General features: G+C 44.1%; 1 long non-coding RNA gene across 2 annotated transcripts; it reads right to left on the bottom strand.

The window, feature by feature from the left end:
• Window positions 1-28024: 28024 nt before the first annotated feature.
• On the bottom strand, window positions 28025-131263 carry LOC126958125 (uncharacterized). Of its 2 annotated transcripts, none has more exons than XR_007727116.1 (3): window positions 131073-131263; window positions 31923-32021; window positions 28025-29000 (listed from the first exon to the last, which is right to left on the bottom strand). It is a non-coding gene; the product is annotated as an uncharacterized LOC126958125 (long non-coding RNA). The 2 variants fall into 2 exon arrangements; XR_007727115.1 differs by lacking the exon at window positions 131073-131263 and adding an exon at window positions 35846-36064.
• Window positions 131264-144179: the final 12916 nt, after the last annotated feature.

Genomic DNA, 144179 nt, shown 5'->3' with positions numbered 1-144179 from the left:
CACTAGGTTGGTGTCCACGGAGAGTAGGTATGTACACCGCTAGAGGGCGCAAGAGATCATTCGGCCCCGAGGAGTCCTTGGTCAAGACAACTGTAAAGTCACCCAGCCCTCTGGCGGCTTCCCATTTACCGAGGGCCAGCACCGAGAGCATAAAGGGCGTTCTGACCTACATAATAGAACACATCGCGTTGCTATTCTGTACTTTTGGTAATTGGGTAAACTACGCCAAGAGAGGCTCAGAAACCTGCCCAAAATGAGCTGGAGTATCAGCAGGGGTTCCAAATGGCAGGCGTCTTCTCCCCTCTGTCCCACAAAGAACAGTCCGTCCCTTGGGCTGGGAGCTGGGCCTGGAGCCCCGGGCAACCCGCCCGGCGGTGCTCGCTACGCCCCCGGGCTGCGTTCGTCAAGCGCAGCTCCAGGCGCGCGCCGCAACCGCGCAGTGCAACCAGGGACTCTCCCGCCAAACCCGCCTTCACTTACATCTTTCTCATCGCCCTTCAGGGGCTACTAGTTTGCTAATGCTGCCAGGAAGCTCTCCTCCCAGTTTTCTAGCTGCCGTTTTGGCGAGCAGAGAGAGAGCCTCGGTGGTAATAAGCCTTGCACAGAACACAGCACTAATTCTAATGCACAGGCAGCTCCAAACACTTACCATTTATGTAAAGCCACAAAGCCAGCGTGAGAACACCTAATTACCGCGTGAATTAGTAAAAAAACAGATGCGAGGTTTACAGAAATGTCTGCCAGTGTCTAGTAAACGGCCACAATTGATAGAGATACTCCAAAGGCCTGCTGGGGGCAGAGGCTGGCTCAGGCATAGCCCCAACCCAAAAAGTGCTGTCAACAGTTGCTGGCATCCCCAGAGCGCGCCCCCGGTTCTCTTAGGTGACAGAGCTGGGAAATAGTCTATGAGCAGCCGCTTAATAGTCTTGTACTCATGAACCACAATTATCAACAACAAGCGCCACCCACAGACTGTGGGAATGTGTTCATGGTTAATCAATTCGATTGATCACTGTTTATTAAGTAAAAACCTGCTTTCTAAACAGTTCCTCCCTAAATGGCGTTTTTGCAGGCTGCTAGAAAACAGGAGACTAATTGGGACTCCTAATTTAAATCCAAGCATGCACATTACTAAAAGCATTAGCAGCAGGGCTGTGGGCATGATAAACCCTCAGTCCCGCAGAGTGGCCGCGCTAAAGCTCACATACTCCCGTTATAAAGACCTTCTAATCCCTGCTTTCATTTCTCCGATCAAGAAGCCACGGTAACCAGGTCAGATGAGGACATCAGGAAGGAAGCCCACTGATAATATAGATTATGAGAATATTTGAGTCGCATCGGTGCTGTTAAATTGATCGGCTCCATTCAGCACCTTGTGAACCGAAATGGGAAATCGACGGCTGGACCGGCTAGGTGCCAAGATAAGTGACCATAGCGTATTTTTGTTATCTCCTTACAGAGAGTAATGATTTCAACCACCTTGAGTGCTCTAAATCTAAGCAAAATACAACAGAAAATCCAACACAGAGGAGGTCAGGGTGATTATGCGATTGTGCCGTAATCCAGAGAGGGAGGGGTCTGGCTGGTCTAGGGCTAAAATCTTTCTAAACGTGGCCACCCCCGCATGTGAGGAATTGGAGCCAGGAGCAGCACAGCAGCTTCACTTTATCCACACCAGCTCTCCATCTGCTGCAAGTGCTGGAGGCTAAGCAGAACGGCAAGGAGACTGCCCTCCACCCCAGCTGAGGCTGCCAGTGTCAAGGCACTTCTAGCATGCAAGCTGAGCCCGCCCTCCGAAGAAGAGAGCTTTGCATTTCCTGTGTATCATCTGCCTCTGCCGCAAAATTCCCATCCATGCCTCAGGAAGATATTGCAGAGAGTGACAAGCTTCCACTATTCCCGTTATTTTTCGTTGTTTGATATTCAGGTCTTTTATGCCTGCCCAGCTCAGGAATTCCACTCTCCCTAAATGAGGAGACCATGAAGACCCCTCATAACTCCCATTCATCACAGAAAAAAACACCAAAGATTAGGAGCCAGTAAAGAAATAAAGCACAAATTTTTGCATGCAATTATATATGAAATTACTGCATAGACAGATATCCAAACCCTCAGGAATCCAAATCAGAAATAATGTTAATTACTCCAAAAGGGTAGCTAACCAAAGGAAATTGAAGTCTTCTAGGGATGCTGCACAAGGATTTTAATTTTCGATTGATAAGCCATTTGTGAGTTCCGATCTCCAATAGATGCAAATAACCCTATTTCCCTACATTGGATGCAGAATCAGTTTTATACGTAGCTCCAAAAACAGGAAAAAGAAACTCTGAAAATATTTGTCAATTGTTTCTGCGCAACGTGCTGTGCCTGTGGTCTTTGCACGCCCACATGCAGGGTTGTGTTAAATCTGTCCCTACCTCAATCTCATAAAGAAATAAAGATCAAGTTACCACCATTTGATACCCAAGTAGCAGATGCTCTTTTCCATCTGGATAATGAACACCAAAAATCTGGAATGTAGGGAGATGTGTGTTCTTGGTTACAGTGCCTGCAATGCCCCTGCTTAGCTGAGAAATATTAGGGCTCAGTAGAAACATATAAGTCACAACATCCACAATTCTGCAGGAAAGAGAGAAACTTTTAATAGGAGTGGGGCTGCATCAAAGCAACCCATAATTAGGTACAAATTTGGCTCATGGTTCAGCAATTTATACAGATTAGCTGTGCTGACCCTCTGGAGCCCCAGGGTGCTTATTTCGCATTTGCGGTTGCAGAGTGACCTCTAGTGTTAAAAGAGAAGGGTTTGTTTTGTTTTGTTTTGTTTTTTAGAATAGCATCCAAAGTTAACATCTTTTATCTATCCTTACTAATGGAAGCGCGGGCTGTAACACACCTTTGGGGAAAAGTCCCTGGGAACTCTCCGTAAGGTAATAAGATACAGATGTGACCTTTTTGTTGTATTAAAATCACCGTTAGAGAATGTTCTAAACCTTCTGTCATAGAAATTTCCAAAGGGTTTACACAGTTCAGAGAATATCTATGTTGGGTTTTTTTTTTTTTTCTCTTTTTGTTATATATTGGGGTTATGTGAAATTTTATTTTTAAAAACGAATGTACCTTATGATGCTCTCTGGCCTATAGACAATTAAATAACTTATTATTCCCTCTTAAGGAGAATGGGCACAACATTGACCCCAAACAGAGCCTGAAGTTTTTGTCTTAATTTCTTGAAAATAAAAGTGATGGGAATCACAGCAGAAACTCTTTGGGACCAGGCCCGAGTTCACAGTGACAGTTCATTCTTGGCACTGTCGGCCCTAGTTGGGACTTGGAGTGGAGTGAGCAGGAGACAGTGTTTGCTGGGCACCAAGCCGGTTACAGAATGCACACGGACCAGTGCAAAATGAAAATGCTGCGCCCCTTTTCCAAAAAGCAGGAAAGAAGGTGCCAGGAAAGTTACTAAAATATAAGGACTTTTCCTTTCTCCTGCTGTCTCTCTATTGACTTGCAGTGTTATTATTCGCTATTTCATATGTGCTAAATTTGGAAAAATTAAACATAAATTGATAGCATAAATCTTACCATTCCTGTGCAATGCCATCTTACAATACTAATGGAAGCATTTAGCTCACATGCAGAATCACAGAAATTATAGAATTCGTATTTTGTAGCTTATACATAAATAGATTTGGGGGGTTTTTTAACCAGTACAGATGATTGCATTTAGAGGCACGCAATGACACAATCGCCCTTTCAACCAATCCCTTACTGGAAATGCTGCACAAAACTAGCTTTGCTGTTTTTATTTCATTTCTGGATACGCATACATTCTACCAGCACCCTCTGCCTTTGACCTACTGAGGATTAAGAAAGAACTGAAAGCCAGGCACCGTGGCTCACACCTGTAATCCTAGCACTTTGGGAAGCCAAGGCAGGTGGATCACTTGAGCCCAGGAGTTGGAGACCAGCATGGGCAATATGGTGAAATTCCATCTTTACAAAAAATAAAAAAAAAAAATTATCTGGGTGTGCTGACACGCACCTGTAGTCCCAGCTACTTGGGAAGCTGAGGTGGCAGGATTGCTTGAGCCTAGGAAGCAGAGGTTGCAGTGAGCCGAGATTGTGCCACCACACTCCAGCCTTGGTGACAGACCAAGACCCTCTCTCAAAAAGAAAAAAAAAAAACAAAAGAAAAGTGAAAGGCTAGTTCCCTTTCCTCCTATGTCATAACTACTGGCATAAGCGGTTGACTAACACAGAGAAACAACAGGAATGAGAAAGAATATGATAGGCTTCCTTGGCTACTGATGTCTCTTAGAACATCATTTCCTTCTTTCCATTTTTGAGTCAAGTTCTAGTTTGAATGGAAAGCATGGCCCATCATGCCCGTACTTAATCAGAGCTGTAGCACTTGTACGCACTTTGAGTAATCTCGTTCTCACTTCGAGTCTTTCTGAACTCCCACCATCATGGAAGCACCAGAATTCTGTGCTCATGAGGCAAGGAATGGCAACAAACACACATACCACGCATATCGCCTCTGCTCAGGTGCACGCTGTACTGCCCCATTGGACTTCATCACAAGTGTAAAGATAAAATCATGGCGTATTTAAAGATGGCAATGGCAGAGCATTCAACCATGCACAGGGTTCTTCTGCATATGGGTCCCTGTGTGACTGCAGAGGTCAAATGCCCGTGAAGTCAGCAGGGGCTGGGGAAGCTGGCCTCCTGGCAGCCATCCCTTCAGAGGAAACTGAAGTACCTGGGTGCAGTAGAAGCAGAGAGTGGGACATCCCTGCAGACAGAGAGGCTGGGGGAAGCTTCATGGTGGCCATCCTATCTAGGAGGAATAAGAATGTGACTGAGACTGCTTTTCCTAGGGCAGCCCCACACATAAAAATAGAAATCAGCCTTCAAAGTTTTTCACAGTGGATCCTCCAACACCTGTGAAGCAGAGGAAATGTAATCCACTGCATTTACACTTGAGGAATCAGAGACTTGGAGAGATGGGGCAATGAATGGCAAAACAGCACCCAGCCCTGGGTGAGTGAGGCTCTGGAATCTCGGACCTCAACACTGCTCCCTTGCTGCACTTGGCTGCTCTGGCTTCCTTGCTTTTCTCACAGGAGGCATGCTCCTGCCACAGCCTTGTTCCAATGCTACCCTTTCAATGAGACACACCCTCATCAAACCAATCACAATTGCAATTCCCTCACCCACCCGCGCCCCCCCCATACACACACACACATTTATATGCCTCCTTTTTTGTATGTCTGGAATAACACTTGTCACCTCCTAACCTACCAAATGATTTGCTTTTTACATGCATTGTGTATTGTTTGCCTCCTCCAGCTAGAATGTAGGCACAAGGGCAGAGCCATTTGTCTACTAAGTTCACTCCTGGATCCCAAGTGCCTAGAACAGAGAGTCCAGCACTGAGCAGGTCCTCATTAGGAGTGTGTTGAATGAATGAGTGAATTAATGAAATGCACATGGCACATTACTGTCCATGCCATCTTATAACTCTCCATCCTAGCCCCTGATACTGTCTTGGTCTGTCAGAACATTCCCAACTAGAACGGAAAAGGCAAGAGTTTGGCCCTAGGGATGGCAGCCTTTCCTTCTGGAGAATTTGCTTCACCATATTCCTATTAGCAGTGGATATGGTAGCCTTGATGGTTAATTTTATGTGTCAACTTGACTGGGCTAAGAGATGCCCAGATAGTCAATAAAACCTTATTTCAGAGTGTGCCTGTGTGGGTGTTTCTGGAAGAGACTGGCATTTGAATCAGTAGACTGAGTAAAGACGATCACCTTCCCCAGGGTGGAAAGGCATCATCCAGTCCTTTGAGGACTCAAACAGAAGAAAAAGGCAGAGAAAAAGCAAATTTCCTCTCTCTCCTTGAGCCAGACCTTCCATCTTTTCATGACTTTGGACATTGGCTCTCAGACTTTCAGACTTGGACTCGGGCTTACCCCATCGGTCCCCTAGTTCTCAGGTGTCTGAGTTTGGACTGGAACCACACCACCAGCTTTCCTGGGCCTCCAGCTTACAGACAGCAGACCGTGGGACTCTCCAGCCTCCATAATCATGTAATCAGTCAATCCCTCATAGTAAATATCTTCCTACATTTCTATATCTATAGGTATAGATACAGATAGATTCTATTGGTGTTTCCTGGAGAACCCTATTACAGTAACATTCACTCTATCTGAGCCATTCTCTGTTATACAAAAGCTATACGTAACGAGAAATCGGTCTTGCAAATCAGAAAGAGCTGGAGTAAAACCTGCTACTCCCTGACAACTATGTACTCTCTGAGCTCCCCTTTTTTCTCAATTACAAAATAGGACTGCTCTATCCCAGAAGGAAGGCATGCAGATTAACTGAGACCCTGCATTCCATCTATTTTGCTACACCCACGTGGCTACACTGGCTTCCAACCTAGTTAGGGGCTCTGTCGTAAGTTAGAAGGGACAACATGCCTCACGACATGCCAGTCTGGACCTAGCGCCATCAGGTTTGCTACTGCAGCAGGAGTCATAAGCCCATGGCGCAAAGAATGCGCTATGTTGGGCTGAGACAGTGTTGTTTTGTTTTTAAATTAATCAACGGCATTTTGTAAGTGAAAGGTTTTGCACAAACACGCCATTCTGCAGAATCTCCTGGAAAATCAGCCCCTCTGGTAACAGCAGCCTAGATTCCCACCCACAGGGCTCCAGCCAGAGCTGTGGGGAGGCACGTCCCTCAGACAGGGTGTGCCCATTTGGCTTCCCTTCTCCTCCTGTGCCCACCGAATCTGTGGGCAGCTCCTGTGGATGTTCACATCTGCCACCCCGGCTGGGTACCTCTCCAGGACAGCATTTATCGCCCCAGCCTGAATCCCCCTGTCCCTCACTCAGGTGCCCCCTGTCTGCTGGCAAGCCTTCAGAGCACCCCCAACCCCTGCACCCACCTCCACCCCATCCCACAGTCATCACTAAATCCCAGAGAGAACACTGTGGTCTACCACAGGGAGTAGAGTCACCCTATGGTCTGAATGGCATCGCAGTGGATTCCAGTTGAAGGGAAAGGACAAAGAGCACAAAAACACTGGATGCCTCTGGGGTCACTGAGGAGCTTGGGAGGGAAGGAGAAAGAAAAGGCCAGAGAGTGCTGAGGCTCCAACACCCCCAGCTTCTCTTCTCCACTTGGACCAGGCCCTGCTCATTTTCACTTGCAAGGTGTCCTATTTCCATACACTGGATACAGTCCTGATGGCCTTGCTCCCACCAAGGAGCCCTCTAGTTCTGAAGTCACAAGGCTCTGGTGGGTATGAGATCCTGTCCCCTTGTCCAGATCCCTCTCCTTCCTCTACTTTCACTTTGCTGGCTCCAAGGGGGCCCTGAGTCCTGCTTATTCCCTGGTCCCCACCCCTTTGCTGATGGCCCTTCCCTAGTACCCGGAATCTCTGCACAGTCCCGCCCTCCCTGATGGATTTCCTTGCAGCCACATTACTCCGGGCCACTCTGCACAGGGAGGAGTGTCCTGGAGGATCCAGCGGTCCAAGAAGCCTGCTCACCTCCCCGCGCCCCGCTCCGCTGTCCCTTCCCAAGGCGCACTCTCTCACCTCTCTCAGTAGAGTCTACCCCATAGAAAACTTTTTAAATGTCTCCAGAATGATGTTTTTCCCCGCTTCCAGCCAACAACTCTGGTTCTTCCAAAAAAAATAAGGAAGGTGCAGTTTATTTATACATTTTTTCAGGGAATTCTCCTGCTTCTCCCCAGAAGTCTGTCCTCTGTTTCACAGCTTCAGGTGATTCCCACCTGAGGGCTGTTGACCTCCCTCCTTCCTGGGGCAGACCTTCCATCTAGGCTGCAGATGCCGTTGCATCTAACTCAGACTCAGACTCACACACATACACCCAGCTGTCTCTGTCTGTGCGTCTGTGCGTGTGTGTGCACATGCACGCACTCATGTGTGTTTTGTGGAAAGGATTTCAGGAGGAGCCTTCTGTTCATAACCAGTTTCTCCCAGCTGTCTCTGCCGTGGAACCTCCTCACTTCAAAACATTCCCACGATGAGGAGTAAGATTTTTCAGGCACACTTTCCCATCCAGCAGGAGGTGGGGTCAGGACAAGCTTCCAGCATCCTCTTCCCTGGATGGCTGGAGAGAAATGCGGGCCCACAGATGGGTGGTAACCACACTGGTTTTCCAGAAAGTTCTGATTTTAAGAATTTTAACCTATATTCCACCTATATTCCAGTGCTCTAAGACCCAGCAACCATATGCCCAAGCTATGAGCTCAGGGAATAGGGTCCCCTTCAACTTTAATAAGTCATTTTATCTCCCCAGTTCTCAAAGACTGAAACTGTGTAGACAACAGGAAGTAACAAAGATGTGTGCACTATAAAAGTTTAAAATGCTACCAAATTAGGGAACCTCAACTAGTTCTTTGTTTTATGTTAGGAAAATGGGAAGCAACACCTCTCTATCCTGTGAGTTTAAAATGCTGGTTAAGGCACTGCCACTGGGTCTTGCTAATCACAACAGCTGAAAACCTGCCAAAGAAGATGAAGATGAAGACAAAGAAGAAAAAGGAGGGCTGGGTGCGGTGGCTCACGCCTGTAATCCCAGCACTTTGGGAGGCCAAGGCGGGTGGATCGCCTGCAGTCAGGAGTTCAAGACCAGCCCGGCCAACACGGTGAAACCCCATCTCTACTAAAAATACAAAAATTAGCTGGGCATGGCGGCACATGCCTGTAGTCCCAACTACTGGGGAGGCTGAAGCTGGAGAATCGCATGAACCTGGGAGGCGCAGGTTTCAGTGAGCTGAGATCATGCCACTGCCCTCCAGTCTGGGTGACAAAGCGAGACCCCATCAGAAAAAAAAAAAAGAAGAAGAAGAAGAAGACAAAGGAGAAGGAGAAGGAGGAGAAAAGAGGCAGGAGGAAGAGAAAAGGGGCCAGAGGAGGAAAAACTCATAAAAGAGAAGAAATACGGCCAGACACGGTGGCTCACGCCTGTAATCCCAGCACTTTGGGAGGCTGAGGCGTGCGGATCACGAGGTCAGGAGATCAAGACCATCCTGGCTAACACGGTGAAACCCCATCTCTACTAAAAATACAAAAAATTAGCTGGGTGTGGTGGCAGGCGCCTGTAGTCCCAGCTACTCAGGAGGCTGAGGCAGGAGAATGGCGTGAACCCGGGAGGTGGAGCTTGCAGTGAGCAGAGATCACGCCACTACATTCCAGCCTGGGAGACAGAGTGGGACTCCGTCTCAAAAAAAATAAAAAAGAGAGAGAGAGAGAGAAGAAATACGCCTCCAGCCAGCTCCAACTAATACCCACATATTGGCATGTGTTCATTCATTCTACACATATAGCAGAAATGTACCAAATTATACTTGTTTTGTCCCATGCATTTTCCCCTCACAGTTAGACTCTGAATATTTCCCTCAAGTACCCAAGTTACCTTTCCTGCATTGTTATTAATGACAGCTCTGGCTTCCCGTGATTTTCTTAACCAATCCCCTTTAGATGTCCTGTCAGTTGTCTCCTGTTGATTTTCTTCCTCTCCCTCTCCAAAACAGTATTATAACACTACCATGCGCACCCTTGAATATACTTATTTAGTGGTTTGTGATTAATTTCTAAATAATAGATCCCTAGAAATTGAATTGCTAGATTGAAAGGCATTAAAAGTTTTGAAATGCTTCATTTTTTTTTATTGTTGAGGAGGTCATCTTGGTAACACACAAACTTAATACGTGGGTGATAAACACAGAACACAGGCGAGCTCTACACGTGGACTGGAACGACCACAGGGAACCTCTCTCCTTACAGACCCCAAAGTAACCAGCCAAGCGCTCTGGTAATTCGACAGCTTGGAGCCAAACCACCAGTGAGATCGTTTCCTGCACAGAATTGTACCACTAACTTAGCGATTTTAAAACCCAAACTTGGCTGTGGGGGCAGTAACTCACGCCTGTAATCCCAGCACTTTGGGAGGCCAAGGCAGGCAGATCATGAGGTCAGGAGTTCGAAACCAGCCTGACAAACATGGTGAAACCCCATCTCTACTAAAAATACAAAAAAAAAAAAAATAGCTGGGCATGGTGGCAGGCGCCTGTAGTCCCAGCTACTCAGGAGGCTGAGGCAGGAGAGTCACCTGAACCGGGAGGCAGAGGTTGCAGTGAGCTGAGATCACGCCACTGCACTCCAGCCTGGCGACAGAGCGAGACTCCATCTCAAAAAAATAAATAAATAAACAAACAAACAAACAAATAAAAGCCAAACTGCAGGGCCAAGTGTCTGTCTGCCAATGCCATGTGAGGACCTGTGCCCCATGCTGAAATGGCCTCCCCATGCCAGGGTGTAGATGGTAAATTTGATTTTGGAAAGGGGTAGAAACATTTACAATGAAGTAAAGAAGAAAAAGTGGCATCCAAGTGTACAGAGAAGTCTTCCAAAAGCCTACTTTTCACCTAGGAAACCCAAAAGAAGCCATTACAGACTCGTCACCTGCAAGACTGCTAGTGATTGTTCTATCCCAAAATTCATTTGAAAGATTGGCAGTCACTTAGCTTCTACTGGAGTCATCAATGCCTGTAGCACTGAGTGGTTGAGGAGCTCACAGAGCCAAAAAAAGTTGACAGATGTGACATAATGAATGACCTCCCTTATCACTCCCAGGTGAGGGATGGCAACAGGACCTTATGGCAGCGACAGGCTTGAACTCGGGTCACAGGTGAGAAAGGGGATCCAGTTAGAAGAAGAAGCAGACAAGTTATAAGACAAGTTTCACCTGTGCATGGATGGCGTATTAGTCCATTTTCATGCTGCTGATAAAGACATACTCAAGATTGGGTAATTTACGAAGAAAAAGAGGTTTAATGGACTCACAGTTCCACACAGCTGAGGGGGCCTCACAATCATGGTGGAAGGCAAAAGGCACGTCCTACATGGCAGCAGACAAGGCAGAATGAGAGCCAAGTGAAAGGGAAGATCCCTTATAGAATCATCAGATCTCACGAGAATTACTACCACAAGAACATGCGGGAGAAACTGCCCCCATGATTCAATTACATCCCACCAGGTTCCTCTCACAACATGTGGAAATTATGGGAGCTACAATTCAAGATGAGATTTGGGTGGGGACACAGCCACACCACATCAGACGGAGACCATCAAGTACACCTTAGTTAGTGTGTGTCTGCTCCCTCCTCCTAAAAATTAACAGTAATGCTTGCCCTTCCTACCTCCTCTGATGTGTGGCCAGGAATCACTGTGAGAATGAGAAAGTGCAGTCCTTGAAGGTGAGCTCAAAGGGTTAAGCAGGTCACCTTTGGGCTGAGGCAGCCAGGAAGATGCTTCCTGGTGACCTGAGAACATCATGACATCCCCACTAGGTTGCTGCTGCCTAGAGGGGAAATCTGTTTTCAGCTCAGATGTAATCCAACCACAAAGACATTGAAAACAGCCCTCCTGCTGCAAGCAGAACAGCCACAGGGTGTTCACCCTACTATTGTTTATAATACCAAACATTCAGAAACAAACTGTGCTGTCCAACAGCCCTCAGATATATACAGAATGTCTATACAATGGGATACTAATGTGTTTTAAAAATAAGAGAATGGCCTGAAAATATGCTCAAGAAGCCATGTTATGTGGAAAAAGCAGACGGCAGGTTCCTCAGGGTCTCCTGTGATGTGGACCAAAATGTTGATGTTTCTATTTCTGCAGCGCGATCCTCTCTCCTTTCAGCTCATTTGTGTTTTCTAAATTTTCAACTGTGCTTGAATGAGTAAAGAAACTTTGGCTTGTTCTATTTGTCTTGCTTTGTGTTTAGCCTCTCTTCACCACAGCGCAGTCGAGAATTCCAGGGGCCAAAATGCTGACCGAGCAGTCGGCATGGGTCAGAGCACAGAGCTGCAGCACTGGGCAGGTTATTAATAAGTAATTAGTGGCTAGCGTTTCTCAGAGTACTTTGGAAGGAAGTAATGCCTCCTAGTCCACCCCACAAAAAAGACTTCAGATGTGGAACTTTGAGCAAGTTCAGTCACAGACTTAAAAAGAAACAGCCTGGCCCATGAGAGCCTGCTTCAGCCAGAACAGCATGAAAACGGTGGAAAAGAATCTGCAGAACCAGGGTAAGGGGAAAGACAGGGACCAGCACAAACCCTGCTTCTTTGAAGGGGCTGTCAGCAGTAATCGGGGAGCAAGAAGCCTTCATTAGGACTCAGTTGTATAGCACATGTGATCTGTGGTAGGTGAGCACCAAATGCACTGGAGCATTGCAGATGGGGAGACAGACCTGCCTCATTTGGGCAGACGTGGCTTTCTAACCCAGAGTACATGAAACAGGCAAGAAGGACCCAAGAAGTTTGTCTCTCTGGATATACTACAGTTTACAAAAACAATTCTTGTTAAATAAAGTGCAGGTTCTACATAAATGCAGTGTTCATCTTACCTATTTTCTGTTTGTGGAAAGGCTTGGATTTGGCCATTGATACTGTGTTCATTGGAATGGCAGTGTGGGAAGTGTAGGGTCAGGGACCAGTCCAGCCTGGGACTCAGACTCTGAACTGCCAGGGGCCACTCTTACAGGGTGCAGTGACATGGCAGCAACTGCTGGCTGCTTTGGAAAGGGAACAACACCTCAACTCGGCAGGCAGCCCACCCAAAGTGTTTCCTTTCAGCTCTCTCCCCACTCTCCCAGAGAAGGTCATTGGCCCTGAAAAGTGATTGCAATAAAATAAAATAAAGTTGGCACAGTGCGGTGGTTCATGCCTGTAATCCCAGCACTTTGGGAGGCTGAGGCAGGAGGATTGCTTGAGGTCAGGAGTTGGAGACCAGCCTGGGCAACATGGTGAAACTCCTTCTCTACAAAAGATTCAAAAATTAGCCAGGCGTGCTCGTGTGCACCTGTAGTCCCAGCTACTTGGGAGGCTGAGGTGGGAGGATAGCTTGAGCCTCGGAGGTGGAGATTGCAGTGAACCACTGCTCTCCAACCTGGGCAACAGAGAGAAACCCCGTCACAAATTAATTAATTAAAGTCAAATACCATAAACAGAAGAGGAAAGAAGAGGGGGCATCATTCTGATTAAAACAGTCTTCCTGATTCAGTTACTTCCCCAAAACGGGGAGGGGGTTGCTATGGCTTAAACCTCCACAGAATCCCCCAGACCACAGGGGAAACTGATGTTGTTGAAAACTCTGCTCAAAGATGCTGTAACTGCCTTGACTCTCTTTGGAAAGGAAGAGGCATTATTCTGACTGCTTTACGAACAGGACAACCAGAGGTCCTGGTTCCTTCATTCAGTTAAGAAAGCCCGCCTGAGTGAGGGTCCGTGTTGGAGCCCAGGTTTCTAAGACCCTAGCACCTCACTGCCCAAGAGCCACACCCAGATAAACCAAAGCTCCAGAAATAGCACCAGGTTTTCCACCCCATTCAATAAGCTTTTGACTGAGAACAGTATCTTGTTTTATTAAGTGATTTATTTTATGAGTTGCAAATACTAGGCACTTGACCCAAAGCCTCAGAGAGACTTACAGATCCAAATCGCTTTATCATTCTACTCCTTGGGTTTTGTGTGTTACAACCACCTATTAACTGATTCTGTGACCTTTAGCGGGCCACTTAACCTCCTTTTCTGAGTTTTTTTCATCCATAATAGAATCCCTCTCCATCCAATAACACAGAAGCCATGTGGTATAAAACCCATAGACTGAGTTCATGAACTCACATGAGGAGCCTGAAAAAGAAAATGCAGATTCCATCCCCCAGAATTCCAATTCCGTGGATCTAAGCGAGGCCCGGTGAACTGTACTTTTATAATAAACATCCCTGAAAATGAAGATGCAGGTGGTCAAACTCACACACACACATAAAAAACCTAGAACAAAAAAACCAACACTCCAGGCATTTTTCTCATCCAACACTCTGTCAATCAATCAATTTTTAACTACATAAAAGAATATGTGAAAAGAAAATGATAACAATGACCCAATTGCATCTGCATAAACTTGTGCTTTCATAGACATGTTGAAAATCTAATTTGATAGTAAGTCATGAGCCTAGCAGGCAGGAGGAGTTCAATGACCATTGTGTAAATAAACAGGTTTTTTTGGTTTTGGTTTTGGTTTTGACTTTCTCAGGACAGGGTCCTGCTCTGTTACCCAGGCTGGAGTGCAATGGCCCGATCTTGCCTCACTGCAGCCTCAATCTCCTGAGCTCAAGCAATCCTCCCACCTCAGCTTCCTGAGTACTGGGACTACAGGTGCATGCCATGACACCAGGATGCTTTGTGTTTATTTTTTGTAGAGACAGGGTCTCTCTATGTTGTCCAGACTAGTCTCAAACTCCTGGGTTCAAGCAATCCACCAGCCTCAGCCTCCCAAATTGGTGGGATTACAGGCATGAGCCACTGTGCCCAGTCTAATTTTTTTAATACATCTTTTTTTACATTTTCACATTCCCCTGCTGTCAAATATTAAATTACTTATTATCAGCAAAAGCAAGTTGAAAAAAAAATTACCTGGGTCTGAGCAAATTGGAACAGATTTCATACTCAATTGCTCTCAAACAGAATCTTGACCCAACTCCAATGACCTAACCCAATGCTGCAATTTTCTAGCTCATAGGTGACAAAACTAACTGAAAACGTACATCTAAGTACACTGCCAGCAGCAAGACCCAAGCTGAAGTTACATAGATTTTCTATTCCATGAATACTGTCTTTTTTCAGTCATTGTCAATAACATTGAGGTTAGTCACCGGGGAACCACACAAAACAAGATTTGAAGGCTGGGAATGGGTGGGTCTTGGTGTGGGAGGGAGGGGTCTTTGTGTGCCCACATGTCTCTGGCTTCTGATCTCCTTACTGGAACCCTCAAGGGCCAAGAGGAAGGTTGGGGTGGACGAAGCCCAGCATTCTAGTCTCATCCCTGCATTACTGCTGGGCGGAAAGAGGCAAAGACCAACCAAATGAGAACAGCAAAGGCTATTTACTCAGAGCTTGCTTCAACAAGGGAGTCAGCCATTGTCACTTGCACATGGCAGTGACCTAAAGGCAGGCAGAGGAGTGGGAGAGCTTTATTGTTGGGATAAAATGTAGGGGAAAGGCTTTAGATGTGCCCTGATTGGAGGCTGCTGGTGTCGGGAACAGGGCATCCCATGGGATTGTTTAGGGGTGCATGGTGGGCTCTGTCTAATTGGTACTAAGTTGGAAGTAGGGACAAAAATTAGAGAGGCTATCAGTTATTAATCAAGTCTTGGCCATTTGGGGCTGATTGCTATGGAAGCTATTGTTTGACTTCCTGGATTGTTACTAGAGATGGCAATCTGACTTCCCATAAACCTGGCTTACAGCAGGCTGGCTTCCCAGACTGGTTATTGTAGATAAGGGATTGGTTTCCTGGGCAGGTGGCTACAGGTTGTGGGTCAGTGTTTTGTTTTTATAAATGAACCATCAATTGTTCATTTGTATATCCAATCTCTGCTCTATAGAACAAACCAGTCTGTAGCAAAGACCCCTGGATAAAGTCCTGAGGCCTTAGACCATGCACTGGAAACTGTACCTATCACCCCAGGCAGGAGCTGAGACATGGGTGATGTTAGAGTGGGAGAGAACAGGGGTCTACTCTCCACTGCCTCCTGTGGCAGATGAGTCTCCTGGTCACTCAGCTGGGGGTGGTCATGGGGAACTAGAACACCAATCCCCCAACTCCCAGCTCAGTGCTCTCCCCAGATCTCAAGGTGTGCCTATGATTCTGATGAGAGATGCCTTCATTTATTAGGGATATGTGTGGGTTGTCCTTGAGTTCACAAAAGCACTTTTATTAACCCAGAACTCCAAATTGGCCATGTTCTGAAGGACAAGCTGGGGAGTACTGGGTTACAAACCATGAACCACTCCAAATCCCCATTTCCTCATCTGGGAAGGTCGGATGATTCCATTTCTAAAGAGCTTTCCAGGCTATCCTACTGTAATTCTATGATCTTAATGTGTCTACTGTGAGTGTGTCAAACGACAGTCCTCTATCAGGAACAACCAAGAAGTTGCTGATGAGTCTAAAACATTCTCCTCAGAATTCTTCAATTCATCCCAGTAGCTGTCCACTCCAAAATGAGACTATAAAAAATAAATGAAATAAAAAATAAAGGACTTCTCTAAATACCATATAAAACTTTGACTTTGTCTCCTCATATATTGGTTTCCCAAAAGGAGTAAATTTGACCTAGCATCCTGCTCCATCAGATCAGATAGTCAAGGAAAAGGAATGTGTGTATAATCCAAGTTTAAGAGGAGATCTCTGATATTTTGTCCAATTCTATTTTCCAATTCCAAGACTAGGCAGCAAGGGGTATTTTTGTTTGTTTCTTTTTTAATGTATCTTACTCACAAGTTTATAATTTGCTTTCCAAAAATGTCACTTCATATTTGAACTCCATTCATCATTTTAGGTAAATTATTTGCAGGTCCCAGACCTTTATGTCTTTTTATTCTCCCTTTTTCTTTTTTCTTTTTTTTTTTTTTTTTTTTTTTTTTTTTTTTTTTTTTTTTGATGGAATCTTGTTCTGTCACCCAGGCTGGAGTGCAGTGGAGCAATTTCGGCTCACTGCAACCTCCAACCTCCGGGTTCAAACAATTTGCTTGCTCAGCCTCCCAAGTAGCTGGGATTACAGGTGGGCACCACCAGCCCCAACTAATTTTTGTATTTTTAGTAGAGATGGGGTTTTGCCATGTTGGCCAGGCTGGTCTCGAACTCCTGACCTCAAGTGATCCTCCCGCTTTGGCCTCCCAAAGTGCTGGGATCACAGGTGTGAGCCACTGCACCAGGCCTCCTCCTCTTCTTCTTCTTCTTTTTTTTTTTTTTTTTTTTTTTTTTTTTGAGATGGAGTCTTGCTCTGTCCCCCTGGGTGGAGTGCAGTGGCGCAATCTCGGCTCACTGCAAGCTCCACCTCCCGGGTTCACGCCACTCTCCTGCCTCAGCCTCCCGAGTAGCTGGGACTACAGGCGTCCGTGACCACACCCAGCTAATTTTTTGTATATTTTTTTTTAGTAGAGATGGGGTTTCACTGTGTTAGCCAGGACGGTCTTGATCTCCTGACCTGGTGACCATCTTGGCCTCCCAAAGTGCTAGGATTACAGGCGTGAGCCACCATGCCCGACCTGCCTCCTCTTCTTATTCTTTAGGTTCTTGTTTCTTTTTCTTTCTAGTTTTTACTGCATTCCCATTTGATCCCTTCATTACCCTATCCTTTTCATTCTTTAATCTTTTCATTCTTTCATCCTTTCCAAAAAACTAATCTTTTCCCAAAGAAGATATCTAGAATACAGTATACAAACATTAAAATGTAAAATAAGCCCTGAAAAAGAATAGGCAAAATTAAAAGACAAATGATAAATCTGAAAATATTTTAACATATATAACAAATAAACATTTAATGATTTTTGTATACAAACAGTTCTTACAACTCAGTAAAAACAAACATCTCCAATAAACATGGAGTTAATTATACACAAAAATGACTACAAACTTCCAATAAATGTATGAAAAAATACCTAATCTCAATAATAATTTTAAATCCAAATTAAAACAAGTTAGAATTTAGCAACTATCAGACTGATGAAAATTTAATAAAATGTGATGCCTAATATTGGTTGTGTTATTCAATTTTCTATCTTTGTACTTATTTGTCTCCTAAATCTATCAGTTTCCAAAAAGAATGTTAAAATTATTGGTTCATTTATTTTCCTTGTACTTCTGCCACATTGTGACTTTATATGCTTGAGACTAAATTGTTCCTTTAGATATATAGGTAGGTAGATAGGTAGATAGAAAGATAGATAGATAGATAGATAGATAGATAGATAGATAGATAGATAGATGATAGATAAGACTTAATTCAAGGCAAAAATGAAAGAACAAAAAGGAGTAAGATTGCTATTCTGGCTTTCTTTGCTTCATATTTGCTTGGCCGTTTTCTCAATGCTAAGTACTGACTGGTAATGATTATGATGGTGGTGGTGGTGGTGGTAGTGGTGATGATGATGATGTCACCGCTAATATAGTGATTTAAAACAAAAAGAATTTAAAATCCTAAAAAGCATAAGATAGAAGATGGAAGAAATGTAAAAGTAATTTAAAACATTCCAAGGTCTTTGTACTCTTCTGGAGACAGAAGCAATAATTGTTATGTTTAGACTTGTTAAGTAGACATAGTATAAATTGAAGGGTAGAAAAGAAATAGGAAACATAACTTCAAAACAAGTAGATGAGGAAAAAAATTTTAAATAAACAGCCTGTGATAGAAAACAAAAATGTTTAAAACAAAGCACAATAAACAGATAACAAAAAGAATATAGTAGAAATATAGCTAAACATATTCACAAAAAATGTAAATGGAGTAAACTCTCCAGTTAAAGATCAATACTTCCAGATAAGATTTTTTTTAATTCAGCTATTTGTAAAAATGAATCTACTAGGTCTACCTATGTAAATGTAAATAAAGTTCATAAACATAACTTTCAGTGAAAAAAAACAAATTGAATAAAGAATAGAGTATCACTCAATTGTATACAATTTAAAACATATAAAGCAAAACTCATAAAAACAAAAAGAGTTGCATATCATTTTTAAGATAGTGGTACTATCTGGGGAATAATGAGGGGAAGTTGATGATGAGGGTGGGGACAGATGTGAATTTTATTTGTACCTGTAAAGTAGTATTTTCCAAAAGAAAATTTTAGAGAAAACATGTAGCAAAATTTAAAAATGAATTAAATCCAGTTGGGCATCTGTTATGTTTTGTATTTTGCTGTATGTTTAAAATATTTCATGACAAAAAACTAATTCAGTAACTAAATGAAACAAATTTATATGTATAATAAATTCCAATTTTGTTGGCGTTTTTTCAAATATTTCCATGCTAGGAAAATGTGTAAATATAGATAGTCCTTATATTTTTCTGTATTTTTAAAATTTCCTATCACTATGTTTTTATAAATTTTAAAAATGTTCATTTAAAAATAACAGAACATTTTCTAGACAAAAGAAGAAAAAACAAAAGCAGATTTTCTCGGAGAAAGACTCTTTCCACATAAAAATAACCATGAGAATCCCAATCAGTTACCCTACCCCAAGAAGACCCTTTACTCTAATGGAGCTTTAAGCTAATACCGTTTCTGGCCAGCAGGTGGCGGTGACGTAATAGTCGTTTTAGACCAAGCATTTCAAATCTAGACATCACTCCTAAAGTGAAACAGTCTTTATGGCGCATCTGATTTTTGTACCAAGGTTCTGTCTGGCTTGTGTGTGTGTTCACCCTACGTTTGTTTCTCCCCATTCACTTAGAATCTATTCCAAAGCTTTGGCTTTTCCCACTCCATTTGCAGAAACGATCCCCTAGTGATGCAAGAAAGCTACAAATCCAGAGGCAAGAAACCCTGGGGCTATTTTCCCCCTATTCCTTTATCCAGTGAAATGTTTCATTGCCACTCTATGTAAACCTGGCCCAAAATAATGCTTTAATTCAATATTTACCAGCTTGTTTGAAAAACAAAATGTGAAACAAAATCCAAAAACTAGCCCTATCTTTCCAGCGCCCTTTGAAAAAAAACTAGCTCTGCCTTCACCATCTAAAAGCTGCCTCTGCACAGCCTGAAGTGCTCCAATAGAGACTCTTATAAATAATTAAGTTTGTCTAGTGTGTGTTGAACATGGAGACATCTCTTAGCCCACACGTCTTGTGTCTCTAACTCAGAACTGACGTTAGCAAACTAACTGCAAAAAAAAAAAAAACAAAAAACAAAAAAAAAAAAAACAGTGTTATAGCAACCCAGACACCAACCACAGACCCTCGTGACTCTCTGCTCTCTCTGAGGGCTTTCTGACCCTGGCCATGTGAGTGACTTGCTTCCCAGGAGGTTCCCTGTCCCCTCTCCTAGTGTCCACACAGGGACCTCTTTGACTTCTTGTCTCCCTGGACTATTAGAAGCCACAGAGACCTTTCAGGTGCTGCCCCTCTACACATTAAAACTTGGGAGGCTGAGTCAGGAGAATCGCTTGAACCCAGGAGGCGGAGGTTGCAGTGAGTCGAGATCATGCCATTGCACTCCAGCCTGGGCAACAGAGAGAGACTCTGTCTCAAAAAAAAAAAGAAAGAAAGAAAGAAAAAAAGGCAACTTATATGTCCATTTCAGAAGACAAGAATATATGCCTAGATAGAAACCTAAACAAAGGCTAATGCTACTTTTGGAGGCATTTATGAAGAAGGCGTTAGGCTAAAACTCTCACTGATATACTACTCCAACAACTTCAGTGCCCTTTAGATCCAAGTAGAAGAGAAGGCATTGTCTGTCACCTGATATTTGAATCAAAAGCCTGTACGAACCATTATCATAATCCTGTACAAACCAGCAGCTTTCTGTCACCATCCATTAAAGATATGATGAATGAAAATTTTGCAATCAACACTCTTTTGTTGACAGAGCACACTCTTTCTAGTGCTGTTGATTATGAAGATAAAGTTCAAGTTGCTTTTACCACCAATGGACCAAGAAGTCGTTGTACCTTAGAGGTTTAGCACAGGCAACAACAGTGACAACAGTTCCATATCCCTTCTCTCACCTCCAAATCTCAATCACCTTCAATCTGTAGGTCTCCAATTTGTAAGGAATCATTTTTTAAATTTGCATTGCTTGCTTATTTTACTTCACAATGGGTTTCTTTTTTTTTTTTTTTTTTTTTTTTTTGTATTTTTGTCTTTTGTTTGGTTTGGTTTGGTTTTTTGAGGCAGGGTCTCACTCTGTCACCCAGGCTGGAGTGCAGTGGTGCTATCATAACTCACAGTAACCTCAACCTCCTGGGCTCAAGCGATCCTCCCGCCTCAGCCCCTCGAGTGGCTGGGATAACAGATACATGCCACTATGCCCAGCTAATTTTTGTATTTTTTGTAGAGATGAGGTTTCATCATGTTGCCCAGGCTGGTTTCAAACTCTTGGGCTCAAGCAATCCATCCACCTTGGCCTCCGAAAGTGCTGGGATTCTAGGCGTGAGCCACCATGCCCTGCCTGTTTTTAATGTATTACTTCATTGCTCATTTACATTAGAGTATATGTTTCATGAATTGTAGAAAATCATTTCTAGAGTTACTGTACACACAAGCATACCCATCAATGAGTTAATTATTTTAAAATGAGGTAACATTTTAAACACTTTCTGTCATGCACACATCTTTAGTGGTTTGTCATGAACCAACCTGTTTGAGTTTTAGGGATTTGGGGGGACTTCATTTGGGACTTTAGGATGAGTTAGAAACCTGTTTATTATTTTTCCACAAGTGAGATTAAGTCAGGCACAGAAAGAGAAATACTGTATGATCTCACTCACTTATAAGTGCAATCTAAAGAGGTCAAACTCACAGAAGTGTAGAGTAGAATAGAAGTTACCAGGGGCTGCGGGGTCGGAGTGATTGGAGTGATGTTGGTCAAAGAATACAAAATTTCAGCTAGATATGAGGAATAAGTTCAGGAAATCTATTGTACAACATAGGGACTAGAGTTAGTAATAATATTTTACTTTCTTGAAAATTACTAAGAAAGTGCCGGGCACGGTGGCTCACACCTATAATCCCAGCACTTTGGGAGGCCGAGGCAGGTTGATCACGAGGTCAGGAGATTGGGACCATCCTGGCTAACACAGTGAAACCCCATCTCTACTAGAAATACAAAAAAATTAGCCGGGCATGCTGGCGGGCGCCTGTAGTCCCAGCTACTCGGGAGGCTGAGGCAGGAGAATGGCGTGAACCCAGGAGGCGGAGCTTGCAGTGAGCCAAAAGCGTGCCAATGCACTCCAGCCTGGGTGATAGAGCGAGACTCTGTCTCAAAAAAAAAAAAAAATTACCAAGAAAGGTGATTTAAGTGTCCTCATCGAAAATAAATGATAAGTATGTGAGGTAATACATATGTTAATTAGCTTGATTTAACCATTTCACAATGTATATGTAGTTCAAAACACCAGGTTGTACACCATTAATAATATGTACAATTCTATATCAGTTTTAAAAATAAATAATAGAAAAATTAATAATACATACATTAAATTAAATAAAGGGACATGGGCTTCTGCTCTGTGGATATTCACCGTCTTACCTGGTATACGGAACAAATTTGCTTTGGATTATTAAGGATACTTGCATTTTTTTTCCTGTTTTTATAGTTGAGGAAACGGAAGCACAGAGCATTTCAGTAACTTGCCCTAGAGCAAATGGAAAGGCGAGGAATTGAACTACAGTCAGTGACCTCTATAGCCTAGGCTATTACCTGTGCACCACACTTGCTCTTAGGAAACACTTGTCAGGGTGGAAAAAAGTCAGAGATATAGCCCAACCCTTCAGTACTCACCAGGCTAGGAAGAATAGAGATGCATTCAGTTTAAACGTTTCAATAATTGGAAAAACAACCCAAGTGACAAGCAAATACATTAGATGACATTATTTGCTTTACAACAGGCTTTTTTGCAGAGAGCTCAGGAAGTTTTTTGCCTAAGTAGCATACTGATTGTTAAATAACACTATAACTTACCCATAATAAGTTAAATAACGCTATAACTTATCCATAATAACTTTATTTGTAGGTATGACTGTCATCTAAATTTCCAAGTTCTCTGTAGTAAGTACTTAAAGGATACAAAATTTCAGCTAAGTAGGAGGAAAAAGCTTAAGAAGTCTAAAATACTAAGTACTTACTACAAAGAATTTGGAGACCAGGCATGGCTCATGCCTATAATCCCGGCATTTTGGGAGGCTAAGGCAGGCAGATCATATGAGGTCAGGAATTCAAGACCAGCCTGGCCAGCACAGTGAAAACCCATCTTTACTAAAAATACAAAAATTAGCTGGCCATAGCAGCACACGCCTGTAATCCCAGCTACTCAGGAGGCTGAGGTACGAGAATCTCTTGAACGTAGAAGGTGGAGGTTACAGTGAGCTGAGATCGCATCACTGCACTCCAGCCTGGGTAACACAGTGAGACTCTGTCTCAAAAAAAAGAACTTGGAAATTTAGATGACAGTCATACCTACAAAAAAAGTTAATACATATCAGGGAGTTATTAAAAAGTTCAAACTTCAGAGTATGTTTTGGAGTCAACAAAGATGGATTCTAACTTTACCTTACAAATCTAAAGTACTGTTACAGTAAATTAAAATGAAAACCAGGCTTGAAGATGCCCTGAGCAGGCAAAGCCAGTTAGGCTTCATTAATGACCTTGATCTTGCTTGATTTGCAAACAGAAACAAAACTTAACATGAGCTATTTCTGTAAATGCCCATATTAGAAAACCAGAACTGAAGCTCTAACAATCAGAAGCCGCCAACAAATTTATAATTATATAACTGAGGACTTCTCAGCAGGATAGACCAAATGAGGCAAGTTTTAATTGTAACCAATCAAATATTTCATTTCTGTTGTTTCCTCGTTCACTCTACAAAAGCCTGTCTCTTCCTTTCTTCACCATAGGCACTGAACCACTTTTAGTTTGGAGCTGCCTGATTCATGAATCTGAAACTGACCCAGTAGTCCCATGCAGTTTTCAGATCAACATAGAATTTGATCCTTCTGATCTTACAGCTTCAAACTTACATTTGTTTTATCTGAGTTCCTTCCACAGGAAAGGAAACCCAGACCTCTCAAAGAGTATCAAAGAACTGAAACTCACCAGATCATCACATGCAATGAGATGTCAGGCCCCTCATTCTTCATGATTTCTGTTCCTGTTTTCTTACATATTGTTACATTTCTTCCCTGCTAACCCCTAGTTTTAATCAGTCAGGGAAGTGGACTTGAGACTGATCTCCTATCTCCTGGACAGCAGCACCTGATTAAAGCCTTCTTCTTTGGCAATATTCATTGTCTCGGTGATTGGCTTTCTGTGCAGTGAGCAGCAGGACCTCGATGAACCCCTGGTGTTTCTGTAACAAATCATTGTTTGCTCAAATAAACTCTTTAAATTTTTATGGTGCCTCAGTTTATGTTTTAACAATATTCAGCATTTATAACTAAAAGACCACAGCATACATCAAGAAAAAAAATTAAAACACATCTTATGTGTCTTACTTAGTATATCATTGGAAAACAATCATGATATTTTACATTTTCTACCTGACACTAAAATGTCACTGATGTCTCTTCTCCAGGCCTGATTTATCAGGCATAGCAGGCACCGAGCTCAGGGCCCACAGTTCTTCTAAGGGCCTTTGAAAATATTTTAATTTATTTTAAAAACAAGAAGACAATAAAATCACAAACTTTTAGGTAGTGGAAAAATTTTAATATGTACTATGAATAATTCCATCTTTATGCCAATATGTCTTAAAATGCATTTTTTATGGAAAAGAGAGGGGGGAGGTCCAAAAGTGCCCAAAGCCCATGGAAGTCACAATATATTTCTGTTTTTCTCCCCACGTTAGTTTCTCCATGTTCCAGGAATTTTATTATCAGTCTCAGCCTTGCTGTTCTGGGCAGGAAGAAATGAAAGAAGGAGGAAGGAAGTCACGTCTCCTGAACACTGCCCATGTGCCCAGCACAGTGACTGCTGTTGTGTAGTCAGCATCTCATCGGGGAGGACAGGTGAGTCTCCAAAAAGACATATCCAATCAGCCGAGCTACAATTCAATCATTGATCTTTAAAAAACTAGCCCCCAAAACATAATGTCAAGCAGTGGAAACGGCTATATTGATGGATATCTTGATTTGGATGTACATCAGGATACACCCAAATGCCAAGTGTAGTGCTCAGGGTCCCCCAACATGACTGGCCTCTGCACAGTCAAACCCTTGAATACAAGGCAGGCAGTGTGCACAGAAGAAACCCAGAGCCTTCTTGGCAATGATTTGAGTTGCATACTCTGTCTCCTCTTTTCATGCAGTTTTACTTTCTGCTTAAAGTAAAACATCCCAAGAAGCTCCCTCACTGCTTTTTCTGCCTCCTGTTACCCACCCTGATTTGAGACTCCACTTTTGCAATGTCACAGTCTGCCGACTAAACACCAAACCCCGGGTCCCCACATGCATGTCAGCTCCACAAGAAGCTTCATCCTGACATTGACCCTCCCACCCATCGGTGCATCCACCGAGTGTGTCACCAGCAAGATCAATCCCACGCTGCTCAGCACCGTTAGAAACCAAGACTAATAAATCATTTGCCCGCTCTCAGCCCACAGATGGTAAGTGTGGTTCGATGCAGGTAATTATTTAAAAAAATGACTTTGGGAGCAAAAAATCAAAACATGGGAGTATGTGTCTGATAGAAAAGGCCTGCAAAGAGATTTGGGAGTTCTAATGACTCCAAGGAGCGGGTGAAAGGTCCTAGCGCCTGACAGTAGCTGGGCAGTCTGGTTGACAAAATTGATTCCTTCTCCCCTCAACACCGCCGGGCCTTGTGTCTGCTCGCCTCCAGGTCCCCCGTGCCAGGCGTGGGGAGGTGGGGGCCAGACTATTCCCTCCTGCCTTAATGTGTTTGCAGAAAACAGCCCCCACCAACCCATCAATTACCAAGACTGTCAGTCCCGGAGAAGGTGTTGTGACAGTGATGGGGTCAGGTAAAGCCTTAGGGGCTACAACGAGACACATTAAACCAGTCTTTATGTCGCCACCTCCTGTCCCCTGTTAACACCCCCCTCAAAGTACACATTTTTCTTTTCCCTTTAACTTTCACAAGGATGTTTCTGGTTTCCGCAAAAAGTAGCATGGATGGCATGTCTTTATTATTACAGCTGTCATTCATTAGAGTGACCTGTGCTCCCCTAGGCTCTGAGCTCCCTCTCTGTCCCCAAGCATGAATGCGCTGGCTGATGCTTCTGTCCTTCCACCACTTCATAAAGAGAACATCTCTTAAGAGACTGCAAGCGTCCTCCTGCTAGAGGTGAGAGATAAAAGACCAACCCTCCTCTCAAATTTCCTCAAAACATTTTATTCATTTGCTGCAGAAGGCGAGTTTCTGGATGTCATTCAGAACTGAAAATTTCATATCAGTTATCAAAAAAAAAAAAAGTTCTCATAACTTTGCTGGTGGAAAATGGCCTATGCCCAAGCAGAATTCAACCATAGTTCCTTGGGCCCCTGCAATTGAATGTCACCTGCAAACACCGTTAACCCAGGCGATTCCACATTCTCCAGAAATGTATAAATATCGCTTGACGCCCCAAACAGCCCATGAGTAGGTTAATTCAGTCCATGAGTGAACTAAGTGTGTAAAAATAATTCAATCCATTGTCTGACAGAACTGATCCATTACTGTTCACTGATTCAACAACTGTTCACTGAGTACCCATTCCGTGTTAGGGAATGTGTGAGCCATTCAGGATACAGAAAAAAAATGTTCCAGTTCCAACTAACTTCAAGGAAATCACAACCAAAAGTTTCACACCTATGTAGACAGCTTAGGTGATTTTTTTAATACAGCAAGAAAAAGTGGAATTCATGTAAACAGATGAAAGGTATCCCAGAAAAAAAAAAAAAAATAGCACTAGAAAAAGTACGTTCTCACCCCAGGTAAAAGAAAAAAACTTCTATAAGTTCATGCTGCAGAATTTACCTTGAGCTGTGAAAGATATCAAGTGGTGTACTTTAGAAATCTGCTGAAGCCTACAAATTATATTAAAAGGCATGGAAGCAAAGTTAAGTGCTTTAGCTTCAGAAGAAATGCAGTCAGCGCCCTGGAACCAATTCCCAGGAGAATGCCGTGGTTCTCACAACCCAGCAAGCTAGTCAACAAGTCCAGGCAGGGACGTGAATTCACCTCCCATTCCGGACACTGATGAAATAGCACTTCCTGCTACTCTTAAATATGTTAATCCCCGTTTCAAATATCTACAAGGCAAGTCTAGAGAGGGAGATGGCAACTATTCTTAGAATGTACTTATTTTTCTTTAAATACAGAAAATATTCAAATCCAGTATATATAGACTTACGATCGCCACAAACTGATCAACAGTTAGTTGATTTGCCAAGCTACCTTTACGTGGCTTTTTGAGTCAACCTCATACATAGTTTGAAGAATTTGCTGTGTTTATAGGTCTAAAACAATTATTTTATAAGCTCCAGTAACAATTCCTCAAAATGCTGAAAACCAAACACACACACACACACACACACACACACACACACACACACACACACAAGCTCCAGCTCCCTAAGGTTTTTTGCTTTGCTTCCTGGGGCCCACATAGGCAAGAGGGCCAGGAGCTTCAGCTTAATTAGCACCTTTTTATACCAAAGCCTCTCAAGGTGAGGTGCAAAATATGCAGTAATCATTTAACAGCTCAGTCAGCTGTGCCAAGCTAACAGATGATAAGGAACAAAAGGAGAAAGACTCCTTCATTGCAGACGTGCTAAAGGAAAGCTGTGGCATGTGACCAAATAACCTTGAGTGTTCGTCACCTGTGTATTACACAAATGACCCCACAGAAAGAAAAAAATGTTATTAAAAAGCAGCAACAAAAACAAAACAGTATCAGGCACAAACCAATGAAAACATTCTCATGAAATGGCTCTCTGGGAATTTTCTAACATTTCTTCTTGGTCACCATCTGAACCCACCTGGGGGAGTACAGGCCATGAGAATACACTTGAGATTCAGCAAAAATAATTAAGAGGTTGTATAATTGACCATATTGCACATCTCACCTCTGGGGTTGGGGGTCCCCTGGTTCAAGACCCCAAGTGGGATACAAGGTAACACCCAGTGAGGGCCATTCTCTCACCTCCCTGACCATCCAGGTGGAAATTAAAGATCCCAGGATACTTTTCAAAATAGCACAGGGGATCACCCAGCTGTCTGGACCAGCAGTCCCCAGTCTCAATAAAATCCAACTTAATGTTCCCGGCTGGGAATGAGCCCTTCTCAAACATAGAGAAAGTCTGTACTCATGGACACAATTATGAAACTGTCCTTTGAGCACTGTAATTACTTTATAATTCACAGAGGACTTGAGATACTTGGAGAGTGAAGGATGCTATGAAAAAGTCAATTCGATTGTAATTTATAATTGAATTTATCCACAGAGAAACAAGTGGTCACTAAACGAAAGTATCTTCTAGGGAGCAAATTTACAGGTGTAGCTTTTACAACTACCAGTGGCTTAGCTCCAAGAAAATTCAAATTCCAAAGTGATAGCTTTCCACAAAAAACATAACTTCAGAGTTGAGTATTTGTATTAAAAAAAATTCTCACCAAGTAGTATTTTTGTAGCTCAATCCCCCACTAGTTTAATATATACTCAAGTTAGGGGAAATAGACCTAATGTGTAAAGAAGGTGACCCTAAACAGTTTCCATCACCTCCTCCTAGTTAATCTTTAAATAGCAATGGTTAGACATTGTGTGTTTTGTATACGAATTAAGAAAGGCTAAACCTACAAACTACATTCATCTTATATTAATTGACTACAAAGAAAATACTGAGAGGTAATTATTAAGAATGTCTTAAAGGGAAACAAATTAATATCAACATTTTATGCAGCAAAGCTCATATGAACAGTCATAAATGACATTGCTAAATTTAAACACTGCATCCATAATCCACCTTTCAGCCCATGATCTGAAAGATATTTGTAATATATGGGCAAGCAGAGTTCTAAGAGAAAAGTGTAAGCAAAGGATAGGGCAATGTGTTATTTTAAAGTATATAAAAATTATCACTATATAAAAGTTATCCCAAAACTTACCAACTTGAAACAACATTTACTATATCATAGTTTCTCTGAGTCAAGACTTCAGCAGTGGCCTAGCTGGGACCACAATCAAGTGTCAGCAGGGCATGGGGTCCCATCTCAAGGTTTGACTGAGTATGGATCCACCTCCAAGCTTACACACAGAGTTGTTTGCAGGATTCAGTTCCACACAGGCTGTTGGACTGAGGGCTTCAGTTCCTCCTGGACTGTTGGCCAGAGGCCTCCCTCACTTCCTTCCACATGGGCCTCTCCATAGAGCAGCTCACAACATAGCAGTTGCCTTCCTCAATGCAAGAAGCGAAAGAAGAAGATGGTGAATAATGGGGAAGGAAGTCAGAGCCTTTCTGTACCCTAATCCCAGAATGATATCCATCACATTTTTAGTATTCTATTTGCCAGAAATGAGTCACTTGGTTCAGTCACTTGGAGGTCAGTGGGGACCATCTCAGACAGAGGCTGCCTGCCCCAGGTAGGTGCCTGTGTAGTAAAGAATTAACTCTACCCAAAGAGCAGCAGTCTAGCCTTTGAATCTCTAAATCCTTGGAATTTCCTGAGTGATAGCAGTGCCTTTGTTATTCATGGCGGACTCCTCTTATGCTGATGAGGTGACTCATTGTGGGCCCCTGGAGAGTTTGTGCTCATAGATGACTAAGGGTGAAAGCTGGCCACCTTGAAAGCCCAGTGAGATTAGAGGGTTGGGACATTCAGTCAGGTAATCAGCTGGTCAAGGATTCCATCAATCATGCCTACATAATGAAACCCCAATAAAAACTCTGGACACTGATATTTGGTGACTGCTATGATCTGAATGTCCCCCCAAAATTTATGTGTTGAAATGTAATCACCAATGTGATAGTATTAAGAGGTGGGGCCTTTTGGAGCAGATTCAGGCATAAGGGCAGAGCCCTCATGGATGGAATTAGGATCCTTATAAAAGGGCTTGAAGGAGTGAGTTTGCTCTCTTCTGGTCTTCTGCCTTCTAAGGTCACTGAGACAGTGTCACCTATGAGGAGAGGGCCCTCACCAGACACTGGCACCTTGAGCTTGGACTTCCCAGCCTCCAGAACTGTGAAAAATAAATATGTGTTCTTTATGTATAGTACATAGTCTATGATATTTTATTGGAGCAGCACAAAGTGACTAAGACAGTGACCTTCATAGGCTGACAATGCTGCACATTTTCACACTTCAACAACAGGAGGGTAACACATCCCTGAGGACACTGAAGCTTTACATTTGTGACCCTCTGAGTCTCAAATCCTGTCCCATGTGTCTCTTCCTTTGGCTGGCTCTAATTTGTGTCCTTTTGCTATAATAAAACTGTAATTTTAAGTATGGTGCTTTCCTGCATTCGGTGAGTCATTCTGGCAATTTATCAAACCTGAGGGAGTCCATGGGAACCCCTAAATTTGTTGTTACCTTTTCTCATGTGAGGATGGCCCTGGGGACTCCGAAACTTGTAAGTGGTGTCAGAAGTCTTGGGGAGACTTGACAGTCTTGGAAGACTGTGCCCTTAACCTTGAGTTTGGCTGACACCAAGTTAATACCTGAAAGACTTTTGCTGTTCCATTTATTCCAAAAGGAATTAACTATTTGGTTTGTTCATTTGTTTAGGTTTTAGTCTTGCTTCTCTTTTTGAAGACAATTTCCTCAAGAGATATCCTAGATAAGCAAGTGGGGAAACTATTACCACTTTTTAGAGGACACCAGCCTCATCAAGTGATCATCCCCAGGCTAACAGAGCTCCTTCTAGGGCTATGGTAACCACTGGGTTGGTGCAGGAGAGCTGGAAAGTGAACATGACAATGGCGTGCCCTTTATGAATCCCACCAAACACAATAGCAGCTAAATTATTGAAATGTTTGTCAATTTATTGCCACAGCAAATATTTTGAGATTTCTAGCTCAATGTATTCTACTGAGCATATTTTAGACAATATGAATTTTAGATCATTCCTTCATTATACTCCCTCTTTTTAATAAATGTTTACTGAGAGCATTCTATCTGCCAGGCACTGACGTAAGTGCTTCCCAGTATGACCTTATTTAATCCACAAAAATTATTCCTGAGGTAGTTGTCTGTTACTGCAGTAACCTTATTTTACAGATGAAGAAAGTGAGGAGCAAAGAGATTAAGGCCACAAGAAAAATAAAATTCTAAATTCACATTGAAAAGCAAGTGAGCAGATATCTACCAGTTCTTCTTAGGGTCACTTTTACTTGGAATATAAAATTGACAGGCACTAGACTCTGTTTTTTCATTACCATGGACTAATCACTGTAAATTTAATTGATTTTAAAGGCAACTGAAATTATGTGCAAAAGAAAGGAAAACTATTAATATTTCTTAGAAAAGGGATTGCAAGCTCAACAGCTTCTGGGGCCAGGCAGATAATGTGAGTGAATAAGGGAAGCAGTTGGGGGGGGCGCCCAGTGAGCCCAGGAATGCCAGCCCCTCTACAGAATGCAAGAAACACAGGGACCCCATCACTGCCTGTGGGAATAGGGTCCAGCATTGCCTAACCACAGGCTTTTCAAGAAAAACCCAGGAATCTGAAGTTTAAAAAAAAAAATTCCTTATTTCTAAATGTTGGCAACAAGCTCTTGTTTTAATTTCTAAGCTAAACAAAACACACCAGTGGTTCAGAAGTTGACCTAGAAAAAATAACTAAGAGAACAAATGTTATTTTGGCTCATTTGATCCCTGTCAAGAATCAAACCAGATTATCCTGGCTCCTGGTTGGGGCCAAAATGGCTTGACTCTATGGTGTGGACCACTTCACAAATAAGCTCTTCACCTTCTAAACTTTGCAGACACAGAGCTGACCAACTGGAGACAGCTAAGAAAGGAACCATGACGTCATGAGCTCTTGAGGTTGGGAGAAATCATAAAAAGACCGGATCCATTGAAGAAATCCCTTCCACCCACATCTCTAGCAAATAATTATCCAGATTATCCCAGAATCTTCTAGGGGATTAATCTAAGGGATTCTTGAATCTATGGGAATTAATCTGAAGATATCTCATCTCCCTTCTAATGAGCTCCAGTCATTATGAAATTCTTCCTAATACTGGCTTGAAGTGTGCCCTGCACTCAGGCATCCTAGTTCTCTTCCCTGGATCCAGCTGACTGTACCAGCCTCTTTGCACCTGACAGCCTTTCCCATATTCATAAACACCCTCTACACCAAGATTGATCTTACCTTACAGCCCTTCCAAGTAGGAGCTCCTCAGTATCTAGTTACCCTCTTCTGACCTAGCTTCATAATATAAGTCTTCCCTTTAAAACATTGCACCTAGAACTAAACATGCAGAAGATGAGCTCAAACTGCTTCTCAAAAAAAAAAAAAAAAAAAAAAAATCCCACCAAACAAGGCCATGCTACAGTTTGCCAATGGGAGAATCCACAACACACTGTTTGACCAACTTAGATATAAATTTGAAGAATTAGAATGAAATAGTGAAAAGTCTACTTTAAAATTTGAATTTGGTAATTTAGGAATTAAATTACATATTTATTCTGAATCACACATTCTAATAGAATAGATCAATTTAGAAGCATAGCTTTTCTGGCTGGATGTGGTGGCTCATGCCTGTTAATCCCAGCACTTTGGGAGGTGAAGGCAGGAGGATCTCCTGAGATCAGGAGTTCAAGACCAGCCTGGGCACCATAGTGGGACCCCATCTCAACAACAACCACAAAATAAAAACGTGGCTTTTCTTTTCTACACAAGTCATCAAAAAAAAATTATTCACTCTTCATTTGCATCATTACATCATCCCTGCCATCACTGGAGCCACCTTCAGAGTCACATAAATAAAACAGATTTCCAGAATATATCTTTAGCTCTAAATTGCTCAAAGTGTAGTATTTTTGAAAAGTTTCAGCCAGGCGCGGTGGCTCACGCCTGTAATCCTAGCACTTTGGGAGGCTGAGGTGGGCGGATCACGAGGTCAGGAGATCGTGACCATTCTGGCTAACACGGTGAAACCCCGACTCTACTAAAAATACAAAAAACTTAGCTGGGCGTGGTGGTGGGCGACTGTAGTCCCAGCTACTCGGAAGGCTGAGTCAGGAGAAGGGCGTGAACCTGGGAGGCGGAGCTTGCAGTGAGCGGAGATAGCGCCACTGCACTCCAGCCTGGGCGACACAGCGAGACTCCGTCTCAAAAAAACAAAAAAAAATTTCATTTAAGTAAAACATGCATATACAGAAAAAGGCACAAATCATTCGTGTTTGGCTCACTGATTTTGCTCAAAGTGAGCCAACAGAACGACTCTGGCCCTCATTACAAACCAGTGCCCCAGAAGCCCCGCCCTTTTCCTCTTCAGAGGGAAACCGTTATCCTGACTCCTACCACAGCAGTTTAAAGGTACCTGCTTTTGAATTTTATGTAAGAGTTATTTGTGTCTAGTTTCTTTTAGTCAATATTATGCTCATGAGAGTCATCCATACTATTTTATATTGTAGTTACACTTGTAGTTCAAGGTTTAAGTTTACATCTGTGTGTGGTGCATTTACTATGTTGTTCCCCCAAGCCACAAGTGTCTATTTGCATAATACTAGGCAGCTGGGCTTTTGAAATTCATCTCATAGGTTTATAGATGTGTGATTTCCACAATATAACCCCCTATTTGTTGGCTTTGTCAAGTGATCTCTAAAAATCAATAAAAAACTTGTTTAAATCAACATTTTGCATTTAAAACTGTGAGGTCATACACCCAGGAATAATCACTAAATTGATGTGAAATTTCTTTGCCTCCTTTTTTTTTTAACTAATTCTGTCAAGGGGCCTCTGTAAGCCTCAATACTGGCATTGATGGAGGTAATATGTCTTCATAATACAATATATTCTTGTTTCCTGTAATATGAGAGACTTATTAGACCTTAAATATAAGGTGGCTTTTTTTCCAATGCATAATTTTTGGAGGAAAAGCTCATCACATATTCAGGCATAAATTGTGTCTCATATTAACCTCTTATCACTTGGGTTCCAATATTTTCTCTTATTGAAACTATGATTAGCTAAAATACCCAGATTTTTTGCTCATGAGTTCCTACAGAACTACTTATTGCCAGAGTATATTTCTATTTATACTTATACTTTTAACTAAGTATAAATTCCATATTAAGATCATCATATACCTCCGTGTACATAATGCTAGGGATTTTTCAAAGCACTTTCAAATGCATTATCACAATAATTCAGTGCAATAGCCCAGGCAATGAATTGTTATGCACATTTTATACATATGAATATAATTATCACCGATGGATTTCAACATGTTTGAAGGGATAATGCTGATGTTTTATAAAAGGCTCCTTCAAATGGAAAAGAACACTATCTAGCAAAATCAAAAGTCATGATATTTGAATATTCCCCGAAAAATACAAAAAGTAAGCTAGCACACAGCAAAATATTATTGTGATAAATAAAAGAAAAGCAAATTCAAACAATAATGAGGACCATTTTAGACTTAGTTAATGAATGAGGCAGAATCCAACAGTGATAAAATTGCAGAGAAATTGTTAAATTCATTATTTGCTGGTAACACCATAAATTTGCATAATTCTTCTGGAAAAGTAAGTTGGCAATATGTTTATTTTAAAAACCAAAAACCAATCCATACCCATTCGCCAAATATTCCCCTGCATATAATTTATTCTGGAGGAAATTATTTAGAAGAAAATACGTCATTTGCAGGGAGATGTTCATTGAAGCCTTATTTACAATAATAAGAAAAGCAAACAATGTAAGTTTATTTCAATATTTTAAATAAAGCTTTGTTCAAAGGAATGCCATCCAATCTCTCTCTCTTTCATACACACTCACACATACTATACTTTGCAAATATGGGAGAGAATATTACTGTTTCTGTATTCCTGTTACATCTTGTTCATTCCCAGTATTCTCAATATTGTATTTCACACAATACTTTCTCATCTGATTTTTCTTATTTAACCATACAGTTAAGTTTGCATTGGCCCAGGAACAGCCTTTGTGGTGAGGAAAAGGCTAGCAGGTATAACATGATTTTCAAAACTGCAAAACCAGATGGGAACTGTGACTCTCTGAATGGAGAGGCTGTGGCTGTGTCTATGCACTTACAAATAAATTTTGTGATGAAAATACATTTGCATGAATCTCCAGATAACCTGAACAATTGTTTATCCAACAGTGCCGACTCTAAACATTTTGGCAGATCACAGGACGCCATCCCCAGCAGGCATCTCTGTTGTAGTGTAAAATGCACAGTGGCTCCCTCAACGTCTCGCTAATAACTGCAGGAGGAGGGGGAGGGAAGACTTCATCTAGGTCCTTAGCAAGCGTAATTCAAGTCCTTGCCTTCATTAGTCTAAATATCATTTAGACTTTTTAACATGAAATTTGATTTTCTTAATTTAGAGGGGAAAATATTCGTTTAGTTCATGTATTTCCTGAGATATGCGGGAAATGTCAGGAGGTGGAAAACCAGGTATTTAAGGGGGTTTTGCACTTTTTATACAATCTAGTGCCTTAACTTCCCCTCAAGAGAGACAGGAGAAGCAGCTCAGACCATTGAAACAGTGTGCTCAATGTCAATGTTTGCCTTTCCAAATCCACATGTTTCTGGTCACTTCATGACATGTTTATTGGTCTTGACAGGCAAGGAATAGAACAGGAAACTGCAACCTTGCACCCATCTGACTGGTCCGTGGGCAGACCAGCCTTGGTTTCTGCTTTGTTGAGGTCCACATGGTGGCTAAAGGCCCTCCTGCCATTAACTCCCCTTACATCCGATTCTCTGTAAAATTTGTACCAGCAAGTCTGGGGCAGTTAAATATATGGCTTGGGTAATTAAGCAGGTTACAGATGAATATTATTTGGTCTGCAAACAATTCTGTAAAAGGTTCCAGAGGGTTGTCTCGAGGATTGTAGCTTATTTGTGGGGTTTTGGCAGGAAATGGCTAATTATGACACCTGCACACGTTTCTATACAATTGGAGCCTGGGGATTCTCAACCTTGTGTACACAAGTCAGACTCGCCTTCATGGTGGGGAGCCACACAGCAGAGGACTGAGATCAAGCAGAGCCTTGTTAGCAGCACTGTGGAGGAAACAGTTCAGCTCGGGCTAGCAGCTTACCTCTATGCATTTCCCCAGCAACCAATCCTAGGGATGCTGGCATCGAAATTGCCCCTTACGTGCTCCGTATCCACTGCAGGTCTTCTGAAGGTGCACTAGTCCATCGTGAAAACATTACTTCGAGAGCAATTTCTCTGTCCCTGTAGGTTAGGAATTCCACTGATGGCATCTGGGAACCCTCTGTAAACCTGCAAGCAGAATTGGCAATGGGTATAAGCATGGAGAGAAATCCATAGCTTTTATCTGTTTCTCAAAGATAACAGATGGTGACTGCCTGATGTCAATGCTGCAATCTCAGAGCAGTGTGGGATCAGTTGAAGGACTTTAGGAAACGGAATGTGCCAAAACCCCAGGCTGCCCAGCTGGAGCCATCTCCTCTTCTTCCTCCTGGATGTCCAGCTGACCCTAATTTCCAGCAGCTTCTGCTGGTAGGTGTGGCCATGTGGTTGAGTCCTAACCAAAGGCATATGAAAAGGAAGATGGTGCCTGTTCTGGCCAAGGCTTTTAATAGGCGACCGCCCCTCCTACAAATCTTTTCACCTTTCACCAGTTCATGTAGAGGATGACAAGGGGGTAGGAGACAGTAGAACCGTAAGTCAAAAGGAGCTTGGATTCCTGAGTTATCATATGGAAGAAACCTTCCCACCAACCAACAACAGCTGCCTCAGACCGTGGAGCACAAAAATAAACTTCTCTTCTGTTGAAAAATTCATTGTACACATTTATACAGAGTAGGCTAGTCTACTGTAAGACAGGAAGCAGCCTGGTCGTATTTGCATTTTAGAATGGGCTTCACATTTCGAATATAGTTTTTGTGATGAAGAGAAACATCAGGCTTTCACTGTACTGCAGCGCTTTTGTATTATCACTTTTCAAAGTGCCCGACACATCCTGCCATTCCCACAGTGCCCACATCTTAGACAACAAAAAAAGCATTTTATTTACAGATCAGCTGCTGGGTCATCTCCTTCAGACTCATACACAAGGGCACAAAGTCTTCCAATATTATTTCCCTAAGTATGACATCCAATTTTTCCTTGAATATCTCTAGTTCTAGAGTCATGACGGCTTCCTGAATTTTTTTCCCCCACATCAGACTTTGGTTTTCTCTCTTCTGGCTTCACCAAGTAATTGGCCAGACCCAGGTGAATAAAATCACTCCATAGTGAAAACCGGAAACACAGAGGTAAATGACTAAAATTAGCCTTTATTAAGTACTCCCTAGGTGTGATCTCCTTCAATCCTCATACTAATCCTCCATTTGACAGGCCCTGAGATTTTAAATAACCCACCCATTATCACAACACAAAGGATGGAACCATGGCAGGCCTAGATCCTCATGGGCTTACAGCCCAGCCCAGCCCAGCCCAGCCCAGTCCCCTCTAATTGACTGTCTAGGACTCAGCTAATAGAAGCATTTCATCCCTGATTCACGCTCAAGTTCCTCAGTCATTTGGGGAAATAAAACCTTGAGTTCGCTGAGTATTTTTACTTTGGTGTAGTGCACTTCCCAGAGCCAAAACAATTATTTTTTAGAAAGTATTCTAATTCCCTTGAAAGAGACCCAGCAGAAATGGTTGTAGACAGGAAGTATACAGAGACAGTGGATTTGAGAAAATCACTTTCTCATTGCTCAAAATGAGCTTCCAGAACGGATTAGAAAACATTCACTCTGAAAAGGAGCTGGGGATTTTGGGAAATGTTATATTGGTGTTGATCAGGTCCCTCTGCTCATGCATTGAAGATCTGAGACTAGGGGCCTGGGTGTCTCCTGACTCTCCTCTTCATTGCCTGCCCTTGCATAAATGGGAGGAAGGGTCCCCAGCCCCTCCATCACATCCTGGTCCTCCTGTAATCTTTGTTCAGTTGTATGCAGGGGGCCTTTGCAGGGGGAGGGGAGGGATCAGACCTTTCTGAGCCAAGGCATAGGCATCCCCAGCCACACTGATCAAGGCAGAGGCATGGGGTCTGCAAGGGCAGGGCAGCCCCGAGCCGGCCGCAGCCACAACATGTCCATGCCAAGCTCATCACCAGGACTGGGTAATGAGGTCAATGTGAAAACAACTGGAAGGCACGTTCCCCAGGAAACACAAGCAAAGTGGAAATGGCCCGACCTTATGTTGCGGAATCCAAACCCATTGAGTCAATTGCCGGGAAACATGACATGACCTTTCAGATGCAGTGAACATCGCTGGGAGAGCAGGCTGCCCTGCTCTTTTCCATTTGCTGCCCCCGAGGCAGCAAGTCACTGGAAATAATAGCCCCCATTCCAAATCTGTGCTTCTTTGATGAAACACACATGCACAGCATCGAGCTTGACACTGGGGCAGACATGTGCTCATGTACTTGTGTGTGCATACAGACACACACACATATATATATATGTACTAAGTGTATATGCTTTTATTTATCTGTAAGTCCCTTTCAACTTAATGTTTCATGTTCTATAATAGAATATGATATCATTATAGCTTTATATTTTAAATAGAAGTCTTTGGGACCCAGTGCATATTATTGAGTGAGAAAATAACCTTTACAGCCTCATTCTCAACAGCAGACAATGACTCCCTCTTTGAAATCAATTAACAAAGCTACTTGCCCCTCCAACACTGACCCAGCCTGAAATAGACCCAATAAATCCTGCTTTTCTGTTTTCTACTGTCCTCCTATCTTTTCTACAGCTTATTAGAATCTGAACACAGAGCATGTTCTTCATGATTAGCAATTGCAAGTTAAAGGAAGGGACACTGCTCTTTCTGCAGGAAAACTGTTAAGTCTTGCTCTTGGGATTCGAACTTCAAGCCAGGAATGCTTGCCTTGGAAGCCAGTTTGACGGATAAGCTGGAAAAACAGCTCTATGCTCTCTGATGGGAAAGCTCCTTTGATGAAATGTTAGACAGGGGCCCACTACATGTCACCATAAGCCCCTCTGAAGACTTCACAATCATCCACAGCGCTAAACATTTTAACAGAAAAAAAATTTCTTGCTGAGAAATGGAAACTGCTTACTACGAGTCTGAAAAATATGATCCTATTTTTTAAAAAAGAAATGGGGTGAGGGTGGGAGTCCCAATAGGTAATTCGTACAATGTTTAATCCTTGTTGCTGAGGACAAGTTGCAGCATCATGAGTAGGCTGGCTAAACCTGGGTTAATTACATGGATATGGCATATATTGAGTTCCCAAAAGGATAATGTATGCCAAGATTGTTCTCCTCATATTCTGTGCTCTACTTAAACTTAGAATGACAGATAGGGGAGCTGGGAGGGCTCCCAGGAGCTATGAAATATATTCCCTGTAGATTACAGAATACTTTGAGCAATCATTAGAAAATGTAATCACTACTTTATCATATAAAACTGTTTCTCACTGTTGGAGGCTGATTTTTGTAGGTTTAATATAGCTCTAGGTCATGCTTTATGGATCACTCTGCAGAAATGCTTTGTTGGAAGTTTCCATCAAGGTTAGCTTAGCCATGAGGAGGTCAGGGAGCCTGAGCAGGAATGTGACCCTCCTTCCCACAGAGCTGGAAGATCATAATTCTTGGGACCCCTGAGAAGACTGAACTTTGGAGATGTTCCCAGTCCTACAGGTCCTGCTTTCTGTAAGTAAGCCCCATGAAATTTATCACATCAGCAAGAAAGGGAATAGTCATATGGAGTGAAAGTTGCCCTTGAAAATCCCTTAGGTAGCTTGTTAAGCCAAGCAACAATAATCATGATAACACCTAGCACTTAGTAAGAGCTTACTATGACCCACACTGTTCTAGTGTTAAGATACAGGTATGATGACTACTTCCATTTTATAGATGTGGGAAACTGAGGCACAGAATGAGTCAGTGACACTCACCCAAGGTCACAGAGCCACTCAGTGGTGGAGCCAGGATTTGAACACTGGAAGTCTGGCTTCGCAGCCCTTGCTTGTTAGTACATGTGGCTTGGTATACAGTACCCAGTGTGTTACTGTGCTTGCATAAAAATTGAATGTCTGATGAACTATGAAGAGTGAAGACTAATCCTGTATGCCTTCCAGTGATGCATCTTTCTCTTCCCAATGATACCACTGAAATTGTCATTTTCCTCTTATAGTTGAAACTGATCCAATTGTCCCATAGAGCTGATGTTTAAGGTTTCTTTGAATAAACATAGAAATTGATGCTTCCAGTCTTGAAACTTGAGAAAGTTACATTTGTCTTATCTGAGTTCCTTTTTCAGGAAACCAACCATCAGGGCTCCCAGATAGTATCAAGGAGCTGAAATTCACCAGATCACTGTCAGACCACTGACCCATCATGACTGCCTAACTGCCCGCCTGCTTCCTGTTGACCAACTTCTCTTCCTTACCCCTCCCTAATTCCTGTTTTCCCACACATGGTTACATTGCTTCCCTGCTATGTAAATCCCTAACTTTAGTCAGCCTGGGAGATTGATTTGAGACTTCTCAGCTGGGGCACCCAGTCAAAGCCTTCTTCCTTGGCAATACTCATTGTTTCAGTGATTGCCTTTCTGTGTAGCAAGCAACGGGACCTAGACCAAACCCTTAGTGTTTCAGTAACATAGGGAGCTCATACCGTTGAACTTGAGTAAGTTAGGTGTTCATCCAATGTGATTCCACTGTGTGTGATGTGATTTTATTCAGCTGGGAATAATAGAAGTGGAGACTGCCTGGCAAGAGCTACATCCTTTTTCAAACTGAGACAGTGCATGAGTAAAACCTAAACCTGGGATCAGAGACATAAAATATTTATGCCTGCCAAGAGCAACCAAAGATACATTTAAGAACTTCTTCTGGCTGGGCACAGTGGCTCACACCTGTAATCCCAGCACTTTGGGAGGCCAACGTAGGCAGATCATCTGAGGTCCGGAGTTCGAAACCAGCCTAGCCAACATGGTGAAAACTCATCTCTACTAAAAATACAAAAATTAGCCAAGTGTGGTGGCACTCACCTGTAATCCCAGCTACTCGGGAGCCTGAGACAGGAGAACCACTTGAACCCAGGAGGCAGAGGTTGCAGTGAGCTGAGATTGCACCACTGCATTCCAGCCTGGGCGACAGAGTGAGACTCTGTCTCAAAAAAAAAAAGAAAAAGAACTTCTTCCATCATAGACTTAAATAATTAATTCTACAAAAAGGCTTGTTGGTCAATGGGGAAGATATGCTGTGATTCTGGAACATTTCTGGGATAGAATGGGGTGGCATCGCCTCTAACATATTCACCACACAGCAGTGCCATACCCTTTGGCCTTAAAGGCACACAGTCCTGATGTTGTTGGTCCCCATACTTTGTCTGCCAAAGGCCAACTCACCATAATTAAATTAATAGAGACTAACATATAAGCCAATGCCTATGAATTAATGGCCTTGGTTTGACTGGACTATTTCTTGGTCATAGCCAGCAGATTCCCTCCACTTAGGAGAGAATAATAAATCAAATTACAATCAGAAAGGGGCTTGAAGAACATTAAATCAGAACCATGACATGTACTAGCTCTGAAGACTGCAGCACTGATGAAGTGCTTGAGGAACTTTTCTCCATCATGGAAAGTACTTTACCAAAGAATATCACCTTAAACTCCTGCCTCCCAGTCCACAGCCTGACCACCCTGAGAATCGATTTCCTCCCTGCTGTATATATCATCCCCATCCATCACCAGAATGGAAATAACTTGCATACAAAGCTTTAATACCTACTGGGGTTGCGAATATACTTACACTACACTCAGATGTGCAGATAAAATGTGCTTAACATACTTTCTTCCTGGGTAGCAGAAAAACATACATGTGCCAATGAAGCATTCTTCTGTCTCTTCGCTTTGAATAATCTCCTCTTGGTTTAAATAGCCAGTCTATGCAAAGTTCAGCCCTCAGGAAAGGAGCCTTTTTTGTTGTCTCCCTAGGCAAATGCTCATCCTCTTCCCTAAGATGGTGCCAGAAGGTGTGAGGGGAGCTCACTGTGTCTTCCCAGGCATGGGAATGGAAGGAGGAGAGAAGGTCCTTGGATCTATGGTGTCCTCTGGATCTTCCTTGGTCTCTGCTACTGAGTGGCTGGACAGCTTATCACCATCATATCGTGGTCTCCAGAGTGTGGCTTTTTGTCCTCAACATGAGAAACCTCCCCTCAAGAGTCCATGGTTAGGGCCAATTACCACCAGGCTCAAAGGCCCAGCCACAGGCCTACACCTTCCATCACTGGGGGACAGGGATCTTTGCATCCCACACTCCACCATGTTCAAGCCAACCTCACTGATCTAGCCCCTTCCTTTCAACACTGCTGTACTATCAATATGCATCATGTTGGAAGGGACAGAGGACAGGCATCTTCTTAGAAGACAAGGCAGACAAGTATTCAAGTGGTCCCATCTTTCAGGAGACCTCTCCTGTACCTATCCGATGTTTCTAAAGCACTGCTGCCACTCCCCAGGGGTCGTTCTCTGACTCTATCCCTTCTTTACCACATGTGTTGGGGTCCGCGTGTTTCCTAAACAAAGGAATGAACACACAAGACAACACAAGACAAGACAAACATGGCGGCTGCCTCAAATGGCGCGCTCTGCTTTATTTTATACAGTCGTTTGTGGAATGTTGCCAAGTCACAAGACACATTGTTGTTTTTCTGACCTTTCCCTGACTTTCTGGATTTTCAAGATGTTTACACATAAACAAGCCCCCAACGCCCTGCTTCGTTTGCAAGAGCAGGACTTATCGGGAACGCCTCGTTTGCGAGCACGTAGTCCTCTACACACATGCTTCACTAAGCTAGAAGAGCCAGGCTTGGGCTTTCCCACCTCTAGGGCAGTGAAATTCATGCCCCAGCCTTCATAATTGAAGGAGGGCCTTCCTCGCAGTATAGAAAAACTATGCAACCTGAGGCCTCCAAACTTGGTGCTAATTCCACTTAAGAATTTGAAAAAGCCTTTTTCCTCCAACAATGCCAAGAGCAGCAAATCCAAATCTAATATGAAGGGCAAGGCTGAGCAGTGACTTATTCTAATAGGGACCCACACTTCCCCTGCACAACTGAGAGCCATTGCTCAGCATGTAGGAAGAACAGTATTACAGAACAAGAAATTACAAAATACAGAATAAGAAAACTGTTCCATATTCATGTTTGGTAGTGCCTGCAGCCTGGATCTTTAGAAGTCTAGCATAATTAGACTATAATGCAAGGTGAGACTATTGCGGGGGGGCGGTTTGGAGCCCTTGCCATATGCCAAGTACTAAATGAGGTTATTTGTATCATTTCATTTAACTCATCAACAACTCTAAAAGGTAGATATTATTATTACCCATTGTATGAATGAGGTGACCGGGAGCTCGCCCAAAATCTTACCTTTTAGAAAATGGTAGTGCTTTGTGAGCCCGGGTCTGTCTGTGTCTGACCCATGTGCCCTTGCCACCACGTGAAGATACTTTTCATGGGATCATTCCCTCTTTCCTTGGGGTTCCCAATAACCAAACAACTAATAAACGAATCAAGGCCGACTTCATTTGAACTTCTGACTGTTTTCCAGCCAATCTGGCAGAGAACCAATTTAAATACAACATGCCCTGGGCAAATGCTTCAGATCGGCCCAGGCAGTCACTGCCTATGCCCTGCACATCTGTCTCTACTGCTGTGCCAATGGACTGGGGACACCCCGCAGGACTGACTTCCATGAGCTGGAAGGAGAAGAACTCGTGGAGTTATTTTTTTGTTATGCTTTCCTCACCGTGCAGTGCACAGAAGCACAATTTACAGAGGCCTGTAATGAACACATTCATTCTGAAAGAACAAATTCTACACCCTGAGAACATGGAGCTCCCATAACACATCAAGTTAATCCAGGGGACACTGGAAAGCTCACCATAAGGAAGAGGAAAATGAATTGGCATTTTCAGTGATCTGAAATGGGGCTGGAGAGTTCTGATTGGCCCCAGGCCAGGGAAACCCTCAGGTTGGAGCAGGTGCCGTCAGAGGCCTGGTTGCAGAAATGACTGCCCAGGATACCAGGCACGATGCGGGACTCGGGGCAGCAAGGGCCAAAATATCTGCAGCAGCCAAGATGGATCCAGACTGGGCAGAGGAGCTGGGAAGAATACAGGCAGGGGCAGCAGGAGGTGGGCTTCGGAAAACCACCCTAGGATGGCCTGTGACCTGGAAGCTTAGGCAAAAGCAAATGCACTGGAGATGGGGATGGAAACATTGTCTCTCCCAGTCAGCCACAGAGGAAGAGAAGCTCTCCATGCCTGCTCCCCCTGCCCCATGGCCAGGATCTCTATCCCTGTCCCAGGATCCAGGGCCTGCAGAGGGAGTCTACACTTGCCACATCCAGGACAAAGAAGCCAGAGAACCGGGCCCCGCATCCTTCCAGGACAGCTTTGGGTCACAAGTCTGGGAAAATGCTCCCCATGTCATTCCTAGATCCCTTTAGCCAGCTTGCTTTTACAGAGGACCAGTCCCCACATAAGTGAAGAATAGCAGCAGCTCTGTTTTCGCTTCTTGTGACTGCTATAACAAAGTACCCCAAGCTGGGTGGCTTAAAACAACACATTTATTCTCTTCCAGTTCTGGAAGTCAGTTGTCCAGAAGGAGTCTTGTGGGGCTAAAATCAGCATACAAGCAGGGTCATGTTCCTATTTGGAGGTTCTAGGGGAGAATCTGTGTCCTTGACTTTTCCAGTGTCCAGGGGCCTTCTGGCAGCCTTGGCTTGTGGCCCCTTCCACCCTCTTCAAAGTCAGCTTCCTGACTCCCGTTTATAAAGACCTTTGTGATTACATTGGACCCACCATATAATCCAAGATAATCTCCCCATCTCAAGATTCTTAACTTAATCACATCTGCAAGGTACCTTTTGCCATGTAAGGTAATTATATTCACAGGTTCTGGAAATTAAGATGTGGACATCTTTGGGAGGTGTTATTCATCCTACTAGATGCTCTTACAATTTCTTTTCTATTATTTTGTTATTTTTCTTCAATCTGCAAGGTTCCTTTTACCATGTAAGGTAATTATATTCACAGGTTCTGGGAATTAGGATGTGGACATCCTTGGGAGGCATTATTCATCCTACCAGATGCTCTTACAATTTCTTTTCTACTATTTTGTTAATTTTTTCTTCAATACAGCAGGTACAGTCAAGTGCCTAAATCTTCACTGTGAAGCTCCATCACTGTCCAGGTTTCCCTGTGGGGAGGAGCCTCTGAGACAGAGATTTGCATTCTGGTGGTTGACAGGGGCATGCTCCCAGTTTAGCACCCGGCTGACTTCACAAGAGTACAACCCATGCCACAGTACCAGGTTGTGCACATAGAAGGGCCTTCACTTCATCTAGAGCTCTGTTGTCAACATTTTGGAATTCTTCATAATGTATGAACGGAGGCCCACATTTTTATTTTTATTTTGCATTGAGCTCTACAAAGCAGGTAGCCAACCTTACCTATTAGGCAATAAAGCAGCAGCACACGACAGAGAGAAGAGCTGGGCTGCAATGCAGTCATGAGAAAGGTTTGACTGATCCTATAAGAGCTCCAGAACTGGCATGGACCTGAAGAGGTGCCTTAATTGGCACGGGCTCAGGTCTTTGCCTCCAAAGACCAGTCTCTGCATGCTGGCTATTCTCTGGGAGGAACATAACCAAGGGCAATTTCTAGAGGTGGACTTAGTCGAGAGCCCTGTGATGTTAACATTCCCAGCGGTGGAGGCATGAGTGCCTGGGTCCTGCAGGGGTAGATTGAGTAGCATGCACAGCATCCAGTAGGAGCTCAATGAATACTAACTCACATCTCCATCTATGTAATCACTACTGAGTCCACAAATAGAATACTTTTGGCTGGGTGCGGTGGCTCACGCCTGTAATCCCAGCACTTTGGGAGGCCGAGGTGGGCAGATCATGAGATCAGGAGTTCCAGACCAGCCTGACCAATATGGTGAGACCCCGTCTCTACTAAAAATACAAAAATTAGCTGGGTGCGGTGGCACGCACCTGTAGTCCCAGCTACTCAGGAGACTGAGGCAGGAGAATCACTTGAACCCGGCAGACGAAGGTTGCAGTGAGCTAAGATCGCGCCACTACACTCCAGCCTGGGTGACAGAGCAAGATGCTATCTCAAAAAAAAAAAAAAAAAAAAAAGAATACTTTCAGCATCCAACAGGCTCCTTGTGCTCCATCCTGGTCCACAACTGTCCTCACAGAGATAAATACTGATACAGTTGCTATCATCATACATCAGCTATGCAGTTCTTGAACCTCACATCAATGGATTCTTTTGGATCTTGCTTGTTTTATTCATTCATCCATGCTCTGGTGTACATCAGTAATTCTTATTGTTTTGTTCTGTAATATTATATTTGTCCATTCTCCTGAGGATAGACCTTTGGAATATCTGCAATAGTGGATGAATATCAGAAAAGCAGCTCTAAACATTCTTGTACCTGTCTGTCAGTCATTTCTTTTGGGTGTAGACATAGGAATGGGAATTGTTGCATTATAGGGTAAGCATGTGATTAGCTTTACTGGATACAGCCAACCTGTTTTCCAATTCAAAGTCCTACACACTTTTATTTTAAGTAGATTCTGACTAGATAGAAAGGCAACTTAGAAAAAAACATAATTGATTAATGTAGAGGGAAAAAGCCACCATCAGTCCACATATATAACCACAATAGATGTGAGTTTAGCTGCAGTTTATAGGCTTATACAAATTTTTTTGGTTGATTGGGACAGCTGGGAAGATGGGATGGTCTACCCTAAATATTCTCTGAATAGAGCATGTATTCAGCACTAGAGGTCTCAGACACTCTCCTCTTGAGAGATTTCTATTGAAGGCTCAGGAAAATCCCAGGCAAGGGCAAAGGGCTGGACTTTTGTTCAAAGCACCCTTAATAAACATGCTTGGATTGAACTGATTCACACAATGAGACCTGTGTTAACAAATCAGGAGGGGCCTGGGGGGACCTCTTTGCTCTCTGTAGACAACAGGATGGCTGAGAACTGGGCCTGCAACTGATAACACTCGTCTCTTCACAAGAGGCGTGGATGTGACCTAAGTTTACTCTTCTGTAAAATTGGAATAGGAAAAGCCCCTTCACAAGATTTTTGTGAAGATTAAATGAAATATTGTTTATTAAAGGGCTTACAAATGATAAAGTGCCACATAAGTCACAAGTTTTTATCATTAGCTATTTTCCTGTGCCACTTTTCCTAACAGAAGTTAGGTGCCAGGTGCACAACACAAGGTCCTAAGAAAAGCAAGTGGTCCCTGGACTCCAGGAGATGAAAATACAGTGCAAAAGCCATTCTCCACTCCTTGCAATGGTTTTGTTGAAAAGTTTATTCCAAATAAATTATTCAAAAGTTTTCTTGCCATGAAAATACATTCTTCCCACTGAAACAATCTTATGAATCCCATTTGGGTGCCCAGAGGAGTCACACAATACAACATACCTTTCTCCTAGCTTACAGATTCTCATTTAACATACAATAACAACAGTGTCGATTATGTATTTCTCCATCTCAAAGTTCATATTGTAAGTATAGGGTAAGAGGGGCTGGGCATGGTGGCTCATGCCTGTAATCCCAGGACCCTTGGAGGCCGAGATGGGTGAATCATTTGAGGTCAGGAGTTCGAGACCAGCCCAGCCAACATGATGAAACCCTGCCTCTACTAAAAATACAAAAAACAGCTGGGCGTGGTGATGCACACCTGTAATTCCAGCTACTTGGGAGGCTGAGGCAGGAGAATCACTTGAACCCGGGAGGCAGAGGTTGCAGTGAGCCAAGATCACGCCACTGCACTCCAGCCTGGGTGACACAGCGAGACTCCACCTTAAAAAAGAAAAAAAAAAATGGGTAAGAAGGAAGGGAACACTGGAGGCACAAACAGCAGCAGACAGAAAAAAAAGTGATAATGCAGGGGCTGACAGAACTGACAAAGATGTTCAGGAAAGCAGCCTGGAGATGTTTCGTGTGAGAACATCTGGATAACGCCCGAAGAAATTGCAATGCCCTACAACTAAGGTTCACAACAACTTTGAGTCATGAAGAAAACATGATGTCATGTTCATTTCATGAAGTGGTGGAAAATGTATCACCCTTATTGAAATCTTTTCATCCAAAGCACTTTGTAAAATATTTAAAGCAAAAACAAACAACCAAAAAAACTCTGTCCTCAATCATCCCCAAGTGGAGATCTGTAAGAGATTTAAATGCAATATATTTACTGAATATAGGGTGACTTGAAAAGTCCACCTCATCACCTAAATACAGCAATACTAAATAAAAACAGTTCTGGGAACACAGCTCAGAGTATGTACGCCTTTAATCACATTTTCTACTATTTCCCAAAGTGATAAGGAAGAAACTGATCAGAAATTCTTCATATGTGAAAAATACAGACAAAATGAGTCTAATCACATGCAGAGGTTCATTCACTTCCTACATTATTTACTGAGGCATAAATATATTATGCATTTTATGCTGTTGTCTTAACTCTTGAAATTTAGAAAGAAAAGAACTTGAAGCTTTTCCATATAAAGGAGACAGAAAAACAGACACAGTAATAACCATAAATTCCAAAGCATGTGGATAAATGGAATGCTGATGCATTGAAATAAAAAGCTACAATAATGTAGTGTTAAAACAAATACACCCTCCTACATAATAGAAAAGGGGTCTCAAGGTTCCATTCATGTGAAAGGATCAGCAAATTTCTGCTCCATAATAATAACTGTTATTATTATTTATTAAGAACCCATCATATAGTGGATGCCTGAGGCACCATCCATAAATGAAAGAGAAAAGTTTTTTTTAAAAAAAGTCAGTGCTTGAAGGCCTTACGAAATAAGAGGATTCTATATCCAATATAGGAAAGATTTGTAATGGAAGCAATGTGCTTTTCCCATGTGTTTCATTTTATGGCTCCAATCAACACCATGGAAGCTTTTTGTCCTTCTGGCCTTAAGAAAAAGCATCCATCATGAATGCCTATAGGAACACAAGACTATAGGGGAGTTATCATCAACCCACTGGAGCTTTGAATATACATATAAGCTCCACCTTCATTTATAGCAAGCACCTATTCACAATGATAAATATTAAGAATGAATCACATATCAAAAACACAGCTCAATACTGGCTGGGCATGGTGGCTCACACCTATAATCCACACTTTGGGAGGCCAAGGCAGGCGGATCACTTGAGGTCAGGAGTTTGAGATCAGCCTGGCCAACATGGTGAAACTCCGTGTCTACTTAAAAAATACAAAAAATTAACTGGGCATGGTAGCAGGTACCTGTAATCCCAGCTACTCGGGAGGCTGAGGCAGGAGTGAACTTGGGAGGCGGAGGTTGCAGTGAGCCGAGATCATGCCACTGCACTCCAGCCTAGGCGACACAGTGAGATCCTGTCTCAAAAAATAATAATAATAGCCAGGTGCGGTGGCTCACGCCTGTAATCCCAGCACTTTGGGAGGCCGAGACGGGCTGATCATGAGGTCAGGAGATCGAGACCACGGTGAAACCCGTCTCTACTAAAAATACAAAAAATTAGCTGGGCGTAGTGGCAGGCGCCTGTAGTCCCAGCTACTTGGGAAGCTGAGGCAGGAGAATGGCATGAACCTGGGAAGTGGAGCCTGCAGTGAGCCGAGATCACGCCACTGCACTCCAGCCTGGGTGACAGAGCGAGACTCCGTCTCAAAAAATAATAATAATAATAATAATACAAATAAAGACTCTCAGAACAATGTGTTAATATCTGAACTGGGTCTATACCACTAAAACAGGTAATCAGTTTGGTCAATTCAACTGAGTAACCAATCAAGTTAACAAATATATCAATTCTAGCTTGCTTTTTAGATAAAAAAGATCTGGCAGTATGCAAGAAAGATGGATGGATGGTGGATGGTGGATGGTGGATGGATGGATGGATGGATGGATGGATGGATGGATGGATGGTGGCTGGGTGGATGGATGGATGGATGGATGGACGGACTGATGGATGGTGAATGGGTGGATGGGTGGATGGGTGGGAGGTGGGTGGATGGATATAGGAATTGAGAACAACAGAGAAGGTGAGAGAGGAATTCTTATTGATATGATATGTTTCAAATCCCTTCCTAACTATAGGCTCCAAGTTTTAGCTATCTTCAGTAGGACTCATGTCAGCTCCAATTCTGGGGAATGTCATCTTTCTGGCCTTACTTCTCCCCACGGTCAAAAGCCACTTAGGATGTTTTGTGATTATCTACTTGGCTTGAACTCTCTTAAAGGAAAATGATTTTGTTCAGTTTCGTAAATGTAGAGTGCATGAATTTTACCAACCATCTGGAAGTGAAGAACAACACAATGTGGAAATAGTGAGATAACAAAAAATTTGATTAAATGTGTGTATACTGGATGAGCTCAGACATCTCTTCAAGCAACCCATCTAAAGGATATACTGTAAGCTGGTGATGGATGGGTATTTGAGAAGCCCCAGAGTACTAAACAAAAGATGAGTACATACCTAATGCCAAAGTCCTGCTATGGAAACATGTAGAAGACATGCCATAAAATAATGTGAACATGGCTGGGCATGGTGGCTCACACCTGTAATTCCAGCATTTTGGGAGGCCAAGGCAGGCAGATCACGAGGTCAAGAGATAAAGACCATCCTGGCCAATGTGGTGAAACCTCATCTCTACTAAAAATACAAAACTTAGCTGGGCATGGTGGCACATGCCTGTAGTCCCAGCTACTAAGGAGGCTGAGGCAGGACAATCGCTTGAACCCAGGAGGCAGAGGTTGCAGTGAGCTGAGATGATGCCACTGCACTCCAGCCTGGTGACAAAGTGAAATTCCGTCTCTAATAATAATAATAATGTGAACATCACTGTTTATTTCCTCTTTGTGTAGTGAACTAATTATCTCACAAAGTCCTGTATCATTATTATTCTCATTTCACAAATGAGGAAACTGAGGTAAAGAGATTAGTTAACTTCCCCAAGAATACACAGACAAATAAGAGCTGGAGCCAGGATTCAAACCTAAGCTGTCATCAGGGTCTACACATCACCTCACTAACAAAGAGGCAGTGCCACTAGAAGCTATGTAGGCAACCTAGCGGGTAGAACAAGGGACATCAGGGGGTCCTGGGCAGTGCCCGTGGAGCACTGATGAGAGAGACCTCACAGGGGAGAGGTCTCCTGACCAACAACAATCCTGCTTCATGGATCCTGCTGAAACTCCCCTTCACCCTCCCCGGCCTCTTGCCCAACCCAATCTACCCTGGAAACTGTGCCCCCACAAATCATTCCAGAATACCTGCATACCAAGTCACTCTCTTGTTCTGGAATCTACAATGGATCATGGGATCTAAAATGAATCTAATTCAGTCTTTATCCTGATGCTGAAGGATGCCTCCTGCATGCTCAGCTTCCTCCAAGACACCCAGCCTCATCTGCCTCTGCCACCCCTGCTGCCCCCAGACTCATTCTTCCCTACCAGAATGCCGTCCTCTCTCCCCCGAGGCCATTAGACACTCCTTCCAGCCCTTCCAGCTCACCTCTACCCCAACTTCCTTCTTGGTGATGTGCCCCTTTCTGACCTCTCCTGACACTGACTTTGGCATTTGAATTCCTTGGTACGTTCACTTAATACACTATGGCTGGTATTTTAGTCCATCCGGGCTGCTGTAACAAAACACCGTAGACTGAATGGCTTATGAACTACAGACATCTGTTTCTCACAGTTCTGGAGGCTGGAAAGTCCGAGATCAAGACATCATTAAGGCTGGGTTTTGGTGAAGTCTCTCTCCTTGGGTTGCAGACAGCTGCCTTCTCACTGTGTTCACATGGTGGAAGGAGAGAGAGGGAGATCTCTGGTGTCTCTCTTTATAACAACACTAATCCCATCATGAAGGTTCCACCCTCGTGACCTAACTGCCTCCCAAATGCCCCAACTCCAAATATCATCACTTGGGGGTGATTATTTTAACATCTGAAATGGGGCAGGGGGGCAATGGTACAGAAATATACAGACCATAGACACTGGAAATCCTCCAATTCAGGGTCTAAAGAGGACACACTTTTTATTATTGCTGAGTAACAAACTACCCCCAAAATTTAGTAACTTAAAACCATGATAATTATTTATTCTGCTCACAAATCTGCAATTTGGGATGGATTTAGCTGGGTTGTCTCTTCTCTGCTCTGTGAAGCAAGAGCTGAGGCAGCTTTGGAAAGGATGCACTTTCAGGACAGCTCACTCACATAGGCGTTGTGGTAGTGCTGCATACCAGCTGGGAGCTCAGCCAGGGATGCTGGCCAGGGGCCTTATTTCCTCCACACATGAGCCTATCCATGGACTACTCACGGCATGGCATGCTGACTGGATTCCAAGAGCAAGCCCTTCAAAAGGACGAGTTTGTAAGCTGTGTCACCATTTATGTCCCAGCCTCAGAGGTCACACAGCATCTCTCCCACTATCGTCACGAGCCCACTTACATGCAAGGGGAAGGAATATAGACCCCATCTCTTATTGGGAAGAGTGTCAAAGTTACATTGCAAGAAGAGCAGGTACAGCCATTTTTGGAGAACACAATCAGCCACAGTTAGGCCCAGTGATCAACAAGGACACCCAAGCAATAGACTCAGCTATTGCTTCATGGAGCAACCAGAATGAATTCTTCCCAAACCAGCTGAATTTTCCAAAATTGCAGGTTTGTGAGCAAAATTAATAATTATTGTGGTTTTAAGCTACTAAATGTGGGGGTAGTTTGTTACTCAGCAATAATAACCAGCATGTCCTCACAGTGCTCATGGATTTGGAGAGGAGAAAGATAGCTAAACTGATATAGCCAGCATGAGATAATGTCTAACTATTTTTTGAGCACTTTGTATGCATCAGACATCGTGCTAAGCCCTTTTCATGTATTTTCTCACTTACAACTCACAACAACCACATGAAGTAGGCATTATTATCAGACATATTTTGTACCCTACAAAACCGAGCTATGGAGCAGCAAATCACTTGCCTAGAGCTTCACAGCTGGTAATCAAGAGCTGGAATACATTGTGAGATAATACTGGGGACTGGCAGTACTTTGCAGGGAAAGCAACACTGATGATGTGCTTTGGAGACAGGTGTGTTCAGGAGGCAGGCGGGGGACTCCACGTGGAGGGAACAGCCTCTGCTAAGGATGAAAGTAAGAATGAGAGGTCAGGCAATGTTCCAGCAATGCAGGCGACTCCTAAGAGCTGGAGCTTCAGGTAGATTGGGGGCAGGGGGAGGAGGAAACGTCAACTAGCTATAGGCATGGCCATCTCATGGAACACGTCATATATCATGGAACAGAGAAAGCAAAGCTAAGGCACAGACTGAGAAGGAACAGTAACCTGAGCTCTGAAGTTGAGGGAGAAAGACGTAGCTTCCCACAGGATTAACCTGGAGAAGGTTCTTAGAAGGTACAATGAGACTCAGAAAGAACAATCAACTACCCATTTTATCGAAAAGGGAAAAACATCACCAAGGATCTCTTTCCAGAAGGAATCAGTTTACCACCCATGGGACCACACAAGACCCAGGGAAGGCCCTCCTCATCTCTTGAGAGCCCACTACAGAAAGTGGGGCAAGGACCTAACACCATGCCCTGTCACTCTGGCCCTGGTTCTCTTCATCTTGTGAACAAATTTAATGTGTGCATCTCACAATGCAGGTTAGTGTACAAAAATAGAGTCAGGGCTTCCAAAGGCCATACTATGCCTGTCTCTTGCACTTAGGGAAGACAGACAGAAAGACCCAGAAGGTAGGAATAATAAAACGTCCTGGCATCTGTAGATAATAGGAAGCAGCATTATCCACAGGGAGCTAATTTACGGTGATGAGAGTGGAGGACAGTTATCAAGCAGGCTTTGTGCACCTTCAGGCTGGCTCAGCTTAGCCCCTGACAAGAGCAGTCGTGATTCCCACACTCCTCCTCCACCCCCACCCCATGGCATTGTGCTCCCTTCTTAACCTACTGGGTCTGCATCAAAGTCCTTCAAAGGAAGATTAGTTCAATGTTTAAAGCTCTTTGTTGCTAATTAAAAATCCCCTGGATATTTTAAGGTTATCCTCAGAGGGAGGCCTGGAGAATCTCTTGGCACTGAAAAAGAGGGATCCAGCTTCCTGGAGTCTTTCTTAGGTGAGAAAGGAAATTTAAATCTCACCTGCTGGATTCTCTACATACGGGTGCACAGCAGATTGGTTTCTTCTTTCCATCCTCACCATTTCACAGAGTCCATTCTCTGGTCTGTTCTCCCACACTTCACTGCAGGGAAACCATGGGCACGGGCTCAGACACACTGGGACTTGGAGTCCCAGCTCTGCTCTGAAGTAGCTCTGATGTGGGCAAGATAGCTGACATCTCTGAGCCCCAGCACCTCATCTAGGAAATGGAGAAATGACACCCACCTTAGGCAATGGTGTAAGAATCAGGTTTTTCTTGCTGCATAACCAAGTACCACAAACATAGGAGGTTAAAACAGTGCACTCTTATTATCTCATAGCTTCCCTGTGTCAGGAGTCTGGGCACCGCCTTGTTGGTCCTCTGCACTGGGTCTCTCAAAGCTGCAACTGAGGTGGTAGGTGGGGCTGCGGTCTGATCTGAAGCTCAAGGACCGCTTCTAAGTGCACATGGCTGCTCGCAGAAGTCAGTTCATTGCAAGTGTAGGACTGAGGCCCTCTCTCCTTGCCAAATGGCCCTCTCCATAGGCAGTTCACATCACAGCAGCTTATTTTTTCCAGGGCATGAAGAGAGGCCCTCACTCCAGACTGTATAACATGCTCTTACATACGCAGGACCTACAGTCATGCATCCCATCACCTTTGCTGCAGTCTGCTGGTGTACTAGCCTGTTCTCATGCTGCTAACAAAGACATACCCGAGACTGGGTAATTCATAAAGGAAAGAGGTTTCATTGACTCATACTTCCATATGTCCGGGGAGGCCTCACAATCATGGTGGAAGGCAAATGAGGAGCAAAGCCCTGTCTTACATGGTGGCAGACAAGAGAGAGCATGTGCAGATCTCTTGAGACGTATTCACTATCACGAGAAGAGCACAGGAAAGACCCGCCCCTATGATTCAATTACCTCCCATCAGGTCCCTCCCACACCACATGGGAATTATGGGATCTATAATTCAAGATGAGATTTGGGTGGGGACACAGCCAAACCATATCAATTGGTTAGAAGCAAATCTCAGGTCCTGCCCACACTCAAGGGGAGGGGATTACACAAAGGTACAGATACCAGGAGGAAAGAATTATTGGGGCCATCTTAGTGCCTTTCTGCCCAGTGCCCAACATGGCACCTGGAACCTACTGTGTAGCCAAGAGTAAGTTTTATTGCTATATATGTGATGGTTAACTTCATGTGTCAACTTGGCCAGGCTCTGGTGCCCAGTCACTTGGTTAAACACTAGTTGCTGTGAAGGTACTTTTCAGATGTGATTAGTATCTACAATCAGTAAATTTTGGATAAAGCAGAATGCCATCCATGGTGCAGCTTGGTCTCCCCAGATCAACTGAAGGCCTCAAGAGTAAAGACAGGTTTCCAGAGGAAGAACAAATTCTCAAGACCGCGACATGGAAAGCATGCCTGAGTTTCCAACCTGCTGCCCTGCAGAATTCAGACTCAAGACTGTTGTAAGATCAGTATTTACCTGAATTTATAGCATGCTACAGATTTTGAACTTGTCAGACCCCAAAATAATGAGTCAATTCCTTAAAAAAATAAAATGTCATTGTTTTCTTGTCACTGCTGTTATTGCTTTATACAAATCCAGTCAATGACTGAAGATATTCAGTCATTTCAGAATAGATATGTGTATTAAGTATGTACACATTATATATGAGACACCTGTGTATATATCATATAAATTATATATATGATATATGCACATTATATACATATAAACTTGTAACATTAAGCATCTACTATGTGCCAGGCAGTGTGTTAGGAGCTAGAAGGTGGAATACAGTGATAAAATAGATGCATATTATATAAAGATCACACAAATAAAAGTAAAGTTGCATTTGCGACAAGTGCAATGAAGGAAGGGTTTGATGTGATAGAGAATGCAACCAGGGGCACCACCTCAGGGGTGGGATAGGGAGGAGAGAGGGGAATCAGGGAGCATCCTTCTAAATGAAATCAGGAGGATGAGTCATTTCTCTGGTATTAATTACTAGGCAATTGCCAGTTAACTACTAGTCAATTGCCACGTGATCAGGCTTCCTATCAGCCCAAGAAAATAGAAGAACGAATTCCCTGAAAAGCCAAAGGGAAGAAAGAGCCAGCATTGTAATGAAGAACTCAGATGAGAGACAGGATCCTAAAGTTGAAGTGGCTCTTTAAGGTCATCTATTCTATCCCTCCAGCAGCTGCTCCCATCTTTTCTACTTCTGGCAAAGTGACCTAAGGCTGTGTTTGAGCCCAATCCAACTTGGACATGTTTCACTCTTGGAAAGCTCTTTCTTAATTGAGCTGAGCTCTGTCTTCCTGTAACATCCATTCCACTCATCTGTCCTGGTGCAAACATTTGGGGCTACGTCAAGACTGTGTCTCCTTTGCAAACAGTCTCTGGCACGTAGTAAAGACTCAAAAAGAAGGTGTTGAATTAATGAGTGAGGGAAGGAAGCACTAAATCAATTCAGAATAAGATCAAAGGAAGGTTTTCTGGATGAAATTCTTTTTAACATACAAATTAAACTAATAAAAGCAATAGGGGAAATTCTCTGAATATTTTTTCATCTAAATTGATTTTGGAGTTTACTTGCCTGAAGGCAAGGAGATAAACCAAACCCTTCAAAGTCTTGTCAGCCTCAGAATTCTAGCCCTTTGAATTATAAAACCATTTTCTCAATCACTCACACATTTTTTCAGCATATCTCATAAGGACGATAATGCTAGACCTACACCAAATGTCAGTAGAATAAATATTCACAGAATAGACTCTGTAAGTGAAGAGATCCAAAGTCAAAAAACTGTTAAATTATTCAACCTGCCCTGTGTCTACTATAAATCAGGTTTCCAAATGAATCATTCCTCCTTTGGTTATTTTGCTTGAATAACAAACATTGCTAAGTAGAAATAATATTTATAAGTGAACCATGATTCCGAATTCATATATATATATATATATATATATATAACTCTTTCCCTCTTCCCACCAACAACTTTGACTAAAAGAGTCATTGCTATAGGTACTGTGAGCTAACCAGTGGCAAATGTACCACATTCTCAGCATAATAAAGCAGGGAGAAAACAAGAGATGGGAAGAGATGGACATGGGGTGAGAGAGAGAATTCAAGTGAAAAATTAATTTTTGAAGCGCAGTTAGAAGTTAACTGATGCCTCTTGAAGGCAATTAGCATCTCATTTGGAGCACTGAGAAAATGGTTAGATGCCAGAGCTGCCTGTCTGAGGTCCAGCCAAGGAAACAGAAACCACACCAGTTATATCTAACAGAGAGAATTTGATATAGGGAATTAGTTAAACAGAAAGTATGCAGAATAAACATGCGGGTTTCTCAGAAGCCCAGATGAGGAACCCACAAATGCAAGGTTGTCTAGAGTCATCCAAAAATGAATACTGCCCAACAGTACCATTTGGAGGGTCCTGAGGCTCCAGGGAAGCCCAGAGACTGAAGGGAGTCAAAAGCAGCTGGATTGCAGGGAGAGATCCCAGATGGGAACTAAAAAGGGTTAGCTCAATCCAGAGGACACCAACCTGAGCCAGTTTCAACCTTTCTAGTCTCATTAAACTGCCTTGTCACACTCTTGACATGGTGGTATTGAAGGCAGCAGCCAAGCACTAGAAGCAGATGCAGCAAGGAGAGGTAAGATAAGCCAATCAACCAGCCACATCACCCAGCTGCAGGCTGGTGGCAGATATGAAGGAAGATGGGAGAGGAAGAAGGTTGAAGTGACATTATTATTAGACTGAGTAAACTGCTCACTATCTAAGATGCACCAGCTCAAGATTCATCCAGGAACAAAAAATGACAAAATGAACCCAGAAAGGGAGTTGAACTGGAAATACTTATAATTCATAAAGCTGCTCTATAAGTTCCCTCTTCTAAATCCAGCTCATTCAATAATTTAGATACTTAATATTACTCATTCAGTTCAATAGATAATGTTATTTGAAAAAAAAAAAAAAGCACAGCAGAAGCTTAGTAACAAGCGCCAACATCAGGGCCTATGATGGAGAGTCATAGGGAGTGGTGGGGACAGTGACAAAATGGCAACCAGATATCTGTGTTATCTGTGGAGTTTGGCTGCATCTACACAGAATAACGTCATGCTGTCTGGGGGCCAGATGCTTACGTGGATTATTTTGGGACTACATGGAAGGCCACAGAACACATTCCTACCCTCCTAAAGGATGTAACTTTCACCTAGCTCCAAGGTATTGTTACCACACAGGCTTTATGGATCCTGTATTAGTCCATTTTCATACCGCTATGAAGAAAAAACCCAAGACTGGGTAATTTATAAAGAAAAAGAGTTTAATGGACTCACAGTTCCACATGGCTGGGGAGGTCTCACATTTATGGCAGAAGGCAAAGGAAGAACAAAGGCATGTCTTACGTGGCAGCTGGGTAGAGGGCATGTGCAGGTGAACTGACCTTTATAAAACAATTAGATCTCATGAGGCTTATTCACTATCATGAGAACAGCATGGGAAAACCCACTCCCATGATTCAATTATCTCCCACCGGGTCCCTCCCACAACACATGGGTATTATGGGAGCTACAATTCAAGATGAGATTTGAGTGGGGACACTGCCAAACCATATCAGACCCAGTGCTGTGAGGTCTGCTGACTCTTCAAGAAAAGCTGAAATTCCAGGTGATTATGTAAACTCTCCTGATCCCCCAACATTGCCAACTAATTCTAAATAACTTTAGAACATTGTGTAAGCCTCTAGTTTATGGGCCAAGCAAAACATATCTGCACAGAAGTGTGGTCCAGGAGTTGTTGATGAGACCACAGACCTAAATCTACCTCACGTTTTGTTCATTGCAGAGGCCAAAGCATCCTGGATTCAGGTTCCAGCTCTGAATTTCTTGATTTCTTTAGCTTCTACTTCCCCTTCTGTGAAATGGGAATAGTGAGCTTTATCTTTCATGTTTGCTTTAAAAATTGAATGAGATGATGCCTGTTGTGTGTCTAGCATGGTGCTTGACATAGGAATATTAACTCACAAAAGTTATCGCTCAGCTCCTCTTGAAGGGACCAGGGCTCTGAAGCAGAGGCACATGATTAAAACTGAAGAAATATTATAGCACAGGTGTCTTCATGTAAATGCTGCCTACCCCAAGGGTCCCAGCCTGTAAATCAGAGGGCCCTCTGGGAGCTCAGATTCACCAAGTTCAGATGCAGCAGAAGCCACTTAGGCCCTGTCCTGCCTCGGCCCTCAGCTCCCATGTTCCACCTTCCCAATTTTCCAGCATGTTGAAGAGCTAGAGGCTGGGCAGCAGGACAATTTGTCCCAAGATATACACGGGAGTCTAGTATGACTTCACTCTCCCTTGGAGCCAGCCACTTATATAAGCTTTTTCAGGACCTCATTCCTGCTCTCTCACAGAACCTCCCTCTAGTTTTCTGTGCCTGAAAGTTCTTGAGGATGACAGGGACTTTTCACAGGGAGGGGTACATAAGGGAGGTGACAGAGTGAATTTAATTCAACTCCACTGCAAAATGATCTTCTGCCGGTAGAATTACTTTTCTTCTTTTTAAATTTACCCTATTTGAGTTTTTAATTATCAAAAGATGGTAGATGAAGTAAGTGTTTGTCTCCCTTCTTCCTATGCCCCACTTGTATTATAGCAAAGGAAAGAACTGTGCAGTCCACAAGGTGAGAGAATGGTAGCAAAGACGTCTATCAGTGGGCAGGAGAATTTGACGTATTTTAGGAAACAGAAGGCAGATGTAGCAGTGGTAACTAATTTGGCAAACTGGAGGAAGCAATAGCCCAATGAGTCTGCAAAGAGGCATCTGGACAGAAAGAGAGTCCAATTGCACCTCCCCCCTCAAAATATCCAGCAAGCTGGAGTCAGAGGAATGCAGTGGAAGATAGCAGTTAAAAGTAACACACAGAAATGCCTACTGCCACCCTCTCCCAGCTCCAATCCCACACAGAAGGCCAGCAGCGGGTGTACACCCCTATGCAGGAAAATGGAAGGCCTCATCCTGGAGAAACTGAAAAAGAATGGTGCAGCAGTCAGAGACATCCAACACCTGAACTCAAGATGGGGACATGTAATTGAAGGACCAAATATGGAGTGATCTTGACTCTTACCTCCAGTCTCACACCCTAGATACCAAATGCCAGCAGCCAAGAATCTATTCCTCCAGGAGAGAGATTAGAGCATTCACCTGGAGAAGTGGAACAAACCAAAGAAAAGACCATATGGCCAAGCGCAGTGGCTCACACTCATGCCAGCACTTTGGGAGGCCAAGGAAGGCAGATCACGAGATCAAGAGATCGAGACCATCCTGGTCAACATGGTGAAACCCCATCTCTACTAAAAATATAAAAATTCACCAGGCGTGGTGGCGTGCGCCTGTAATCCCAGCTACTCAGGAGGCTGAGACAGGAGAATCACTTGAACCCGGGACACAGAGGTTGTGGTGAGCCGAGATCGCACCACTGTACTTCAGCCTGGTGACAGAGCAAGACTCCGTCTCAAAAAAGGGGAGGGAAAGGGGAAGGGGAAGGGGAAGGCGAAAGGGAAGGGGAAGGCGAAGGCGAAGGCGAAGGCGAAGGGGAAGGGGAAGGGGAAGGGGAAGGGGAAGGGGAAGGGAAGGGAAGGGAAGGGCAGGGAAGGGGACCACTATAGTCTGGCATTTGGAAACCACCCAAATAAAGGTCAGGCCCCCCATGAAATCACCCAACATTAAGGAAGTACCATCAGACATGGGAGCAAGTCACCCAATATGAAAATAGAAAGAAAATAAACAAATGAGAATGGAAATGAACCCAGAAGAAAGAGATCACACAGTGAACAGGGAACAAATAAAAAAACTCTACTTTTACTATTCCTCTACACGTGCTTTGTTTCGCAAAACAAACACACAATGCTGTTTTATAGCAGAGTGCTCACAGAAATTTAAAAATCTAATTATCTAATTTCAAAGATAAAAGAAAAAAACTGGTAGATAATTTGTAGAGTATTGAGAAAATGTCCCAAGAAATAAATAGGACAAAATGACATACAGTTGAAACGTGTAACAAAAAGAATAAAAAATATCAAAGGTCATTCTATAGAGTCCAAAATCCAACAAATAGAACAGAGAATTAAGAAGAGGAAATTTTAAAAACAATACAAGAAAATTTCCTTACAACTGAAAAATATGGCTCTCCAAAAAGTGCCTACTAAGATGGGAAGACACATGTGCACACCCATATACTACATCATCATGAAATTATAGAACTTGAAAACTGAAGAGAATATCCTAAAAGCTTCCAGAGATAAAAAGAATAGTCAAAAGCAATAGATCAGAAATCAGAAATACATCAAGTTTCTCGGTACAAGGTCTTAGAAGACCATAGGGTTTACAAAATTCTGAAGGAAAGTAATTTTCAAGTTAGAAGTGCATACCCAGTTGGAATATTCTTCACATGTAAGGAGAGAATGAAGACCTTTTTAGGCATACAGAGACATAGAGAATTTACTTTCAAAGCATTCTTTCTTAGGATACTGTTAAAGACATGCCCGGCAGAATTGAAGAGTAAATCAAAAAATGAGGTAGATATGATGCAGAAAACAAAATCTAACACAAAAGACCTAGTCCCCCGGCTTTCACCTGTATCTGTTCTCCACAGAAAAGCCAGAAAGATCCTTTGAAAATATATGTCCTTTCCGCAAAACCCTCCTTTCCTGCCTCATCTCACAAAGAGTGCAGACCAACATCCCTCCAGTGGTCTACAATGTCCTGCATGCATGACCTCCTTGCACCTCTGACTCATCTCCTACTGCTCTCTCTTGCACTCGCTCAGCTCCAGCCATGCTGCCTCCTTTTCTATTTGAACCTTCCAAATGCATCCCTACTTTAATGCTTTTGCACTCTTCAATTTTGCTGGACCACACCTTATGGTAATTTCCTAAGAAACAGTCATTGTACTTGAATACTCTATGTCCTTGCACAGAAGGTCTTTATTTTATCCTTATATTTCAGTGGTAGCTTGGCTAGGTGTAAAATTCTAAACTAAAAAGATTTTCCTCAGTTCATTCTGCCTAGAAGCCTTTTTCCCCAGATATCCCTGTGATTGTTTTCTTCACTGCCTTTAATCTCTGTTCCAATGCACTTTATCAAGGAGGACTCCACTGATCATCCTACAAAACAGTGACCCCTTCTCTACTTCCATCACTCCTTATCATCTTTACCCTATTTTTCTCCTTAGCTCTCATCACCAATTGATATGTTACTATTTATTCAGTTAGTTTATTTTCTAGCACCAACCTCTGGAATGTGAAAACCATGAAGGCAGGGATTTTTGCTTTGTTTACTGCTATATCACACCCATAATAATGCCTGGTTTGCGAACAGAAGGGAGAAAGAAAGGGAGGGAGGGGGGAGAGACGGAGGAAGGGATGGAGAGAGGAAGGGAGGGAGGAATTTGAGTAGAGAACAGCATTAGAGAACAACCATTCATGTTAAAACAGGAAGAGTGATAACTCTGGAATGGGGGGGGTCCGTGGAAAAAAATGAGAACTCTATAGCATAAGTCATTTAATGGAATATTTAGAAAAAATTAAGAAGAGATAGTAAATTATTTGAGTAAAAAAAAAAAGCAGGAAGAAAACATAGGAGAAATTCTAGATGACCTTGGGTATAATTATGACTTTTTAGACACAACATCAAAGACACTATCCATGAAAGAAATAATTGATAAGCTGGACTTAATTCAAATTAAAAACTTTCACTCTGTAAAAGGCACTGTCAAGAAAATAAAAAGACAAGCCTCCCAAGACTGGGAGACAATATTTGCAAAGGGCATATCTTATAAAAACTGTTACCCAAAATATATTTTTTAAACTCTTAAAACTCAACGATAAGAAAACTAGCAACTCAATTTTAAAATAGGCAAAAGATTTAAACAGGCACTTCACCAAATAAGACAGAGAGATGGCAAATAAGCATAGGGAACAATTCTCAACATCTTGTGTCATTAAGAAATTGCAAATTAAAACAATGAGATACTACTACGCACCTATCAGAAAGGCCAAAATCCAAAACACTCATAACACCAAACGCTGGTGAGGATATGGAGCAACAGAAACGATCATCATTCATTGCTGGTGGGAATGCAAAATGGTACAGCTACTTTGGAAAAGAGTTTGGCAGTTTCTTAAAAATTAAACAGACTGGAGGCCAGGCGCGGTGGCTCACACCTGTAATCCCAGCACTTTGGGAAGCCAAGGTGGGCGGATCACGAGGTCAGGAGATGGAGACCATCCTGGCTAACACGGTGAAACCCTGTCTCTACTAAAAATACAAAAAATTAGCCGGTCGTGATGGCGGGCGCCTGTAGTCCCAGCTACTTGGGAGGCTGAGGCAGGAGAATGGCGTGAACCCGAGAGGCAGAGCTTGCAGTGAGCCGAGATCGCGCGGCTGCACTCTGGCCTGTGCGACAGAGCGAGACAATGTCTCAAAAAAAAAAAATTAAACAGACTTTTACCAGCAATAGCTCTCCTTGGCATTTACCCAAAATAATTGAAAATTTATGTCCACACAAAAACCTGCACACAAATGTTTATAGCAACATTATTAATACTTGCCAAAACTTGGAAGCAACCATGAGGTCCTTCACTAGATGTATGGATAAACTGGTACATTCAGACAATGATATGTTATTCAGTTCTTAAAAGAAACAAGCTATCAAGTCATTGAAAGACATAAAGGCAACTTAAATGCATATTGCTAAGTGAAAGAAGCCAACATGAAAAGGCTACATAAGGTGTAATTTCAACTATACGACCATTCTGGAAAAGGCAAAACTATGAAAACAGTAAAAAGACAGTTGGTGCCAGGGATTAGTTGCTGGAAGGGATGAATAGACAAGGTACAGAGGATGTTAGAGGACCATGAAACAATACTATGTAATACTTCAATAGTATCCAGTATACATTTGTTCAAACCCATAAAATGAACCTTAGTGTAAACGACAGACTCTAGAGTGACAATGATGTGTCAGGGTAGGTTCACTAACTGTAACAAAGGGGTCGCCCTGGTGGGAGATGTTGATAATGAAGGAGGCTGTGCGTGAGTGGAGATGGGAGCATATGGCAAATCTCTGTACCTTCTGCTCAAATTTACTGTGACCCTAAAACTGCTCTAAAAGAGTCTGTTAAAATAAATAGATAAATAAATAAATAAATAAATAAATAGCCAGGCATGGTGGCTCATGCCTGTAATCCTAGCACTTTGGGAGGCCGAGGTGGGCGGATTGCCTGAGCTATAGAGTTCAAGACCAGCCAACCCCGTCTCTACTAAAATACAAAAAATTAGTGGGGCATGGTGGTGTGTACCTGTAGTCCCAGCTACTCAGGAGGCTGAGGCAGGAAAATTGCTTGAACTAGGAGGCAGAGGTCGCAGTGAGCCAAGATCACGTCACTGAACTTCACCCTGGGCGACAGAGCAAGACTCCATCTCCAAAAAAAAAAAAAAAAAAAAAAAAAAAAAAACGCTGTATGAAACTCTTTTAAAGACTTGATAGCTCATCTGAAAAATAGAGCACCTTCTATTCAATAACTCTTGAGTCAAAGGAGGAAAACATTTAAACTGAAACTGAAAAAATAATAATACAACTACATTACAGAACCCCTGAGCTACAGCTAAAGCAGTACCATCAGAAAAATCATAGCCTTTAATGCTAATATGAATAAATAACAAAGATTGAAAGTAATGGTTTAAGAATTTAACTCAAAAAGCTAGAAAGAAAAAATAAAAATAACTAAATCACAGGAATGAATTAAAATTAAGAACACAAATAAATGATTTAGGAAACAGAAAGTGTTAAAAATAAACCTGAGAGCTGTTTTTTAGAAAAAAAGTAGTTTTTAAAAATTATAGCTCGCTAGCCAAGAAAAGAAGAAAAAGTACATGTACGGACAAAAAAAAATTTGAATGGGAAAATGACAGACACAGAGGAAATTTAAAGAATCACGAGACAAGTTTGGTCAACAGTAGGTAGATAAGTTTGTAATTTGGATAAAATAAATTATTTTCTAGGAAAACATGTTACATAAACTCATTAACATCAAAGGAAAAAATCTAATAAGACAAATTGCTATTTAAAACATGGGTAAAATTGTCAAAAAGAGACATACACGACAGGGCGCAGTGGCTTATGCCTGTAATCCCAGCACTTTGGGAGGCCGAGGCAGGCAGATCACCTGAGGTCAGGAGTTCGAGACCAGCCTGGTCAACATGGTGAAACCCTGTTTCTACTAAAAATACAAAAATTAGCTGGGCATGGTGGCAGGCACCTGTAATCCCAGCTATTCGGGAGGCTGAGGCAGGAGAATCTCTTGAACCCAGGAAGCAGAGGTTGCAGTGAGCTGAGATCACACCATTGCACTCCAGCCTGGGAGACAAGATCAAGACTCCATCTCAAAAAAAAAAAAGAGAGCGACATACACGTATACACACAACCAGTTTCCCAGGTAAATTCAAACAACAGTTTAAGAAAATACAAAACTTCTAAGTAAATATGAGCAAGTAGAATCCAGCATCATATAAAAAAATATAACACGACTAAGTTTTCATATCAGTACTGCAAAGATAACATAATAATTTAATATGCATTAAAATATTTATTATTACTGTATTTATAAAAATCATGATCATCTCCTTAAATGCTGCAAATATTTTGATATAATATTCAACATCAATTTTAGAATTTTTTAATTAAAAAATTGGTTTCTTCTTAAATGTGACCTCATGTTGCTGTGGGCTGAATGTTGGTGTCACCCCAAAAAGTCACATGTTGGAACCTAATACCCTAAGTGATAATTTTCAGAGGTGAGGCCCTTGGGAAGTGATTAAGTCATGAGGGTTCCACTCTCATGAATGGGATTAATTCTCTTATAAAAAAGAGGCTTCAGAAAATTCCCTTGCTTCTTCTGTCATATGAGGACACAGCAACAAGCCAACATCTACAAAGCTCTTCCCAGACATCAAATCTGTTGGTGCCTTGATCTTGGACTTCCCAACCTCCAATACTGTGAGCAATAAATTTATCTTGTTTATAAATTACCCAGTGTAAAGTATTTTGTTATCACAGTACAAATGGACTAACACACACAAAGGTATGCAGTTTACTCTCAAACAACATAGAGATTAAGGACACAAACCCTCCATGTAGTCGAAAATCCACACATAACTTTTGACTCCCTGATAATTTAACTACTAATAGCCTACTGTTGACTGGAAGCCTTATAAATAATATAAACAGGGCAGGCGTGGTGATTCATGCCGGGTCCCAGCAGTTTGGGAGGCCGAGGCGGGCAGATCACTTGAGGCCAGGAGTTCTAGACTAGCCTGGTCAACATAGTGAAATCCCCATCTCTACTAAAAATACAAAAAATTAGCCAAGCGTGGTGGCACAACCCTGTAATCCCAGCTACTTGTGCGGCTGAAGCACAAGAATCGCTTGAACTAGGGAGGTGGAGGTTGCAGTGAGCCGAGATCAGGCCACTGTACTCCAGCCTGGACAACAGAGTGAGACTCTGTCTCTAAATACATAAATAAATAATACAAACAGTTGATTAACATATGTTTTCTATGTTATATTGTTAGAGTAGGTAGTTAGGCAGACATGAGAAGAGCAAAAAAGGGCTCCCCCAGGAATGTCAGGTGACCATCAGATGACGGTTTGGCAGTTGTAAAACTGCCTTTCTGAAAATGTAGAGGAAGGCAGTCTCCCAATAGATAGAAAACACCCAAAGCTGCTGATCCATAGCCTCCTGATAAGATCTCAGGAGTTGGGTGAGCAGGCTCAAGCATGCACAGGAAGAAGCAAAATGGCAGATGTAAGAGCTTCCTTTAGAGGCATTTGACCCACAAAGGAAAATCACTCCCAGAGAACATGAGCACAAGCTTAGTAAATGTATTATGGATGCGGTCACTCTCCCGAGTGCTGACCAACACTGCGCATGTGGCAGCTGAGCAACAGCCCTCCCCAAAGGAAGGATTAAAGGAGGAGAAAATAAAACCCCAGAACCATGCCAATGTATAAAATCCCAGGTCAAGGGCTGAACGGGTCACTTGGATAGCTCAAGTTTCCTGCTTGGCCCCTTCCAAGTGTACTTTGCTTTCTTTTGCTCCGGCTCTAAAACTTTTCAATAAACTCTCACTCTTGCTCTAAAACTTGCCTCAGTCTCTCCCCCTGCCTTAAACCTACTTCTGCCTCTTGGCTAATTTATTTCCTCTGAGGAGGCAAGGATTGAGTTTGCTGCCAACCCATATGAATTTGCCGCTGGTAACAATATGCATTATATACTGTATTCTTGCAATAAAGTAAGCCAGAGAAAAGAAAATGTTATTAAGAAAATCATAAGAAATTGTATTTATGTACTATTAAGTGGAAGACGATCATCGTAAAGGCCTTTATCCTCACCATCTTCAAGTTGAGTAGGCTGAGGAGAAGGAGGAAGAGGATAACTTGATCTTGCTGTCTCAGGGATGGCAGAGGCAGAAGAGATGGAACAGTTGGAAGGGGAGGTAGGAGAGACAAGCATACTTAGTGTAACTTTTATTGAAAAATGTCCACCCATGAAATATTTTTCAACTTTATTGAAAAATATAACTGGCCCATGCTATTCAAGTGCATGTTGGTCAAGGGTCAACAGATACACAGGTAGATAGACACATCTATGTAGCTATCTAGATATATACATGCACACACATACAAACATATATGCCTCATGGTAAATGCTAGAGGCTTTCCTACTAGTGTCAGGAATAAGACAAGGATGTTCCCTGTGCTGGTCATCTCCCCCTTTGTGTCTCTCAGTCCACTGTTTACTTCTCCGTCTGCTCTTGCCCAAGAAGCAAGTTCACCTATGTCATCGACAGGATACTTTATGTCAGACTGCTCATGGGGTTCAACCAATGGAGAGTACTGGCGGATCAGAGGGAGGGAGAGAGTGGGACTAAGTATCATTTTCCTGTTTTCTCACTGTCATTGCAGGTTGACTGTGATCCTCAACTAAAAACCATTGCTCCTGTCTGACGGCCCCCTTCACACAGCTCTCTCTGGCTCCAAGCTCCAAAGCTTCTCCCTCCCTGTACCCATCAGGCTTAGAGGAAGTAAGGGTTTCCCGCGGTCGCTACACAGAGTCCTGCACCACGATGTCTCCCCACACCTTGCTCGCTTTGGAAACAGCCCATTCATTAAATTTTTCTCAAATCACCCAATTTAGATATCAAATCACCCACTTGTTCCAATATCAGAGCTTTGACTTCCTCTCCACTACAATTTAACTATCTGATGCAATTAGATGTAAGGAAGAAATTAAAGTACATAAATGATAAAGAAGAGAGTAAAAGTATCATTATAATCAGGCAATATTATTTCATATCTGAAGAAATTAGAAAAAAATCAACTAAAACATTATTATAAACAATATAAAAATTAAGTTGTATGATTACAAAATCAATTTACAAGATTATTAGATTATATACAAGTTAGGAAATACAATGGAAGAAAATACCAGAGACGATTGAATATATGAGAATAAAAATATTAAGAAATGTGTAAGATTCACCTAAATAAAACCTTACAATGCTACCGAAGGACATACTTGAATAAATTAAAAGGCATACTCCATTTTGTTGAGATAGGAAGACTCAGTATTTTTTTTTTGAGACAGATTCTCACTCTGTCACCCAGGCTGGAGTGCAGTGGTGTGATCTTGGCTCACTGCAACCTCCACCTCCTGGATTCAAGCGATTTTTCTGCCTCAGCCTCCCAAGTCACTGGGACTACAGGCATGCGCCACCACGCTTGGCTAATTTTTGTATTTTCAGTAAAGACGGGGTTTCACCATATTGTCCGGGCTGGTCTCAAACTTCTACCTTGTGATCCTCCTGCCTCAGCCTCCTAAAGTGTTGGGATTACAGGCATGAGTCACCACGCCCAGCCAGGAAGACTCAATATTTAAAGGGTGTCATTTTTTTCTACATTAATACATAAACTCAATGTGGTCTCAGTGAAACATCAATTAAAAATATAGAACACAATCTGATTCTAAAGTTCATATGGAAATGTGCAGAAAGGCAGAAAAAATTTTGAAACAAAAAGTTGAGGAGACATTTGTCCTACTAGACATTAAAGTATTTAATAAAACTAAAGTGAAAATATTGTGGTAATGGCACCTGAATAATTAGATCAGAGCAACAAGATAGAAAGCACAGACATAGACCAAAATTGCTATTAAAATCTAAAATACTATTAAAATAGCATCAAATGTCACTAGGGGAAATTCAGTAAATCAGTGGTGTTGGCAACTGAGTAAGTATTTAGAGAAAAAATTGTTAGGTCTCTATCTCAATCCTTAGAACAAATGAAATTAATTCCAAATAGATGAAAAATTTTTAATATAAAAACGAAACCAAAATTATGCCAGAAGAAACATGGAGACTTGTCTTTTTTTAAGTTCTTGAAGTGAGGCAGGCCAGGAGCCACACTGCTATCTCAGTTAGAAATTGCATTCTAGGTATATAGAGACTTCATAACAACATGATAGGCCATTGCTGCAGATGGTTCATGATATCAGAGGTGTCAAATGTAAGGTCTCTGAAATTATTCTGATACTTAATTCACAAACTAAGGATGGCTGCTGGAGCTCTAGTCACCCTGTCACCTTTTCTGCTTCCCAGACAACTGGAAACAGAAAAGCAAAACGAGCTTTCACAGAAGGCCCATTTGGTAAATTCCCCTTTCTTCTCATCCATCAGCCTTAATCTGCAAAGAAGCTAGAACATTAACCAGGGTTCTTAATAAGGAAAGAGAGTAAAATAAATATTGGGTAGATAATTGGAAGCCTCTGCCCAAATTGCAACATTTTTAAACTATTTAAAAAAAAAAAAAAAACTAACTAATTTTAGGCTTACAGAAAAAGTACAAAACAAGAACAGAGAGTTTTTACATGCCCTCACCTCTCTCCTCAGCTTCCATTAATGCTGACATCTTACATAATCATACTACAATTATCAGAACCAGGAAATTTGTGCTGGCATAATACTAAAGACCTTATTCAAATTTCACCAACTTTTCTGCCAGTGTCCTTTTTTCAGTTCCAGGATCCTATCCAGGAAACCATGTTGCATTTAGTTATTTCTCCTGCAGCTCCTGTATCTGTAACAATTCCTCAATCTTTCATGACCTTGGTTGGCACTTTTGAAAGTATTGACAAGTTATTTTGTCAAATGTTCCTCCATTCGAATTTATCTGATGTCATCTCATTTACAACTGCAAAATTTGATTAGATAAAAAAATGAAAATGTCTACATGAAAGAAACACTATAAACAAAGTTAAAAGATAAACCCCAAACTGAATAAAATAATCTGCAAGTCATATTCCAACAAAAAGCCAATTTCCCTCATACATAGTTTCTACAATAAATAGAATGTACAATTCATAGAAAAAATGGCAAAACATGACTAATAAATAGTTCACATAAAAGGAGTTATATTGACTCTTAAATATACAAAAAATATACTAAAACTCATTCATAGTAAAAGAACTACAAAATAAAACTATAGTCACATCTCACTGTACTATTTTTATCGGATTGGCAAAGAGTAAGTCAAGTCACTTACCAAACAAGAAATCATTTCATGCTTGCAAAACACTTGAGAAACAAATTACATTGATGAAAATGTGAACTGGTATACTCCCTTTGAAGAACAACTTCACAATATCATTCAAATGTAAAATGCTTGTATTGTCTGACCCAGAAATTCCACATACAGGAAATTTTCTTTTAAATAGACCACAAACACACATATGAAATGACATGTGTATATAGTATGCATTCCAGACCTGATAATAACCTGAATTTCCATCAATAGACCAGTAGTTAAATAAATTTTGGTCCATTTATGCAACAGAATACTATACAGCCATTATAAAGAATAAGGCATGCTTATATGTGTTGATGTAGAATACTATCTACCATGTATTGTTTTTAAGAAAAAACAAAGAATGGATAATGTGTATCGTATGCTATTTCAAGGGGAAAAGGAAAATATATACATATGTGCTTGCATGTGCATAAAATTTCTCTAGAAGGATACATAAGAAATGTGGGTTTCTCTGTGGAGGAATCTGCCTGCTGGGAGAGAACGATGGTAGAAAAACTTATTTTTCAGTGGAAATGCACAAAATTACCTATGTTACAAAAGAAAAGCAATCATAGCAAAATATTTGACTGTCCAGGAAACCATGTTCCTAGAGTCGTAATGATATGAATGCTTTTTTATTGATTTAACTAACAATTGTAAGACAGTGTCATCTTATGGGGGAGACAAGGGAGGGGAGGGTCAGGTGAGGCAGTGCCAAGGAAATAAATGCTCCCCTGTCACCCCAGGAAGACCTGGGCAATGTCCAAAATAGAAAAATCAGGAAAGTGCAGTGTGAACATATTGTTTAGAAGTGTGGGAAAAAAAGATAACTGAAATATTTAAAAAGTGATTGCCTGTGGGATGATGGCCAAGCCAGTGGTGGATTTGGGGGCTGAGCCTCCGTTTTCATTACAAATCTTTTTTATACACTCAGATTTTTAAAACGTGCAAGTTTTACTTTGATAACATTGCAGTGCACAGAAAATTGGTTATAGAAAGTGCACAAAACTGTAAAATTGTAAAGGAAACTATTACTAATTGACATGCACACAAGCCTTCCATTTGTTCTCACCCCTAGGATAACCACACTGTCATCCCGACACTTTTGCACGCATTTCTCTATGTCTATACAAATATAAATGCTTATGTGAACACGAGTCATTATGTGTCACATAGCTGTATCTATCTGTGTACATATGTGTGTATATACAATACAAATATATAAGTATATATAAGCATATAAGTATCTTATATATAATATATACATATATGTGTATTGTGGGGATTTTTTTGTTTTTTGTTTCTTGGTTTTTTTGGCTGCTGCACAGGCAGAGCAGGGATATCCCATAGAGAGTGGCCCAGAGAAGCCTCACACACCTGTAATCCCAGATACTAGGGAAGGTGAGGCGGGAGGATCACTTGAGCCCCGAGGCCAGCTCGGGCAACAAAACGAGACAAGAAAGAAAGAAAGAGAGAGAGAGAAAGAGAAAGAGAGAGGGAGGGAGGGAGGCAGGGAGGGAGAGAGGGAGGAAGGAAGGGAGAGGAAGAAAGAGAGAGAGAGAAGGAGGGAGGGAAGGGAGGAAGAAAGCAAAGGGAGAAAGGGAGAGAGAGAGTTCATTAACCTGGCTGTCCTCTCTCAAGTTACCAAGTCCCCTCCGTAGTCATAGTGTTCTGGCCTCTTACTGGTTGTGTGTAGAGTGTGCACAGGTCGGGTTGTTGGGGTCCTTCCAGCATTTGCTGAGGCCAGTGATGCGATTGGGCCTTACCCCTGTAGCAGCCATGGGGTGCCCTGCTCAGAGTTCCCTTCCTGAGACAATCTTGGGTGAGGAGTGCAATCTGCTGACATTCTTTGGCTGCAGCACCTTTAGGACTTGCTGGAGTGTTTGAGCCAAGGCCATAGTCTCCTCAGCAGCTGCCAGACAGTGATGGAGCCCACTGCAGTACTAGGCCTGGCCACTTTTGTCCCTTAGGGACACTGTGGGCAGCCTTTGTCCTGAAGCTCCACTGGGGAAGGCTAAGTTCCCAGAGCTGCACAGCAAGCCTTCTTTATGCCTTTTCTTGCACAGACAGCAGACCCACCTCATGGTCTACAACTTTCTCTGCCTAGTCTTGTTCCTTCTCCTTTTTATCTTTCACATGCATTTACCTCCAGAATAGTCTGCGCTTCTGTGTCTCACCAGCTGCTTCCCAAAGGACCTAAATTGACTCATTTCTCAGCCGAGGAATGCCAAAGGAGCCTCACTGCTCTTAGGTTTATTCCACTCAACCAGTAAGTCAGCTCCTAACCATGCAGTACACAAATATTCCTGTGCCTCCTCGTGGGGACCCTCCAGCTCTCTGGGGTCAGCAATATGGGCAGCCTCCCTTGGAGCAGACAGTGCAGAGGCCTGGAAGTTCTCAAGGGGTACAATTAGAGGAAGCTCTGGGCTGCTAGGAGAGGCAGGGCTTCTGTGCATGAGTCCCTCGTGTTCACCCTGTGTCCTGGAAAATGCTAGCCTCCACCTCTTCCTTTGAGAGCTTGGGGGAACTTGCTGCCTCACTGGCCTTGGTTGTTGAATTACTCCAAAGAGGAAGGGGTCTTGGAGATGTGCATGCAAGCTGCCATATTCCCAGAATTCCCTAGTAGTGATACAGGAAGAAAGCAAGGGATGGAGGGGTGTCCAGGTACAGGGCAATGAGGAGGGAGAATGGTAGGGGTCACCCAGCACAGATATGACCCACTCTCATCTCAGCATTGCCTCCTGGACAGATCTCTGGTTGCCCTGAATTCATCTAAACAGTACAGCATAGATTTTGGCCTAACGAGATTAATCTCACTGACTAATTACTTTCATTTTGTGGGTGTACACACACTACCAAACTGTCACAGGAAAATCAAAACTACACAGGATTTTCAGACTGGGATCCACTCTCCCAGAAGTTCTGAATCCTTCAAGTCAGTTTCTGTCACTAAGTCTTTTCAGATAATGTAGGAGAAAAAAAGTGACAAGGAATTTAAAAAATCAAAGAAGCAGTAGCCCAACAAAAGCATTATGTTCTTCCTACTCAGTATCGATCATATGTCATTAACTGTTGGATTGTTTTCCACCTTTTCACTTCAAAATTATTCCAGGAAGAAATGAATATTTTTCAGCAGGTGACCAAGATCATCAAATGTACTTCTGAACTCTTCTAATGAAAGACAATTACTTTATGTTGCCTTAGGCTCTTTCCAGCCAACAGAATGTCAATGTCAAATTCTCCAATTAAAAGGGACATTTTTGAAAAAGACTGATGAAACTTAAAAGAATAAAGTTGGTTTAACAACCATGCCGGCAATCAGAACTTCCTAGGGGCTAGCATAACAGCTACTGCTGTATAGTAAAAAAACACCGAAAGTCTGGAGGCATGGGTTCAAGTCCCAAATTTGCCCCATAAGTCATACTACCTGGGCAAATCGTCTACCCCACTGGGCCTCAGTTTCCTCATGTTTCAGATGATGGGTTTTCAAAACGTTTAGCAGTGAACTTCTTTTCCAACAAATCTTGCCCTATTAAAAGAAGGTAGAGGCCAGGTGCAGTGGCTCACACCTGTAATCCTAGCACTTTGGGTGGCTGAGGCAGGAGAATCACTTGAGGTCAGGAGTTTGAGACCAGCCTGGCCACCATGGTAAAACCCTCTCTCTACTAAAAATATGAAAATTAGCCTGGCGTGATGGCGCATGCCCATAGTCCCAACTACTCAGGAGGCTGAGGCAAGAGAATCGCTTGAACCCGGGAGGCAGAGGTTGCAGTGAGTCGAGATCACGCCACTGCACTCCAGCCCAGGTGACAGAGTGAGACTCTGTCTCAAAAAAAAAAAAAAAAAAAAAAAAAAAACGAAAAAAGAGGATAGAGTTCCTACCTTGTAAAAGCACCTGAGCACCTGTTGTGGGCTGAATTACATCCTCTCCAAGAAAGGCATGTTGGCATGCTAACTCCCAGTATCTCAAATACTTGTAAAGACTTATTTGGAAACCAAGTCTTTACAAGAGTAATCAAGTAAAATGAGGTCATTAGGGTGGGCTCTAATCCAATACGACCAGTATCCTTTTAAAAGGGGGAAATCTGGACACAGAGACGTGCAGTGAGGGAAGACAATGTGAAGAGACACAGAGAGAAGATGGCCAACTACAAGCCTGAGGCTACCAGAAGCCCAGAAGAAGGTCTGGAACAGATCTTAATCCTACCCACACCCATACACACACACACACACACACACACACACACACACACACACACACCCTGGTCCCCCAGTGCCTTCAGAGGAAGTATAGCCCTGCCAACACCTTGATTTCAAACTTCTGGCATCCAGAATTGTGAGATAATAAATTTCTGTGGTCCTCAGCTACCCAGTTTGTAGCACTTTGTTATAGAAGTCCTAGAAAGCCTGAATGCCCAGTTAAAATCCTCCACTGTCTGTAGAGTCCCACAGAGCACAACCCAAAGCCCCCTGAATTAAATGATGGCCAAGAGCCCCACTGCCTCTTCTAGTCCATGAGAGCTGGTGTTCTTACAGGACCCTGAGGCCCTAAAACTTCTGAGCGCTCATCAAGAGGACATTCCTGCATGTGACATTTGAAGGCGAAGTGTGTGCATGTATTCCATGCCTTTAAAAATTACTAAATTGGCTGGGCGCGGTGACTTACGTCTATAATCCCAACACTTTGGGAGGCTGAGGCGGGTGGATCACCTGACGTCAGGAGTTTGAGGCCAGCCTGGCCAACAGACTGACAAAACCCCGTCTCTACTAAAAATACAAAATTAGTTGGGCATGGTGGTGGGTTCCTGTCAGCTACTCAGGAGACTGAGGTAGGAGAATCTCTTGAACCCGGAAGGCAGAGGTTGCGGTGAGCAGAGATTGCAGGACTGCAGTCCAGCCTGGGGGACAGAGTGAGACTTCATCTCAAAAATAAATAAATAAATATAAATTAAATAAATAAATAAATAAATAAAATAAAAATAAATTAATTAAAATAAATAAAAATTACTAAATTGCATATGGTTTAACTGCTACACTCTTAATGGTAGAATTTTATTGACTGAATGTGTGATGCCCTAATCCTGATTTTTTTAAAAAAAAACCTACCTCTTTGGGTCTGTTTTAAAAATAGATAGATGACAGAGAGACACATGGAGAGGGATATTAAGATTACATTTGTAACTTCATAGCTATGTGAGCCATGTCTAAAAGTGCTTGAACATCAGCCAGGTGCAGTAGCTCACAAATGTAATCCCAGCACTTTGGGAGGCCAAGATGGGCGGATCACCTGAAGTCAAGAGTTTGAGACCAGCCTAGCCAAAATGGCAAAACCCCGTCTCTACTAAAAATACAAAAATTAACTGAGTGTGCTAGTGCATGCCTGTAATCCCAACTACTTGGGAGGCTGAGGCAGGAGAATCGCTTGAACCTGGGAGAAGGAGATTGCTGTGAGCTGAGATTGTGCCACTGCACTCCAGCCTGGGAGACAGAGTGACACTAAATCTCAAAAAATAAAAGTGCTTGAAGGCACAATCATTTGCCAGAAAGAAATCTACCCATTAGACAACAGCAGAAACACACAAAAGTCAGTCCTTTGCTTGTCCCATTGTCACCCAGAAGTCAAGACCTCAAGAGCAGCCTAGCCAACATGGCAAAATCCCGTCTCTACTAAAAATACAAAAATTAGCTGAGTGGTAGTGCATGCCTGTAATCCCAACTACTTGGGAGGCTAAGGCAGCAGAATCCCTTGAACCAGGGAGACAGAAGTTGCAGTGAGCTGAGATGATGCCACTGCACTCCAGCCTGGGAGACAGAGTGAGACTCCATCTCAAAAATAAAAGTGCTTGAAGGTACAATCCATTGCCAGAAAGAAATCTTACCATTAGACAACAGCAGAAACACACAAAAGTCAGTCCTTTGCTTGTCCCATTGTCACCCAGAGAAGTGTCTATAAGGCCCCTTGTGCTGCTCTCACCCCATCCCTACTCCTCCTGGAAGAACTCCCCGCTCCCAGTCCACCAGATTGGAGGACTCCTGAGGGCTCCTTTAACTGCAGAGTCTAGATTCTTCCAAATGAAACACAAGACAGACCAGCAATCAGTTCTCCTATCAACCTGGGCTGCCTCTTATAGTACAACTTAGACAGACCAGCATCAGCAGCTTCTTTTTCACGCTTACACACACAAAAAAAAAAACTTAGAAGATGCAAGACAGGGAAAAGAAACAAGAAGGGTTGAGGGTGGGACAGAAGTGGAAAAAATCCCATTCTGCCATCTATTTTATTCATGTTCTATCCATATGGATATACATTCAGATAAATATTTCTGTATTTACACTTAGATCGTACCAAGACAGGACATAAAATCGTAATGGGGGAGAAAAGTTGCTGACTTTAAAATGCGATGAGAGACTGCAAGAAAGAGACTGTTTCCAATGATGATACCTCAAAGTTAGAGTCCAAGGCATACACAGTGACACTAAATTTGAGCCATTGGACACCATCACAGACATGCTGTCATTGTTGCCACATACCCTTTCTGGAAGAGGTCAGTAGGTTCTCCTGGCCAGGCATGGTGGCTCATGCCTATCATCCCAGCACTTTGGGAGGCTGAGATGAGAGGATTGCTTGAGGCCAGGAGTTCAGGACCAGCTTGGGCAACATACCAAGACCCCTGTTGCTACAAAAAAAACCTTTTTAATTGACAGGGTTGCACACACCTGTAGTTCTAGCTAATCGGGAGGCTGAGGCAGGAGGATGGACTAAGCCAGGAGTTTGAGATTGCGGTGAGCTAGAATCGTGCCACTGCATTAAACAACAGAGTGAGTCTGGCCAATAGAGCAAGACTCTGTCTCTATGAAAAGAAGAGAGAGAGAGAGAGAGAAAGTTTCTCCTATGAAATTATGAAATGGAGCCTTGGGTGCCACGCATCCTTGGCTCAGACAGAAAGAGTCACCAAGGGAGCGAATAGAAAGCACAATTGCTGCCCTATCTCCAAGTCTCTCTGTGTTGCACTCTTTGCATTCATTGTTTCATTTAATCCCACAGCAGAAGCACTATTTATCCTCATTTATGATCAGGAAGGAAACTAAAGCCCATATGGTTAAGCAAATTTCCCACGTTGCATGACCAGAAGGACTCTCCAGTTTCTAGAACCTTGGGTTGTCAACATAGGAGAAGTTGTTCTCACCTTTCCCATAGGAAGCAGGACACCTTCCCAGTAGTCTTTATATTCCTCAAGTCCATGCCTTGGATCCTTTCTCAGACCTACAGTCGCTGTCCTCCAGGTGCCCACTCTCCTCTCTAGAGATGGTTGAGAAGCCACGTGGCATGAGGACCTGAAGGAACCCACTCAGTCACTTCCTTCCTGGGAGACGCTGGGGAATTGTTCTCACCCCTTCCAAGACTCGCTCTCCTCCAATGCAGGGTGGGGGTAAATATTGCTCACCTTTTGGTGTGTTATGTGCATGCAATGGGTTAGCAAACTAAGGGCACAAAAAATGGAGGCTTGTGAACATCAGCAAAGATGATAACAACCTTGCATGATTTTTATTTATTTGGTGGGGATCTTCACCCAAGTAAAAGATCTTCAGTTCCACAGGTCCTACACAGAGGTAGGACCTCTCCCAGAAAGAGGAGGTTTGCAAAATTCTCTGTGCTCGTTTTCAGTTCCAAAATTTCAGTTCCTCCGGGTATGCACTGAAACCCCGCCTATGAGTAGCATCATCAGTGGAAACAACCGTCCGTCCTATTTAGTCAGTTGCCAAATTCAAAGATGTCAACTGAAAGACTTTTTTAGAGCTTTCTGAACCTAGCTTTGTATTGGCATCCTGTCTAGTATCTTCCCTGTGAAACAAAATAAAAATCCCATTGGCATATATTTTAAAATTCAAATGAGTTAGAATCTCATTTTAACTATTAGGAGAAATTATTTGCAGCTCCTTAGAGATGCCCTGTAGTGTAAAGCTAGAAAAACAAAAAACACGTAATTCTCAACTGTTCTCCTCTATCTCATCTTTCTCAAGAGAGTGTGTGTATGTGGGTGCATTTATCAGCCTATAGAACAGGACGTTGTCAGTGCAGAGAGATAAAAAGACAAAAAAGAAATTAAACTTCTCCACTGGGGAAATGTTTATTGGACACATACTTATAGCCAAGGATGGGGAATAGTAAACACTGGTGTATGTCTCTGCCAACTCACAGTCTGGCCACAGAAGTGGACCAGAAAGTTTATAAAGACAAATAGTGTGGCACATACTAAGACCCAGGGAAGCCCTTGGGCCTGTTGAAAGCCAAAGGAACCACACTTACATCCAAGAATGGAGATAGGAAGCTGCTTCCTATCTTTTCTCAGCGGTGGTGGAGCTCATAGTTTTGTATTTGGCAAGCTTATTCCTGCTTTGGGTATGAGGTCAGTCTAATTACTTGAGAAGTCATTTCGAAGCTTTAATTTTTCCACAGGCTTCATCAAAAAACTAGACCAGAGAGATAATCTTTCTTCTTGCTCAAAAAGCATTTCTCACACAGGGCAGTCTCCAACACATCCTCACTGTCATGTGTGTTGGTTCTGGGTAATCCAGATGGTGTGTAACTAACTTGATGTGCGACTATCCCCCGGCTAATTCACAAAAGCTTTGACCAACTGACTAGCAAGTTGAGCCTTCTCTGGTGCTGCTCCAGGTCCATGTGCAGCATGAAATGCAGCCCCAGTGTGCCTGGCTCCAGGGCACACAGCACTGGGATGTCCTTGGGAGAGCAGTTTGACCTTGAACCAGAGACTGGAGTTTGGAGGCTATGCATGAAGATTTCTGTGCTGAAGCACTGGGTTTTTCATCACCTACATCCCGTGAACTCAGCTGTGTGTCCTGGTCAGTAGTTAGCATGACTCTCAGTGTATCCTGATTGGTGACTGCCTTTCTCAGCAACATGTCCCCTGGCCCCTAAAGTAAATGTGCATTCTATGACACCTGACTTTTTGTTAAACCCCTTCAAATACACCCTTTAATTCAAATAAAAATCTTTTCAGTCTCTTTTGTCTTGATACTGTAACAACACTAAGATAGAAATTTAATTGTATTTATATAAGAGACATTATGATTTTTCTTTATTTTTAAAAAACCTTAAATGTGAACTATAACATACCATATCAGGCAGGTGTCATTTGGCTTTGTCAGGTAAAAGCAAACATCTTCTGATTGTGCTTGCAAATGCATCTAGTGAAAAGGTATTTATCTGGTAGAGAGCTGCATTCCATTATTAAGGGTCATGTTGATTTGCTCCAAAATAAAATTCCACATCAGGAATAGCAGCAGCAATCAAAGTCACCACTTGATTAAGCAGTAAAGGGCCCACCTTCATTCCCCAGGATCCATCCACCATCAGCACAGCCCCAACAGGTGAGTTAATGAGATCAAAGTATGTGGTGAGTATCAACCACATCTATCCTTATTCGATGGTGGAACTTACATCCATTCAGAGTCAGGATTGTGGTTAAGCTTTTGATTTACTATCCTGATAGGGAAGGATGTTCCAGGGACTTCCTATCAGAAACAACTAAAGAATTCTGCCCATTGCCAAGTATGTACACCATAAATTTTGTATTCTGGAAATGGAGAGATAACCACAGCATGAGTCCACAGACCTACAGGGACCACAATGATTTGAGCTTGGCTTAATTCTCCATTTATTACCTAAGCACTCTAAGCCCTCACTTTGATTTTGGATCCCCAGAAATTAACATCAATTCAGAGTCAGAAAATCCTGAAGGGACTCAATATTTCCTTTTCCTCTGTGTAACATCACTCTTGTAAGTGACTCTGTGTTCGTTTGGGTTCGGCTTGGAAGAAGATTCACGATCTGCACTTGTGACAGTGCAGCCGCCCTCAAGGGGATTCAATCAAGGGGTTTCCAATCTGAGAACTCGTTATGCCTGGGATTGGGGCGAGAGGCTTGACTATTCCCTGTGGCACCTCTGGCCACCCAGACCTGGTGAGGTTTCTGCCACCAAATAGATAAAGCAACACTTATCAGGCTGCCTATCTACTCCATTCTTAAGGACACCATGATAGCCAATCATCCACTGCCAAAGATCCCTGTGGCCAGCAGCAGTCTGCTGGCCCCTCATTCCCACTGAGCATTCTGCATGGCCCACCTATCTTGAGGGTTAAGTGCTGCCACTCAATCTCTGCTACCTGGGGATCCCATCATCCCTGCTGCAGTCAGAATCCAAATGAGTAGCAGCATCGTCCATGATGGTACAATGGCCCCCTCACCACTGTGCTTCTCAGATTCTTAACAAAGGGAAGACACTCTGGGTCCTCTTGAGGGATGTAATTGGGAGGTAGCGGGGTTGGGAGGTAAAGGTTTAATGTAAAAAATCCATTTCAGGCTGGGCGCAGTGGCTCATGCCTGTAATCCCAGCACTTTGGGAGGCCGAGGCAGGAGGATCACGAGGTCAGGAGATCGAAACAATCCTGGCTATCACGGTGAAACCCCATCTCTACTAAAAATACAAAAAACCTGGCGTGGTGGCAGGCACCTGTAGTCCCAGCTACTTGGGAGGCTGAGACAGGAGAAGGGTGTGAACCCGGGAAGCAGATCTTGCAGTGAGCCGAGATCATACCACTACACTGCAGCCTGGGAGACAGCGAGACTCTGTCTCAAAAAAAAAATCCATTTCATGCTGGGCGCAGTGGCTCACGCCTGTAATCCCAACATTTTGGGAGGCCGAGGCAGGCAGATCACCTGAAGTTGGGAGTTCAAGAGCAGCCTGACATCAGCATGGAGAAACCCCGTCTCTACTAAAAACACAAAATTAGCCGGGTGTGATGGTGCATGCCTGTAATCCCAGCTGCTCAGGAGGCTAAGGCAGGAGAATCACTTGAACCCGAAAGGCAGAGGTTGCGGTGAGCCAAGATCGCATTATTGGAAAACAACAGTGAAACTCTGTCTTAAAAAAAAAAAAAACTTTCAACATTCCTGTCTCCCTAAACCTTTGGATCCCTTCCCTTACATTATGGCAAGGAAGTTCCGGCATCTCATCCTTGTTAAGGGTGGATCCCCACTGAGTCCAAGCTTCGGTCATCCAAACCAAATAAACCATTAAACCTAATTCCAGCCACACATTAAATCCACAGTCTCTGGTAAGTGCAACCACATACAGGGATTTGGTCCTACCCAGTGTAATATCCTGTCTTCTTTGTCTAACACCCTTATAACACATTACTACTCTTATCCCTGAAGTTTCTTGTAACATAAATTGGTCAGATCTCACAATTCTTTTGAAACATAAGCCATTTCCTCTGGTGTCCTGCTTTGTACTTGTTCTTTAGACCTTGTTGAGCAACGAAAGGTAGCTGGTTCAGTCTTGAAAAGGATCAGCCCACCTTTCAAGGCAACTTCCCTCCATGACATTATTACAATTTCTTCCAGCAATAAAAGTCTGGTCTCCTCAGACACCAATGGCAAGCTGTTTCCACCGGTAAGGAAGGAGGATCAAAGGGACTCAGGCCTCTAACATTATCAGCTTCATCTGAATGCATCCAAATATCTCCATATCAGTTCTCAGGGTCCCATTCCTTCCCAAAGAACCCTCTAAATTTCATGTAGAGGCTTGCCATAGCTTTGAATTCACTTAGGTTGCAATTCTTCATCCTGCACAATTAAGTATTTTGTCTAGTTTTCAGCAAGGTCGGCCCTGGAGCTATAAAGAAAAAAGAAAGATTTAGAGGGTTCTCTCTGGTTCTTTGGTAGAGACTTGAACAGAGAGTTTAATGGCCTGAGTGTGTCCTTTTCCTTTCTCTATGTGCTCCAGTGCACTGAGGAAGAGCCACCCACCCTACAGTCCTGGTGGTCATCATGATCCTTTCACAGTCAAGCATGGCAGCCACCTGCTCCTCAGGCGTTTGCTTGAGGAAGCATTTGTTCACACGCCACTGCAGGTGGCACACTAATTACTCATGATGCCACTGCCCGCCATGACAAGGAACTCAGCTCCGTATTCAAACCCAAAGATTGAATCTTGCCCCAAATCCCGTCTTTGAGGACCTGGGGTCACTCCCGGAACCATTTTCTGTATTATAAGCGTTCACTCAAGAGACCAATTATTTTAATAAAAAAATGTAAATGAAGAAGTGTTAACTAAATTATCGAGAATGAAATAGATCATGGTAGACATGGATTTCCCACAGAGGTAATACCTAGAGCATCTCCCAAAGGAGATTCCTCAGCAGTTCCTCCAATGCTTGGTAATAAAATGAAAATGACAACAACAACAGTAAAAGGGCCCAGTGCCATTTATAACCTTAGGTAATAATAAGTAGTAAGTGTTTTCTATAGAAAGTGGCTACCTGAAGGAAGCAGCTACTACCCCCAGAGCTGCAGGGATAAACGAAGGAGGGTGGGAATATTAAAGTTTAGAAGCTTGAAGAAAGGATCCTGCAGAGATGGAACTGAGACCTTTGAGAAAAGGCTCCACTGGGACTGGGTGCCTTGCTGGCTGGTGCTGAGCCCTCTGAGAAGATAAATCAAGGCTGTCTCAAGTAGCATAAGAAGCTGGACCAGGTGTGGTGGCTCATGCCTGTAATCCCAGCACTTTGGGAGGCCAAGGCGGGTGGATCACCTGAGCTCAGGAGTTCGAGACCAGTCTGGCCAACATGGTGAAACTCCATCTCCACTAAAAATACAAAAATAGCTGGGCACGGTGGCAGGCGCCTGTAATCCCAGCTACTCAGGAGGCTGAGGCAGGAGAATTGCATGAACCCAGGACGTGGAGGTCACAGTGAGCTGAGATCGTGCTGTTGCACTCCAGCCTGGGTGACAAGAGTGAAACTCCACCTCAAAAAATAAAAATAAAAAGCTACAAATTGGACTCACCAGCTACTACTGGAATTGACTGGACCTGCCAGGGTGAAGGAGCGTGGCTGCAGAGACATTGACAAGAGCAGAAAGACAAGGGAAATAACGAATCCCTTCTCCCTCCTCTAGCCTGCCAGCCTCTCTCCAGAGGCCCGCACTGTCAGTGCATTACAGAGCCATGTGGCAAAGGAGAATGTGTTTTCCAGAGTCCCAGCCCCAGCATCAAGAAAGTCACATAAAAATGTGAGTTTAAAGCTCAAAGTCAAGAGGTTAATTTAAAGCTCAAAGTCAAGAGGTTAATAACCAGCACACCCACACAGAGAGAAAGGCACCAAGTCTCAATGTATACAAGTTAGGTACTGCCAGCTCCAGGAAGCTCCTACACACTCTTCCCATGTACAGCCCTCACCCGACTCCATGAAGGCAATCACGATCCTAACTTTCAAGATACCACCCCTGTGCCTTTCTTTATACTTTCACCACCTAGGTATGCATCCCTAAGCACTATCGTTTATTTTTTACTAGTTTTTAAACCTACAATGTGGCCCAGATGCAGTGGCTCATGCCGTCAATTCCAGTGCTCTGGAAGACCAAGGTGGGAAGATCTCTTGAAGCCAGGAGAGACCAGCCTGGGCAGCATAGTGAGACCCATCTCTACAAAATAAAAATTTAAAAATTAAAAAGGGGATGGGCACGGTGGTTCACGCCTGTAATCCCAGCACTTTGGGAGGCCGAGGCAGGTGGATCACCTGAGGTGAGGAGTTTGAGAGTGGCCTGGCCAACATGGCAAAACCTGTCTCTACTAAAAATACAAAAAAAAAATTAGCTGAGCATGGTGGTGCATGCCTGTAGTCCCAGCTACTCGGGAGGCTGAGGCAGGAGAATCACTTGAACCTGAGAGGCAGAGGTTGCAGTGAGCTGAGGTCATGCCACTGCACTCCAGCATGGCCGATAGAGTGAGACTCCATCTCAAAAAATAAAACAAATTTAAAAACTCTACTACATGTATTCTTTTGTGCCTGGGTTCTTTTATTCAACATGTAATATTGTGTAGCTGTAGCTTATCTATTTTCACTGCTTTATAGTATTCCATGTATGAGTATATCATCATTTATTATCCATCGTAGTTGAAGGACATCTTCCAAACAACTGTTGCTTTTAAGGCACAAAAATACCCATTAGCATTGGAAGAGATAACCCAGATAGTTATTCTTAAACTTTCTGTTTTCAGGGTCCTTTTACATATTTAAAGTTTATTGAGGATCCCAAAGCAATTGCTGGTTTTATCTATCAACATTTACTTTATTAGAAGTGAAAACTGAGAAATTTTAAAATACTTCATAGAGCCTTTTAAAATAACAATAAAAACCCATTACATGTTATACAAATATTTTATTAAAACAGCTATATTTCTCCAAAAGAGAAAATCTTAATGAGAAGAGAGGCATTATTTTACATTTTTCAAATCTCTTTTAACATCTGGCATCATAGGAGACAGCTATACTATTGGGTCTGCTTCTGCATCCAATCTGTCGCAATATGTTGTTGGGTTGAATTAGGCAAAGAAAATCCAGCTTCACACAGATATGTCATTGGAAATGGGAGGACCTTGCAGACCTTCTTAAAGAAATTTTGGGATCCTTGGGGGTCCTTGGGCCATCCTTTATGAACTGCTGATTTAGATGAAGGTCTAGAAAATCAAATGCAATTCCTAAACAAGGTTCCATGGAGGAAAGCCAAGTGGGTTTCTACAGTTCTTGTATTTAAAATGCTGTGATTAATGTGTCTCTTCTCCCTTTGCAAGCCTCTTACCTTATCCCCTGCAAAAAGAAAACTAATAGTAAACTCATACAAATCAGTTTGTCGGGGGGGTGGGAATAAGGTACACCATCCCCCCAACCCCGTTGACCAGTGGATCCCAGTTTAAACTCAACCGAGTGCATTTTGCACAATTGCTACAGGAATCACCAATACCTTTGTAATAAGAAAATAAAAGTTCTTTTCTAGAGAAGAAGTAAATGGAGGAAGAGGAGAGGTAGAACATCCAGGAGCTTTTCCCACTTTTCTGACTTGACAAGGGGAACCCCAGAGACCAAGATGGTGAGTGGGGAGGGAAGAGCTGGATGAGGAAAGAATGATGGAGCAGCCAAGACACCCAGAGCTCTGCTCATGGGCAAGACACACATGTGACACGTGTCAGAATGTGACTTCTGTTCCAAAAGGAAGAGAAAGGTATTTTTCTGAGTTCATATTTCTTCATTCATGGGACTGAAATGCAAACCTCAAGAGTCCAGGAGAGAAAAACAACCATGCAGGTAGAACACCTCAAGACCCTTCCACTGAGACCGCAGTTGTGCCTCTCCTTTATGCTGTCCTCTGTGCCTCCATGTTCCTGCTTGAGTGAGTAGAGTAATAATCCTCCAGCTCCCAAAGCCGTCCACTAACTCAGATAAAGAAACCATCTGCAAAGTAGAACTGCATCAGAGCACAAAAGGTGGGTCCTCACTAATGAACAGGAGCCTGGTTTGACAGCCTGGGCTGTCCGCCAAACTCATTTGTTTCCAGACTTTCCATTTGCCAGCTGAAGTTGTTGAGAATTAATAGGCCCCCAAAATATTTCCTTGGATACATGATGCAAGAGCTGCCAACTCTGGCCGCTTCCAATGATGTTAGAAAAAGCAAAGTTAAAATGTAATGAAACAGAAGAGCCAAGGTATCGTAAAGTACACTCCAAATAGAAGCCATTCCAAAAGGAACATTCCGTTAATTTGCTGCATTCACCAAGAGGAACACTTATTCTAAATTCATATTCCGATCTCAAGTGTCAGCAAGCTACCACCGAGAGCAGGAGAAGGGAAGCCTTCTACTACCATAGTTAATAAATAAGCATTCAATTGTATGGGACTGTTCAATTTAAATGATCCAGTTAGTGTATACTAACTTTTCTTGGGAGATATATTAGAAAGTAAATTTTAACTGAAACAGAGAATAGACGGTAAAGTAAAATGGAAGGAGAATCCTGGAATCCTCATAAAATGTTAATTTTTTAATAAACGTAAGAAGACTCTTTTTAAAAATAAACTGATTGGCTTCTAGTTTTGGGCCTGGCATGTAAGGAGTTAACAACAAGTGAAAAGCCGAACAAACTGGGAAATCAACAGTTCTTGCTAGATCTGTCGGAGAACTGCGGTGACAGGGCAAACCGATGCACCAAAAATCAGAGATAAACAGGCAGAGGCAGAAAATCACAACTTTCTGAAAGTGAAACCGACGAGCAGGAAATTCCATGAAGACCAGTGTTGAGGTAGGAAACTTGAACTATAAATGATGGGGGCTCAGCATGGACAAGTTTGAGAGTCAAAAACTCCAGAGGGGACCCAGTCATAGGGGAATCCCCATGCTTTCGTGAGTTTTACCTCCAAGAGCTCCACTAGGTCCTTACGGTAAATATCAGAGAAAATCCCCTTGTGTTTCTAAAAGAGGAAGGAAGAGAAAAACCATTCTGAAATATGCCAGAGAATTCTGGTCTTTTTAACAAGGCCTGCTCTGAAGAGAAACACTTTTACCAGAGCCTATAACCTACTGGCATATTATCAACCTAATTTACCTGGAGGAAGGAAGTTACCCAACCCCAGATTCCTCTACCCAACCTGTTCCACAAAAAAAAAAAAAAAAAAAACTGAGATGCACTGGTGAAGTTCACAGTCCAGGGCACAGGCTCACTGAAAGACTGAGACCTAATCACAGGACAATGGAATGCTTCTCCCACCTCACACCTTACCACCACACAGCTAAAGGTCTATTTACCAGAGTTCCTTTCTACCAGTGCATCACTTCCAGATTTCAACAAAAAATTTACAAGATATACTAAGAGGCAAACAACACACTTTGAAGAGACTGAACAAGCACCAAAAGTAGACTCAGCTATGGCAGGGATGTTGGAATTATCAGACCAGGAACTTTCTTAAAACTTAATATGTTAGGGACCTTAGTGGAAAAAGTATACAACATGCAAGAACAGATGGATAATGTAAGAAAAGAAGTTGAGATTCTTCTAAGGGAGAATCAAAAAGAAATGCTAGAGATCACTTTAGCATGAATAACAAATGCTTTTGACAGACTCAATGCCATACTTTATACAGCTGAAAAAAGAGTATCTGAGCATAAGTATATAATGATAGAAACTTCCACAACGGAAAAGCAAAGAGAAAACATATACTGGAAAAAAATCAGAGCAAAGTAATCAAGAGCTGTGGGACAGCTATGAAAGGTATAACATACATGGGAATATCACGAGGAGAAGAAAGAGAGAAAGGAATAGAAATAATATTTGAAGTAATGATAACTGATATTTCCCAAATTAAAGTGAGACACTGAACCACAGATCCAAGAACCTCAGAGAATACTAAGTTGAATAAATGCAAAAAAAGAAAAAAACTACACATATGTATATTATAGTCAAATTGCAGGAAATCAAAGATAAAGAAAAAATGTTGAAAGAATCCAGAGAAGAAGAAAAAACCTTAAAGAAAAAGCAAAGCAAAGATAAGAATTATATCTGACTTCTCTTCAGAAACCATGCAAGCACAAAGAGAGTGGAGTGTAATATTTAGTGTTGAGAGATTAAAAAAAAAAAACCACCAACCTAAAATTCTGTAACCTGCAAAGTTATCCTTCAAAAGTGAAAGAGAAATAAAGATTTTCTCAGACAAACAAAAATTAAGGGAACTTGTTACCAGTAGACCTACCTTGCAAGAAATATTAAAAGAAGTTCTTCAGAGAGAAGGAAAATTAATAGAGATCAGAAACCCAGATCTACATAAAGAAAGGAAGCACATCGGAGAATAAATAAGTGAAAGTAAAATTAAAATGTTTTGTTTTTCTTATCCTTAATTGATCAAACAGATAACACTTTGTTTAAAATAATAATAACAATCATGTATTCAATTATGCGTGTATATATATGTATATATGCTTATGTATAATTCAAATAAGTGATAGTAATGATACAAGGGATGGAAGAGAGGAATTCAAACTATTTTGTTATTACAAGGTTACAGGGCACTTGCATTAATAACCTTCCAAAATAGAAAGCACCAGGTCCAGATGGGTTCACTGGTGAATTCTACCAAACATTTAGGGAAGAAATTACACCAATTCTCAATAATCTCTTCTAGAAGATAACAAGAGAGGGAATACTTTCTAAATCATTATGAGGCTGCCATTACCCCAATACCAACAAGACAAAGACATTACAAGAAAACATGCAAGAATTCTCAACAAAATATTTTCAAATCAAATCCAACAAAGTATATAGAGAACTATGTACCACAACCAAGTGGGATTTATCCCAAGTATGCAAGGGTAGGTTACCATTCAAAAATCAATTAATGTAATACAATTACATCAACAGAATAAAGAAGGAAAATCAAATAATTGTGTAAACAGATGCAAAAAAAGCATTTGACAAAATCCAACATCCACCTATGATTTTTTTTTTTTTTTTTTTTTTTTTTTTTGAGACGGAGTCTCGCTCTGTCGCCCAGGCTGGAGTGCAGTGGCCGGATCTCAGCTCACTGCAAGCTCCGCCTCCCGGGTTCACGCCATTCTCCTGCCTCAGCCTCCCGAGTAGCTGGGACTACAGGCGCCCGCCACCTCGCCCGGCTAGTTTTTTGTATTTTTTAGTAGAGACGGGGTTTCACCGTGTTAGCCAGGATGGTCTCGATCTCCTGACCTCGTGATCTGCCCGTCTCGGCCTCCCAAAGTGCTGGGATTACAGGCGTGAGCCACCGCGCCCGGCCCCACCTATGATTTTTAAAAAATCTCTCAGCAAACTAGAAATAAAGGGGAGCTTCTTCAACTTGATGAACAACTTCTACCAAAAAAAAGAAGAAACAAACTACAGCTAACATAATTCTTAAGATGAGAAACTTGAAGTTTTCCCAGAGGTTATGAATGAGGTATGATGTGCTCCTTCACCACTGCTTTTTAACAATATACTGGAAGTCTTAGACAATACAATAAGACAAGAAAACAGGCTGGGGGAAAGCTATACAGATTGGGAAGAAATAAATAAAACTTAAAGCTGTCTTTATTTGCAGATGACATGATCATCTATGTAGGAAATCTGAAAGAACTGACAAAAAAATCCTTTGCAACTAGTAAGCAATTTTAGCAAGGTTGCAGGATACAAGGCTAATGCATAAAATCAATTGCTTTGCTACATACCAACAATGACCAAGTGGAATGTGAAATTAAAAACACATTACCATTTACATTAGCATACAAAAATGAAATACTTAAGTATAAACATGGCAAAATATGTACAAGATCTACATGAGGAAAATTACAAAACTTACAAATCTCTGACGAAAGTCATCAAAGAAGTAAACAAACAGAGAGATATTCCATATTCATGGATAGGAAGATCTGATATTGTCAATACATCAGTTTTTCCCAGCTTTATAAACTTAATACAAACCCAATAATAGTCCCAGAAATTTATTTTGTGCATATTGACAAACCGATTTTAAAGTCTCTTTGTAGAGGCAACAGAACAGCCAACTCAACACTGAAGAAAAACAAAGTCAGAGGACTGTTACTACATGACTTCAAGACTTAATACAAAGCAACAGTAATTAAGACCATGTGCTACTGTTGAAAAAATACACCAGTGGAATAGAATATAAAGCCCAGAAATAGATCACATAAAATAGCCAACTCATGTTTGCTTGAAAATTGAGCAAAAGCAATTACATGGAGCAAAGATTGTGTTTTCAACAAATGGTACTGGAACAACTAGACTCCCATAGGCACACACACAAAAAATTTACACAGACTTTCCACCCTTCACAAAAATTAACTCAAATTCAAAACTATAAAACTCCTAGAAGATAACATAGGAGAAAATACGGTTTGGGCAGTAGGGAGGAATGGATAAATAGGCAGAATGCAGACAATTGTAGGCACTGAGACTATTCTGTAAGGTACTATAATGGTGGATGCACATCATAGTACATTTGTCCAGAAGCATAGATTGTACAACATCAAGATAGAACCCTAATGTACATGATGAACGTTTGGGGGTAATGATGTGTCAATGTAGCTTCATCAGTTGCAATCAGTCGTAATGTACCACTCTGGTGTGAGATGTTAGTAGTGGGAGTGGTTGGGGAGGGTGAAGTAGGGGTTATGTGGGAAGTCTCTGTACCTTCCACCTAATGTTGCTTTTAATCTAAAACTTCTCTAAAAATGAATCATATTAATTTATTTAAAAGGTAGATTTTCTTGCAAATCATTGGCTACATTTCCTTTCAGATTATGTGTTTTCTCAGAGCACACATACTTATCAAACCACTATCATGCAACATAGACTCTGGACTTGCCCCACCCTCTTCTGAAATTGTGAACACAAGTCTGTTCAGTTAATAAATATCATATCCCCTGTTGAGAGAGCTCACTGAGGTCCCAGCACAGAACTCAGCACTTTTACACAGGTTATGACATATGTTCCCACTACAACCCAGAGAGAGAGAGAAGTATTTTTACCTCCACATGGAACATGAAGAAACTGAATTTCAGAAATGAAGTAACTTGCTCTCCAATACATACAGTCTTAAACTCACTACCATTGGAGATCAAAACAAAACAATATGAAACTAACCTCTGAGTGTGTGTGTGTGTGTTTGTGTGTGTGTGTGTTGGGAAGTAAGATAGAAGGTGATGAGTGTCTAGAGCTGTCTCGATAACATGAGAATAATTCCTTACAAGTTAGATTTAGGAAGTGGCTGCAAGAGATTCAGTTTTGTGTTCAGAGAAAACCCCATGGAGGAATGTAGACACCACTGGGGAAAAACTCTAAGAGACTAAAGACAGAGAGCACCAACAACTGGGGGGCAGTAGCTATTTGCATGCCTTTGTGGCTGTATCCTGAAAAGCATAACCATGTCAACAATCTTCAAAGAGATATCATTATAGAAATTTCAAGTTGGAACAGATCATCTTCACCAAAACCTTACACCGATCTCAGAATATCCAGAACATGGTTTCTCCCCACTAAGCAGTCATAACCTTTACGAGATCCAAGACAAACATTTGTGTGTCAGCAACCCAAGAAGCCTGTGTTTGTTAGGATTACTCGCACTAGCTGCTGTATCAAAAAAAAGAAAGAAAAAACCACATTTCTCACTGGCATAATAGACCAATGGAAGCTGGGCAGCTCTCTTCCAAGCACGTGTTAGACCCCTTGTATCTTGTGGCTCAGCCACTGAGTCCTCTTAATGTCTCCTGGATCCTTCACATTCGAAGAGTCTGCATCACACAAGACATTTTAGGGGCCAGGATGGAAAGTAGCAAAAATCACTTCTTCCCACATCATTGGTTCAGACTCATTGTACCAACCAATTCAAGTGAGGCCTTGGGAAAAGTAGTTTAGCTGTGTACCCAGGAAGGAGTGGAACCCCAGATATATGCATGCAAGCAATTCGATGAACAGTCTCTGTGATTCCTGGGGCTCCACCAAAGGAAGGAAAGCTTGGAAAGGAGGAGGAGCCGGTGTGGAAGTAGTAAGGAAAGAGGAAAAAGACTCCACTAAATTCAGCCCAGCTCTGACATGGAATGATTTTGTGGTCTTGGCCTAGATATGGAAACTCTTAAAGACTCAGTTTCTTATATGTGACATGAAGTTAAAAATAACTAGTCCAGGGTTGTTATAAGGACTGATGGAAGCAATGCATGGAGGTGTGGGCTTTAAAAGATTCAAGACCAGACGGGATGCTGGACCCTTCCTCCAAGGAAGGACTTTGGCGATATGACCCAGCAAGTGTGAGGGAGCCGAGGACCTCTGCTGGTAGGGGAGGTGTTTTCAAGAGGTACCCAGCCTCAAGTCTATTCCCTGCTCAAATCCAGAAGGGCCTGCTCAACACACTGTCCTCCTGCCCCAGCTCCGTAGCCTAGAGTGCTGAGCAGAGCAAGCACACCACAAAGGAGGAAAATAGCCTCTGATCTAGTTTTGCCTGGATCCAAATGGTGACATCCTAAGGACAAGGATGCCTAATGAGGTGGAACTCCAGTCCTCGCTGTCTAGACATTTGGATATTTGCAGGAAGAGGGACTGCACATATTTTTTTTTTCTATTAATCTTAAAGGCATTGATACCAGGACACCGGGTGTTCAACTCAGAATCAATCCGGAGCACAGAGAATGGACTGGGGTGCTGGAGGCAGACATGTGATAAGCTGAGAGTGACTGAGGAGTCCCAGAGGTGACCAAAATCCACCTCCCTCAGCCACACATCATGGAAGGGGTCAACCCCTCCATCCTTCCCACGCCAGGGCATGTGCCACAGATGGCCCAGCCCATTCTCTCAGGGGCCAGGAGAAAAACAAATGGCTTCTTCCTCCTGGGAGACCAGGGAAGCCTCACATGAAGCCCGCCCATGAGGCATCCCACTTCTTTTGTTTTGCTGCCTGAAATCAGAGAAAGGATTTGATTCTAAATCTAAACTTTATAGTTTGAAGCTTGATCAGTTAAGATACTTGACAGCCAACCCTTCTCCTTCGCATCTGCCCAAGGAAATCATGAAAGAGCCAGGTTCCCTCCAGTTGCTGACTGCACCATCCTTAGGACAGAAACTTTATCCCCATGGTCACAAAATGGCAGCCCAACCCCAGGCTCTGCATTGCTGTTCCAGGCAGAGAAAAGGAGAGAGGAGGGCAAAAGGAAAATGGAAAAAAGCACATGCTGGCTGACCCTGTCCATTTTCATCAGAAAAAATCAACAACTTTCCATGAAGACTCACCCAGCAGACTTTCACTTAAATGTCTTTGGCTGAAACCATGTCACGCAGCCATGGTCACCAGCCAGATAGCATGGGAAATAACATTTTTTTATCTCTATGTTGTCCCGCTGAAAAAAGTATTTGTCAATAAAGAAAAGTGAGGAATAGCCATTAGGTAGTCAGTCAGCAGTATTGCCCAAAAAGCCAACAAAGCTTCACTTGGGAGAAAAAATTTAAACCTAGAGTTGGGACTAAAGTGGCTACAATGCCCTGTTTAAGTGACCCCTTTTGACAGTTCATTTCCACCATGCACCCAAATGCCTGGAACAAGACCAGAGACAGAGCATCAACTTGAATCACTCAAATAACTCAAAATGTGTGCATTTCCACATAATTACTGATTTCCTCAACAGATTCAATGTCTAAGTTTATCTTCACTTTAATCCAATTTCATGCCTGGAGCAGAGGGATTCCAGCAGAAGGTCTTTCTTAACCTTCTGATATCATTAATTATTCCTACATTGGGAGTTACTGCACAGAACAAGCAGGTTTTTAAATAGAAATCATTTGTCTCTCAGCAGGGAGACTCAACGGCTTTATTTCCGAACATTCAAACTGCTGCACTTGAGTAATCGGGTTTCATGGTGATCTCCCCGTGCTCACCTCCAAGCAGAATAAATCCTTCCTCTTCGCTTCCCAGATCAGCCCAATTTGCCACCTGTAGCAGGAGGCGTCCATTTCCTCCTTTAATTGTTGAATAGGTTTTTCTAGAAGGAAAGGCCAGTCTCTCCCTGAGCTCTGGGCATTTGGTCATGCTTCCTGGTGATATTCTGCTAAAGGAAATCCCCTAACTCATTAAAAAATAATAATAATAGATTAATTGACCAGTTCAGTAACAAGTCGCTCCAGGACCCAATAAACTTTGCAAAGAGTACATTCCAATTACAACTGGGCTCAGCGGGAGCCCAGTGGGTAAGCCAGCATAATTTTTCTCCAGCACACAGGAATTTTTATGTTTTCTTCTCCATTCATGTCACTCTTCTGCTTCAGTGTGGGCGTGGGGTCCATCTGCAGCCCCTATCCTGTCAATTTCTTGCCACTAAGACTCTAGTGACTCTTGTGACCCAGGGTTCCAGTGAATGACTTTGTGAAATCAACATGGTCTCATAAAGGGTTACTGCTGGCTCAGGTTTGCAGAAGCCTTGCAATGGGGCATTCGGGCCAAGTAGAGACAAACATCTGGGAAGCTGTGAGTGTCTTGGCGGGTAGTACAGCTGCAGCTTGCCCTCCACAGGGCGAGAAGGTCAGCAGGAAGGAGGGACTTTGGTAACTAGCCTGATTGCAAAAGCAGGCAGAGGAATTGTGGCCGTCTTAGATAATGAGCCTGCTGAGAGGCAGAGGATGCTTCTTGATGGGGCTACTCCCTCCAGGACAAGCTACACCATCATTTGGAAACCTTGACACCATAAAAACATTCCTCCTGAAAGGGCACCAGAGTGTAAGAGACTTCACGCAAGGTCAAAGGCCGAAGCAACTTGACAAATGTTTATTAGGCACCTGTCATGTGAGATGGTGAATATGTTAATGTGTTTAATCATTTATATATATAAAGACATCATGTTGTAAACATTTAATTATGCAATACAATTCATTTTTTAAAATAATAAAGAAAGAAGGGAAAGAGAGAAAGATGGAAGGGAGGAAGGAAGGAAGGAAAGAAGGAAGGATGGGAGGGAGGGAGGGAAGAAAGAGAAAGAAGGAAAGAAGGAAGGAAGGAAGGGAAGAAGTGGGGGAGGGAAGGAAGAGAGAAGGAAGGAAGGAAAGAAGGAAGGAAGGAAAGGACGGAAGGAAGGAAGGAAGGAAAGAAGGGAGGGAAGGAGGGAGGGAGGGAGGAGAGAAAAAGAAAGAGAGAGAAAAAGAAAAAGAAACGACCTCTTATGTGTCAACTCTGACCCAGAACTCATGGGCTGCAAAAATCTAAGCCAAGGGCCAGGCATGGTGGCTCATGCCTGTAACCCCAGCACTTTGGGAGGCTGAGCCAGGCAGATCACCTGAGGTCAGGAGTTCAAGACCAGTGTGGCCAACACGGCAAAATCCCCTCTCTACTGAAAATACAAAAATTAGCCAGGCATGGTGGTGAGCACCTGTAATACCAGCTACTTGGGAGGCTGAGGCAGGAGAATCGCTTGAACCCAGGAAGCAGAGGTTGCAGTGAGCCGAGATCAGGCCACCGCACTCCAGCCTGGGCAACAGAATGAGACTCTGTCTCAAAATAGAAATAAAAATAAAAATAAAAAAACTAAGCCAAGGTCCTTTGCCTTTCTCAATCCCTCTGAAATGTCTCTGCAAATAAAATATGATCTAGAAATTAAAAGTACAGCTATAACATTCTAAACTCAGCCTCTCTTTACTTGGCCCTTTGCCCCTCATCTTTTTTTCTCATTTCAACTTCCCCTTGCCAGTCTCACTTTTTTATGTAGGCTAAAAGAAGAGCCAGCCCCAGCAATGAAGGAAGGACATGGCTTGTTTCTCACATAAGAAAAGGCAAAGCAAACATCCTAGTCCTGGGTGGGGCAACCCTGTGCCCAATCAGTCTATGCACAGACTTGGTGGTGGGGCGCTCCTGCTTCTAGAAACCAACAGCTCTGAGACCTTCAGTGACCCCTACCTATACGTCTCCACCCCGTTCCTTGCTGTAGATCACAAGCTTCTCAAGGGCATGGATCAGGTCTCATGACCTCGATAGTCGTAGTGACTACCAGAAGCTACTAGGTACTGAATCAGGGTTTCTAAACCTCACACTGTTGACATCTGGGGCCAGATAATTCTGTCCCATAGGGGCTGTCTGGGTCACTGTAGTACGTTCAGTAGCATCGCTGGCCTCAACCCAACAGATGCCAGTAGCACCTCCAATCTCGTCGTGACAACCAAAGCTATCTCCCGACATTTTGTCTGGTTGGAAAGCCACCGAACAAAATAAATGTTTGCTAAATGAAATACACAGATGGCCATTGCCCTGTCCAAGCATTTAGCTGCACTGATGTTGCTTTTGAATTCTACCTTCCAGTATTCTTTCTCAGACCTGTTTAACCTCACAATCTTTATAGAATTGAGACCTCAGGGTTGAGGGGTACAATGATGGGGAGGGTGATCTACCTCTTCTGGGCAGGATCGCAGTGTATTAAACAAGCTCCTGGGCAAAGTTAGTGAAATTTCCCCAGTGTCAATGCTATGACTGGCTATAAGCTGCTTATCACAGACGGGTTCAGTAGTCATCAAAGTGCCTCACAACCCTGCTGGAAATCCCTCAGGTCAGTCTACAGTGCCTAGCTCAACTTCCAAGTTTTTTCATGATCTCAACTCCAAGGTCACAGCATGCCCCAGGCATGCTGTATCCTTTCTCTTCTGCCCTCTCCTCTTCTGGCTCATGGCTGCTCCTTCTGCCTGGACAGCCTTGGCCCCTTCCTTGCCTCCCTGCAGGACATTATCTGAGGGTTCCACTCTGGGCTCCGAATTCACCATCCTCCTCAAGCAGAATGAATAATTCTCTCCCTCAAACCCCATCTGCCCCATCCCTGCAAATGCCAGGAGGGAGGACATTGCTCTGCCCCAACACTGAGCCAGGAACCCAACAGGCACTCCATGGGTGTTTAAGAAGGACTTAATTCATGGGTCAAAACCTGAAGCATTATCGCTGTGCCTTCATCCATCCCATGTTGTGCTAAGTGGTCAACTCCCTCCACACTTGGGCAGTAACACAAAGTTAACTCAGGAGCTATACTTACCAAAACAGTTTTGTTTGACATCATTTGGGAAAAGAAAACAAACTCGTTGATGAAACCCGATTTGGGGATTTTTCTACTGATTATCTGAGCACTGTGAGTACATCATCAGAATTCTTGTTTCTTGGAACCTTACAGTAGCATTCTAAGCATGCCACAAATATTCAAAAATTACACACTGCAGTGGGAGGTGTTTTAAAAAAACACATTAGTAAAATTGGATCCACTGCACCAAGTGTTAGCGATGGTTTAAAATATTAATGCATGTTGGATGCCAAGTTATTTTGAAGGCTCAACCAGATTTCTATTTGGCAGGAACAATTTTGCATAGACAATTAGATACACGTGCAAATATTTAATTATAAGTTAATGCCTATACCACTGAAATACAGAGGTTCATCTACTAGCCACCTGGTTGGCAGAGCCAATTAAGGATTTGCCCATATTACGAATAAATCCTCCCCACCTTTCAGCATTTTGGAAATACAAACAATTGGGGAAATTTTAGGGGGAGGGCAAGAAGGGATGAAAGATAATTGTGAATTCTAAATTCTCAATGGAGCCTGAAATACTGGAAATACGCCAGCTGTATGCACTTATCTATATATCACATTTGATGTCTCCTAAGAGATCATGAATTGCTAAGTTGGCTAAACACACTCAAACTCATTTTTCAGTTTGGGTGGATTTTTAACAATTGCACATTTCATATAAGACATGAACTTTTTTTAAAAAATTATCACATCAAAGATCAAGTTTCATCGTATATGCTAAGTGGTAAGTGCTAATGTATGCATAAATACACACATACATGTAGATGCATACACTGAAAATATATCTATGGAAATCTGTAAAGAAGCCAGAATTTTCTCATCTTTGACTTTGTCATTTGTCTGGAAGAATCAAATGACAGGAAATTCATCATAGCATACAGGGGTTAGAGCTGGACTTGGAATCCAAAAGTAGGATCAAGCCTATTTTGTTACTAGTTTGTCACCCTCAACAAGTTAACTCCCCTGAGCTTCAGTTTCCTCAGTGGCAAAGTAGAGAAAACAATATCTGTCTTACAAGGTTGTAGTGAGAATTGAAGTAGAAGAGCCAAATGCCCACTTTCTTTGTTTGTAAAAGAGAGAAAGCCAGCTCTCCAATCTGCCCTTGGCAAGCCTTCTGGTTTGCTGAGAGGCTTTGTTTACAGTGCAGGGTGCTTTCTCCTATTTTCCTAGGGCACACTGTTGGAGTGGTCTTTAAAAGTCATTCATGTCTCCTGAGACATTTCTGAATTAATATAACGTTTTATTCCAAATTAGACTGACAATGGATGAATGCTTTGACCCCACATGATATACAGGCAGACTGGACACAGTAACATGAACTACTGTAGTGTTAAATTGTAGGCATTCCAGCAATGCCAGGAACCAACATTTTTCAAGAAAGGTAGAGCATATTTTAGCAATGATACCCAGATTTTATACTTCTTGCTTTTAAATACATCCATCCCCCCAAATTCCCTATGCCAAGTCCATCCAAAGAATTTCCATATATATATATTCTTTCTCACGAAGCCCAACATAGCAAACTTCTGCATTTTGTCTTTTATTTAAATGCTGGGCCGGGTGTGGTGGCTCACGCCTGTAATCCCAGCACTCTGGGAGGCCAAGGTGGGCGGATAATTCCTATGACTCAGGATCATCGCTCCCCATTGTGTGCTGGGTTCCCCAGATGTCCAGTGACTCACAAGAACAAAGCGCTAAGCCCTTCCCTCTGAACAAATAAAATGCCAAACACAACGTTCCAGCCTCCTCCCTTGCTGCCATTACAGACTTTGGATCGTTTTTCTGGTGAACAAAAATTTTCTTTGGAATTTTCTCCTAATGTAGTAATGAGTGGTCCTTGATAATTCAGGAAACCATGAAAGACCTTCTGGTGATATCCTCACCTGGTACCTCAGAATATGACAACACTTTCGGTAGCTGAGCTGATGCAGCAAACCGATTACTAACTTCTCTTTAATGTATGCAATTTCTCTTTAACTTTTTATTGTGAAATAATTATGTACTCACGGAAAATTACAAAAATACTGAGTCTGTGCACTCACCTATAGAACAGAACGATTATTAACAGTGGTCTCATCTAGAAAAGTAGCACAATATCAAAACCAGGGAACTGACTTTGGTACAATACTAATAATTAGATGATAGACCTTATTCCATTTTCACCAGTTTTTACACACTTTCAGTGTTTGTGTTTGCATGTGTGTGTATGTGTGTGTGCATGTCTAAGCAATTTGACTCCATGAATAAATTCCTATGACCACCACCACCATTAGGACACAAAACATTCCATTACTACACAGGAATTCCCTAATGCAACTCTTGATAGTCACACCCCAATACCAAGTTTTAAAATTGATTGTGGCTCATAGCAGCATTATTCACAATAGACAAAGGCAAAAGCAAACCAAACGTCCATTGGCAGATGAATGGATAAGCAAAATGTGGTGTGTGCATACAGTGAAATATTAATCCTTAAAAAGGAAGGAAATTCGAACACCTGCTATAACATGGAGGTACCTTGAGTAGTTACATTCATAGAAAGAGAAAGTAGAATGGTAGTTGCCAGGGGCTGACGGGGTAGAAAATGAGGAGTTCTTAATGGATATAGAGTTTCAATTTTGCAAGATTAAAAGATGTGGGAGATAGCTGTTGTTGGTGATGGTTGCACAACAATGTGAATATACTTAATGCCACTGAACTGTATATTTACAAATGATTGAAATAGTAAATTCTGTGTTATTTTACCACAACTAAAAATAAGAGATAATTCTATTGTGATCATATGGCCTGCAGGCTCTTCTGGTGAACTTTGGTGCTGTAATGAAGAGGAGAAAGTAGGGCATGTGGTTAAACACACAGCCCCTGGAATCAGGAAGACCTGGGTTCAAATCCCAACCTGGAATGTTTACTACCTGTGTGGCTTCAACCAGGCACTTAACCATTCTGTGCCTCCACTTCCCCCTCTGAAAATGGAAATAATTATAGAACATACCTCCTAGGGCTTTTATGAAGATTAAATAAGGTGATGCTTTTAAAAGGTGGTTGTCTGGTGTTTTCCACTCAGTGAATGAAAGACCTTGGCTATAAAGGCCACTGCCCTCTTCCTGGGTATCCCGAGACTTCCTTGCCAGATCGGACCTGCAGGGGTAGGGTGGGGGTTCTGAAAGGGATTGAGATAAGGTTCCCAGGTCAACCTCTTCCCACTGGATGACCTGTGAACCCCAACTCACCCCAAGGGTGCTCCAACTACTCACCCACCCCACTGAAGTTTTATCCTATTTCTACTGATTTTAAGTCAAAACAGTATTGTGGGGCTTTTTTGTTTCAGTCCTAAGTCCCACTTGCCCTGCATTGGTAGCTTTAAAAATGTGAGAGGTCAAAGAAAATATAGGCCAATGAAAATAACATTGCAGCAAGAAATTAATTGCACAGCCTGTTTAATATGACAGGGGATTCCCTAAAATCCTATTATACCGTTCCCTGCTTCCCTCCATCGTGTGCTCTGATTCTGTGCACAAAGGCCAGGGCAGGCTCCCCGGTGCATTGCTGCATTAATTTGACATTTCTGGCTCCAATTAACCTTACATTTCAGCTATTTTCTAAAGATTGTTCTTTTAATTTGTGATAAGGTTATTTTTTTTTCTATTGGTGTTTCACTGCCTTGTGCACAAAGGGCTATTGTAGGAAATCCAGCCCAGTGTCTCCATGTTTCAAAGTAACACATTGTCCTTTATACTTTGCCTATTCATTAGCAGAAGACTTGGGTAAGAGACAGTTTCCTGTGATGTTAGTATAGGATAGGTTACAATTCCAAGAGAGCTGGGTGGAGTTGCCCTACCTTGGCACAGCAGGTGTTGTGAGCTAGTAGCCTTAGTAGCCTATACTCCAAGGCAAGAGCAAGGAAATGAAAGTATAGAAAGGACATGGGATTCTGACTCAGTAGATCTGGATTCAAACCCACCTGCATCTCTTGTCAGCTGTACTAATGTGGGCAACTTGGCTGATACATGGAGTCTCAGTGCTCTCATCTGCCAAATGGGGCAAGGTCACCTCCCTCCATTGAGTGTTAAATAAGAGATCAGCAGAAAAGAGCTCTTCTCAGAAGAGATTTTCAGGAACCTGTTCCCTGTTTGCCTCTCCTATTGTCACACCCTGCTCTAAAGCAGCAGCCAGCAAATAACGACCCTCAGGCCAAATGAGCCCACTGCCTAGTTTTTTAAACAAAGTTTTATTGGAACACAGCCATGATCATTCATTTATTGTCTCCAGCTGCTCTCAGACTACAAGGGCAAATTTGAGAAGTTGTGACAGAGACATAATGGCCCTCAAAAATGTAAAACTTGGCCCTATATAGGTAAAATTTGCCAACTTCTGTTCTACAGGAAGGAAGGGAAATAGGGAAGCCATGGGTCTTGGTACCATGGTACTCCTTTACTCCTGTGGTCTAGCTTTGGTGGTGGTTGAGTCCTAGAAGATTTGAGGACTAAGGAGGATGCCTGTGAGTCTCTGCCATCTCTGCTGTACCTCAGCCTCAAAACAGGGCTTCAACTGATACTGTGGATAATGCCTCCCACTCATCTGGGGACACGAGTATATACAATTCTTTGTTTCAATAATTTATTTTCTGAGCTATCCTAACTCCTAAAAATTATCTTCCGAGTGGAAGCCCATTGTGGGACTAGATTTGACTTCTGCAAGTACAGAATTTATTTTCTATAAGATATGTTGAGGCCGGGGGCCTTTCTCCAACTCCCCTCTATATAAACTGCTACCTTTTAGCACAAAGGGAAAGGTGCTGTGCTATTAGGACACTTAGGGGGCAACAAACATGAACCAGACATGAGTCCTTTTCTCCTTCATGCCTACACTCTAGTTGGAAATACACACATAAAATAAACTTGCGGGACAAAATACCACACGGGCATCAAATGAGTCTCACTACTCAATGTGGGGTCCAGGGACCAGCAGCATCAAGGGGACCTGGGGGCTGGCTAGAAGTGGAGAATCACAGGCTCACACAGACCTGCTAAATGAGAATCTTCATTTTAACAAGAAGCCCAGGAGACCGATGAGCAGGTATATCAGGTGCTTCCTCTGGGAGCAGGTGGACAGCTGGAGCCAGAAGTGCAGGAGGTTTGTAAAGGGGAGAGGGAACAGGAGCAGGAAGGGAGCCTTCAGCTCAGGATGCAGATCTGAGATGCAGGAAAGAGAGGGGAAGGAAGGATAATTGGAAAGGAAGAACCTCGCATTGGGGTACAGCTCTAAGAAAGTCACCATCGACCCAGCAAAGGTTCAAACAAATTTGAGTATGCTGGAATCATTTCAGTGAGGGGACCTGCCCATCTTCACCACTGTGCGGCCCTTTCTTCCTTTAGTCGTGATTCCATCAACTGTCCCTTCTATTCTTTTGCTTTATAAGCCTCAAAACTTATTTGTATAAATACTTGGTTTTTTAATTCATATAAACCCATTTTTATTAATTGAATTTGAATAATTCTTTCTCAGAAGATCAACCTTGTCATTGAACACTTAGACAACTTTTCTACCAAACCAACATTTTAATGAAGCTGTCTTTCGGCTGAAATATCCAGGATCATTTCAAAGTGCTTCCTGCAATGACTGAGAGACACCGGCATCCTGTCAATGCCGTATGTTCCTACGTTAGTTAAGAAAAACTTTGCCGGCATTCGATACCCACAAAAAGGATAAGAAAGATGTTTTTCTCACACTTCAGGCATCAGATGCTCGGTTTTAAAATACCCTGCCTGGTGTGAACTTAGCTTTCAACATCAGATGCAGCTTTTCCAAGTTTGAAACCAAGTGGCTGAGAAATAAAGATGTTGGGTGGGAAAATGCACGTGTGCACAGCATCATGTTGTGAAATTGACATACGTGTGGGCAAGTGCAACTATTCACATCCAAATAAGCAGCTGGACAGCCTTCGGTGATTCTGAGCCCCTACCCCCTAGTAAGTGTGAACGCACAGAAGCACACACACACACATACGTGCACACATGCACACACACACACGCACACATACATGCACACACATTACATCAGTTACTAGAAACACCAACTGAAGCACGGTGTGTCTTTTGCGTTCAGGCGTGGTTCCATCCACGTGTTTTAGACATCTGCATCAAGCAAAGAATGCTGTGGGAACACCCTGTGAAACAAAGCTGCTCTTCTTCCTCCTTTAAAAAGAAATAGCCCAGTACACTTTCCAAATCACTACGATTTTGTAACATTTTAATCTGTTACATTTAAACAACCAAGAATGGTTTCAATCAAAAGTTTTAGCTGACCTTCTGCAAGACCTGTGCCTTGTTGGCTGCCTGGAGCAGCATTGGTGGGGATACGTGTGTCCCTGCCCCCATACTCACTCCACCTTTCCAAGTTTAGCCTTTGTGATGATTCCTGTCCTTGTGGCTGTTCTGATTTTGCCGCATGCTAAACCTCAAAGAAGGCAGGTGGGCAATGCAGCAGAAAGAAAGCCGGTTTCCTGTTTTAAAATCGGACACCAGTTCTAGCTAGCTCTGTCCCTGCCTCCCTGTGTCCTGAGTGAGCCTCAACATCTTCATCTGGAAAATGGGTCCATGCCACTGAAGCAGAGTCGTTGTCTGGGGTAAATAGCCGAGATTCATTGTCTCATGGTCATGGAAAACTAGGACGCGGACACACCAGAGTGAGGTTAAGAGCGGAAGTTTCATAGGTAAAAGAAAGAGACTGAAGAAGGCCTGGAGAAGCGGGCTGCCGGTTCCAAGGTGAAATGCGACGAGTTTTATAGAGGAGCTTGAGGAGGCGGTGTCTGATTTACATAGCGCACGAAAGATTGGTTGGACCAGGTATGTCATTTGCATAAGGTGTGAAAAACTGGTTAGGACTAGGTGTGCCATTTGCACACTGCATGATAAAGCTGGTCGCCCCACCCTAATATTTTATTATGCAGGTGGTTTCTCTACCTAGCTGGCATCTTGTTGCCTGCTTCTTTACTGTACACGTGGTGACAAGGAAAAGGAAAGATAAGAGTCTCCAATGTTGAACATACCTGGACCCCAGGGAGCCCTTTTCTATTGGCACAGCTGCCCGCATTCACCCACGCAAGCTTCCAGCTTTTCTGGTCTATGTTGGCAGCTCCAATTTTTAGGCTGCTCTTTGTTAGAAAAGAAATGCTTTGGAGTCTGCTTTTTGTTAAAAGGGATGCTGATGACTCTTTCAGCCTCACTATCTACCTAAATAGTTTCTTTCTATCTCCTCTATCCCCATCTCCTTGAGTGGCTCAATTAGAGATTTAAGGAGTGTAGGTGAGAGAGCTTCATCAACCATGCAGAGGCATGCAAACCAAGGTATCCATCCTTACAGCGGCTGTTACAGAGTATATGGCTATCACCAAGAATAGGGCAGACCCGGGCCTGGCCGGACTTCAGAAAGCTTGGAGGAATGGTTTGAATGTTTGTCCCCTCCAAAAGTCGTGTTGAAATGTAATCCCCAATGTGGCAGGATTGAGCGGTGGGGCCTTTTAGCAGCGATTGGGTCATGAGAGCTCTGCCCTATTGAATGAATTAATCCATTAATGGGTCAGTAAAGTAATAGATTGATGAATTATGATGGGAGTGGGAGCTATCATAAGGAAAGGAAGAGAAACCTGAACTAGCACACCAACCTCCTCACCATGTGACGCCCTGTGCCACCTCAGGACTCTGCAGAGGGTCCCCACCAGCGAGAAGGTTTTCACCATGAGGTCCCTCCACCTTGGACTTCTCAGCCTCCACAGATGTAAAAAATCAATTCCTTCTCGTTATAAATCACCCAGTTCAGGGATTCTATTATAAGTGATAGAAAATGGACTGAGACACACGGGAAGGCAAATGCTTCTCTGTATATTTCTTAGACTCCCGCTTCTAAGTGCTTCTTCTGAAGGAAGAGTGGTTTCACCTTTAATAAAATGTGACAAGACATTTTCAGCTTCAGTACCACCTTCCAACCCAACCGGGCTCCTGCGAAGCTCAGTCTTTGAAGAAGTCAGACTCCATTTTGTTGTTCCTAAGCCTGATCAAATTCATCATTTTAAAATATACAGTAATAATAATAGCTACAGTTATGGAGTGCTCACTGTAATGCTGCAAAGCACTGAATGCTTTATGTTCTTTAATCCTCATAACAATCCCTGTTTTGTAGATGAGAAAAATCATGGTATATGAGGTGAAACAACTTGCTGTAGGATGCAAAACTATTATAATAAGGGGCAATGCTAAGATTCCAATCAAGCACTGTGTTGCCTCACTTCACATGCCGGAGCGACTGAGCTCTCCTGCCTTTCAAGGGCTTCTCTGGAACAATCCCTCCCAGATACTGCACCTGTACATATTTTAAACCCATTGAAATAATTCACAGAGCACTTGAAGCCATCAACAGGACAATGAAGGTAGAACCAAAGAAAGAAAAGGCTATGATTATGTTGGTATCTCATTTCCAGGAAGACCACTCTCCTGATTCCCAGTTGATCCTGTTGTCCCAAGTTAATTATTAACATTATAGCTTTGCCTTTTACTCTCAGATGCAGGCAGGCTGGGACCATAAACTACATGGTCATCCCAGGCTTAAAACTTTTGCAAGAATATATAGACATTAAGCTGAGTTTTTGAAAAGGAATTCCCAGAAACAACCCTTGTGGAAATTGACTGCTGTTTCTCTGCAAAAAAACTCTTGGCAGATTTTATCTCATGCTTTAATATTCCTGGGTGCCAAGTCCTTAAGCCTCCCCTGAATTATAAATTGGGGCATTTCTCTATTAGTTCAAATATCCAGCATATAGTATTCAAAACCACTCCTACAAATCCAGGGGTCCTGGGAAGAGGAGAATCATTCCAAAATTCTATTCTAAATCCTTGTCACTTCCTATTTTAAAGTAAGAGTTTGTGTGTATCATTCTGTTTTGTTTCATTTTTAAGTTATGTTCTGACTTCAGTTTACCTATTTCTTTTTTTTTTTTTTTTTTTTTTTTTTTTTTGAGACGGAGTCTCACTCTGTCGCCCAGGCTGGAGTGCAGTGGCCGGATCTCAGCTCACTGCAAGCTCCGCCTCCTGGGTTCGGGCCATTCTCCTGTCTCAGCCTCCTGAGTAGCTGGGACTACAGGCGCCCGCCACCTCGCCCGGCTAGTTTTTTGTATTTTTTAGTAGAGACGGGGTTTCACCGTGTCAGCCAGGATGGTCTCGATCTCCTGACCTAGTGATCCGCCTGTCTCGGCCTCCCAAAGTGCTGGGATTACAGGCTTGAGCCACCGCGCCCGGCCTACCTATTTCTTTCTAATTCAGTCCATGAGTACAGCTACTAAATAAAGGAGACAATTATTTAAATCTTATCCTAATTGCATAGCTCATTTTAACTATGTTGACACTAAAATTGATTCATGTGTATATTTAATTGACTTAATAAAAAATTCCATTTTATAGAGTTATTTCCAGTTACCTCTGTATACTATAGCTAGTTGATAAGGAAAGTTGAACATAAAAGTGACCATAATAGTAATTCCCTAAATCTTACCTATTTAAATGTGGTATTTGGATTAGTAATAATTAAGCCATATTGACTTATCAGTGTGATGAAGATTTCTCTCCATGTTTAAGAGTATACTTTTGTGGGAAGCCCTGCTGGTTAGCTCCTGCAGGACCACCCCTATGGGACCGCTGGCCAATGGGTCACAGTGCCCATCTCTTGCTTTGAGGTACCCAGGAGACAATAAAGAACCTTTTGGGTGTGAACCTCATAATGCAAACAGCTGGAGGCCCCAAAGACTAGAATTCTCCCCAGGGACGTATGGGTTTGCTTCCTGAGAAGAGGAAGCCAACCAATGCCCACCCACTCCTGGTGATTAGCTCAGGACACATGGAAACAGGGCAGGACTTCCTCCACTGGAATGTCCCCTTGTCCAAGCTGGGGAAATGGCAGGCAGACAAAAGTGTTGTGAGAGAGTTCCAATTTAATCAACCTTAAATAAGCCATCTATTTTCCTGGAACAAGGATTTTTCTAAGCTGCCTTTTACATAATGAAATTACCCACATTTCAAATTCTTTTCTCAGAGCCCCAGAGCTGGAACATTCGTTTCCTGTAAAATGGGGACCTCTAACCCCTTCCCCGTTGCCGCATATCCCAGGTTGGGGCTACTGATTATCTCCTTTTTATTTGAGCTCGCTTCACTCGAAGGACAAAGCATACAGGCCTTCAGCACTTGACCCTGCTGAAAATATTTAACATCTGAATTAAACCGACAGGCTTTGCCAGAAGTGCTCTTCGTATTTTATGTCTGAGGCTATTTTCTCCCAGCATTTAATCACTAAAACATAAGTAGATAAAGACAACTCCGATGAATTGTGTTCCCTGAACTAAATGCCATCAAGGAAATTCTTCATTTTCCCTTTTTCACAGTAAGTGTTATAAAGTGTTCTATACCCTTTGTTTCCCCTGCTGGATTCAATTATTCTGGAAACAAACATTATTGTTCACAATGAAGATCCAAGGGCTATTAGCGTGATCCAACAGCTGTACTGGGGGTGAACCCAGAAGCAATGAGGCAGAGATGAGGGTGGAGGCGAGGAAGCTGGCTTTGATGGAAGATCAGAGACAATAAAATTATACAGCCATCTTTGTTTACTGCCCTTTCGGGATTAATGCCAAAAGGCCCATTCCACAACAATTGACTGCAAAAAGGAATAATGGGGCTTACTGGACGTTTCCAGAAGGCATGTCTAGACCAACTTTTTCCCAGTGAATCAGTCAACAATATTTATTAAGCACCTCTGTCATATAAAGCATGCTGCATGGTGCTCCCGGCATATAGAGAAAAAGGCAAACACAATGCCTTTCCTAAAAATGATCTGTATTCTTCTCACTGGTGAGCCCAGTATCTGTTTTATGCAAAGTAATGAGCTGGACACCAGAGGCCATAAGGAAAAATAAAGTCTCGCCCTAGGCTACAGGAGGCATGTTCTAGAGTGCCTGTCCCACTCCCATCCAGCCTGTGGCTTTGGTGGCTGTTTGGTCTGGGTGGTCTTGTGGCCCTGGCCACAGCTGTGGCCACAGCTGAACTCAATAGAGCAAAACATACATCCTAGGTATCCCATTAACCGTTCTAAGGTCTGGCAGAAACTAGTGGTGGTCTCTCTTGAAAAGCTGGGCCACAAGACACAGAGCAGGTAGATGTGGTCAACACAGCAGCTCTAACACCACGTGGACTCAGCTTGCAAAAGAGGCCAGACAACAGGAGGAGATGGAAGCAGAGATGAGTAAGGTCCTAAGCCCCGTGTGTGGACAGGGCTGCTGATGACCTCAGGGCTCCTGAGAAATAGGGAGGACCTTGGGTCCTTCCCTCGAGGTTTCAGTTTGCACAGTTCTCCCTCAGAGTGGGGCTCTGAAGGGACACTTGGAGGAGCCAGCAAGGGCCCTTGAGTTGGGGTGCAGTGGGCTGTGTCTGGCCCATGCCTGAGGATCTAAAGAAAGAATCTCCTGGAGCTGAGGCAGAAGGTCAGGGACCCAGAGAGGAATCCACAGGCTACAGTTTGTCTTGCGGATATTTTAAAAGAGGTCTGTGTGAAGTGAGTATCACCCTCTTCCTGAGGGCCTTTGCCCCTGAAGGACCCGCAGGCACATTCGTGTGATGAAGAGGCAGCTCTGGAGATTGGCCAGATGCAGGGAGCTAACAGTACCTCATGGTAGTGTGAGTCAAGGCTGGGGACTGCACTGTGCCCTCCAGAATTCATATGTTGAGACCAATGTAATGGTATTTGGAGATGGCCTTTGGTAGATAATTAGGTTTAGAAGACATCCTCAGGGTGGAGCCCTTATGATAGGGCTAATGCCCCTATAAGAAGAAACACTAGGGAGCTGGCTCTGTCTCATTCCTCCATGTGAGCACACAGTGAGAAGGTGGCCATCTGTAACCCAGAGAGAGAGCCCTCCCCACGAGCCAGAACCTAGCCATCCTGGCAGCTCCATCTGGGACTGCCCAGCCTCCAGAGCTACAAGAAATCAGTGTCTGTGATTGTAGCCACCCAGGCTGTGGTGTTCTTTAAGGCAACCTGAGCCACCTAAGACATTAAGTGAAGCTATTCTTACCTACTTTCCCTGTTTCTCTCCCCCAAGCTCTAACCTTGAGGGAGGCAGAAGCCAGAACTTGAAACCTGTGGGAAGAGAAGCAAGCAAATAAGCTGAGCCCATGCCCTCGCCTGGGCCACATGGCTGGCTCTAGTTGGGGAGGAGAGATGCTCTGACTTTCATCAGAGTCGGAGTGCTCAGTACTACACTGGAGCGGGCATCTCCGTGCCTGCTGAAGACTGTGTTTGCTGCAGAAGCTGTAGGACCTCCTATAACCTCAGAAGGACCTTCAGGTCATGGAGCCCAGCCACCATGGGAAAGTCCACACTCAGAAGGAACAGTGAGGAGAAAATCAAGTCGCATTTTGATCACATTCCCAAGTCATGCTTGTGCACAAAACCAATGTGAAGAAACTGGGAAAGTCGCCATGGGAGGTGGCCCTTGATGGAGGTCCTGGAGGTGAACAGAGCCAGGGTAGCGGAAGGGAGGGAGCCAGAGAAGGGAACTAGCATAGTAATTTGTGACCAAATGGGAAATGGTTTAAGCAGGGAAATGGCACAAAGTGAGCCATGTTCAAGGATCTCTCTGAAAAGAATGACAGGGTCAAATTGGAAGTAAGCAGCTTTACAAATTCTTTAGCAAAGAAATGATTAAGGCCCAAGGAACAGAAATACAAAGGAAGGGAGTGGCCGCAGCTGAAGCATGCAAAGATGGACTCAGCCTCACCCGGTGATGGGTTGCCTACCTGCAGCAGGTGACAGAGGATCAGCCACGAGCTTTCCAAACTTCAAGATACAGAGAGTGAGACCCTATTGAGCTGGAGAGTGGGAAGATGTGGGGGAAAGAGTTGACAGTCAGGGTTCTCCAGAGAAACAGAACCAACTGGATGCGTGTGTGTGGAAAGAGATTTCTCATGAGGAACTGGCTCTCGTGACTCTGGAGGCTGGCCGGTTCACAACTGCAGAGTGAGCTGTGGGCTGGCAGACAGAGGCCCAGCAGCCAGTGGTGCAGCCTGCTGAGGAATTCCCTCTTGCTCAGGGAGGCTGGTGGTTTTGGTCTAGTCAGGCCTTCAACTGATTGGATGAGGCCCACCCACATTGTGGTGGACCATCTGTTTTACCCAGAGCTCACCAATCTAAATGTTCATCTACCCAAAAACACCATCCAGTTGACAGATAAAATTCACCACCACAAAGATCATCACAACACCCATCTAGCTCCGCTGCCCATGGGCACAGTGAGAGTGGACAGCTTCCCTCAGTGCAGAAGCATCAAAGGTCTCAGCCACCCACGACTGGGCACACATTTCCTGGAAGAACCATGTGAGGAACTTGTGCAGATCCCACCAGAAGCAGCATCCAGAACCTCTGAGGGCCAACCTGTAGCACAAAATCACATCCTTTAGGTGGAGACTTCAGAAACTTTCCGGCCGCATCCAGGAGCCAACCATGGGCTTCATTATCAGCTTAAGAGGGAAGATTCTGGCATTCACTCACATAGTCAACATGGCTCAGGAGGGAGAATGTGGAAGATCGCTGAGACGTGCAGATGATAGGGCCCTTCCTGAGGAAGGAACAATGACTTAACTAGCAAATATGAAATTTATTTCAGGACTCTCAGTTATCTGAATTCCTCCAGCCAGTCTGCCAAGTTCACTCATTGGGTGATCTAAGTGGACGATAACACCTGTCTTATGTCTGCTTGATGTTTTACAAGGGGCAAAATGTGTTCACGTGCCTCCTCTTATGAAATCCTTAAAACCCTTTCTCAAAGTCCTAATTTAGAAATTAGAAAATGAGATTAGATGGTTAATCAATAAGAGTGAGTGAGGACTTTAGCCTGCAGCCTCTGGCTCCAGGTCTGGCATCCTTTCCAGACAGCAGAACCTCTCCTGAAGCTGCTGAGTGCTCGAACTATGAGATGCCCAAGGCCACCACAGTAAGGACTGCTGCTCATCACCGCACAGCAACACCCAAGAGAGAAATCAACCAGAAAGGGGTGATGCAATCAATCAAGGGAAAAGGGGCTGGGATTTTGAAGTGAAGGACATTCTGAACCTCTTCCCAGCAGGTCAGCAGAAAGCACACAAAATGACTAAAGCAAATGCCTCATTCCTCATGTCACTGCAGCCCTGCTTTGCAGGAGAAATGTCTAGAGGAAGCAGACCAGAGTGTTTTGACCAAGGTGAGCTCCCCAGATAGAGCTGGGAGGATACACATGTATTAATAAGACTTGCCGTGATAAACAGAACGCTGAGAAGACCCCCAAGCTTCCCTCTCCCTGGTATACACACACTTTCCCCCAGGTATTCAATCCAGCACTAATCCAGATGCTGCCATAAAGGGATTTCTACAGATGTAATGAAGGTCCCAAATCAGTTGATCTTAAGAACAGGTGGTTATCCTGAGTGAGTCTGACCTAATCAGCTGAATCCTTAGAAGGGACAGGGCTCTTCCTAGCAAAAGAGACTCAAAGCATGAGAGGGGTTCCATGCAAGGGAGTTTCTCAGTGACTGGCTTTGATGATGGAGGGACCATCATCACAGGTCAAGGAATGTGGGTGACCTCTAGGAGCTGAGAGCACCCCTAGCTGAAAACCAGCAAAGTACACAGAGACTGAGCATGGAGGTGGATTTTTTCCCAGGTGCAGTGGCCTGGCCACCTCCCCAAGCACAGAATTCAGTCATGTTGTATCCAGACTTCTGACTTACAGAACCATGAGCTAGTAAGTGGGTCGCCCGAAGCACCTAAGTACGTGGTCATTTCTCACACAGCAATAGAAAATGAGCACAGTTGCACATACTTACTCAGTGCTCCCTCTTTGCCAGGCAGCTATAAGTTTAGTTAATTCAATTAATCCTCACAACACTATGAGGTGCACACACTTATCATCCCAATTTTACCAATGAGGAAATCAGGGCACCAGAGACTAAGCCAGTTCTTACATATTAATACTTTTTCTAACCTGAAATTCTGGGAGTCTGCCGGCCTCCCCACAGGGCACTGGTTTGCTTTCCCAACCTTCATCTTTGTATCTGTAACTAGTCTGAGGGGTGCCCGCATCCCAACCCTGCTATCAGGACTACAGGCTGACCTTCTAGGCTATTGGAGAGGCAGGGAATGAAGGGTGCTGTATTAGTTTGCTAGGGCAGTATATTAGTCAGGGTTCTCTAGAGGCACAGAACTAATAGGATAGATGCATATATGAGAGGGAGTTTATTAAGGAGGATTGACAGTTCAGCCTTCAGTCTGTGGCCAAAGGCCTGAGAGTCCCTGGCAAACCACTGGTGTAAGTCCAAGAGTCCAAAAGGTGAAGAACTTGGAGTCCAATGTTCAAAGGCATGAAGCATCCAGCGCTAGAGAAAGATGAAGGCCAGAAGACTCAACAAGTCCACTCTCATTCAACTTCCTTCTGCCTGCTTTATCCTAGCTGCGCTGGCAGCTGATTAGATAGTCCCACCCAGATTGAGGGTGGGTCTGCCTCTCTCAGTCCACTGACTCAAATGTTAACCTCCTTGGGCAACACTCTCACAGGCACACCCAGGAACAACACCTTGCATCTTTCAATCTGATCAGGTTGACACCCAATATTAACCATCACAGGCAGCCTCAACAAAGTACCATAGACTGGGTGGCTTAAACGACAGAAGTTTATTTCCTCATACTTTTGGAGGGTGGAAGTCCAAAACCAAGGCATCAGCAGGGTTGGTTCTCCCAGAGACCCCTCTCTTTGTCTTGCAGATGGCCACCATCTCCCCATGTCTCCATATGATCTCCCTCTGCACATGTGTGTGTGTCCAAATTTCCTCTTCTTATTAGCATACCAGACACATCACATGACTTCATTTAACCCTAATCACATTTTTAAGGGTCATGTCTCCAAATACAGTCACATTCTGAGATACTGGAGATTAGCATTTCAACATACGATTAGGAGCACACCATTCAGCCCAAAAAAGGCACCAAGTTCAAACTCAGAGACTTGAACAAACTTGTCAGAGCCCAAGTGAAAGGCCACCTCAGAGCTCCTCCCAGCCATTCATCAACTAATAGCCAGCAAAGCCAAAGGTTCCCAAATTCCATCACCACTACCTCCCCCAACCTCTTCCCTAACCTGTGCTCCAGACCCTCAGCAATGGGCCATCATTTCCTGCCCTGCACTCCAAGGCACATGGCCCCACAGAGCCCAGGTATCACACCAGGTAGCACACTGTAATCAGCTGGTCTCACTGGAGTTTCAAAGGAGAGCAATATTTAGCAGTTCAAGCAGGGCCAAAGGCTGACATTAAGCAAATTTCAAGGGTTATTTGAAGTTAATTGAGTTTAATCATATAATGATTTTATAATTAGTCATAGTGTTATTGTTTCTACAAGGGTGGACCTGAGCTCTAAAGAAAAGGGCTGAATCGAGCAGGGAAGGGCCCAGGCAGCAGTGGTGGGAAGCAGGTAGGGCCACAGTGGAGGATGTGCTGTGTGGATGAACACACAGAAATGCACAAGTGTGCTGGGTCCCAAACTGCACCAGCGTGAGCTGGGATCCCGGGCTCGCACTCCATCTGCTGGTGCTTCCTGCTTTTTCGAATTCCTTACTTGGGGGTATGTCTCATCTGTGTTGAGATGGAGGCTCGTTGCAAGGAGGTGGCACAATAAAATGTCCAAGGTGACCAGGCTCATTGTGAACTCTACGAACGCTGCTTTGGATCCAGCCATGAGATCTGCAGGGCTGTTGACCTAATGGACCAGTAGCTTTGAACTTCTGGGCAATGATGAAGGATTTCTGTTTGCCAGCCTTCAATCCCTGTAGGTCTTTGAGTTTGGTGCCATGAGGGCCCCATGAGCCTCTCACCCAAGCAAACTCTGGGCTGTAGGTTTTGCTTCCAATGCCACAACATTTAGCCCTTGGGGCCTCATTGCATCCCTGAATAATGGAATTGGGACTCACTTACGGGAGGTCCTACAAACGCGTTATAAGATGGACTTCTCAGAAAGATCCCAACTGTCCGGGGATGGGGGGAGCCAGCCTGACCAGGGTGACAACATCCAGTGCATCACCATGTGTGTGGTTCCCCAAAAATCAGGTAATCTTTTCTCTTAAATTAATAATCACAAAGTGGGAGAGCAGTAGGAAGAAAACTACCATTTATCACAAAAGGCCTATTGTTCAGACACTGTGCTCTCCCATTTCTTTCCCACAGCCACCTTTGGGGACCACAAATAAAGAGAGGCTCACAGAAGCAAAGTCACCTGCCTGAGGCCACACACTCAGTTCCAGGCCATCCAACTCCAGCCTCAGCAGCAGTGCACCATCCCACGCTGGCCAGGGCAGATAAAAAAGGCAAGATGGGGAACCTGGGTAGGTTCCGGCAGAAACACCCCATCACTGCACAGACACCTGCGACACTATTAACCTAAGATGTCCACCCACTGTCCGCCTCAGGGAAGTCTAAGGGTTACATCAGAGACACACTCATACTTTTCTTTGCCTCCCAAGCCCTTTCCCACAGAAGGATCAAGGTAACCACACGAATATAATTCCAGGGAAATTAATCAATGAGACAATGGTATAGAAAAATGCTATGTGTAGACCCCAACCTCTTATTTAATTATTTGATGATGGAAATACTAAAGATGCATCATGCAACCCAAATGCCTGTCGACGGATGACTGGATGGATCATACATACATACAAGGGGATTATTATTCAGCCTTAAAAATAAAGGAGATTATACTATGCAGCCATAAAAAAGAATGAAATCGTATCCTCTGCAGGGACATGGATGAAGCTGAAAGCCATCATTCTCAGCAAACTAACACAGGAACAGAAAACCAAACCCCACATGTTCTCAGTTTTCAGTTTCAGTTTTGCAAAGCAATAAGAGTTCTGGAGATGGATGGTGCTGGTGGTGGCTGCACAACAATGTGAATGCACTTAATATCCTGAACTGTACACTTAAAATGGTAAGATGGTAGATTGTATGTTATACATAGTTTACCACACATAACCTTGGGCTAAAAAAAAGGCATTGTGTACGTCAGAGTTGCACTGTTCCCAGAGCTCCTGGACACCCCCTCAAGGCCAGCCACTCTGAATAGAATCCCTGTTTCTGGAACAAGAAAGGTGAGGCTGCAGATCCCAAGGCCAGCCTGTCTGAGCCCCTTCCTCACCCTAAAGAAGTTTGTCCTGAATGGAGACTGAGCCCTTGACTCAGGCTTTACCGGGACAGCTTAACCTGTACAAGGTCAGTTCACCATCAGCTACTGGTGCCTCTGGGGCTTCTGGCCAGGCACCTCCTCCCCTGCCCCAGGCTGCTGTTGCTGCTGCTCACTAACTTTTCTCCTTCTTTTCCTAGGCACCCACAAGTCTGATGAAAACTGCGACATGCTAGAGCCACATTCTAGGTGCTGTAAATGGTACTGTGACTACACATATGTAGAACGTGGTACAGAATGATGCAGGCTATCTCTCTTACTCTCTCATATATATATACACACACACACATTCACACTCACACAAAAAAAAATACTACACAGTTCCCAAGAGCCCACACCTACAACGTTGAGGCCGAGGGGTATCTGTTGCCCACCCACCCCCAGCACTAAGTACCTGTTTAGTAAGGGACCCAGCAAAACAGTGGGTAAGACACAGCTCTGTCCTCAAGGATCCCAACGTCTCCAGAAAAGCCCAGCATTAAAGTTGAGATAGCAATACAAAGACATGGGCAAGGGTAGGGGAAGCCCCCAGTCCTCATGAGCACAGAGAGGGGCTCCAACCTGGGCCTTGGGGAGGGGCAGGAAGATTGATAAGGTAGCCACCGCCTGGAGTCTCGAAAGACAGGGAAATTGAGGTAGGCACAGAGGAGGGAGTGGCCCGGGAAGCAGCAACAGCTCATTCAGAGACAGGCCAGTGAGAAACACCATCTCTCCTGCCAGACTCTCCCCTCCCCTCCTGAGTCTCACTCGTGAGCTGAGGGACTTGCTCACTAAAGTCCTGCCTTCCATGTCTTCATCCATAGAGGAAGGCAGATAATCTCTCTCCTGCAAGGGGAATTGCTAGGAGTCCCGGAAGCTGTGTGTGGGGTTATGAGGCCCCTTCCCTACAAGGGGACCTTCTACTGCTTTCTCCCACCCCCAACACTCCCAGCCACCTGTGCTCTTCATTTCTGAGCAGATGGGGATGCCCTTGTTGCTTCTCCAAATCTCCAGGCTTCTGTTGTTTCCCCTTCAGCCCTTCTTGTCTTCAGTCACCAGACACATGCGCACTCACACGTACAGCACGCATGCACACAAGAACACTGCACACATGCGTGCACACACAAACATGCACGCAAGTATGTGCACGTACACACACCTACACGTGCGCTCTCATACAGTTACTCCCTAACTGGATTACATGGACAGAATCCTGTCATCTTCCTGCTGCTCCCACTACTGTTGAGTCCTCCATGCAGGAGCCCAAAGACTTTAGCTTTAAAAAAAATTACTGAGAACACTCGCCCTATCCCAAGAGATTTTACTTTTGGTGGACCTGGGGCTGGAAGTCTAAGGTTTTGACTGATGACTTTGAGGTGGGCGAAGAGGCACAACTGGGTCACTCCTTCCTTCTCCTCCTACCCCAGGTGCATTTTCTCCTGCCCTGTGCTTCCAGGTGTGGAGCTATTCCAGACACCTGAAGGTGCCAGAGGTTGCTCTCTCACCATCTACATTTTGCTGGCTTCTACAGAAGAAACCATTTTAAAGCACCATTGAGAGTAACATCCATCAGTTGTGTGTTCATGACAAATCATTAAAGCATGTCACCCAAGTGGAACCGTTATTGTCGATCAATTTTGACTATCTAGCAGTCTGCCCACCCAGGTTTATGGCATCCAACATCCACACTCTTTCCCTACCAAACACTGCCCACCAAGAACCCCCAGCAAGATATGTGATGAACCCTACTGGCTTTACTGTGGGCAACACAAGCCGTTTCTTTTCAGACATTCTGTGATTCTGACTCCCTTCCCACACCCGATGGCCCAACTTGTGGATTTTATAATGTCCACCAGCTCGGCCTGGCCACACTTCAGGATGGCAGCTTATGCCCATGGTATCCACCACTGCCTAGTTTGGATGTTTTCAACTACAAGCAACAGACGACCTGGATTCAGACTTGTTTTAAAATATGGACGTTGATTATTTCCTGTTATAAACAGGACACCCAGGTAGGATGTAGATCTACTAACTCAACAGAGCCTTCAGGGATTATACTCTGCCCTCCGTGGTCTTAACGTCATCTTCACCCTGGTCCCCTGGAGATCCACCAATGGCTCCATCAGCAGCCTTCCATCAAGCAGGTGGACTGTGTCATCCAGGTGGGCTGGAAAGTAGACCACTCATATCCTGCAGGAGTGAGAACCCCTCCCACCTGAGTGGCCTCCAGCACTTTTCTGATAGGGCCAAGGAAGGTCCAGTGTTCACCCCTCGACTCAGCTGTCACCTGGGGTCAACCACACTTCCTGCTTCCCATGGCTGTACCAGGGAGGAGCAGGGGAATTAACAAAATCTGAGTCCCTTAGAAAGAAGGAAGGGAAACTGGTTACTGGGTAGGTAGCTGCAAGAGCCACGGCATTTCATATGACATGGACTCATCAACACAGGCCTCAGACTCGGCCCCCTTGGCAGACACACAATAACAAGCTGGCGCATGGACTGGGCACGGTGGCTCACGCCTGTAATCCCAGCACTTTGGGAGGCCAAGGCGGGTGGATCACCTGAGGTCAGGAGTTCAAAACCAGCTTGACCAACATGGTGAAACCCTGTCTCTACCAAAAATACAAAAATTAGCTGGGCGTGGTGGTGGGCACCTGTAATCCCAACTACTCGGGAGGCTGAGGCAGGATAATTGCTTGAACTCAGGAGGTTGCAGTGAGCCAAGATGGTGCCTTTGCACTCCAACCTGGGTGACAGAGTGAGACTCAGTCTCAAAAAAACAAAACAAAACAAAAAAAACTGGTGCATGCCCTGAGCAGGGGATCCCCCCGCAGAAAGAAAGGGGTTCATCTAGAGCTTCACAAGCAGATCCAGGCAAAGCCAGCCTTCCCATCACAAAATGATTCATTAGTCATATGGATTTTCAGGATTTTTTGAAAGTGCTTTGCTCCAAGCACCTGATTAAACATTAATGAAAGGTCAAGGTTGTGGTGCGAGAGACCTCTGTCTCTATTCCTCAAGAATTCTCCTGCTCAATGCCATTGCCTCCTCACTTCCCTGCCTCCCCGTCTGCCCCACTGTCCAAACGCTGAGAGACAGCGCCAACAACCTGCCTCTGCTTCCTTTGGAACGGGGCATTTCCAAAGCCTTGGTTTGTAGGAACAGTTTTAGGATTCGGGTCATTTGTGGCCCTAGGTTTGACAGTTTTTCTTCTCTGCAAAGCACTTACAGACCAGAAAAAAACGGATGGTCAACACGATGGGATTTCTGCATTCAAGGCCACCTTTCCTGTAGGTTAGTATTATTGATCACTCACACCTCAAGGCCTGACAGGTAATCAATAGACCCTCTGACCCAGATATGTGACTTGGCCTGTGGGGGCTTTAAAAACAAGAAGTGAACATGGCAACTCTGGTTCACGCTTTTCATACACGAGAATTACATTTTTTTTCCCCAGAGCTGCAAAGTCGTTTCTGCTCAAATTACCCCAGCCATCTTAGGAGCACATAATCAGAGGGTTCTTTTCATTTGTTCCTGCCGGATAGTTCTGCAACCAACTTCGAGCCATTAAGAGCAAGTGACAGGCCAAACTTTGAGGAAAAAAAATCTATATATGCCCCCAAAGAGCTAGGATTCCATATCACCATTCCTTGGAAGGGGCCATTAACCTTCTAGATGTGGGAAGTAATGACACCACAGTGGGGGCAGGAGAAGAGGAAGGGGAAGAGGGTGGAAGATAGAAGCCATGGACACTGTGACCCTCATAAACAGAAGGATCATGGCTGGGGATAATGACATTGACCCTCAGGCTGTGAATTTAGTGGAATGAGGGTCAGGGGGAGCGTGAAAAACTCTCAAAGAAAAATAGAAGACAAAAAACTCTAAAACTATCATCTCCTTCAGGAAGCCAGCCCTGACACAGCTTTATATCCTATCTAGACCAGAAACCACCTCCTCAGTGGGCTCATACTTCCCTGGACATATCTATAACATTGTGTGTGTGTGTACACATATGTATATGTATGTGTATATATATGTATGTATATGTGAATACATGTATGTACTTACAGCCCTGGAGGAACAGTTCTGGGTGTACACATATGTATAGTGTACATATATATACATACGTACACACACTCGCGCACAAACAGAGCTATTGTTGCAAGGCTGTGAGTCCACTGAGGTTGAAGACAGAAATCCTAACCAGTCCTTGTCTAAATCCTAATCCCAAACAAAACCCAGCACCTGATAGACTCTCATCAAAGCCTAATGAATGCATGAATGAGTTAATGAATGAGCAAATGAGTGAATGAATTTATGAAAGAGTGAATGCATGAATTAGTGTGTGGATGAATGCATGAATGAATTTATGAATGAATGAATAAAAATGTGGCATCCAACCAAACACAGAATATCAATGGGATAATACCGTCAAGGATAACATCCATAACATCCCTAAGGACAGAGGCACCTTTCATCCCTCTCCTAGAAATTTACAAAGGAGAGTTGGCTAAGTGCAATAAAAAAGAACATAGACTTTTACATCCAGAGTTAGGACCAAATCCGGGCTCCACTACCGAAGAGAGGTTAGGCAATCTATTTAAATAGATTTTCCCTGGTTGTCCCTCAGTGTTATCATCTGAGACATGGGAATAAGATACAGCCTCGCTTAGAGTTACAGTAATAATTAGAGATACTCAGTGACTGGCACATAGTCGGCACCCCATCAATTGTTATTATCAATATTAACCATGGAGTGGCCTGGCCAAAGCTGGGGCATCTGTTTTTAAGCCAGGAAGGGTTAACCTCACAAAGAATGCCAAGGTCATTCTCAGATATTAGACCACTTGGCACTAGGTTGAGTTGCCAAAGATATTAGTCCACAACATCCTCTTCCCAACCTTGAAAAGAATAATAAATTCTAATGGGTCATTAGTGAAAATTTCCTCAAGAATTGTGAATTGACAAAGCAACAAAGGCACACTGCCTTTGTGCAAGCCAAGTTATGGTAAATATTAAGTTACCAAAAATGCCAAATGCTATAGATCAGTCAGGATAGGCTGTGCTGCAGTAACAAACAACTCCAAAATCTCAGTGGGCTAAAAATCATGATACAGGTCAGCAAGGGGACTCTGCTCAGAGATCCAGGCTTACTGAACATTTACCATCTCAAATGGTGCTGATCACCAGTGCCAGGAGGAAACAGAGATCTGGAGGGTCTCATAATTACAATTAAATGTCCAGTCTGTGGATGACATGATCTATGCACAATCATTGGTGTGAGCTAATCAACTGACACCATCCAATCAAGACAGGACCAGGATGGGCAACCCCAGCATGTGGCCAGAGTGGGAACAAAGGAAAATATTTCGCAAATAACACTAAAGGGCACCACACACCACAAGAAAAGGAAACATCCAGTAAGCTCCATTCATGCCAGCGCTGGACAGTGATGCCCACAAGAATGACTCCCAGGCAAAGGAATCAAACCCTTCCCAAGACGCAACAGCTCTGAGTAGAAGGGGAAGGTCATTGCAGAAGACAGCTTTGTTTCGCATTTAGCAAAGTGTGAGGGAGCTCTCAGAATTCCCTTACTGATCTCTTTAAAAGTCAACTGTATTCATATTAACTGGGCATCCACATCGTATCACAATACTGCCTGTGTTAGGCAAGAACAGGGCGGAACCATTCAGAAATGTGGATTCTTGCACAGAAGTGAGGAAGTGCTTCTTTCCCTAATTTGGAAGTGAGTTTAAAAATGCACAGAAAAGCAGAAATTCCTCTGGGCATATTACTCTGCCAGATATGCTGTGAGTTATTAGTAGCAGCTCTGACAGGCTTATAGGGGACTCGGCAAAGAGCCTCATTTTCCAGGTCAAGTTCATTAGGGAGTTTAAGTAGCACCTTGGTTGCAGAATCCATATGTACCCCGTCCTCTGAGGCCTATGTAGAATTAACTGAGGAGCCCCATTCTTCGCCAGGTGGAAGGCTGAGTGCTCCCCTAGATGTCTTCAGGCTCTTGAGGCTTACATTCATGTGGGCTCCTCTTGTGCAGCTTTCTTTCCCACTGGCTCTTCATCTCACCTGCCAAAGGGAAATAAGCAAAGGGAAAAAGTGGACACCACCCGGTGTGTCTGTAACAGCCTGGGGTGCAGTGCTGCAAGAACAAGATGTGGGAGTCTTGAGAGGACCGTCAGCTGGGGCACCTGTCAGAGGGTCTTGGGTTCCACACGAGGAAGCTGGACTTTATCCAGTCATTGGTGCAAGGCCAGGAAAGGATTTTAAGCAAAGAGTGAATGTGGTCAGATTCACACTTTAGATGGGTCACAGGGCAACTCCAGAAATTGGTGAGGAAGCAGGCAAAGGTGGAGAGAGAACCCAGAGGGGAAACTTTTGCAGGACTCCTGGTGAGAAGCCAAGGGTCTGACCCTGAGTTGGAAAGACAGAGAGAGAGGTGGGGAACTATTTGTGAACTAATTAAGAAAGTAAAGCCAGCAGGGCTTGGTGATTAAAAATGAGTGTAAGGGAGAGGCAGGAGTTCAGAGGGCAGTGGGAATTGATGGAGTCACAGGATGTGGAGCACAGGATGTGTTCAGAAGACAGTGAGCTTCCAGGTAAACTAGAAGGTAGGCTGCCCTTTGGGGAGTAGGAGAAGATATGACCAGAAATGTCAATCACCTTAAAAGTTAGGGGTGGCAGTGGAGAGTAGTGGCTACAAGCCTGTAATTCCAGCACTTTGGGAGGCCGAGAAGGGTGGGTCACCTGAGCTCAGGAGTTGGAGATGAGCCTAGTTAACATGGTGAAACCCCTTCTCTATTAAAAACACAAAAAATTGCCCAGGCACGGTGGCTCATGCCTGTGATCCCAGCACTTTGGGAAGCTGAGGCAGGCGGATCACAAGGTCAGGAGATCAGGACCAACCTGGCTAACATAGTGAAACCCCGTCTCTACTAAAAATACAAAAAAATTAGCCAGGCATGGTGGCATGCACCTGTAGTCCCAGCTGCTCAGGAGGTTGAGGCAGGCAAATCGCTTGAACCCAGGAGGCAGAGATTGCAGTGAGCCGAGATTGCACCACTGCACTCCAGCCTGGGCAACAGAGTGAGACTCTGTCTCAAACAAAACAAAACAAAACAAAAAAAAACACTAGCCAGGCGTGGTGGTGGGAGCCTGTATTCCCACCTACTCAGGAGACAGGCAGGAGAATCGCTTGACCCCGGGAGGTGGAAGATGCCACGAGCTGAGATCATGCCAGTGCATTCCAGCCTGGGAGGCAGAGTGAAATTCCATCAAAAGAAAGAAAGAGAGAAGAGAGAGAGAGAGAAGAGAGAGAGAGAGAGAGAGGGAGAAAGAGAGGAAGGAAGGAAGGAAGGAAGGAAGGAAGGAAGGAAGGAAGGAAGGAAGGAAGGAAGGAAGGAAGGAAGGGAGGGAGGGAGGGAGGGAGGGAGGGAGGGAGGGAGGGAGGGAGGGAGGGAGGGAGGGAGGGAAGGGAGGGAAAGGAAAGGAGGGAGGGAAAGGAAAGGAGGGAGGGAGGGAGGGAAAGGTAAGGGTCGCAGAGGGTGGGAGGAGCACTTTGTGCTAAGTTCTTTAAACACGGGACAGTCTGTGAGGGTTTTTAAGGAAAGATACAGCAGGACTGGGTTACTTTTCCAGCAGCCTGTCTGTCTAGACCGGGTAAACCAACCATGGAAGAGCTTGTGGACTAAATTCCCTGAAAATACAGACAGCAGTGTTTTCATAAGGGATGAGATCATTTTAAAGTATGTCCACAAATTCTTCAACACCACTCCGTTCTAAAGGTGGAACCTAATTCCCCTCCTCTAAACTAAAATGTGGGCCAGCTTCTAACAGAATATGAGGGAGACATGGTGTCTGGCATCCAAGACTAGATTTTAAAAGGCATGGCATTGTCCTCCTCACTTCCTCTCATGGATCACCTGCTCTGGGGGAAGCCAGCTGCCATGTCATAAGGACACTGAAGCAGCACTGTGGAGAAACTCATGTGATGAAAGACTGACACCTCCTATCAAAAACTAGGGAGGACCTGAGGCCTCTTACCAATAGCCATATAAGTACGCCATCTTGGTAGTGAATCCTTAAGTCCCAGTCAAGCCTTCGATGACTGCAGCTCGAGCTGACATCTTGGCTAAACCTCATGAGACACCATGAACCAGAACCATCTGGCTAAGACCACGAACCAGAACCATCTGGCTAAGATGTTTCCAAATTTCTGACCCTCAGCAACTATGTGACGTAGTAAATATTTGTTGTTTTTAGCCAACACATGTTGGGCTAGTTTTTACTCGGCAATAAGTAACTAATACAATGGAATTCCTGGGAAATGGTTGAAAGGTGAATGATAAAATAGAAGGGAGGAAGGATACAGGTTAAGCAGCCCTTGCCAAAGTTTAGGAAAGACACATGAGGAACCGAACAAAGGTGATGGGGATGGAAAGGAGAAAAACAGCAATGTGGGATGAAAGATGGAAACTCTAGGGATCTTGGCAACTAGTTGACCATGAGATGATATGCAGGAAAGAAAGATTATTCCAAGGTTGGGAGCCTGAGTGACCGAAAGGGACCTTCGGGAATGGAAATTATGTGGATCTGTCATTGTTATCATATACAGCATCACTGTCACCATCGTTAGTATTTAGAACAGTTTTCCTCTTAAAGAATATGTTCTCAAAAATAGCATGATCTCACTTAAGGGGGTTTCCAATCTCTTGTCATTTCAACTATTGAAGTGGCCAAAGCATGTTTTGTAACAAAAATTTTCCATTTGGCTGTTTTGTTTTCTAAAAATGCTTGTAATTACCCCCTGAGTATTTGAGGAACTTGAAGCAGGCGTGGCCTTTTTCAACAGTCAAATGAGCCAGAGAAAATCCTTTCCAGCAGTATCTTGTAGCACTTTAAATAACTGTGTGTTGACCAAGGAGCTAGCTGGCATGCACGCAGGCAGACAGCCGCCTCATCGGAATTCCCCGTGAGACGCAACGGCAAGGGCCACATCGATTGACCCATCAACACTTCAGAGTTGAGCAGAGAGAAGGAAACTCAGCTGGACATGGGGAGACACAAGTGGCGGGTGCTGATGGCCTCTTCTGTAATGGATTCTTGAGCCAGATGGTTCCTTCTGCTGGATGTCAGGGCAGCAGATGCATGTGCCTTCTCCAAGTGTCAGATGCAACCAAACACTTGGCAAAAGCTGAAGCTGGCTCCCCTGGATCAGACACAAAGAAAACCATTAGGACCCTCTTCTTTGCCTCCTCTTTAAAAGGCCACAGAAACATTAAGGGAATTCGAAGTTTACTCCAAAGTAGAAAACCTCTGGTTGCAGGCCTGCCACCAAATGAACTCATTCTCCTACAATGCGTTTATGTAAAGGTAAAGGAAAAGCAGAAAGAGGTTAGCAAGGGAAGTCATTTTATTCTTTATCTTATTTACAGATACCTGATTGATGGAACCAATGCAGAGAATCCAGGACAAGCGCCCCATGATACTAAGAGAGTTGGGTGTGGTGGCTCACATCGGTAATCCTAGCACTTTGGGAGGCCAAGGTAGAAGGATACCTTTAGGCCAACAGCCTGAGACCAGCCTGAGCAACACAGCAAGAACCTGTCTCTACAACAACTATTAACTAAAAAATTAGCCAAGTGCAGTAGAACGTGACTGTAGTCCCAGCTACTCAGAGGCTGAAGCAGGAAGATCACTTGAGCCCAGGAGTTGGAGGTTGCACTGAGCTATGATTGTACCACTGGTACTCCAGCCTGGATGACAGAGTGAGACTCTGTCTTAAAAAAAAAAAAAAAAAAAAGTTCTTCTTCTGGCTGGGGTTTTATTTGGGGACCTGTGGTTAATTACCTTCTCAACAGGTAAGTACTAACCACCTACTGCAAATTCCACTGCCCCAGACTCTGATCAGGAGAAGACTCCTGAGTAGCCCCATCTGGGCACTCTGGCCATGCTATGCAAGCTGTGTTGACCAGGCTGATGGGTTAGCTGTTTTCCCCCCTGGACCTGTGGTTCTCAGCCAGGGAGACTGTGACACCCCGTGGGATACTGGGGAATGCCTGGAGACATTTGTTCATTGCCAAATACTGGAGCAGAGGGAGGAGCTTTTGGCATCCACTAGGTAGCATCCAGAGATGCAACTGCACACCACATAATGCCCAGGACAGCCACTGGCAGCGGAATTCCCCAGCCCAGAGCACTAAATAACGCTGAGGCTGAAGAACCTTGGTCTAGATTATAAACTCCACGCAGGCCAGCATTGGGGCTTTTGTCCCCAGTGCCTAAGACACAGTGACTGATTCACAGTATGCATGAAATGGAAGGGAAAAGGGAAAGAAGGAACCAAGAGGAGGAGGGAGGAAGTCACATAGCACATTCTCAGAGAAACTTAAAGCCTGGATGGGCCGGGCACGGTGGCTCATGCCTGTAATCCCAGCACTTTGGGAGGGCGAGGCAGGCGGATCACAAGGTCAAGAGATCGAGACCATCTTGGCTAACACGGTGAAAATGCACCTATTAAATGCAAAAATGTAGCCAGGCGTGGTGGCGGGCGCCTGTAGTCCCAGCTACTCGGGAGGCTGAGGCAAGAGAATGACGTGAACCCGGGAGGCGGAGCTTGTAGTGAGCAGAGATCGTGCCCCTGCACTCCAGCCTGGGTGACAGAGCGAGACTCCATTTCAAAAAAAAAAAAAAAGGAAAAACAAAAGGCTGCATGAAGGGGCACCGTAATTTTGGCTTGACCAATGCGCTGTAGTCTCTCTGTCAAAGTGTTTCACCAACCTTCCAGATTTTTCCAGTTCAAGTCCAGTTGTTGATATCAAGTCAGATGCTCCTCCCAGAACTCAGACAACATCAATCCTCATCAGTAGCCCTCAACTCTTCGGTTTCAGAGAGCCACAAAAAAGGTGGTCTTCCTCCCTTCTCCACCCCAAGTGTGTACCCACTGTGGCCCATGAGTGGCCTTGCACAACACTGACCTTCACCATCACCCTTGGAGCTCACAACAGTTTTGACCACCCCATAGCCTACACAAGTGCACACACACAAACACACACACAGGAAGTAATGTGCAGGGCCACTTGACTCTACTGTTCCCTGCTGGAGCTGGTCACCTGAGATGGCCTCATTCTCAGTTGCAAACAAAACCTGGTGAGCTCAGAGCCCTTACATTCCAGAGTGGTCTGTACGATGTTTTCCTTCCCCTTCGGACTTGCCATCGGAGAGAAGGTAAACTCCACTGAGACAAGCTGTCATGCAAAGCCAGTTCACCACCCTCTTCCCAAAGGGATCAGTCCTCTTCTTGGGCCTCCCCAACCCACCCCAGGCAGGCATCTCCTGGTGACTGCCCTGGCTGACCTGTTGAGCAAGAAACAGATTGAAGAGAGGCTTTTGACAAGGCCTCTGCAGGCACTGCTCTGCCTGCCAAGCTTCATGGAATGCTGGAAGCATCCCCATTTGAATGAAGAATCCAGCCATTCTGTGCTCACCCAAGAAGTTTATATTTGTGTCAGTGAAGCATGCATTCTAGAAGACCATACACAAAGCCACAGCCTTAGAGACCCAGGGAGCAGCCTCCTGGGGGGCTGTCCAAAGTCAGAGCGTACTCCTTGCAGGAGATGGAAGTACCCATATCAACCATGTCTCCTCATTCCTTTTATTTCTGTATGCTGATGCTATCACATTTGTGGCTTTGCTGACCCTCAAGGGACTGCCCCTCCAGGGATAGCTAATCTCTAAGACAGCCAACAAATTGCCCCCTATCCCCAGGTATGCTTTTCAAATGCAAACAAACATATCTCGATCTCACAACTCCCTCCAGCATCCTTCTTTATTGGGTTCCCACCCTCCTGGGCCACCATTCATCCACCCTAATCACCCCAGGCCCAGGTGCCAGACAACTAGGGACAGCCTGGATGCCCCAGAACCTGGAAATTCTTCAAATTCACCAGTCCTGAGACTACTTGCCCTGCCTCTCTGCTCCACCCCAGGGAAAGCACAATAAAGGCCTCTGACCCATGTTCCCCAACCCAATCACCCTGACCAACCCGGCGCTTCCTCTTGTGAACGTGCCTCCCGTTTGCAGGAAACTGTAATTAGGATAAGGTGTTTCTTGGTGACAATTATTCCCATATCTGAGCTTCTTAGCATACGTCATCAAAACAAATCTAGAACACACAGATACTTGTGTCCACGTGGCCTGGGGCATGGTGACACAGCCTCCCCATCTCAATGCACAGAGGCAGTCAGGAGGCAGGAGGAGGCAGCGCACTGCACTGTGGAAGCTCTGACTCTAAGCAGACCCAATGCCCGTTCCCTATATCACCCCCTCTATCGTCACCACAAACTGTGAACACCGAAGAGGCACAGAAGCAGTTAAAACCCCTCGTTCATCAGAGGCAGAGTCAAGATTTGAACCCAAGACTTGAACAGTGAACAGTGGTTCTCTTTCCACCTCCTCTGGCTGCTGTCTCAATGGAGACTTTAAAGCATCAACAAGGATATGCCTTTTTTCTTTTCTGGGACCAGTGAGAGTCATGTAGAAAAGGATGTCTATGAGGGTGTCACCGCTGCTATCAGTCCCAGGGACCATGCACCCCTGTGGTCCAGTTCTCCACCATCCTCCCCAGGGACACCCAGTTATTAGGTCATCTTCAGTAGCCAATGGCCAGTAATAGCTTCTGGTGTCCCCTCTTCTTGGGACATCAGCATTTTAGCAGCACTCCAAGTGCAGAGAGGTGGCCCAGAGGGCAAGGGAGCGTGCCAACTGTTTCCCTGGCATCCCCGCTGTGGTACAGCACACTGGAGTGTTTTTGAAAACGATGCAGTGAAACCACCACGGAGGTAAAAGGTCGATTATTCCCAGCCACAGCTGCTCTGTGGGGACGACTTTATAGCACCGCTCGGGCAGTACCGACAGGGAAAATGGCATTTGGGAAGCGTGGGAACTGCCAGCATCACTCATGCCTAAAGCCGGCCTTCCTGCTCGAAGCCAGGAGGCTTATTAAGGTCTTTCAACCACAGCTGAGAATAAATGAGTTTTTTTCAGAGCCCACATTGAAAGAGAGCCATCTCCTGACGTTCCAGCATTTGCACAGATCCCATGGTAGCAAAGAGAAATGAAAATATTAATAGCTTGTGCTATGAGAAGGCACTTGAAGAAGGTTCTGATTTTAAATCTGCTTTCACATGGGATACCTTGAGAAGAAATAAAATCGTCTGTTCTTGTTCCTGCATAATTACAGAGACTCATCGGACACACACAAAATAAAGAAGGTTCTTTTTTTAAAGGCAGAAGTACTATATGCTTCGAAAATGCCAATCTCATAAAAGACAAAAGAAATGCTGTGGAAATGGTCCAGATCAAGGAATCTAAAGAGACATGACAGCTAAATGTAGTATCTGCCCCTAAACCGGATCCTGTACTATGGAGGAGGGGGGATGCTATAAAGGTCATTATTAAACCAAGAGGCAAAATTAGAATACAGACAGTAGATAAGATGAAAGTATTGCATCAATGCAAATTGGTGTCAGTGACTGCACTGTGATGACATAAGAGGTTATCTCCATTGTTAGGAAATACCCACTGGAGTGCTGAAGCGCAAAGGGCCATGTTCCATAAAATTCACCCTCCAATGGCTCAGGAAAAAAAATGACCCACAAGCGAGTTGAAATAAAAAGTACACAGGAGTGCCTTGTACTATCTACATTTTTGCATCTCTTGTCAATTTAAAATTAATTCCAAAAAAAAAGGCTCTGCACTTTTTTTTTTTTTTTTTTTTTTTTGAGACAGTCTCACTCTGTCACCCAGGCTGGAGTGCAATGGTGTGATCTCGGATCTCGCCTCACTGCAACCTCCGCCTCCTGGGTGCAAGTGATTCTCCTGCCTCAGCCCCCCGAGTAGCTGGAACTACAGGTGTGTGCCACAACACTCACCCAATTTTTGTATTTTTAGTAGAGACTGGGTTTCTGCATGGTGCCCAGGCTGGTCTCGAACACCTGGCCTCAAGCGATCTGCCCACCTCAGCCTCCCAAGTGTTGGGATTACATCCATAAGCCACTGTGCCCGGTCAAGTAGTCTGCTTGTAAATCTTATCTTTGAGTAACTGCAGGCAGAGGGAGAGAATGTTCCACCACTAGAGCATAAGCTGACAGCAAAGTGTGACCAGCAGGGGTGGGGACGAGCTTGGGGCCCAGGAGAAGGCTGATGCCAATTTTCTCAAGTCCCACTGGATTCCAGGGGCTGCCCCAGGCCCTATCACAGTGGGGAGCAAAACTGACAGTCTCAGGAGGCTTACAGCCTGAAGGAGGAGGAGGAGGAGGAGGAGGAGGAAAGGAAAGAGGATGAGGAGGAGAGGGGAGGAGAATGGGGAAGAGGAGGAGGGGAATGGGGAGAAGGAGGAGGGGAATGGGGAGGAGGAGGAGGGGAATGAGGGGAGGAGGAGGGGAACGGGGAGGAGGAGGGGGAAGCAGAGAGACGGGCCAAAAATCACACCAGTAGATGGGTCATAGCAAACTGTTAAAAGCTATAAGGGAGAAGTTCAAAAAAAATCTAAAACACTGGCCTTAGCAACATGGTGATATCCCATCTCTTTAAAAAAAAAAAAAAAAAAAAAAGGTAATTAATTAGCTGAATGTGGTGTTACCCATGTGTGGTCTCAGCTACTAGAGAGACTGAGGCAGGAGGCTCGCTTGAGCCCAGGAATTCAAGGTCACAGCGGACTTTGATTGCACCACTGTACTCCAGCGTGGGCAGCAGAGTGAGACCCCATCTCTTAAATTAAAAAAAAAAAAAATCTAAGACAGTAAATTGGGGGAGGCTGATATAATTTAGCTGCTTGTCTCTCCAAATCTTATGCTTAAGTGTAAACCCCAATGTCGCAGGTGGGGCCTGTGGGGGGTGTTTGGGCCATGGGGGCGGATCCCTTGGGAATGGCTTGCTTGGTGCTGTCCCCACCACAGTGGGTGAGTCTTTGAGACCTGGTTGTTTAACAGGGTGTGGCACTCCCCCTCTCTCTTGCTCCTGCTCTTTGCATGTGATGCTGACTTCCCACCCCACCCCCTGCCTTCCGCCATGATTGGAAGCTTCCTGAAGCCCCCGCCAGAGGCAGGCGCTGGTACCATGCGCTACCGCCTACAGAACTGTGAGCCAATTAAACTTATTTTGCTTGTAAATTATCCAGCTGCAGGTATTTCTTTATAACAATACACGAACACCCTAACACAGGGTCCTATGAGAAAGTAAAACCAGAAACCTGAATTAGTGTTTCTGGAACACTAAAGCAAAAGCTGAGGGAGGCTTGAGGAGCGGGGCATTTGAGGGGTGGTCTTGAGGGGCTCGTTGAAGCATTTGCCTGAAAACACCTAGCAAGAAAGGGGCGAGGGCAGCTCCCAGGCATCCCGGATTGAGCAATTAGGTGAGTGGAGTGCCAGTCACTGAGAGGAGACCCTGCCGGGAGCCTCACTCAGCTCCAGGGGTGCTGTCTACACAGCAATTTCCTGCACTTGTATTTCATGTTCATCCACCTCCCTCTCTCCATCTGGTCCCTATGGACAGGTCGGCTCTGGCTGGCCGCTTCTCCTGGTCCAGAGGTTTCCCACTGCCCTCACCTAGTCTTCTGTGCTGTGGCTGTGGTGCCTTTCTCTTCCTCAGAAGATGCCTGATTCCAAAGCTGCAGCCCTCAGCGATGCCTGTCAGCAGTCTCAGGGGTAGGGCATAGGCGACTGTGCACTTTCTCTTAAACCTTCCAGGTGGATTCAAAGCTCTGTCCTTTGGGAGTCCCCATTGTCTGCAAAGCTGCGCTGAGGGAGGAGGTGGGGCCTCGGGTGGAACAGTCGCGAACCCTGGGTCCCCTCCTTGCCCCTGGAGCCAATGAGGAGAGACACATCCCAAGAAGGCCCCAGGCTGAGGCAGACCCCTCAGTCGGGACACCACAGCTCCTAGGACCTCTACTGCAGACCTGAGGGCCTCTGGCTTGGAGGCAACGAGGCCTGGAATCAAAGGCCTGGTTTGGAATCCTGCCTCCGCCTCCCTGTGCCTCCACTTCCCCACCTGTGTACTGGGACGCCACAGTCCCTCCCTCGTAGAGGTGCAATGAGAGTTCAGTGCGTTCGTTCTCATTGCTGCCCTGTGTTTATTACTATCACCATTACGGCCTCATCCTCCAAGGAAACTGCTGCTGGAAAGGCCAAGGTTGCTGCGTGTGTCCCCGCAGCTCCCTGCAGCGAGTGTCTCCTCAGTCTTGGCCCGACCCTGCCGTCCCTCGTCTGCTCCCACAGCGCCCACGGACCACTCAATCGCGTGCCCAGCCCTGCAGTCCTCAAGCCCAGCAGATCGCTCCTTCTCTCTCGGGGCCTTCTGCGGGCCCCTTGCCAATCTGTGGCGTTTTTCCTTTTCCTCCCTGTCATGGCTGAATTGATGCTCAAACACAAAAGAATGCGGGATGCAATCAGATTAGAGACTTCCCGTGAGAAGAAAATCGCCTGTCGCCACTTTTATGAGCGCTCGGCAAGGGAGGGCCTTGATATTAGGGTCCGTGACGGGAACTCTGCCACCCCAAGGGGCTTGGTCTTGGGTGGGGGCAGCATGCGGGGCGTGGAGAGGGAGACCTGTAAAGTCCTAAAGGCTCTCCAGCGACAATCCCACAGTCAGCGTTCCCTCTAGGCCAAGCCTCCTGGTTGCATATCATTTCCTGGACATCTTAGTGAGGTCGGCCTCAGCTCACAGTGGCACGTCGTTATTACACTTCGGGGACTCGGGTGGGACCCTGGGAAGCCAGGAGACAGGCGCCGGCGCGCCACGCGGAGCCGATAGGAAAGTGCAACAGCGCCATCTAGTGGCCGCGCTGGGAGGCTGCGGAGAGCGCGCGCCGCGACCCAGGACCCACCGTCCGCAGGAAAACGTGATCCCTGCGATGCGTGGTCACAGCGCAGCAGCACGGCCTTTGGAGCTTCTTAAATAACATCAATGCCACCTCAGTAAGAGAAGTAAGGGCCAAAACGCTTAAAGGATTTTGACCTATTCGGCTTGGGTGTTGTGGAGAGCCCTAAAAGGGGACGCTGTAGCGGGATTCTCAGCTCTCCTGGACTAGTGGGACCCCCGTGCGCCGCCAATGGGGTCTTAGGACCTGTCTGCCTGGGCTAGAGCCGGCCCAGGAGCCTGTTTGCTGGGAGTGCGGGTCAGCAAAACTGTCACAGAAAATCCTCCAAAGGAAGGGAAAACCTGTGTTCTCAGGGAAGGTGCCCTACAGAACGCAGGTACCCACCCCTGAGTATGCAACGGCGTCCCCCAGAGGGCTTGAGGTTGTGATTCGCAGGTCTGAGGTGAGAGCTGAGGATCTGCGTTTCTAGCAAGTCCTCCGTTGATGGTGATGTTGCTGGTCTGGGGAGCACCTTGAGACCCACTCTTAAGCCTCATAGCTATTTAAGCTGGGCTGCTTCTTCCTGAACATTTGAAAAATTTCCCGTGATCTACACTTATCTTGCTCCACCCACGCTGGCAGAGTTCTAGAGCCTGAGTCTGGGACTTTTCAGGAAAAGCCAGAGAGGCGCTGGGTGGGGGTAGGGGGTCATGGGAAAGGGGATACAATGGAGCTGAACATGGGGCTCTCTCCCACCCGCTACGCTCTGGCAGCGCAGATCCACCAGGAGTTAAAGTCATACCCAGCCCCAGGCCTGCAAAGGCTGTTGGTCCCAAATGCAGCATCCAGACAGTCAGTGAGGGCAGAATGCTTACACTCTGGAGGCTTAACATTCTGTGGAGGACAGGTCTGGGGTCATCTGTGCAACATAAATGCTCATGGATTTGCACCACCTTTACAGAAAGATTTGTACTGGGGACATTTTATGCTAGAGATTTATCAACACAAATGAAAAGATTCCGTTCTGATACAACCACCGTGATTTCATGAGACGGTCCTTTCTTCAGCCTGCAGTCTATGGATCTCTGGCTGACACTTAGGCCAACAAGACCACGTGTGCATTCAGTCAATCGGAGGTGAGCAGTGCTCTTTAGTGCAGTCCTGTTACATTCCAGCCAGTCAGACAGCAAGCATGTTCAGCCAATCAGAAGTAAGCATTGCTCTGAGCTCCATCCCCATCACATTCAGCCTAAACAGACCACAAATGCATTCAGCCAATCGGAAGTGATCACTACTGTGAGCCCTCACCCACAGGGATCCACAATATTGTCGTAACTGTTCTATTAATTCATAAATGGCCTCCATTGATGTGGCCGTTAATATGCACTGTAGATCAGCTGAAAAGTGATGTGTCTGCACTAGGAACTCACTGTTTATCACAAATGTATGCCCATGACAAAAACGTATACAAGCAGGCTGGGCACAGTGGCTCACACCTGTAACCTCAACATTTTGGGAGGCCAAGACTGGAGGATCACCTGAGGTCAGGAGTTCAAGACCAACCTGGCCAACATGGTGAAACCCCATCTCTACTAAAAATTCAAAAATTTAGCCAGGCATGGTGGTGAGTGCCTATAATTCCAGCTACTCAGGAGGCTGAGGCAGGAGAATCGCTTGAACCCAGGAGGCAGAGGTTGCAATGAGCTGCGATTGCACCCATGCACTCCAGCTTGGGAAACACAGTGAGATTCCACCTAAAAAAAAAAAAAAAAAAGAAAGAAAGAAAGAAAAAAAGTATACAAGCAAGAAAAGAAAGTTAACACCCCCAGAGTTGATTTATCCATTAAGTACATAGGCATCTCGCCGAAGGCCCAAGGAAATATTTTAATTTATTTTTTAGAAAAGTAAGTAAATACAATCTGTCTTGGAGTATATTTGTCTTTATACCAACACAGTACCAAAATATGTTTTTTAATATTTTTATGGAGGAAGGGGCCTATGAAGGCAAAAGTTCGTAAGGCCCAGGAAAGTCATGCTTCAAGCAAATAGGAAGAATTGGATCATTCTGAAGGCCTGTACAGCTCTAACTATCTGCGGTTCCATATAACCATTCTCTTTTCCCTCCATTATCACAAAAGATAGTCGATTGGGGAGAAGGAACGTGTCAGTCTGGACTGTTGGTTTCAGGGGCAGAAAACCAACTTAGGCAAATTAACTTAGGCCAAAGAGGAAGACTTTTAACTCTTGTCACTGAAAACTCTAGGAGTAGTTCTGGCTTCAGGCAGAGCTGGGTTCAGAGACTCAGTAAACCCCAGGTTCCCAGGTCTCCCCGTCTCTCAGCTCCCATTCCACTTTCTGGCCCTGCCCTGTAGCCACAAGATGGCAGCAGCTTTTTCACACTCACTTCTACAATTTTCAGCCATCTGAGGCTCATTCTGTCTGGACCAGCTCAAGCCAACTTGCCACCCTGAGTGACTCAGGAGAATCCTATGCTCTGACTGGCTTAGGCCTGGGTCACCTGCCTTATTCTAAGCACCAGGTAAGAGGCAGAGAGAGCGATTTAGGGCAAAACTCGGGCTATTCTGGAAGCAGAGAAAAAGAATGCAGAAGGCAGATGACACCTGCTGAATGGACTGCCCTTCTGATCTGCACCGTGGAACAGCTGCTCCACCTTACAGCTGAGATACCTCCACCTACATCAGCTTATCGCACCACCCAGCAACACCGGGACCAGGATATTATCATCCCCTCTTCACAGATGAGGAGACTGAGGCTCAGAGAATTAAACTTCCCACCCAAGATCACCTGCCGTGAACACAAAGCCATATCAAGATTCCAAATGTGTTCTGCCACTTAACCAGTCTCCCGGTTCTGTGTTTTCTCTTTGTTGTACAGGAAGTGAGGAGAGAGGATTATCACAAACCTGAGAGAGGAAGAGGAGGAGAAAACACAGAAAGGATGAAAAATCCCTGACGAAGTTTTACCAAGGTGCCTCCGCGCCACCCCGTCCCACGTGCTGTTGGGTTCATTGCTCTCCATTTAGGAGCCTTCTTCCCAGCCTTTTTAGTTGTTTACCAAACATATTGATTTCCATGTCATCTTCACGATTTTGCCACTTGTATTTTTGTTTACTTATTTTCTTAAGTCAACTCATTATTATACTTGCAAACATGTATGTAAATATCAACTTCATAGGGCAACTGTCAATCAAAAGGAGTGCCACTTGCCTCAAATAAAAATTAACTTCAGGATCAACAGAGAACTAATAAACTTAATAACAGCCATCCACACATCCCTCAAAATCATCTCACATCCAAAGCAGGGTCCTCAGACTAACTCTGGGGAATCAGAGCTACCTGGTCACACTGGAACACCAGCAATCACTGTGCTCTTTATTCTGACACGTGCATTCTGCCAGGCATGCCCTGCACCTCCCTTGTGCTCTGATATGCAGGGGAAGGAAGGCAGAGGTCCCTAAGATCAGGAGGCATGGGCGACCCACTCCAAATGTGGCCAGCATACTGCTGGATTACAGCCCTGTCCGCATTCCCCCACCACAATGCCACTAGTTCTTCCATTATCAAAAGAGTTCCACTATCAAACTAGGGTACCAGAAATCCTCCCCTAACCAAAAATATTTCCCCTACCCTCCTTGGTTTTATTCCTTTGGGTAAGATCTCTTCATTTTGGAGATTTTTTTTTTTTTTTTTTTTTTTTTTTTTTTTTGAGACAGAATCTTGCTCTGTTGCCCATGCTAGAGTGCAGTGATGCGATCTTGGCTCACTGCAACCTTCCCCCTCCAGGTTCAAGCAATTCTGGTGCCTCAGTCTCCCGAGTAGCTGGGACTACAGGTGCGTGTCACCACACCTGGCTAAATTTTTTTTGTATTTTAGTAGAGACAGGGTTTCACCATGTTGCCCAGGGTGGTCTCAAACTCCTCAGCTCAGGCAATCCACCTGTCCCGGCCTCCCAAAGTGCTAGGATTACAGGCGTGAGCCACTGTATCCAGCCTGGATTGTTCTTTATAACAGCATGAAACAGGAAGGACCCTAAACATTCAAGAGGAGGAAAGCAGTGGTGTCCACCATGGTGCAGCTATGTGACGAGATCTTATGCAGAATTAAAGTATGACGGGCCAGGTGGGGTGACTCACGCCTCTAATCCCAGCACTTACGGATGCTAAGGTGGGAAGATCACTTGAACCCAGGAGTTCAAGACTGTCTTTATTTAAAAAAAAAAAAAAGTATGATGGTTAAAACATTGGGGTAAAATAACTCAGGTAGTTCTCACATTTTTAAAAAGCAGAAATTAAACTGCATGTGCGGTATGATTTCTAGTATAGAATAAAATGCTGCACTTTTAAAGCAAATTCTAGCTGTATATACACCAACAATAGCATTGTTAGTGGTGTACTCCTTGGGCAGTGTGTGGAAATATAGCAAGATATGACTAATTAAATGCAAGAGTCCCTGTTCCCACTCAGGGCGTCCCAGCTGCCTGGGACACCCAGCTCTGCCACTGCATGCCCTACAAACTGTCATCTGGACCTCAGGCTAGGATGCTAACCCAGGTGTGTGCTGAGCCCATGCACCTCAGGGTTTCTTCATGAAGGACACCACAACAGCCGGAATGCCACCGGATGTGGCAGAGTCCAAGTTCTCCTGGGGATTCTTTCTATCTCTTCAGACTTTCAGCTGACACTCACACAGTGCTGGTTGCATCAATGCTGAGGACACTGTGAGCCCTGACCCTGACTTCAGGGAGCTTACAATCAATCTAGCATAAATATCCACAAGTGAACCCCACCTGCCCCTCCTCAGAAGTCCCCTCCTCTATTCATCTCACTGGCTGCACCTGCATCTCATCCTTGGGAGCCAAGGGCTATAGAAGGACAATTTTCTGCCATACCCACGAGTCTGTACCAGTTCTGAGCATAGCACCTGGCCCATGGAAGCCACCAGTGTGCATGGGAAGGATGACTGCATGAACCAGTGTTTTTTTTTGTTTTTGTTTGTTTGTTGAGACAGGGTCTCGCTCTGTTGCCCAGGCTGGAGTACTAAGGTGGAATCACAGCTGACTGCAGCCTCAAACTGGTGGCCTCAAGCAATCTTCCTACCTTAGCCCCCCGAGTAGCTGGGGTTACAGGTGTGTGTGACCACAGTCAGCTAATGTTTTCATTTTTTGTAGAGATGGTGTCTCACTATGTTGCCCAGGCTGGTATTGAACTCCTGAGCTCAAGCAGTCCTCCCACCTCAGCCTCCCAAAGTGCATGAACCAGTTTTAAAACAGTAATTAGAACTTCTGTAAGCTGAGAGCATGCTATCCTTAAATCGGTAGTCCCCAGAGGCACGGGGCACCCGGTGGCCAGAAGGATCTTGGGCACCTCTGTTACCAGTCCAGCTTGGTTTAACTAGGGGGAGGGCTCCTTGGACCAGAAGGGCATCTTCTATCCCTCCCACTCCAATTCAAGTACCAGGTGTGGCTCCCCAGCTCCCCGCTATCTCAGTTCAACCTCCCTGGGGGCAGGTGGGGGCACCCGGCCCCAGCATGCTCTGTTGGCTGTTCCACTTCCTTGTTCCCTCTCTTCCCTCTTCTCACCCTTAGTTCCATTCTCCTCATTGTTGCAAGCCAGGGTCACCATGGTCCAGGACGCTGCAAATTTACCTTCATCTTCCCAGCGAATCCTGCCAGGGAGACACTGTCCCCATTTTATAAGCAAAGCACACTGGCCCCAAAGTATTTTGGCGGCTGCTGCTGCTGAAAGAAGCCAAATAACACATCAAAAAACTACAGATGAAAATGGGGCCAAATTGATGACACAGAACAGAAGGGAGTCCAGATCACAGCTGGATGGGGGAGTGCCTCTAGGCCCATGGCCCCAGTGTTTTCTATAAGATGCCCAAGGGCCAGAGAGGCTAAGAGGGAGGAAGGGGACAGCCCCCACTGCACCCCCCAGCTTTCATGCCTGGGTGGGGAATCCCAAGGAATAGGTGAGTCTCAAGGCCCCCCACTTTCAACCTGTGGTGAAGGGAGGCAGGGTGCATTGTAGTGGGTTTAGTTGAATTTTTTATGTATGTATTTATTTATTTGCAAGTCTATGGGATTAATGAAGTAATTCGGGAAATCTGGGGTCTGCACTCCTGGACTCACAATGAAAGCTAAACATTTTTTTTCGTAATCCCAGCACTTTGGGAGGCCGAGGTGGTCGGATCACATGAGGTCGGGAGTTCAAGACCAGCCTGGCCAACATGGTGAAATCCCGTCTCTACTAAAAATACAGAAATTAGCTGGGCGTGGTGGTGGACGCCTGTAGTCCCAGCTACTCAGGAGGCTAAAGCAGGAGAATCCCTTGAACCGGGGAGGCAGAGGTTGCAGTGAGCTGAGATCACAACTGCACTCCAGCCTGGGAGACAGAGCTAGACAAGAAGAAAGAGAGAAAGAGAGAAAGACAGAAAGAGAGAAAGAGAGAAGGAAACAAGGAAAGAAGGAAAGAAGGAAGGAAGGGAGGAAGGAAGGAGAGAGAGAGAGAGAGAAAGAAAGGAGGGAGGGAGGGAAGAAAGAAAGAGAGAGAGAGAGAAAGAGAAAGAAAGAAAGAAAACAAAGAAAGAAAGAAAGAAAGAAAGAAAGAAAGAAAGAAAGAAAGAAAGAAAGAAAGAAAGAAAGAAAGAAAGAGAAAGAAAGAAAGAAAGAAAGAAAGAAAGAAAGAAAGAAAGAAAGAAAGAAAGAAAGAAAGAAAGAAAGAAAGAAAGAAAGAAAGAAAAGAAAAGAAAAGAAAAAGAGAGAGGAGGAGGAAAGAGGAAGAGGAAGGAAGAGGAAGAGAGACACGCGAGCCCCTTTTAAGAATAAATCTTTTTAAGAATAAATCTCAGCTGTGTTATCTGTCTTGTCACATCACTGAAGTGTGGGGATGAGGAGAACATAGTTCCACATTGACACAGATGAGCTGTTTACATCGAAGCAGACGAGCAGGCAGGAGTGTGCAGTCTGTGCCGCTCTCTGTTTCTTTCACCTGTTAAGCGCAGAGTTTCTAGCTGCAACTAAAGACCCACCCACGCCGAGTGCCCTTGGATTCTGTGGGAGGGCGGGCCCGTGTCCAACGCCTGGGGACACCGACTTGGAGCTGCGGACCTTAGAGCGCGCCCGGCGGGCTTTGGTTTGGGCAAGGCTGCCATCGTGTGGCCGCCATGGGTATTTCCCTCGGAAAGCGGCCGGGCAGCGAGCGGTCAGCTGGCAGGCGCCCGCGCGTCTTGGTTTTACAGGGGTCCACGCTCTCCGCAAGTCTGTCCTGAGATCGCCATTTTCTCCCAACAGCCAGAATGGGGCTCACTGCTGCAACCCGGGTCTCAGTCTTCTCCAGGGCACCTCCTAGGCCGTGCCCCGAGCCTTGACTGCAGTAGGTGGTGGTTTCTCCTCTAAAGGAAGAACTTGCCTGTCAGGGCAGTCCACAGTTCAAAATGTGACGCATACCAGAGCTCAGGCTTGGTATCAATCTTAGCATAGCATTTCAGGCTGAATAACTCTTTTATGGGAGCTTTCCTGCCTCCACCCACTAGATGCCAGTACCACCTCTCACCCAACTGTGACAACCCAAAATATCTCCAGACATGGCCAAATGTCCAGGGTTAGGAGGCAAAGCTACCCACCTGAGAACCTAGGAGGGGGTGTACTCATTTCCCATTGCAACTGTAAGAAATTATCACAAATTTAGTGGCCTAAAACTACCAGGATTTCTTACCACACAGATCTGGAAGTCAGAAGTCTAAAACAGGTCTTGCTGGGCTAAGGTCAAGCTGGTTCCTTCTGGAGGCTCCAGGGGAGCATCTGTTTCCTGGTCTTTTCCACACAGGCGGCCTGCATTCTTTGGCTCATGGCCCCTTCCTTCATCTTCAAAACCATCAGTGGCTGAGTGTGTCTTTCTCATGCTGCAATGCTCTGACGGTTCTCCTGCAGTCACATCTCTCTGTGTGTCCCTCATTTAAACGACCCTTGTAATCACACTGGGCCACCCAGAGGATCCAGGATAATCCCTCCCTCTCACAATTTTTTTTTTCTTTTTTTTGGGACAAAGTCTCACTCTGTCCCCCAGGCTGGAGTGCAGTGGCCGCATCTCAGCTCACTGCAAGTTCCGCCTCCCGGGTTTACACCATTCTCCTGCCTCAGCCTCCCGAGTAGCTGGAACTTCAGGTGCCCACCACCTCGCCTGGCTAGTTTTTTGTATTTTTTAGTAGAGACGGGGTTTCATCGTGTTAGCCAGGATGGTCTCGATCTCCTGACCTCATGATCCGCCTACCAAAGTGCTGGGATTACAGGCTTGAGCCACCGCATCCTGTCTCCCTCTCACAATCTTTAGCTTAGTCACATCTGAGAGTCGCTTTTACCAGGTAAGGTAACTGATATGGTTTGGATGTGTCCCCACCTACATCTCATCTTAAATTGTAGCTCCCATAATTCCCTTGTGTGGTGAGAGGGTCCCAGTGGGAGATAATTGAATCATGGGGCACTTTCCCCCATACTGTTCTTGTGATAGTTAATAGGTCTCAAGAGATCTGGTAGTTTTATAAGGGGAAACTCCTTTCACTTGCTTCTCATTTCTCTCTTGTCTGCTGCCGTGTAAGATGTGCATTTCACCTTCCACCATAATTATGAGGATTCCCCAGCCACTTGGAACTGTGAGTCCGTTAAACCTCTTTTTCTTTAGAAATTACCCAGTCCCAGGTATGTCTTTATCAGCAGCATGAAAACGAACTAATACAGTAACACACTCACAGGTTCCCAGGATTCCCATGTGAGCATCTTTGGGGGCTGCCACAAGAAGATACAAGTGTAAGCCTTGACCAGGCTAGAGAGACAGTGCAGATGAGTGACACAGGCCAGTGAGTGGTGGGGATATGCCCTCCAGGAAAGGGACAGCAGCTTCCAGGCCCTAAAACATCTCACCTGCTGACTAATTTGAACCCTCAAGCTGCCAGTTTACAGACCCTGACTCATCCTCTTCCTTTCACCATCAAGAACCTGAGGGACCCAGAAGGAAAGTGATCATCCCAGCCCCCTCTGGAGGAAGGAGCCAGGCTGAAGCCAGACCCCAAGCTCTTCCCAGTTCTGGGACACAAGTCTATGTTACCCACTCTCAAAGGGAAACGTTTCTGCCATGGGGTTTCAAGCTGTGCATGAGGCTAGGGAGGAAGTGGTGGTCCCCACACCATCTACACTCCACACCCCCCACCAGAGGTTGGAGACTGGCTGTGAGAATCAGCCCAGGGCCCTGCCTGAGGGGCTGGATGTGAGAGCAACGTGGGCACCATGGCTCTCTGGGGACTGACGGGATGGGCTCAGGGGTCTCTCCCTCACTTGGAGGGTGAGACCTGTGTTTGGCTCTGCATTGAGTGTGAGGATACGGAGTGCCAGGGAGGGAAGCAGAAAAGAAATGCCCAGTTATTGGCTTGGAAGTCTAAAAAGCCAGGCTCACTTGGGCAGCGGTGGGAAGGGCATCGTAGAAGCTCTCAAATAGATTTAGGGGTTCCAGAGTAGAAGAGAGGTGTGTTCCAAATCCAGCTTGGAGTTCTCAGAGAGTGAGTGGCCCCAACCCCAGGGCTTAGAAGAGGACTGCACGAGGGTGCAGGGTCAGCCCCACAACAAAGCCAGGAGTCCCCAGTGGGGACAGACAAATGATGCTTTCCCATGTGACCAGGGACAGAGGCGACGCAGGTTGAGAGCGAGAACTTGCCAGCCACAAACGCCACTTCCTGGACAGGGGTTTGGGGGAGAAGCGTCAACAGAAGCCAGCAGGACCACACACCAGGTGTCCAGGGAGCCTGAGACCAGAGACCATGACAGGACAATCGTGCATATTAGCTGGCGCCAGGGTGGGCCAAGAGCAGATGGCATCTCACCAAAGCCCCTGCCCTTGAAGCTGACCGCAGGAAGAAAGAGGTACCAAAGAAAATCCTACTTGGAGTGAGGTTAGTTGGAAGGTATCTAAATCCACTCGACTACTTTTTCTGCCATCAGCCAGAATGGGTGCTCCAGATATAGATAAAATTCAGTTCTAGGAAAATCAAGTCCTAATTTTGCACACCTGAGTGTGAACTGTGTAAAGTCAAAATTAAGTATGACAATAGCAGGTGCATGTAATAATGGAGCCTTTTACAGATGGAAGAGTGCTGTCCTGGGTGACATCTGTGGTCCCCTCACAGGGACGTGCTGGGGCTGGTGTTTCATGCCCATGGATAGCCAGGACCTGTGGGGCTCAGAGCTGTGCAGGGATCACTCAACAAGACCTGTCCAAATGTGCAGGCCAAGTCTTCAAAACGCTGTGTGTCCCCTCCCAAGCTGGCTTCATCAGAGAGATGGTGGAATGGAGCTCTCTCCCAGCGTCCACTTCCCAATCCATCACCAAGGGTCCCCACGCACCCAGGACCATCTGAAACACAGGGGTGGGAAGCCAGCAGGGCTAGACACACACAGAATCCAGGCTTTGCAGGGGAGGGAACAAAGGCCTCCAGTCAGCTTGGCCTTCCCACAGCACAGGCACCAAGGCCAAAGCTGCTGGGCCTCCAGAAGCCACCTCTGCAGCCCAGGCTCTGGTCCACAGCAAAAGTGGGTGGGATAAAAGTCAGAGCGTGTATTGTGAAATTTGATTTCTTCTGCTCAACTTATGTCTGCAGCATTCAGGAAGGGAGCAGGGGAGGGTTTTGTTAGGAAATTACCAAAAATTACTGATGAGGAGAGATCAAAAGAGGAAAGCAGAGCCCCCGAGTTCAGTGTCTGACGTCAAACCAGGGCCCATCGCCACACTTGCTGCCACAGCGTCAGTCACCTACAGCCCAGGAAGGTTGGGAGTGGAGAGGGGCCAGCAGGGACTAAAGGAACCTTCCCAGGAGGCCTCCTCTGGCAACTTTTCTGCTCCCGGAAGCATCTCGGGGAGGAAATAAAAGCTTCCGGAAAGTATGAGGAAATGGTTCTCAAACTTTTCAAACCATCGGCTATGATTTCATAAAACTTTATTTTCTAATACTAAATTAGTAACTTTTTTTTCATTTTCAAAATATAGCACTGTGGTATTAGATGTCTTTTTCTAACCCACATCCACCGACTCCCATCCCGCACCCCAAAACATCCTCAAGTACCACTCATGTGGCAGGGGTTTGGGGTAGGAGCAGCCACTAGAAATGCAAAGAAGCGGATGGGAAGCTGTGCTGACGGCACAGCTCAACCAGAAAGGCACACGCGTGGCCAGCAGCGGGACACTGCAGTGTGTTGCTTGTAGTCTTTCTCTCTCTTTCTTTCTCTTTCTTTCTTCTTTCTTTCTTTCTTTTTCTTTCTTCCCTTCCTTCCTTCCCTTCTTTCTTTCCTTTTTCTTCTTTTCTTTCTTTCCTTTTTTCTTTCGCTTTCCTTCTCTTTCCTTTCTTTCTTTTTCTCTCTTTCTGTTTTCTTTCTTTCTTTTTCTTCTCTTTCTCTTTTCTCTTTCTCTCTCCTTCCTTCCTCCCTCCCTCCCTTCTTTCTTTTCTTTCTTTTTTCTCTTTCTTTCTTTCTCTTTTTCTTTCTCTTTCTTCTTTTTCTTTCTCTCTTTCTCTTTCTCTCTCTCTCCTTCTTTTTTTTTTATGAGATGGAGTCTCTCTCTGTTGCCCAGGCTAGAGTGCACAGTGGCACAATCTCAACTCACTGCAACCTCCACCTTCTAGGTTCAAGTGATTCGCACACCTCAGCTTCCCAAGTAGCAGAGATTACAGACACATGCCACCACACCCAGCTAATTTTTGTATTTTTAAGCAGAGATGGGGTTTTGCCATATTGGCCAGGCTGGTCTCGAACTCCTGACCTCAAGTGATCTGCCTGCCTCAGCTTCCCAAAGCGCTGG

This window comes from Macaca thibetana, chromosome 7, assembly GCF_024542745.1.
Source record: "Macaca thibetana thibetana isolate TM-01 chromosome 7, ASM2454274v1, whole genome shotgun sequence".
Lineage (NCBI taxonomy): Eukaryota > Metazoa > Chordata > Mammalia > Primates > Cercopithecidae > Macaca > Macaca thibetana.
The sequence above is the reverse complement of the archived record's forward strand: the minus strand, read 5'-3'. Positions and strand labels throughout refer to the sequence as shown.